The sequence below is a fragment of the Nicotiana tomentosiformis genome, chromosome 7 (assembly GCF_000390325.3).
Source record: "Nicotiana tomentosiformis chromosome 7, ASM39032v3, whole genome shotgun sequence".
Lineage (NCBI taxonomy): Eukaryota > Viridiplantae > Streptophyta > Magnoliopsida > Solanales > Solanaceae > Nicotiana > Nicotiana tomentosiformis.
This window is the reverse complement of record NC_090818.1, coordinates 131,204,238-131,348,416: the sequence shown is the minus strand read 5'-3', so window position 1 is coordinate 131,348,416 and position 144,179 is coordinate 131,204,238. Positions and strand designations below refer to the sequence as shown.

Below are 144,179 nucleotides of genomic sequence, written 5' to 3'. Positions count from 1 at the left end.
TGAATCTGAATATATTCTCGAAATTTAGGGAGTTATGGGATGAGTATGAAGCCTTAGCTCCTCCTTCCTCATGTACATGCCCTGAATCCATGCAACATACATAACACTATCAACTATAGAAACTGTATCAGTTTTCGGCTGGTGTAAATGAATCTTTTGATAATGCTAAAGATCAAATTCTCAAGATTCGACCACTTCCAAATGTTAATCAAGCATATGCTATGGTAGTTAATGTTGAAAGTCAAAGGAAAAATAATGCAGCTCTGAGTGCTGGCATTGGTGACCCTGCAACATTGATGAGTAATACTAACCTTGGGAATGGAAACAATAGCTTCAAACCTAGAAACAACTTTGGAAGGTCTATACGTCAATGTGACTACTGTCACCTTAAGGGCCATACCAAGGACACTTGCTACAAGCTTTGTGGATACCCTGCTGATTTCAAAGCCAAGAGAAGAGTTTATTCAGGTCCTCATGTGAAAAATGTATCTATTGCTTCAGGATTTCAAACTCCTGATGCTCCTCAATCTACTCTTCAGTTCTCCTCCCCTGCTCCATTTTTCACTCAAGAAAAATATGATCAGATCCTGCAAATGCTGAGCAAAGGAAAGCAAGTAGAACCTGTGACAAATACAGCAACTATGAACAACACAGGCACTATAACAGCCTTCATGTCTCATCTAGTTAGTGGTAACTAGATAGTAGACATAGGAGCCTCCAATCATATGGTATATAATTCAAAGCTACTAAGTAAAATCAAGGATCTGACTGATGTAAATAGAAACAAGGTTCATCTTCCTAATGGTGAACAAATTCCTATTAGTCATAGTGGTGTTTCCAAAATCTTCATAAATAAATCACCACATAATGTCTTATACATTCTAGAGTTCAAATACAACTTGTTTTCAGTCTCAAATCTTACAAAGGAGTTGAGATGCTTTGTTGCATTATTTTCTGATTTCTATCTTTTTCAGGACCTCTTGAGTGGGAATGTAATGTGGATTGGTAAAGAAAAGTGTGGGCTCTACATTCTGAAGCCAGATATCTCTAAGGACTCAGTGCAACTGCAGAATGCAAAGCAAAGTACCAATCTAGTATCTTCTGTAAATAATGTCTCTAGCTTTAGCAACAATAAATAAGTCCATACTAGTTCTACTGAGAATTGTATTATGTCTTTGTGGCAGAAGAGACTAGGGCATGCACCTCTTAAAGTTCTGTAAAAGATAAGTAGTTTACCTCATGTTCCTATGCAAGATCATCATTGTACAATGTGTCCTATTGCTAAGCAATATAGACTGTCATTTACTCACAATACTTCTTGTTTTGTTCATCCTTTTGAGCTTGTGCATGATGATGTATGGGGACCATATAGGGTACCAACTCATGATGGTAAGAGGTATTTTATGACATTGTAGATGATTTCTCGAGGTACACCTAGCTCTTTTTAACGAACATTAAAGAAGAATCTATTGTTGTGTTAAAAATAAATTTTTAACATTTGTTCAGTCTCAAGATTAAGTTCCTCATGTATGAAAATGGTACTGAGCTCTTCAATGAGCAGGTAAAAAATTTCTTAGTGCAACATATAATTATTCATCAGAGTTCCTGTGTTTATACACCTCAACAGAATGGTAAGGTTGAGAGGAAACACATGTTCATCCTTAATATGGCCAGAGCCTTGAGGTTTCAAGCATTTGTTCCACTACAGTTCTGGGGGGGAATGTGTATCTACAACAATATATCTTCTGAATAGATTGCCTACAGTCTTGTTGAATGGAACCTCTTATTTTGAGAAGATCTATGACAAGGTTACTTCTCTTCAATACTTGAGGATCTTTAGTAGCTTGTGCTATGCCACCTCTGCTAGGAATGTGGACAAATTCAGCCCCAGGACCATTCCTGCTGTACATCTAGGCTACTCCTATGTGAAAAAGGGATACATCTTATATGACCTTTATTTTAAAGTGTTATTTATCACTAGGGACACTATCTTCAAGGAGGATGTCTTTCCTTTCAAGTATGTTACATCTAGTTCCTCTCCTTTATTTCCTATTTTGGATCTTTCAGAAGTTGATTGTTCCTTTCTCAGTTCCATCCCTACTCCTGGGAATTTTGCAGCTGAGACACCTTCTTCTGCTTCTAGCCAACATGTTGCACCTAGTCAGCCTGTTTCTGATGATCATCTGCAGTTTAGAACCTCCAGTATTGCTGCTGATCCTTCTCCTATTAGGAAATCTTCTAGGACTTCTATTCCTCCTATATGGTTGAAGAATTATGTTGTCCCTTCCAAATGAGCAACTTGTAATTACTCTATTTCCCAATATGTTTGCTATGACAAGCTATCTCATGCTTATTAGGCTTGTCTTGCTACTTACTTAGTTGTGTCTCAGCCTACATCTTATGTTGAGGCAAGTACTGATCCTAAGTGGACAGAAGCCATGCAGGCTGAGATTGCTGCTCTAGAGGAGAATCAGACCTGGTCCATTGTAGACCTGCCTCATGGTAAGGACCCTATTGGCTGCAAGTGGGTATTCAAGGTTAAATATAAGACTACTGGGGAGGTAGAGAGATATAATGATAGACTGGTTGCTAAGGGGTATAATCATCTTGAAGGTCTGGATTACAAAAAAACCTTCTCTCTTGTGGCCAAAATGGTTATATTGAGATTTGTAGTGGCTTTGGTTGCAGTATCTAGCTGGTTTATCTTCCAAATAGATATGCATAATGCATTACTTCAAGGTAATCTCCTTGAGGAGTCTATATGTCGATTCTATATGGCTTAGCCAGCCAGGGAGAGTGTCATCATTAGAAGGTATGTAGGTTGCATAAGTCCCCGTATGGACTTAAGCAGGCTCCTAGACAGTGGAACCTGAAGCTGACCTCTGCCTTGAAGGATATGAGATTTGTACAGTCTCATTATGACTACTCTCTTTTCACACAAAGAGTAGGTGGTGATCTAGTCATAATTCTTGTATATGTTGATGATCTTCTGGTTACTGGAAACAACTTAGATCTTATTCATCAGGTGAGGACAGATTTGCAAGCTAAGTTCAAGATGAATGACTTGGGAAAATTAAAATTCTTTCTGGGAATTGAGTTCTCCAGATTTAAAGAAGGAATTCTTATGAACCAAATGAAATATGCTCTTGAGTTAGTGTCTGAGCTGAGCCTCAGTAGCATTTGACAAGTTCATGAACAAAGGTGAAGCATCTACAGATACACAACTTGAGGACCCAAGTAGCTATCATAGGTTAGTAGGCACACTACTATACTTGACAATGGGAAGGCCAGATATTGCCTTTGTTGTTCAAGTACTTAGTCAACACATACATGCCCCCAAGCAATCGCATATGGAAGCAGCTATACGAGTGGTCAAGTATGTCAAGGGAACAACAGGATTGGGACGGTTTATACCAGCAAAAGAAAACAAGCAGCTAGTTGCCTACTGTGACTCAGATTGGGGTTCATGTGTAGAGACAAGGAAATCTATCATTGGCTATATAGTTAAGTTTGATGGAGCTTTAATCTCTTGGAAATCCAAAAAACAAAGCACAATTTCTAGAAGTTCAGTTGAATCAGAATTCAAAAGCATGGCAGCTACTGTTGCTGAAGTCACTTGGCTAGTTGGCTTATTTGGAAAACTGGGAGTTACAGTGAACACTCATATGCAGGTGTTTTGTGATAGCAAAGCTGCTATACAGATTGCAGCACACCCTATATTCCATGAGAGGACAAAGCACTTTGACATTGATTGCCATTCTGTAAGGGGAAAAATTCAAGCTGGCCAGATTCAGACTCAACACATTGGGACTAAGGAACAACCTGTTGATCTGCTTACCAAGAGTCTGTGCAAGCTACAACATGAGTATTTAATTAACAAGTTGGAAATGAAGAACCTCTTCTATCCCTCAACTTGAGGGGGAGTGTTGAGAAGCATATACACTGTAGGAGCTAGTTGGACTGTTAGGAGTTAGTTAGTGAGTTAGTGGTACACTTGTCAACAGCTATTACATTATTGTTAAGAAGTTAGTGGTTGCTTGATAGTATGTATATATACATGTACAATATACTCTTATAAAGAATATCCGATATTTCCTAAAAGTAGTTCTCTATCTCTCTTCTTCCTCCTCTATTCTGTCTCTGCATCTCCAATGGTTGTGCCCCTTTAACAGTTTGGGCTAGTTAAGATGGGTTGAACCAATAAATGGATCAATGTCCAATCCAACGCAAAGTTCACTTGGATCAATATGGGTTGGTCAAAATAGACTAAACAATAGGTTATAGTCCAATCCGCTAAACTTGACCCAAATTTTTACAATGTTATCAGCTTTGCATTTATCCAATGTAAATCATAAGCGTTCTAAGAACTATATAATGACAAATCTCTCGTGTCAATTCCTTTCACGGGAGCTTGCTCTCATACTTGTCCATACAATCTTTTTAACAGTAACCAGAAATCGGGTATCTCCTTTAGAGCATGCATGTGATATGGGCTTTTATTTTTCAACAATTGAAAATGGCTTCGGCTTCCTTTTTCAGCATGCAAGATGTGATATGCCTTAAATTTGGGCATCAGTTACAATTGCCTTGACTTTAGTTGTGAAATACTTACAATTATTACAGCCTTTGTATTAACAAAATGAATATTCAAATGTGTATACTCATTTACGAGAATCAACTATGTTTTTTTTTGTTCGACTTTGGATATAAGCGCTGCGCTCTGATTCAAAATAGAAAAAAAAAATCATATTTAGTAACTACTTAAATATGCACCATACCTTTAAAAATATAAAGCATTTACAAAATGCCAAAAAAACAAAAATTAATCAAATATAATTGGTTAACTCTAAGGAATCTGACAACATGTATTTATAGGATAAAGCAAGCAGATTTCTTTTGGGGTGAAATGAGGTGAAAACAAATCATACATAATTATGTTTGACCCTTTTCTTACCTGTCTAATGGTCATCCTAATCAACTACACCTAATATAATGTTTCTATGAATCCTATGATGAAATATGTTTGAGTTGGAAACTCCACAGTCCACACCCATACACAGAATACGAAAATTAGTGTTATTAATGGACTTCTTTAGAGAATTCAAAGGTTTGGCACTGTCAAGCAGTCAGCAGAATGGAACTCGATAAATCATGACCTTTATCTGTAATAATGTGATGACCTAAAATGTCATCTTTAAATTTAATAAGTAATTCTGTGTTCTAAGACCTCAAAAAATATAATTTATCATTTCTCGACTTGTGTGCGCAGTCCGTACAATTTTTCGGAAAGTTTTTATGTGAAAAATAGATTAAAATGTGAAATAGAGCTTTAAAACTCAACTAAGTTGACTTTGGTCAACATTTTGAGCAAACGGACCCGGATCAATATTTTGACAATTCCGATAGGTCCGTATCGTGATTTGAGACTTGGGTGTATGCCCGGAATCGAATTCCGAGGTCCCTAGCCCGAGATATGGAATTTTGATGAAACATTAAAAGCTTGAAAGCTTAATGATTTGTAAGAAATTACTGATGTTGGATTTATTGACCTCGGATCCATATTTTGATTCTGGAGCCCAGTATAGGTCTACTATAATATTTATGACTTGTCTGCCGAATTTGGTAGGAATCGGAGTTGATTAACGTGATTTGGACGTCCGGTTGTAAAAATATAAGTTTTAAAGGTTTCTTGAAAACTTCCTTTGATTTGGTGTCTGATTCATAGTTCTAGGTGTTATTTTGGCGATTTGATCGCGCGAGCAAGTTTGTATAATATTTTAGGACTTGTGTGCATGTTTGGTTTGGAGTCCCGAGGGCTCGGCTGAGATTCGGATAGGCTACGGGATGTGTTGGACTTTGAAAATCTGGTATTTTGCTGCAGCAGTTGTTCTGGCATGTCCTTCTTCGCATTCGCGAAGGTACTCTCGCGAACGCGAAGAGTAAACTGGGCAGCTGAAGTTTTCTTCTTCGCGGACGTGAAGGCTTGGGGGCATTACCCTTCGCGAACGCGTAGTGTTAGGCACACCTGGGGGAGGGTTGGTCATTCCTTCATCGCGAACGCGAGCAATGCCTCGCGAACGCGAAGGCTAGGGAGGAAAGCCTTCGCGAACGCGAAGGAGGACTCGCGAACGTGAAAGCCATGGGCTGCTACTCATCGCGAACACGACTGGCCCTTTGAGAATGCGACAGGCCCTTCGCGAACGCGACAGGCCCTTCGCGAACGCGAAGAAAACCTGACCCGTGTGACTTAAAACAGAACCAAAACGGGATTTGTTTTATTTTTCACAAACCCTCAATTATAACTCGGCTTAGGGGCGATTTCAAAGGAGCTTTTCACGATTTCGAACTAGGTAAGTGTTCTTTATCATATACTGATTGTATTTCATATATCTAAGCCTATATTCAACATTTATTTCGGATTTAGATGGAAGAAATTAGAATTTTTATAAAACTTTCCAAAAACGAAAAATTAAGATTTGAAGGTCCATTTGATATCGGAATTAGACAAAATTTATATGGTTGAACTCGTATTGGAACGAGTGTTCGGATTTCGTGAGTTTTCCAGAATTTGAGATGTGGGTCCCAATGCCGAATATTTTAATGAATTTCGGATTTTTAGCCGAAAAATTTATAAATTCATATGGAATTAATTCCTATGATTCGTTTTGAATATATCAAATTGTTTGTGAATAGATTTGAAACTTTCGGAGGCAAATTTAGAAGGAAAAATTGTGGTTGAATAATTGATTGGAATTTGCAAAGCGAGGTAAGTATCGTGGTTAACCTTGACTCGAGGGAATAGAACCCTTAAATTGTTTGTTATGTGAATTGCATGTGAACGACGTATAGGCGAGGCGACGAGTGTCTATACATCGTCAAATTAATTATTTGCCTGTTACTTAAAAAATCATAAATTATTTTAAATCATGAATTAATTTTTAAAATAATTATTTCTCTCATATTCATTGTAAAATATTAATTCTTGAATTCCTGCATTAATTATTACATTCTACTTGAATTATGTGTCTTAATTATTATTTGACATTTAGCATATTAAATATTAAAATGCCTATTTTCTCCCTAATTTCTATAATAATTTTCTATTTGACATTGTTTGTTTCATAATTAAATCATAATTATTGTATGCTTGTTGTCTTATAATTTTATATCAATTGTTGAAATTATTTGGGAAATTTCTTCTATAAAAATTGGTAAATGAATATGTTGGAGGAGCGGGTTGCACGCCGCAACAGAACTAATTATAATGAATATATTGGAGTATCGGGTTGCACGCCGCAACAGACTTATTAAAAGTTCACATTGGAGGATCGGGTTGCACGCCGCAACAGACTTATTTAAAAGTCTACATATATATATATATATATATATATTGGTGGATAGGGTTACACGCTGTAACAGACTTAATTAAAATGAATATATTGGAGGAGCGGGTTGCACGCCGCAACAGAACCGAATATGAATATATTGTGAGAGCGGGTTGCACGCTGCAACAGAATTGAATGCGAATATATTGTGAGAGCGGGTTACAAGCTGCAACAGAATTGATGGAAATGATAATTGGTTATGACTGCTGAGTTGGCTTCAATTATTATAAATGAGTTACCTGATTTATTTCTATTATTGTTGCTGTTACTAATATTGCGTACATGTAATGTAAGTGACCCGCCTTAGCCTCGTCACTATTTCATCGAGGTTAGGCTCAGCACTTACAAGTACATGGGGTCGGTTCTACTGATACTACACTCTGCACTTCTTGTGCAGATTTTAGAGTTGGTCCCAGCGGCGAACCATAGACTTGCTCGGATTTTAGCTACCAGAGGAGACTTGAGGTATAACTGCATGGCGTCTGCAGTTTTGAAGTCCCCTTCTATTTTACTTCAGCTGTGTGTTTATTTTCAGATAGTTTTATTTTATTCAGACCTTTATTTGTATTTATTCTAGAAGCTCGTGCACTTATGACACCAATTCTGGGATAGTATTTAGACACCGTCATTTTTATGGATTATTTCACTATATTTCAAAATTTGCTTGCGCATATATTTATTTGATTATTAATAATTTAAAGATTGTTTAAAAATTGGTTAATATTATTCTAACGTTGGCTTGCCTAACAAGTTAAATGTTAGGCGTCATCACGGTCCGAAGGTGGGAATTTTGGGTCGTGATAGTTGGTATCAGAGCATTAGGTTACATAGGTCTCGAGTCACGAGGAAGCTTAGTAGAGTCTGAAGGAACGGTACGGAGACATTCGACTTATCTCTCAGAGGCTATGAAGTTTAGGAACAATATCACCTCTTTCTTATTCTGTCGTGCAATTTTATTCTATCATCGATGATTGAACCATTCTACTCTTATTCTCTCACAGATGGTGAGAACACGTAATACCTCTACCAATGGATAGGGACCAGAACCCCCGGTAGCAACTATGGCCAGGGGTAGAGGTCGAGGTCATGCTAGAGGCCGAGGTAGAGCTTAGTCTAGAACTCGAGCAACTGCCCCTGTTGTAGAACCTCAGGTAGACCTTCAGGAGGAGGTTCTAGTTCAAAATGTATCAGTTGAACCAGTTCAGTTCCCGGAAGGATTCATAGCCACTCCAGTACTTAAGGACGCTCTAGCCCGTTTGGTAAGTCTTATGGAGGGCGTGGCCCAGAATGGTACATTTCTAGTGGCACCAGCCGTCTCACAGGCTGTGAGAGGAGCAAAAACTCCCACTACTCCTGCTCCGGAGCAGATGGCTCCCCAGAATCAAGCTCCAACAGCCCCGACAGTTGGGGTAGTTCAGCCAGTTGTTGCGGCACAGATCAGTGATAGGCCCACCATATCTTTTGAGGCCTTATTGAGACTGGATAAGTTTACCAAGCTCCTTCCAGTTCACTTTAGTGGTACACCTTCTGAGGACCCACAAGATTATAATTGAACGCTGCCATGAGGTGCTGCGGAACATGGGTATAGTTGAGACCAATGGGGTTGATTTTGAGGTATTTTAGATGACGGGTTCCGCCATGAGGTGGTGGAGAGATTACACATTGACCCGACTAGTCGGATCGCCTGCACTTACATGGGAGCAGTTCTCTCAGCTATTTCTGGAAACGTTCCTCCCTATCACACTGAGAGAGGAATTCCGCAAGCAATTTGAGCGTCTACAGCAGGGCAGTATGACTGTTACTCAGTATGAGTCCCATTTTTGTGGATTTGGCCCGACATGCTCTCTTTTTACTACCTATGGAGGGAGAGAGAGTGAATGGGGTTTATTGAGGGACTCACTCACCCTATCAGACTTCAGATGGCCAAGGAGACCAGAAGTGAGATTTATTTTCAGGTGGCTGCTAATGTCGCAAGGAAGATCGAGATGGTTTTTGTACATAATAGAAGGTAGAGGTCCGATAAGAGGCCTCGTCAGTTCGGTGGTTTCAGTGGTGCAACGTCTAGAGGCAGAGGTAATTTTAGTAGGGGTCATCCTCCCAGACCGTTTCATTCAGCACTTCATGCATCTCCCGGTGCTTCAGGGAGTCACGGTACTATTATGCCTTACTCTGGGTAGCCATCATTCAGTGCTCATTCAGCTCCTATTAGTGCACCACCACTCCAGAGTTACTATAGCGGTTATCCAGCCCATTTGGGTCAGCTTCAGCTTCAGCAGCCACGACATCAGGATGGGTGCTATAAGTGTGGGAACATTAGTCACATTAGGAGGTATTGCCCTAGATTGGAGAGTAACAAATTCTCGTGCCATCATACCGGCACCGGTTGCTTCACCGCCTGCTCAACCAGCTAGAGGTAGGGTTTAGGCATCTAGAGGTGGAGGTCAGGCTATTAGTGGTGGAGGTCAGGCCATTAGAGGTGGAGGTCAGACCGCTAGAGGTAGAGGCCATCCAGTCAGAGGCCGTCCTAGGGACGCAGTTCAGAGTGGTGGGGCCCAACACCGATTTTATGCTTTTCCAACTAGGCCTGGGGCCATGTCATCTGATGCTATGATCACACGTATTATTCCAGTTTGCCACAGAGATGCTTCAATTCTATTTGATCCAGGATCTACTTATTCCTATGTGTCCTTCTATTTTGCTTCATATTTTGTTGAGCCTTGTGATTCTCTAAGTGCTTCTATTTTTGTATCTACAGTGGTGGGAGACTCTGTTGTAGTAGATCATGTCTATCATTTATGTGTGGTTACTATTGGTAATCTTGAGACTAGTGTGGATCTTCTACTTCTTGATATGGTAGATTTTGATGTCACCTTGGGTATGGATTGGCTGTCTCCTTATCATGCTATATTGGATTGTCATGCCAAGACAGTGACCCTAGCTATGTCGGGGTTACCTCGGTTAGAGTGGAAAGGAACTCCTGGTCATTCTGCCAGCAGGGTTATTTCTTATATGAAATCTCGACGAATGGTAGAGAAAGGGTGTCTAGCCTATTTGGCTTATATTCACGATCCCATGAACTCAGTACCAATTGTTCATGAATTTCCAGAAGTATTTCCTGCAGATTTGTCGTGGATGCCACCCGACAGAGATATTGACTTCTATATTGATTTGGCTCCGGGCACTCAGCCCATTTCTATTCCACCATACCGTATGGCCCCGCCGGAGTTGAAAGAATTGAAAGAGCAGTTACAAGACTTTCTTGATCAGGGATTCATTAGAACCAGTGTCTCGCCCTGGGGTGCACCCGTATTATTTGTAAAGAAGAAGGATCGCTCTATGAGGATGTGTATAGACTATCGGTAGTTGAACAAGGCCACTATAAAAAACAAATTCCCGCTACCAAGAATTGATGACTTATTTGATCAGCTTTAGGGTGACAAGGTATTTTCGAAGATCGATTTAAGGTCTGGCCACCATCAGTTGAAGATTAGGGCATCTGATGTCCCTAAGATAGCTTTTCGGACTGGGTATGGGCATTACGAGTTCCTAGTGATGTCATTTGGGTTGACAAATGCTCCAGCAGCATTTATGGATTTGATGAATCGGGTGTTCAAGCCTTATTTGGATTCTTTTGTGGTTGTATTCATTGATGATATCTTGATTTACTCCACCAGTTGAGAGTATCATGAGCAGCATCTTCGAAGTGTGCTTCACACCTTGAAGAATAATCAGTTATATGCCAAATTTTCAAAATGTGAGTTTTGGTTAGACTCAGTTGCTTTTTTGGGACATGTTGTATCGTCAGAAGGCATAAAGGTGGATCCTAAGAAGATTGAGGCTGTTCATAATTGGCCTAGACCTACTTCGGTTACAGAAATCCGGAGTTTCCTGGGTTTGGCATATTATTATCGTCGGTTCGTGGAAGCGTTTTCATCTATAGCAAGCACATTGACCAGACTAACCCAGACGGGTGTCCCATTTATATGGTCAGACGAATGTGAATTGAGCTTTCAGAAGCTCAAGATCGCTTTGACTATGGCGCCAGTGTTGGTATTACCCACATGTTCAGGATCGTATACGGTATATTGTGACGCATCTCACATTGGGCTTGGTGTAGTATTAATGCAAGATGTCAAGGTAATTGCATATGCATCGCAACAGTTGAAAGTTCACCAGAAGAATTATCCTGTTCATGACTTAGAATTGACAGCCATTGTTCATGCGCTGAAGATTTGGAGGCCTTACCTCTACGGTGTCTCGTGTGAGGTATTTACTGATCATTGTAGCCTCCAGTATCTGTTCAAACAAAAGGATCTTAATTTGAGGCAAAGAAGATGGATGGAGTTGTTGAAAGACTATGATATCACCATTTTGTATCACCCCGGAAAGGCCAATGTGGTGGCCGATGCTTTGAGTAGAAAGGCTGTGAGTATGGGCAGTCTTGCGTATATTTCGGTTGGTGAGAGGCCATTAGCTGCAGATGTTCAGACTTTCAGTTCGTGAGATTAGATGTTTCAGAACCCAGTCGGGTTCTAGCTTGCACAGTCGCTCGCTCTTCTTTATATGAGCACATCAGAGAGAGAGGCAGTATGATGATCCTCACTTACTTGTCCTTAAGGACACGGTGTGGCACGGTGATGCTAAACATGTTGATGTGGGGGAAGATGGGATTCTGTGAATGCAAGGTCGCATTTGTGTGCCTAATGTTGATGGGCTTCGTGAATTAATTCTTGAAAAAGCACACAGTTCCAGGTATTCTATTCATCCAGGTACTGCCAAAATGTATCAAGATTTGCGGTAATATTATTGGTGGAGGAGAAAGAAAAAGGATATAGTTGCACATGTAGCTCGGTGTCTGAATTGTCAGCAAGTTAAGTACGAGCATCAGAGACCTGGTGGTTTGCTTCAGAAGTTAGAAATTCCTGAGTGGAAGTGGGAGCGTATCACTATGGATTTTGTTGTTGTGCTCCCATGGACTCAGAGAAACTTTGATGCAGTTTGCGTCATTGTGGACAGGTTGACCAAGTCAGCCCATTTCATTCCAGTGGCAATTACCTATTACTTACATTCGTGAGATTGTTCGCCTTCACGGTGTGCTCGTGTCTATTATTTCAGATCGAGGTACGCAGTTTACCTCACATTTCTGGAGGGCTGTACAGCATGATTTAGGCACGCGGGTGGAGTTGAGTACAACATTTCATCCACAGACAGGCGGACAGTCAGAGCGCACTATTTAGGTATTGGAAGATATACTCCGCACTTTTGTTATAGACTTTGGAGATTCTTGGGATCATTTCTTACCACTTACGGAGTTTGCTTATAACAATAGCTACCAGTCGAGCATTCAGATGGCTCCATATGAGGCATTATACGGAAGGCGATGCCGATCGCCACTTGGTTGGTTTGAACCGGGAGAGGCTCGGTTGTTGGGTACCGATTTGGTACAGGATGCCTTAGATAAGATCAAGATTATTCAGGATCGACTTCGCATAGCTCAGTCTAGGAAAAAGAGTTATGACGACCGTAAAGTTCATGATATTGCATTCTTGATTGGAGAACGAATATTGCTCGAGGTTTCACCTATGAAAGGTGTAATGAGGTTCGGAAAGAAGGGAAAGTTGGGCCCTAGGTATATCGGACCCTTTGAAATTCTTGAAAGGGTGGGTGAAGTAGCCTACATGCTTGCATTACCACCTAGTTTATCAGCAGTTCATCCGGTGTTCCATGTGTCTATACTCCGGAATATCATGGTGATCCGTCCCATGTATTAGATTTCAGCTCAGTCCAATTGGATAAAGATTTGACTTACGAGGAGGAGCCTGTGGCTATTCTAGCCTGGCAGGTCCGACAGTTGAAGTCAAAGAGTTATCCTTCAGTTCGGGTGTAATGGAGAGGTCAGCTGGTAGAGGCATCTACCTAGGAGTTCGATTCGGACATGCGGAGTAAATATCCACACTTATTCACCAGCTCAGGTATTGTTTTCTAACTTCGTTTGAGGACGAACGGTTGTTTTAGAGGTGGAGAATGTGATGACCCAAAATGTCATATTTAAATTTAATAAGTAATTCTATGTTCTAAGACCTTGAAAAGCACCATTTATTATTTCTCGACTTGCGTGCGCAGTCCGTACAATTTTCTGAAAAGTTTTTATGTGAAAAATAGATTAAAGTGTGAAATAGAGCTTTAAAACTCAACTAAGTTGACTTTGGTCAACATTTTGAGCAAACGGACCCGGGCCAGTGTTTTGACAATTTTGGTAGGTCCGTATCGTGATTTGGGACTTGGGCGTATACCAGGAATCGAATTCTGAGGTCCCTAGCCCGAGATATGGAATTTTGATGAAACACTAAAAGCTTGAAAGCTTAATGATTTCTAAGAAATTTCTGATATTGGATTTATTGATCTCGGGTTCGTATTTTGGTTTTGGAGCCCGGTATAGGTCCACTATAATATTTATGACTTGTCTGCTGAATTTGGTGGGAATCAGAGTTGATTTGACGTGATTCGGACGTCCAGTTGTAAAAATATAAGTTTTAAAGTTTTCTTGAAAACTTCCTTTGATTTGGTGTCCGATTCGTAATTCTAGGTGTTATTTTGGCGATTTGATCGCGCGAGCAAGTTCGTATGATATTTTAGGACTTGTGTGCAAGTTTGGTTTGGAGCCTTGAGGGCTCAGGTGAGTTTCGGATAGGCTACGAGATGTTTTAGACTTTGAAAATCTGGTATTTTGCTGCACCAGGTGTTCTGGCATGTCCTTCTTCGCATCCGCGTAGGTACTCTAGCGAACACGAAGAGTAAACTGGGCAGCTGAAGTGTTCTTCTTTGCGAACGCAAAGCGATGGGGGCATTACCCTTTGCGAATGCGACAAGATACTCGCGAACGCGTAGTGTTAGGCACGTCTGGGGGAGGGTTAATCATTCCTTCATCGCGAACGCGAGCAATGCCTCGCGAACGCGAAGGAGGACTCATGAACGCGAAAGCCACGGGCTGCTACTCATCGCGAACGCGACAGGCCCTTCGCGAACGCGAAGAAAACCGGACCCCTGTGACTTAAAATAGAACCAAAACGGGATTTTTTTCATTTTTCACAAACCCTCAATTATAACTCGGCTTAGGGGCGATTTCAAAGGAGCTTTTCACGATTTCGAACTAGGTAAGTGTTCTTTATCATATAGTGATTGTATTTCATAAATCTAAGCCTATATTCATCATTTATTGCGGATTTAGATGAAAGAAATTGGATTTTTTGTAAAACTTTCCAAAAACGAAAAATTAAGATTTGAAGGTCCATTTGATATCGGAATTGGACAAATTTTGTATGGTTGAACTCGTATCGGAACGAGTATTCGGATTTTGCAAGTTTTTTTGGGATTTGTGACGTGGGTCCCACTGCCGAATATTTTAATTAATTTCGGATTTTTATCCGGAAATTTATAAATTCATGTGGAATTAATTCCTAAGATTCGTATTGAATATATCGAATTGTTTGTGAATAGATTTGAAGCTTTCAGAGGCAAATTTCAAAGGAAAAGTTGTGGTTGAATAATTGATTGGAATTTGCAAAGAGAGGTAAGTGTCGTGGTTAACATTGACTCGAGGGAATAGAACCCTTAAATTATTTGTTATGTGAATTGCATGTGAACGACGTATATGCAAGGTGACGAGTATCTATACGTCGTCAAATTAATTGTTTGCCTATTAATTAAAAAATCATAAATTATTTTAAATCATGAATTAATTTTTATAATAATTGTTTCTCTCCTACTCTTTGTAAAATATTAATTCTTGAATTCTTGCATTAATTGTTACATGCTACTTGAATTATGTGTCTTAATTGTTATTTGACATTTAGCATATTAAATATTAAACTGCCTATTTTCTCCCTGATTTCTATAATAATTTGCTATTTGACATTGTTTATTTCATAATTAAATGATAATTATTGTATGCTTGTTGTCTTATAATTTTATATCAATTGTTGTAATTATTTGGGAAATTTCTTCTATAATAATTGGTAAATGAATATGTTGGAGGAGCGGGTTGCACGCCGCAACAGACTTGATTAAAATGAATATATTGGAGGAGCGGGTTGCACGCTGCAACTGAACCGAATGTGAATATATTGTGAGAGCAGGTTGCACGCTGCAATAGAATTGAATGTGAATGTATTGTGAGAGCGGGTTGTACGCTGTAACAAAATTGATGGAAATGATAATTGGTTATGACTGCTGAGTTGGATTCAATTATTATAAATGAGTTACCTGATTTATTTCTATTATTGTTGTTGTTACTATTATTGCATACAGGTAATGTAAGTGACCCGCCTTAGCCTCGTCACTATTTCGTCGAGGTTAGGCTCATCTCTTACCAGTACATAGGGTCGGTTGTACTGATACTACACTCTGCACTTCTTGTGCAGATTTTGGAGTTGGTCCCAGCGGCGTACCAGAGGAGACTTGAGGTATAACTGCATGGCGTCCGTAGTTCTGAAGTCCCCTTCTATTTTACTTTAGCTGTGTGTTTATTTCCAGACAACTTTTTTTTATTCAGACCTTTATTTGTATTTATTCTAGAAGCTCGTGTACTTGTGACACCAATTCTGGGATGGTATTTAGACACCGTCGTTTTTATGGATTATTTCACTATATTTCAAACTTTGCTTCCGTATTTGTTTCTTTGATTATTAATAATTTAAAGATTATTTAAAAATTGGTTAATATTATTCTAACGTTGGATTGCCTAGCAAGTGAAATGTTAGGCGTCATCACGGTCCGAAGGTGGGAATTTCGGGTCGTGACAGTTGGTATCAGAGCACTAGGTTATATAGGTCTCACGAGTCACGAGCAAGCTTAGTAGAGTCTGAAGGATCGGTACGGAGACGTCCGACTTATCTCTTAGAGGCTATAAAGTTTAGGAACAATATCACCTCTTTCTTATTCTGTCGTGCAATTTTATTCTATCATCGATGATTGAACCATTCTACTCTTATTCTCTCGCAGATGGTGAGAACACATAATACCTCTACCGATAGACAGGGACCAAAACCCCCGGTGGCAACTATGGTCAAGGGTAGAGGTCAAGGTCGAGGCCGTGCTAGAGGCCGAGGTAGACCTAAGTCTAGAGCTCGAGCAGCTGGACCTGTTGTAGAACCTCATGTAGACCTTTAGGAGGAGGTTCCAGTTCAGAATGTATCAGTTGGACCAGTTCAGGTCCCGGAAGGATTCATAGCTACTCTAGTACTTCAAGACGCTCTAGCCCATTTGGTAAGTTTTATGGAGGGCGTGGCCCAGAATGGTACATTTCCAGTGGCACCAGCCGTCTCATGGGCTGGGGGAGGAGCACAAACTCCTACTACTCTCGCTCCGGAGCAGATGGCTCCCCAGAATCAGGCTCCAGCAACCCCGACAGTTGGGGTAGTTCAGCCAGTTGTTGCGGCACAGATCTGTGATAGGCCCACCATATCTTTTGAGGCCTTATTGAGACTGGATAAGTTTACCAAGCTCTTTCCAGTTCACTTTAGTGGTACACCTTCTGAGGACCCACAAGATTATAATTGAACGCTGCCATGAGGTGCTGCGGAACATGGGTATAGTTGAGACCAATGGGGTTGATTTTGAGGTATTTTAGATGACGGGTTTTGCCAAGAGGTGGTAGAGAGATTACACATTGACCCGACCAGTCGGATCGCCTGCACTTATATGGGAGCTGTTCTCTCAACTATTTCTTGAAAAGTTCCTTCCTATCACACTCAGAGAGGAATTCCGAAAGCAATTTGAGCGTCTACAGTAGGGCAGTATGACTGTTACTTAGTATGAGTCCCATTTTGTGGATTTGGTCCGTCATGCTCTCTCCTTTCACTACCTACGAAGGGAGAGAGAGTGAGGAGGTTTATTGAGGGACTCACTCACCCTATCAGACTTCAGATAGCCAATGAGACCGGAAATGAGATTTATTTTCAGGCGGCTGCTAATGTCGCAAGGAGGATCGAGATTGTTTTTGCACAGGAGAGAGGGTAGAGGTCCGATAAGAGGCCTCGTCAGTTTGGTGGTTTCAGTGGTGCCTTGTCTAGAGGCAGAAGTAATTTTGGTAGGGGTCATCCTCCCAGACCGTTTCATTCAGCACTTCATGCATCTCCCGGTGCTTCAGGGAGTCACGGTCCTATTATGCCTTACTCTGGGCAGCCAGCATTCAGTGCACATTCAACTCCTATCAGTGCACCACCACTCCAGAGTTACTACAGTGGTTATCCGGCCCATTTGGGTCAGCTTCAGCTTTAGCAGCTACGGCATCAGGATGGGTGCTATAAGTGTGGGAACATTGGTCACATCAGGAGATATTGCCCTAGATTGGCGAGTAACAGATCTCGGCAAGATTCTCGTGCTATCATACCGGCACCGGTTGCTTCACCGCCTGCTCAGCTAGCTAGAGGTAGGGGTCAGGCAGCTCGAGGTGGAGGTCAGGCTATTAGAGGTGGAGGCCAGGACATTAGAGGTGAAGGTCATACCGTTAGAGGTGGAGGCCAGCCAGTCAAAGGCCGTCATAGGGACGCAGTTCAGAGTGGTGGGGCCCAGTCCCGATTTTATGCTTTTCCAGCTAGGCCTGAGGCCGAGTCATCCGATGATGTGATCACATGTATTATTCCTATGTGTCCTCCTATTTTGCTTCATATTTGGTTGAGCCTTGTGATTTTCTAAGTGCTTCTGTTTTTGTATCTACACTGGTGGGAGACTCTGTTATAGTAGATCATGTCTATCATTCGTGTATGGTTACTATTGGTAATCTTGAGACTAGTGTGGATCTTCTACTTCTTGATATGGTAGATTTTGATATCATCTTAGGTATGGATTGGCTGTCTCCTTATCATGCTATATTGGATTGTCATGCTAAGACAGTGACTCTAGCTATGTCGGGGTTACCTCGGTTAAAGTGGAAAGGAACTCCTAGTCATTCTACCAGCAGGGTTATTTCTTATATGAAAGCTCGGTGTATGGTAGAGAAAGGGTGTCTAGCCTATTTGACTTATACTCACGATCCCAGCGCGGGATGTCCCTTCTATGGACTCAGTACCAGTTGTTCGTGAATTTACAGAAGTATTTCCTGCAGATTTGCCGGGGATGCCACCCGACAGAGATATTGACTTCTTTAAATATTGATTTGGCTCCGGGCACTCAGCCCATTTCTATTCCACCATATCGTATGGCCCCGCCGGAGTTGAAAGAATTGAAAGAGTAGTTACAAGACTTGCTTGATCAGGGATTCATTAGACCTAGTGTCTAGCCCGGGGGTGCACCAGTATTATTTGTAAAGAAGAAGGATGGATCTATGAGGATGTGTATAGACTATCGGTAGTTGAACAAGGCCACTATAAAAAACAAATACCCGCTGCCAAGAATTGATGACTTATTTGATCAGCTTCATGGTGACAAGGTATTTTCAAAGATCGATTTAAGATCTGGCCACCATTAGTTGAAGATTAGGGGATCTGATGTCCCTAAGACAGCTTTTCGGACTCGGTATGGACATTACGAGTTCCTAGTGATGTCATTTGGGTTAACAAATGCTCCAACAACATTTATGGATTTGATGAATCGGGTGTTCAAGCCTTATTTGGATTATTTTGTGGTTGTATTCATTGATGATATCTTGATTTACTCCAGCAGTCGAGAGGAGCATGAGCAGCATCTTCGAAGTGTGCTTCACACCTTGAAGAATAATAAGTTATATGCCAAATTTTCAAAATGTGAATTTTGGTTAGACTCAGTTACCTTTTAGGGACATGTTGTATCGGCAGAATGCATAAAAGTGGATCCTAAGAAGATTGAGGTTGTTTAGAATTGGCCTAGACCTACTTCAGTTATAGAAATCCGGAGTTTCCTGGGTTTGGCAGGTTATTATCGTTGGTTCGTGGAAGGGTTTTTATGTATAGCAAGCACATTGACCAAACTAACCCAGAAGGGTGTCCCATTCAGATGGTTAGACGAATGTGAGTTGAGCTTTCAGAAGCTCAAGACTGCTTTGACTACGGCGCCAGTGTTGGTATTACCCACAGGTTCAGGATCGTATACGGTATATTGTGACGCATCTCACATTGTGCTTGGTGCAGTATTAATTCAAGATTGCAAGGTAATTACATATGCGTCGCAGCAGTTGAAAGTTCATGAGAAGAATTATCCTGTTCATGACTTAGAATTGGCAGCCATTGTTCATGCGCTGAAGATTTGTAGGCATTACCTCTACGGTGTCTCGTGTGAGGTATTTACTGATCATCGTAGCCTCCAGTATCTGTTCAAACAAAATGATCTTAATTTTAGGCAAAGAAGATGGATGGAGTTGTTGAAATACTATGATATCACCATTTTGTATCACCCCGAAAAGGCCAATGTGGTGCCCGATGCCTTGAGTGGAAAGGTTGTGAGTATGGGCAGTCTTGCGTATATTCCGGTTGGTGAGAGGCCATTAGCTATAGATGTTCAGACTTTGGCTAATCAGTTCGTGAGGTTATATGTTTCAAAACCCAGTCGGGTTCTAGCTTGCACAGTCGCTCGGTCTTCTTTATATGAGCGCATCAGAGAGAGGCAGTATGATGATCCTCACTTACTTGTCCTTAAGGACACAGTGTGGCACGGTGATGCCAAATAGGTTGCTGTGGGGGAAGATGGGTTCTGCGAATGCAGGGTCGTATTTGTGTGCCTAATGTGGATGGGCTTCATGAATTAATTCTTGAAGAAGCACACAGTTCCAGGTATTCTATTCATCCAGGTACCGCCAAAATGTATCAAGATTTGCGGCATCATTATTGGTGGAGGAGAATGAAAAAGGATATAGTTACACATGTAGCTCAGTGTCTGAATTGTCAGCAAGTTATGTACGAGCATCAAAGACCTGGTGGTTTGCTTCAGAAGTTAGAAATTTCTGAGTGGGAGTGGGAGCGTATCACTATAGATTTTGTTGTTGGGCTCCCACGGACTCAGAGAAACTTTGATGCAGGGTAAACCCTAAGGCAAGCCATTAGAACGACCCCTCTAACTAACAATGAAGCATAGTATGAAGCTTTGATTGTAGGTCTCGAATTGGACCGGGGAATTGACTCCAAGGTCATCGAAATGAAGTGCGACTCACAGCTGGTGGTAAATGAGGTCTACGGAACCTTCGAAACGAAAGAGGAGCACATACAACAATACGTGGTAAAGGTACATTCTTTGTTGCCGCGATTTTGGGAGTGGTCGATTACTCATATCCCGAGGGAAGATAACGCAGAAGCATACGCACTGGCTAACCTTAGATCATCGACGCAGATAAAAGGATCGGAATCCGGGATAGGTTGACCAAGTCAGCCCATTTCATTCCAGTGGCAGTTACCTATTCTTCAGAGAGGTTAGATGAAATTTACATTCGTGAGATTGTCCGCCTTCACGGTGTGCCCGTGTCTATTATTTCAGATTGAGGTACGCAGTTTACCTCACATTTCTGGAGGGCTGTACAACGTGAGTTAGGCACGCTGGTGGAGTTGAGTACATCATTTCATCCACAGACAGACGGACAGTCAGAGCGCACTATTCAGATATGCTTCGCACTTGTGTTATAGACTTTGGAGGTTCTTGGGATCATTTCTTACCACTTGCGGAGTTTGCTTATAATAATAGCTACCAGTCGAGCATTCAGATGGCTCTATATGAGGCATTATACGGAAGGCGATGCCGATCGCCAGTTGGTTGGTTTGAACCGGGAGAGGCTCGGTTGTTGGGTACCGATTTGGTACAGGATGCCTTGGATAAGGTCAAGATTATTCAGGTTCGACTTCACACAACTCAGTCTAGGCAAAAGAGTTATGCCGACCGTAAAGTTCGTGATATTGCATTATGGTTGGAGAACGAATATTGCTCCGGGTTTCACCTATGAAAGGTGTAATGAGGTTCGGAAAGAAGGGCAAGATGAGACCTAGGTATATCGGACCCTTTGAAATTCTTGAAAGGGTGGGTGAAGTAGCCTACGGGCTTGCATTACCACCTAGTTTATCAGCGGTTCATCCGGTGTTCCATGTGTTTATGCTCCAGAAATATCATGGTGATCCGTCCCATGTGATAAATTTTAGCTCACTCCAATTGGACAAAGATTTGACTGAGGAGGAGGAGCGGGTGGCTATTCTAGCCCGATAGGTCCGATAGTTGAGGTCAAAGAGTTATCCTTCAGTTCGGTTGCAATGGAGAGGTCAGCTGGTAGAGGCATCTACCTGGGAGTCCGATTCGGACATGCAGAGTAAATATCCACACTTATTCACCATCTCAGGTATTTTGTTTTCTAACTCCATTCGAGGATGAACGATTGTTTTAGAGGTGAAGAATGTGATGACCCAAAATGTCATCTTTAAATTTAATAAGTAATTCTGTGTTTTAAGACCTCGAAAAGCACCATTTATCATTCCTCGACTTGCGTATGTAGTCCGTACAATTTTCCGAAATGTTTTTATGTGGAAAATGGATTAAAATATGGAATAGAGCATTAAAACTCAACTAAGTTGACTTTGGTCAACATTTTGAGAAAACGGACCCGGATCAGTGTTTTAACAATTTCGGTAGGTCCGTATCGTGATTTGGGACTTGGGCGTATGCCCGAAATCGAATTCCGAGGTCCCTAGCCCGACATATGAAATTTTGATGAAACATTAAAATCTTAAAAGCTTAATGATCCGGTATAGGTCCACTATAATATTTATGACTTGCCTGCCGAATTTGGTGGGAATCAGAGTTGATTTGACATGATTCGGACGTCCGGTTGTAAAAATATAAGTTTTAAAGTTTTATTGAAAACCTCATTTGATTTGGTGTCCGATTCATAGTTCTAGGTGTTATTTTGGCGATTTGATCGCGCGAGCAAGTTCGTATGATATTTTAGGATTTGTGTGCATGTTTGGTTTGGAGCCCCGAGGGCTCGGGTGAGTTTCGGATAGGCTACGGGATGTTTTGGACTTTGAAAATCTGGTATTTTGCTGCAGCAGGTGTTCTGGCATGTCCTTCCTCGCGTTCGCGAAGGTACTCTCGCGAACGCGAAGAGTAAACTGGGCAGCTGAAGTTTTCTTTTTCACGAACGCGAAGGCTTAGTCACGAACGCGTAGTGTTAGGCACACCTGGGGGAGGGTTGATCATTCCTTCATCGCGAACGCGAGCAATGCGTCGCGAACGTGAAGGCCAGTGGGGGAAAGCCTTCGTGAAGGAGGACTCGCGAATGCAAAAGCCATGGGCTGCTACTCATCGCGAATGAGACAGGCCTTTCGCGAACGCGAAGAAGGCCTGACCCCTGTGACTTAAAACGGAATCAAAACGGGATTTTTCCCATTTTTCACAAACCCTCAATTATAACTCGGCTTAGGGGCGATTTCTAAGGAGTTTTTCACGATTTTGAACTGGGTAAGTGTTCTTTATCATATAGTGATTGTATTTCATAAATCTAAGCCTATATTCACCATTTATTTCGGATTTAGATGGAAGAAATTGGAATTTTTTTAAAACTTTCCAAAAACGAAAAATTAAGATATGAAGGTCCATTTGATATCGGAATTGGACAAATTTTGTATAGTTGAACTCGTATCGGAACAGGTGTTCGGATTTTGTGAGTTTTTTCAAGATTTGAGACGTGGGTCCCATTGCCGAATATTTTAATGAATTTTGGATTTTTATCCGAAAAAATTGTAAATTCATCTGGAATTAATTACTATGATTCGTACTGAATATATCGAATTATTTGTGAATAGATTAGAAGCTTTTGGAGGCAAATTTAAAAAGAAAAGCTGTGGTTGAATAATTAATTGGAATTTGCAAATCGAGGTAAGTGTCGTGGTTAACCTTGACTCGAGGGAATAGAACTCTTAAATTGTTTGTTATGTGAATTGCATGCGAACGACGTATAGGCGAGGTGACGAGTGTCTATACGTCGTCAAATTAATTGTTTGCCTGTTACTTGAAAAATCATAAATTATTTTAAATCATGAATCAATTTTTATAATAATTGTTTCTCTCCTATTCGTTGTAAAATATTAATTCTTGAATTCTTGCATTAATTGTTACATGTTACTTGAATTATGTGTCTTAATTGTTATTTGACATTTAGCATATTAAATATTAAATTGCCTATTTTATCCCTGATTTCTATAATAATTTGCTATTTGGCATTGTTTGTTTCATAATTAAATCATAATTATTGTATGCTTGTTGTCTTATAATTTTATATCAATTATTGCAATTATTTGGGAATTTTCTTCTATAAGAATTGGTAAATGAATATGTTGGAGGAGCGGGTTGCACGCCGCAACAGAATTAATTATAATGAATATATTGGAGGATCGGGTTGCACGCCACAACAAACTTATTAAAAAGTCCATATTGGAGGATCCGGTTGCACGCCGCAACGGACGTATTAAAAGTCCATATTGGAGGATCGGGTTGCACGCCGCAACAGAGTTATTTAAAAGTGGACATACATATATATATTGGTGGATCGGGTTGCACGCCGCAACAAACTTGATTAAAATGAATATATTGGAGGAGAGGGTTGCACGCCGCAACATAACCGAATGTGAATATATTGTGAGAGCGAGTTGCATGCTGCAACAGAATTGAATGCGAATGTATTGTGAGAGCGGGTTGCACGCTGCAACAGAATTGATGGAAATGATAATTGGTTATGACTGTTGAGTTGGCTTCAATTATTATAAATGAGTTACCTGATTTATTTCTATTGTTGTTGTTGTTGTTACTAATATTGCGTACAAGTAATATAAGTGACCCGCCTTAGCCTCTTCACTACTTCGTCGAGGTTAGGCTCAACACTTACCAGTACATAGGGTTGGTTGTACTGATACTACACTCTGCACTTCTTGTGCAGATTTTGGAGTTGGTCCCAGCGGCGTACCATAGACTTGCTCGGATTTCAGCTACCAGAGGAGACTTGAGGTATAACTGCATGGCGTCCGCAGTTCTGAAGTCACCTTCCATTTTACTTCAGCTGTGTGTTTATTTCCACACAACTTTATTTTATTCAGACCTTTATTTGTATTTAATTTAGAAGCTCGTGCACTTGTGACACCAATTCTGGGATGGTATTTAGACACCGTCATTTTTATGGATTATTTCACTATATTTCAAACTTTGCTTCCGCATTTGTTTCTTTGATTATTAATAATTTAAAGATTGTTTAAAAATTAGTTAATATTATTCTAACGTTGGCTTGCCTAGCGAGTGAAATGTTAGGCGCCATCACGGTCCGAAGGTGGGAATTTTGGGTCGTGACAAACAACAGGTAATTAACTTCATTAGTGTAAGAATTTAATGAGAATATTATACTGCTAGATTATGCTCATACACGGATCAAAATTAGGTTACATTTAAATTAATGAGTTTAAATTATATACACAAATAATGTAGGAATAATTTTATACTATTACGTCACCTTTATTTGTAATAACAGGTAATTAACTTGCTTTCTTTTCAAGATTAGAACTTATGAAGAGTTACCAATACCTTTTAGCATACACGAATTACTTATGTCATGGGCAGCTTTCCAACCATGCCCCATGACCCCTTGTATGTTCCCCACGGCGTCCTGGCAAGCCTCCGGCCTCGTGGTCTTGGCCGCGCCAAGTGACAAGCGCATCTGTACCTATGTCGTCCCACCGATAGTTCTCGCCAGCGCCCAGCCGCAGGTAGATGCAAACAGCGGCGCGCGCGCAGACTCTGATGTTACAGATAAGGTTGCTGACAACGGACATGCTTCTACCTTGTAGGAATCTAAGCCATTTTCATTGTAAATATAAAGTAGTTTTACTTCATGTATTTCCATTATGTCTGTTGGTTCCCGAAGTACACGCAAGTATACGTGGCCGTCAAGTAATAAAGTGACTCGAAAGTCGGATGTCAAATCCACAGAGACTTAAATTAATCGTTAACTAAGCAAGATAAAATCGATTAATTGTCCAAGATAATCAAGAGTTTGATTTTTATATTATAACTACTATTGTGAAATTTAAACACGTAACCCGGGGAGATATAGAATCCAGGGTTGTGGTCGGTTTATCAATCCTATTGAGTTCGTAATAAAACCTGTTAATCCAAATTTTCTATGATTGCTAGTTGACCGGATCGTTTATATAAATAGCACGTTCCCACAATACTATCTGTCTATCCATAATACACCAATCATATATTCCTATGGTCTTGAATCTATCATGAACAAATATAATACGATATTCAACTAAGCAAGATTGTTAGGTATATTCCTATCCTAACCGCGAAATCTTTCCCCGAGCCACGGGTTCAGAAACAAGCTCTCTCTAATTCTACTCTAATCTAAATACGGTTTTCCCAAGCATAGCATAGATAGTAAATAGAACTCAACTGCTGGCCAAACAATTAAGCAATTATGCACAGAATTAAAGAAACAACCAAATATGATAACTCGAATTAACAGTAATATAATTAATAAACTTCAATATTCATGACAAGCACAACCCTAGAACGTGAAGTTTAGCTCCACATAGATATGGTAGCAAAACAACAAATCATCAAGAAAAACTAAAGATTACTAAGTTTGATGGAAGAAAGATGGAATCTGATGAATTCTGGCCTCCACGGTGGCTCCGTGCTCTCCCTAGGTCTAAAGTATGTCAAAAGTCCTCTAAAAATGTTTTACATGTATTTATACTAAGTAGGGTCGGGCCCAGACGAAAACACATTTTCTAGCCGAAATAGGAAAACTTGCAAACTTATTACTTTTCATGCGTCGCACTATGCGTTGCCCCACACTGTGCGTTGCCCCGTGCGTCGCACTAGTGCATTTCTTCAGCAGTTGCTTCTTCCTTGAATTTTAACGTCCAGAATTGATCCTTGACCCCCTAACACGATCTCAGCTTAATCCCTTGGGCTTTTACTCATACTTCAAAACTCCAAATAGCTCAAATTTGTTCCATAGCATCTACATAACTCAGAATTACTCCTACAAGGCATAAAATACGCAATTATTGCAAAACACTGGCGATTAAAGCTCAAACTCAATTAATGTGTAGCAAATTAGAGTATAATAAGCGACTAAAATACGTAATTATAGCCTACCATCAACACCCCACACTTCAACCATTGCTCGTCCTCGAGCAATCAAACTACACTTTATATAGACACGACCGTTTTAAACAATTCTCCTAACTCATCACACCAAGAATCTTTAAAATAGACTAAGCACAAGAGTGTAACATCTTCCCCTCAAGATTTGACTCACAAGTACCATGCATTATTCACAACTCACTCTCTTACTCTAACATAGAGGTCAATGACATTACATTTCCTTCATGAGTCAAGTGCCCTTACACAATAAAAGAGAGTAGTTCCACACACAATAAAATTTAAGAACAATTAGGAACTCAAGATAGAAAGAATTACTCACTCTCAAAAATAACATTTATATGCCACAAAAGATGCACTATAGGCTTGTCCGTAGTGTACTGCTCTACTAATCGAGCTCATTCAGTCTAAGATCAAGTAGGACTTTAATTGGTTGTACTGTAGGTTGCGGGTCGGGTAGGATACATTTGGATATAAGAGTGACTATACCTCCCTAAGTACTTTAATACATACACTTTAACATTTAAAACCACACACTTATGTCAAATCATAACTCCACCTTCACATCAATGTATACTAACTCCATACTTCTTTAAGCACAATTACATCAAGAGTCACCTCTATCAAGGAATATTTTCCACAGCAATACAACTATTTGTTTTCTTTCTTTTTCAATTCAAGTGGCTCTTACCTTTTCAAAATAGTGCACCTTTCTCCGTATTTCATTAGTTCCACTCAAAAGCCAAACCAACCACCCCACACTTTAACTTTTACAAAGTTCATTACAATTCAAGTACTCATGAGAGGTGAAAAAGTTTAAATATATGATTAATTCAAACAAATGGGTAAGGCTTGTAATGTGGTTGCCAAAGAAAAAGGATTACAGTCTCAAAGGGTTAACTATGATACATAACAATTAGGCGGGTAAAACATATAACTGGTTTAACAAAGAAACGCCTATATCACTTCCAAGACTGAACAAAACTACTATTTCGCTTTGCAAACACACGGGGCAAGTTCTAGACATCAAATATAATGCACAGAATAACACCCAAACCTCACACACATATGGCACATAACTCACTCAGGATTGGATTCACTAAGACACTCTAGTCAAAGTAGTTAAGCAAAGTTAAGATCATACAATTTAAGTTACTTATACAAGAGTCAAAAACTAAGCCTAAGTGTCACAACCAAAGTACTCACTATTCTCAAGGCATAACAAAGTCAAGAGATATTGCTTCAATTCAATTCATAGCACAATGGCTCCTACTCCAAAAAAAATAAAACTAACTACACCCGGTTCAAACAAAACCCTTGAAAAAGAACCGCGGCATAAAGAAAAACTAAGGGGGAATTACTACACTAGCTACAAAGAAAATCTTTTCGTCCTTTTTCTTTAGACTTAAGTCCCTCAAGAAACCTATTGAATAAGATCCATCGTCGGAAAAAGTCTATTTTTTCTACTTTTTTGTTTCGATTTTCGATATTTCTTAGGAGCTACTTTAATACTACACAACTACGAAAATAAAAATAAGAATTTAATATTTTTCTAACACACTACTACTAATCATCTAGAGAAATTCTCCCACCCCACACTTAAAGCAGTGCAGTGTTTCCAATGCACAAATAAAGCAAAACAATAATGAGGGTGGACAAGAAACTCCCTGAAAGGCCAAAGGCCGAAGCATCAGCGGCTCACAGGGTACTCATACTTCCTCTAGGCATGGTCCTTTGTGTGGGCACCCCACACTTAGTTCTCACCATCTAGATCGCTTTTGCACTCTTCCAATGGCTTTGCTTCCTATGCTTATAATCCTACAAAATAAAACAGACACTACAAAAATAATATAATAAAAATAAAAATAAAATAGAGTAGTAAAGCTAGGTTGCCTACCAACAAGCGCCTGATTTAACGTCGGGGCACGACGTGAATCATTTTTTGCCTCCACCTTGAACTTATGAATTGAGCCCCTAATTTGGCTTCATGCTTTCTTTTATGCTCCTGGGGGGGGTGAGACAAATTTAATTGGGCCAAGCAACCAATATCGCATTCTACACTTCTTGGCCTTCAGACGAGGCATGCAATTTTGTCTCTGGCAAGACGAATTCAAGAATGTAAGCACCCCGTTCCTTGTCCATTGGCTCCTCCAAAAGCTCCGATGACTCGATTTCCATGTCATCATCCAAACACAATGTTGAAAATTGTATGGCATGAGGACCAGTACGCCCCAATTCTAGAATTGCGTCACTATTTACATCCTCATATATACACACACTAGAGTCTTCAAGTATAATATTATCTACTTCCTCACATGGCTCTAGAACACTCTTCTCAGCATTGGCATCCTCAAGAAAAATATGGTCTAATGCTTGGTATTCTCGTTTTAGCTCCTCAATTTGGTCTAGAAGATTTTTTTTTAATTTCAGACAACACATCATTAAATTGTTGGGTGTTGAACGCATCAACCATCGCACTCAAATTTGCATCCAAGTTGTGCAAAGCCCAGCCAAACTTGTCAATTTCTTGTACAAGATCAACTCTCTCATTCGACCAATCATTCACCAATTTTGTTAGAAGATAATGCCGTTCCACATATTCCCTTAATCGTGAATATCCGTCCCAATACCAACCCTTACTCCCATATTCAAATTCAGACCTCCCAGAGTTCAGGTCATGACAAGCCTAAAAGGACGAGCCATAAAAATCTTCCGTCAACCAAGATTCTTCATCAATAACCTTACCTCTGGATATTTCATCCCCAAATGTCATGTTGAAAGAACTATGAACACACTAAGAGAAAAATTAAATTGTTATAAAAATAAAAATATTTACAATCGGAAAAAATAAACAAAACCTATAAAGGTAAGAGTAAAAGTCTAATCTAGAAAAATAACTAAATAGGAAAATTAAATACTTGAACATAAATCAATTAAAAGCTTAACTTAGATAAACAATCAATAACTAAGTCACCGATAACGACGCCAAAAACTTGTTGGTTCCCGAAATACACGCAAGTATACGTGGCCATCAAGTAATAAAGTGACTCGAAAGTCGGATGTCGAACCCACACAGACTTAGATTAACCGTTAACTAAGAAAGCTAAAATTAGTTAATTGTCCAAGATAATCAAGAGTTTGATTTTTCTATTACAACTACTATTGCGAAATTTAAACGTGTAACCGAGGGAGATATAGATTCCAGGGTTGTGGTCGGTTTAACAATCCTCACTACTGGAGAATTCGCCTATGGCAACAAATGTTTTATAACAATTTATAAAACTGTTGCTATAGAGGGCTTATAGCAACGGGTGTACCAATAAAGCATGGGTACATTCGGCACACTTTAATCATAAAACCGTTGCACTTGCATGGAAACCGTTCCAATAACTATTTTTTTTGCAACGTCTCTTTTAACCGTTCCTATAGACGAATCTATTGCAACAGATATAAGAAAAAAAATTAATGGGAACGGTTATTAATTCCTCTTAATTATTTTCCCCCCTGAATTTTCGTGAAACGCGCCAAAATCCCCAAATTATTTACATTCTATTTTTTTTACCTGTATTTTTTTATGTAATAGTACTACTAATTAATTAAAAGGAGAAGGCCAAATTATTGAGCATCTCTAATCTCTCTGCCAAAGACCAAACACACCCAATCTCTCTGCCAAACCTCACTCACGCCAGTGACAGTCCCACGCCGGTGACACACTGCCGGCGACAGTCCCTCTGCCAACCTCTGTTAAACCCACCAAATCTCAGCAAACAATTCTCAACAGTTGAGCCCTAATTCGCACCATAAACAACCTCCTCCTTCAAACAATTGGAATCATCCAATAAGTTTAGGTTTTTTTCTCGATTAAGCTCCGCTAATACGTCAAGTTTTCACAGATCCCTAATTCTAGGTTTTTGCTCAATTCTCATAAATTTCTGATTTATTTCGCATGCTCTTCTTTTACTGGTTTTGCAATTTCTCAACAGTTGAGCCCTAATTCGCAGATTTCATTTCTCACTGAAGAAGAATTTGCCACTGGTAGCTGTGGAATAAATATTATCGTAAGTTCCTTTACTCCAGATTAATTGATTTTAATTTTATTTTTGGGGTATCTGAGCGATGTAGTGTTATTGATTGGAAATACACAATTTTTCTTGTGTTGTGATCTTTTTTTCTGGGGGAATATTGTGCTGATAATTTCACTCACATGTAGAAATCAAGTAAATGATGAGACATGTGTCACCAAATTCAAGTAAGAACTTAGGTAAATAAAATGGAGACAAGGGCAAACAGAGAGCAGTTGGGTATTTGTTAGTACAAAGACTATGCGTGTCGACATGAATAATTTGAACTGATAATCTTTTAGGTATCAATTCAACATGAGTAAATTATTTATTATTTAAGAAGATGCTGCTGCCTGCCAACAAATGTCTACCTAAATACTAGCTAGCTAGGTTTTCTTATTAGTAGATTGTTAAGTTATATTATACTGACAAAGTCTTAGTCTTAAATAATTTAGTTAGATAATCAGTTTCTGTAAAAGAAAAAAAGCAGGAATAATTGTCCTTTGGAAAATTGTGAAGGAAATTTTCCACTGCATAATTAATGCTGTAAATTAAATTACTTCCCTACTGCTACACTTGGCATCAATTACTGCAGGAGTCATTAAGGTTGGAGTATTTCAATTTTCTTTCCGCACTTGGTTGTTTACTATAAGACAATATTTTCTCTGTGTTATACATCTAATGTCTAATAATTTTTTTGCGTAAATGGTTATTTGTTCCTTCTTTATTTCTTTTTTAAAACCTTCTGTGTATATGCAGTATGAATAAGCAGAGTGATTTATCATAAATGGTCAACAAAGACTTTGCAGTTCAAGTTTTTGGTGGACTGCTTTTCTTAACTTGGTTTGGATACATGGTATAGACAATTATAACTGTATTATATGACAATGGATTTTCAAAAGAAAAAAAATCCAAAATGCAGCTGATCTTGTATACCTCTTTGCCTGATTAACAGAATTTGGTATGCTAACGCATTTATTATTATTTTTCATTCGATGAGAATGAAGTTGTAAAAGAGTTGGGTAGCTTTCTCGGCACATTGGCAAGGAATGGGACCTTTTGTCCGCTTAATATATTTAATTGGAGGAAACTAGACACAAAAGATGATATGTGTAAATATATCAAGGTTTGAAGTTCTCAATTTTCAATAAGCGTGGATGATATTTTATTTTTTTTACACTAATCTAATAGCACCAAATTTGTAGGCAAAATATGACATCCCCGAGGAGGCGAAACCATGGGTTTTTCATTCAATTCAGGTTGCTTGGAGAAAGTATAAGAATCAATTGAAGAAGGATTACTTTGAATACTATGCCAATGACGAGCTTCGAATGGAGAATAGGCCGGTAGATGTTTCGGAATCTCACTTTAAGGATCTTCTTAACTATTGGAACTCTGATTCCCACAAGGTAAACTTGAGAAAAGGATTAATATTTACTCTAATCTTGTGAATTCAATAAGCTTTTCACTAAGCATAGACGTTGGTTACTCTGTGGTGAAAATAATACACTTTTGTACTGCAGAGCAGATTCTGCTAAGCTCTGTTTTAGCTGTGGCCGTGAAGTTCATTCCAATAATCATCTTTTCACTAAGCATACACGTTGGTTACTCTGTGATTCTTCTCCGGCTTCTATATTGTGTTGTACGGACAGTTCTGTTTTCTGTCACAACTGTGATTGGGAATCTCATAATCTGGTTGTTTATTCCAGTTTTGGGTGCTATAGGTAGTTTAGACATATCTAGTTAAGGTGATTTCTACTTTTTTGCAGCACTTGTTTGCAGCACTTGATTTCTCCTTTTCTGCAGCACTTGTTTGGGGGCAATGAGTTTTGGAGAAACAAACCATGCTGCCAAATCTTGAGTTATATTTTCATTGATGCTGCCAAATGTATTGACTCATTTTATTTGCAAAAACAATCCAAAACCAACATTGAGAATCGAAAAAAATTGAAGCACCCACACACTGCTGGCAAGACAAGTTTTGCTCTAATCCGTGAGGTTTAGTATTTCAACTTTTTTACACTATCTTTACTAATGCCCCAACTCTATTCCCAAGAAGTATCTCAAGTCTTTAATCTTGAAATTCTTCTGCAGCATAAGTTTTGCCTCCTGAACTAACTAACAAAATCTAACTAATTGTAACTAACTCCAAATCTGGTAATAATGTTACAACACTTCCAAAAATTAAAGTACATGCTTATGTACAAACACAGTTTGTACTCCCAGCTGCATAGGTCTGTAATGGGACCTAAGCATCCAGGTCATATAAGATTGTATGGACGTGCGGTTACCAAGACCATCTTAAAAAAGAAAATGGAAAATTTTGGACCCTCTTTAAATGTTACAGAGGACAGGATGCAACAGAAAATGGAGGAAATGGAAGAGAGGATGCAACAAAGGATGTTGGAAAAATTCAATGCACACAAGGATGCTTGGGAACAAGAAATTACACTTAATGTCGTTTCACAACTTCGACGTATGAATTCAGGATTACAAATTGATCCTAACATGATGAACTTTAGTGCTCGTTCACCTGGAGAAGCTTCATCTGCACAACAAAATGTTATTCAATTAATCAACTGCCTCTCTACTGATAGTAACAATCGAGGTTAATGTTACACCCCTCTCTTTCTCTGTTCATAATTTGTTTTCTTATTGTTCTCTCTCTCTCTCTCTCCCTTTCTTCTATCTCGCTTCATGCACGCAATATGTTTGACAATATTTCTTAGAGGAAAATTAGTATGCTGGCCAAGTCCGATTAAGATAGTAATTTTTTTTATCTTCTACTGGTTGTGTGGCTTTCGATAGTTTGATGTTGTTTAAGTGGTGAATCTTTAATTAGACTTTGTTTGTGTCTTCGCGTGTAGTTCGGATATTACCATCTCCTCCTTGACATCTAGTTGTTGTTAGTTCGTGCTTTTAGCCGATTGATAAATTAGCTTGGTTGTTCTGTGGGTTGATAGTTGCATTCAGTTAGTTTCTATTGATAAGGATCTGTTAGTATCCATGTTTTAGGATTTAAATGGTTGTTACATGAAAATATGCGAGACACTATTGTTTTATTACATAGAAACAATTAAGCCAACTATAGTTGCTTGAGGTTGAGGTTTGCAGATTTGGTATTGAAATTCTCATCTTCATTAGGTGAATACAGCTAGTTCTCAGTAGTAATATAGTGGCATGAATGATGTAAATCTTTATTTTCTTCTTGTCTATTGCTATACCCAATCCATGGGAGTTGAGGTCTCGAAGGAACTTGCAAGAATGGTAGGTCACAAAATTTTATAGTTTAATTGAGAAGCTTCACAAACAATGTTTTCCGCTGGCTAGCCATGATGTATAGAAATGGGGAGAAGGGAATAATGGCGTCTTTTCTGTCAAGTCCTAAGCTTCTTGTCTGGGAGGAGTACACTTTTCAATATCTTTTGGTATCTTCCTAGGGTTCCGAGAAAGGTTGTTTCACCTGGCTAGCTATGAGGGGGTTATTATTGATGTTAACTAGCATTTAGTTGGATTTTCCATATCTGTGTGAATAATTATTATCTTTGAATGAAGAAATCGAACTAATGTTAGACGTGTAATAAGAAACAGAAAGTTGGGCGTTAGCTTTCAGAGCTTAGAGTTCTTGTCAGAATTGTGGCATGACTTATTTTCAGCCTCCTTTTAGATTATTTAATAATGATCATAGAGTTAGGACTTCAGTTTTGTGAGCTTGAGTGTTGCGCTGTCTTTAATTTCTTAAGTTGTCGACGTGAAACTCGTGATGAGTAAGGTTTGCTTCCTTTAGCCCAAGAATCACCTCATAAACTTGCTACCGGCATTAACTTCTTCACTAGAGATTATAACCATTCACTTCCTTCAACTGGAGAATCTTGAACCTGGGAATATAATATGCTCTTCCACACATGAGGAGTAACCTTTAGAAGAATACTTTTGCTATCTTAATTAAATGTTGTTACTGTCACAATTTAACTGATCTTGAAAGCAAGATACTTTTGCTATTGTGACTGAACATAGTTATGTTATTATCTTGCTCTAGTAATTCTATGCTTCCCCCTCTCAACTTACTGTCACTTTCTTGATAAAATTCTCTGCTGTGAAATTTGTTTTTACGCTTTCCAATTATGTTGGAACTGGAAAGGCCATTATGATTTTCCCGTATTTAACACGAAGTTTAATTAAATTACTTGCTTTTTTGTCCATACTTGCTTGAATTGTCAACTAGCGCTTGAAGGTAATGACTTGATTTATCTTTTTTGTAGGTGGTGAAAATGGTGAAAGGGAAGACGGAGACATTGGCGATCTAGACCTTACTTAAGAAGATTTTTGGATTATTGCAGAAATTTTAGATGTTTTAATAATATTTTATGCTAACACTTGAATTGTAAACGCTTATGCATGCACTTGGATGGGTTTGAATATTTTGCTTTGATGGATATTAATTACTAGTTTGTTTGACAATTATTTTGGATTGTAAAAGTTTATGAGTAATTTATTATGTGACTTATATACATTTTGGTGTATTAAAATTTATAATTGTACAGCGAGGTATATATATATATATATATATATCACAGTTAATTAAGTTGTTGGATTGGCAATAGGATACAAAATATAATTTAATAGATAGTGTAAACAATTGCAATAGGTCACACAATCTGTTGCAATAGGATCTGTAAACCGTCCCACTAGGTAAATCAAACCTATTGTAAGTAACCGTTGCAATATGAAAAATCGTAACAATAGAATTAGAAAACCGTTGTGATATCATTAGATAGTCGTTGCAATAGCTTATAAAAGTGTTGCATTAAACCTAATGGTAACGGTTGCAAACCGTTGCAATAGAGGAAAAATAATCGTTCCATAAGAAAAAAGAATAACCGTTATGATAGATGGTACTACAGCAACGGTTAATACAACCGTTACCCAAACCGTTGCTTTAGAGCTTTTGGCACGCGACCTGGTGGAACAGTTACTAAACCGTTGGGATAGAACAATAGTAATGGTTTACATGTCTATTGCAACGGTTTTGCATGCGTTGCCATAGGCTAATTTTCCAGTAGTGCCTATTGAGTTCCTAATTGTACCTGTTAATCCAAATTGTCTATGATTGCTAGTTGACCGGATCGTTTATATAAATAGCATGTTCCCACAATACTATATGTCTATCCATAATATATCAACCCTATATTCTTATGGTTTTGAATCTATCATGAACGTATATAATACGGTATTCAACTAAGCAAGACTATTAGGTATATTTTTTCTAACCTCGAAATCTTTCCCCGAGCCATGGGTTCAGAAACAAGCTCTCTCTAATTCTACTCTAATCTAAATACGGCTTTCCCAAGCATAACATAGATAGTAAGTAGAACTCAACTGTTGGCCAAACAATTAAGCAATTAGGCACAGAATTAGAGAAACAACCAAAGATGATAACTTGAATTAACGATAATATAATTAATAAATTTCAATATTCATGACAACCAAAACCCTAGAACGTGAAATTTAGCTCCATATAGACATAGTAGCAAAACAATAAATCATCAAGAAAAAGTAAAGATTACTAAGTTTGATGGAAGAAAGATGAAATCTGATGAACTCCGGCCTCCACCGCGGCTCTGTGCTCTCCCTAGGTCTAAAGTATGTCAATAGTCCTCTAAAAATGTTTTTACATATATTTATACTAAGTAGGGTCGGGCCCAGACGAAAACACATTTTCTAGCCGAAATAGAAAAACTTGCAAACTTATTGCTTTTCATGCGTCGCACTATGCTTTGCCCCGTGCGTCGCACTAGTGCTTTTTCCTGTCAGACCACAAAAAAAACAGTCTATGAACTTTGGAGATTTCTGACAAAACTTTGCACTAATGCGTCGCACAGTGCCTCACACAGTGCCTCGCACTAGTGCATTTCTTCAACAATTGCTTCTTCCTTGAATTTGACGTCCACAATTGATCCTCGACCCCCGAACACGATCCCAGCTTAATCCCTTGGGCTTTTACTTAGACTTCAAAGCTCCAAATAGCTCGAATTCATTCCATAACATCTACATAACTCAGAATCACTCATAGGAGGCATAAAATACGTAATTAGTGCAAAACACTAGCAATTAAAGCTCAAACTCAATTAAAATATATCAAATTAGAGTATTGTATATGGCCAAAACTGAGTTTTGCCCTTCGTATGATTAATCAAGATTGGAACCAATAGACCGATCAAGATCGAAGTCGGCCACGATCGAGATCGGCCAGGATCAAGATCGAGCCAAGTAACAAAAAAAACATTATAACCGCAATTAGGGGAGAATCTCGGCGGAAATCACGACATAAATCAAGGAGAGATTAATTAGCCAATCATGGGATTTCTTACTGTATTTAGAATTGTACCATAAGTAGGACTCCACTACTATATAAAGGGGGTCTAACAATTGGTAAAGGGCGGACATTCACGCAATAAAAAATAATATACTATTCTTTTCTTTAGGTTCTCAATACTCTGTTACTCTGCTCATATCTCATTTGCTATTTCATTTGGTTTGAGAGTAACTGAGCTGGAGGGCCAAAGCTGCACATCTCATTTGGTTTGCTTTTATTTTTCTTTATAATCAATATTAATATCAATTTGCATATTTTCTTAGTTTGTGCCAAGTAAAATCACGTATCCTTAAAACCACATATAAATTCAATTGTTATCCGTTTTTAGGGTAAACAGTTTGGCGCCCACCGTGGGGCTAAGGATAATAGTGATTGCCTGGTGATAATTTTCATAACACACACTGGTTTACACTTGTTCTTGTAAGCATTTTTTATTCCAGGATCAGCATGTCGAACTCTCAAGCAGTACCCACACACATTGACAATGGCCTTGGTTTTCATTGCAAAAATGACAACGTAGCCGCCTCAGGAAACGAAATGCTTCAAGTTGAACTAGAGGGAGTACTAGTTGCAGACCCCATCGACGTCAGTTCCCATGTTGCCCTGAATGCAAATTTGGGCATTGACCCTAAAAATAGCATCCGCAGAGACGTTCGATCAGCGTGTCAGAACGCATAGGGCGGCGAAGAAGGCAGAATCAGCCTTCAAATAATATTCGAAATGCCACAGGATCAACAAGCTGCAATAGCACAACTTCAAAATTAGAACCACACACCGAGTAGGGTCGAACCCGAGCCATCATAGGAAATTATTCACAGAACCGAACCAGTGTTGGGGAGGTCAAATGTGAATGAGTCAGGGATCGACCCCGCTATTTTGAAAATGTTCGAGGAGCTGACAAAGAGAATTGAATTGGGGGAGAAGAAGATTGAAGTGAATGACAAAAAAGTGGAAACATATAACTCCCGAGTTGATCAAATTTTGGCAGCACCACCGATTTTGAAGGTTTTGGATTCAAAGAAATTCGTACAAAATCCCTTCCCCCCGAGCGCGGCTCCTAGGCCCATTCCGAAGAAATTATGCATGCCATAAATTCCCAAGTATAATGGAACTACTGATCCCAACGAGAATGTCACTTCTTACACGTGCCCAATAAAGGAGAACGATCTAGAGGATGATAAGATACAGTCCGTACTGCTGAAGAAATTCAGAGAAACTTTATCAAAGGGGGCGATGATATGGTACCATAATTTACCACCTAACTCCATTGATTCTTTTGCCATGCTCGCAGATTCATTCGTCAAAGCGCACGCTGGAGCGATAAAGGTCGAGACTACAAAGTTGAACCTCTGCAAATTCAAACAGAAAGACAATGAGATGCTCAGAGAGTTCGTATCTTGGTTCCAAATGGAACGTATGGATCTGCCCCCGGACGCCAATGATTGGTTCGTTCAGGCTTTCACTTAAACATATGAAGTTCGGTAGCCTAACAACAGTTGAAGCAGAATTTGATCGAATATCCAGCTGTAACCTAGGTCGATGTGCATAATCGGTACCAATCAAAGATTAGGGTCGAGGATGACTAGTTGGGGACTCCTTCCGGGTCCGTTTATCCAAATAGAACCGTCGACAGAGTTAAAAGGGATATTGACCGGGAACCACAGTCAAATAGAGATCGATATCAGCCATACGGTGAAAATCGTAGAAACAACGGGCTTGGACGCAACCCCGTTTGAATTGATAAGAAATGATCGAGGACATATCTCTTGAGGGCTCATAAGTAAGAGTGGCTTCGACAGAAATGTCGAACCCAAAGAAGCACCACGACTATCAAAATACAACTTAAATATTGATGCATCAGCTATTGGATCGGCCATTGGGCGCATCAAAGACACCAGGTGGCCCTGACCTCTACAGACTGATCCGGCCCAGAGAAATCCTAATCAAATGTGCAAATATCATGGCACCCATGGTCATAGAATAGAAGGTTGCAGACAGCTGAGGGAGGAGGTAGCCCATTTGTTTAACGAAGGGCATCTTCAAGAACTCTTAAGCGATCAGGCTAAAAACCATTTCAAGAACAGAGATTCAAACAGACAGAATAAGAAAGAAGAGCCGTAGAACATGATCCACATGATTATTGGAGGGGTCGATATTCCTCAGGGGCCCGTATTCAAGCGCACCAAGGTGTCAATCACGAGGGAAAAACGGACTCAAGACTATGTACCGGAAGGACATTGTCTTTCAATGACGAGGATGCATAGGGGATCTTACAACCCCACAACGACGCACTGGTAATATCTGTCCTTATGAATAAAATTCAAGTTAAACGTGTTTTGATTGATCAAGGTAGCTCAGCCAACATTATTCGATCGAGGATCATAGAACAACTCGGCCTACAAGATCAAATTGTGCTCGCAGCCAGAGTACTTAACGGCTTCAAAATGCAAGCGAAACCACCAAAGGTGAAATTACTTTACCAATGAACATGGTTGGGACCATCAAAGAAACAAAGTTCCATGTGATCGATGGTGACATGAGGTACAACTCCCTGCTCGGAAGGCCTTGGATCCATAACATGAGGGCAGTACCCTCGACCCTTCACCAAGTTCTAAAGTTCCCGATATCGGAGGGAGTTAAAACAGTGTATGGGGAGCAACCCACCGCCAAGGAAATATTTTCAGTCGATGAAGTGATATCGGTATCAGCACTCTCATCAACGAAGGGATCGAAGGGAAAGCAGGATGCCAAATAGCAACTACAGATACCGGCCTCGACCCAATTGCAGGAGCAAGGGATCGAAGGAGATGACGACTACTAGATCCCTCGATCCTTCATAATTCCCGATGACTCCGAACCCACCAAGTCAACGGTCGAAGAGCTGGAACAAGTCACACTGGCCAAGCATCAGCCCGAACGAAAGGTATACCTGGGCACGGGGCTAACCCTCGAGCTCGGGAAAAATCTTATTCATTTCCTTAAAGCTAACACGTATTGCTTTTCTTGATCCCACCTCGATATGACAAGGATACCACCATAAATTACCACTCACAAACTAAGCCTGGACCCTAAATTCTGCCCGGTGAAGCAGAAATGAAGGCCCTAGTCCGAGGTCAAACGTAGTGGTAGTCCCTAAGACCTGAATAAAGCATGCCCCAAGAATTCTTTTCCTTTGCCTAATATCGATCGTATGATCGATTCCAAGCCCAGCCACGAGACTCTCAGTTTTTTTCGATGCCTACTCCTGGTACAATCAGATACAGATGAACCCGGAGGATCAGGAAAAGACCTTGTTTATCACTAAGTACGGCACCTACTGTTATAATGTAATGCCATTCGGTCTAAAAAATACTGGTGCAACTTATCAATGCCTAGTAAACCAAATGTTAGAAGAACAAATAGGAAAATCAATGAAAGTATATATTGATGACATGTTAATTAAGTCCCTGCGAGCAGAGGACCATTTAAGGCATTTGCAGGAGACTTTCAATATACTAAGGAAGTACAATATGAAGCTCAACCCCGAAAAGTGTGCATTCGGGGTTGGCTCGGGCAAGTTTCTTGGTTTCATGGTGTCCAACCGGGAAATCAAGATCAGCCCCAATAAAATCAAAGCTATCGAGGATATCACGATAGAGGATAATATAAAGGCCGTGTAGAGGCTGACGGGGCGGATAGCCTCCCTAGGACGATTCATTTCGAGATCCTCAGATAGGAGACACCGATTCTTCTCGCTGCTTAAGAAGAAGAGCAATTTTGCATGGACTCCGGAATGCCAGCAGGCCTTGGAGGAACTAAAGCGGTATTTATCGAGCCCGCCGCTACTTCACACCCCGAAAATGGACGAATAGCTTTACCTATACTTGGTAGTCTCGTAGATAGCGGTAAGTGGATTCCTGGTCTGAGAAGAATAAGGTACGCAATTCCCTGTCTATTATGTTAGTCGGACTTTAGGTGAGGCCGAAACTAGATATCCACACTTAGAAAAATTAGCGCTTGCTTTAATAAGCGCCTCTAGGAAACTAAAACCGTATTTCCAATATCATCCAATATGTGTTTAACAACTTATCCTCTTCGAAATATTTTGCACAAATCCAAGCTTTTGGGTCGATTGGCCAAATGGGCCATAGAAATAAGTGGGTATGATATTGAGTATCGACCCCGAACCGCCATCAAGTCTCAAATCTTGGCGGACTTCGTGGCTGACTTTACGTCGGCCCTCGTACCCGAGGTTGAAAAAGAACTACTGATAAAATTGGGTACATCTTCGGGAGTCTGGACCCTCTTTACGGACGGTGCTTCGAATGCGAAGGGGTCCGGACTAGGCATCGTACTAAAATCACCCACAGGTAATGTAGTTAGACAGTCTATCAGAACTACAAAATTGACTAAAAATGAGGTCGAGTATGAGACCATGATTGCAGGTCTCGAACTAGCTATAAGCTTGGGAGCGGAGGTCATAGAGGCTAAGTGTGATTCCCTCCTCGTGGTAAACCAAGTTAATGGGACTTTTGAAGTCCGAAAAGACCGAATGCAGAGGTACTTGGATAAACTACAAGTGACTCTACATTGATTTAAGGAATGGACCTTGAAACATGTACCTCGAGAACAGAACAACAAGGCCGACGCTCTTACGGATTTAGGTTTGTCGGTCGGGGACGACGAACTCAACTCGGGGACTGTCGTACAACTCATGATATAAATAATCGAAGAAGGTCATGCCTAGATAAACTCCACAAGTTTAACCTGGGATTGGAGAAACAAGTACATAGAGTACTAAAAGAACGGGAAGCTTCCATCGGATCCAAAGGAGTCGAGAACTCTGTTCACAAAGGCGACACGGTTCACTTTGTCCGTAGACGGAACGCTGTTTAGAAGGACGTTCGATGGACTGTTGGCAATATATTTAGGACCAGGAGATACCGACTACATCCTACGAGAAGTTCACGAGGGTACTTGTGGAAATCATTCCAGTGCAGAATCGTTGGTCCACAAAGTAATCAGAGCAGGGTACTATTGGACCGATATGTGGAAGGATGTAAGGGAGTTCGTTCGAAAATGCGACAAATGCCAAAGGCATGCGCCCATGATTCATCAACCTGGGGAACTATTCCACTCGGTCCTATCCCCATGGCCCTTCATGAAATGGGGAATGAACATCGTTGGCCCTCTCCCGTAGGCCCCAGGTAAAGTTCAGTTTATTTTTTTTATGACTGATTATTTCTCTAAATGGGTTGAAGCACAGGCTTTTGAGAAAGTCAGAGAAAAGGAAGTCATAGACTTCATTTGGGACCACATCATATGTCGATTCGGGATACCCTCCGAGATTGTATGTGATAATGGAAAATAATTCATCGGCAGCAAAGTAACTAAATTTCTCGAGGATCACAAGATCAAAAGGATCCTATCAACACCTTATCATCCCAACGGCAACGGACAAACCGAATCGACCAAAAAAACCATCATCCAAAATCTTAAGAAGAGATCGACTGACGCCAAAGGAAAATGGAGAGAAATACTACCCGAGGTTCTATGGGCATACCGCACAACATCAAAATCCATTACCGGAGCAACATCGTTCTCGTTAGTTTATGGCGCCGAAGCTCTAATCCCGGTCGAGGTCGGAGAACCTAGCATCAGGTTTCGATATGCAACAGAAGAGTCGAATAATGAGACCATGAATACGAGCCTAGAATTGTTGGACGAAAGACGTGAAGTCCCTCTCGTCCGATTGGCCGCCCAAAAATAGCAGATCGAAAGGTACTACAATCGAAGAGACAATCTTCGACATTTTAACATCGGAGACTTGGTGCTGAGAAAAGTCACCCTCAACATCCAAAATCCAAATGAAGGGAAACTGGGTCCGAACTGAGAAGGACAGTACCAGGTTCTCAAAATCATCGGAAAAGGATCCTATAAGCTCGGCACGATGAATGGCGAACAACTGCCGAGAAATTGGAACGTATCGCACCTAAAACGATATTACTGCTAAAATACGACCCCTTCTATTTTCATTTATATTTTAAACTAACCCTTGCAGGTGTTCGACCAGAAACATCAATGGATTCTTGGACATATAAGCCTTCAGGTATGAAAGCACGTGTTGCACTCTTTTTTCCTTAGACCGGTTTTGTCCCAAATGGGTTTTTCGGCGAGGTTTTTAATGAGGCAACCATCGATCGTGCTAACTTAGAACAATTTGACAGTATCCAAGGTTTCTTTCCGATCAACCTCAAACATTGGGGGGCAATTCCCTCGAATGTCAACTTTGATGCGAGGAAGTTACTCCATGCCAGCAGGGTCTCGATAGAAAAAATTTGTAAGGGCCAAATGGTCAAACGAACCGTGTCCGGGTAGTTTGCTCGAGCCCTGGCACAGAACATGTATGCATGTATAATTATTTATAATGAGAAGTATTTTTCTACTTTACAATTTCATACTCTCGATCTATTATGTAAACAGGCTTAAGGGTCGACCATAACCAGAATTTGTATAATTACCCCCACACTCGCGGACTGCCATCCAAAAAATAAACGAGATCGAATTATTAAAATTCCGAGATCACAAGACCTTTTAGGCAACCTTCGGTTTTTATAGTCCACGGCCAACCCACTCGGGGACTGAAACTTCGGAAAAGCTCGAAGTAAAACCGGAAAATAAGCCCAAGGGGCAAATCCCAAACTAAAGAGACTACAGCCGAATGAACACAGGTCGGAGACGTCCGAATTCCGTAACAAAACAGGCCTTCAAATTCTTTCATAAACCGATTAAAAAGGCTACCCCCGGCAAAATCATAAAAGACTTCGATAATATCAAGCCTCGAAAACTCTAATGAGTACAAAATTGTTCGAACTCTTGAACGATTCCTTATTTCAAGCCAAGGCATTACGAGTTTTTTGCAAATACAAATGATAAAAAACTTTTTCAAGCCGAAATGGGGAGAAAGCCATAAACAACCTTTCTTACAAAATCCTAAGGGCTACAATTCTTCGAGCTCGAGCAAGCACTCACTCGATCGAAAAACCTAAGGGCTATACTAGTTCGGTTCCAATTAAATTGTCTAAACCTCGGACACAATTTTATGTTAAGGCATTTTCGACCTTCATTAAATACAGAAAAGCCAAGGGAAAACACAAGAATCAAAAGAGCTAGAAAAGCCTTATATATATATATATATATATATATATATATATATATATATATATATTCAAAAATATATATTTTATAAGGCCGAATCGGCCCCAGAAGACATACAAAAGAAAAACAAGAAACCTAATATCCTACGTAGCTTGGTCTTCATCGGAGGCTGCGTCCTCGGGATTTTCTCCGTCCTCAGATTCGCTCGAGCTCTCGGAGTCTTCCTCAGGGAAAGCCAGCCTTCAGGCTCTGGTTTCCTTCGCCTTGGCATTTTCAATTTCGGATGCAACATCGAAGCCCTGAGCGCTGACCTCCTCGAGAGCTTCCCTCCGAGCCTACCATTTAGCATGTTTGACCATGCTCTTGGCCTTGGCCTGGTTGACCTCAACATCGGTCCTGAACTGGGACACTTTAGCATCAACTCTTTTATTAGCCTCGGCCACCTTGGATCTGTCCACTTCAAGTTCATCGGCCAAGCCTGCCTTATCAGAAGTAGCCAAATGCAATCGATGTTGAAGCTCCTTAATCTTCTCGATCTGCACCGAGTCATTTTCTTCTGCAGCCCGAAGCTGGGTCTCAACCAACTCCAATTGCACTAGGATGACCTCCTTTTTCGAGGCAAGGACATCCATATTCTCTTTGAATTTTTTTGCCTCGGCCAGTAGCTCATCTACCTGCGAATTGAGCCGTCCAATCTGTTTGAGCCTCTGCCGAACCTGCAAAATCAGATCGTTAGTGGTTATCTCCAATTCATTTTCACTATCATGAAGAATTCAGAATACCTGCTCAGCTATTTCCTCATGCTCATGTCAAGCCGTTGCCAAACCCGATGAAGACCCGGTAGAGCCCGATCATGATGCTTTCTTCCGTATCGGTAATCCACCGAACCCGATAATCTCCTCCGAGGCAGTTAACTTGAGCCCATCCAGAAAGTCGTGGATATCAGTCGGCTCCTGAATATCTTTGTAAGATCGACCTTCCAATATGTTGACCTCACGGATCATAGCATCCAAAATCTAAGGGAATCCGCTAATGTCGATTACCCCGAGCTCGTCCCTCGAGATATCTTCTACTGCCCGAGAAGTCTTGCCCTTGGTCTCCCCTTCAACCATCTCAGCTCGAGACGGGATAGTCTCGGCTTTTCCTTGTTCAGGAATTATGGCCAGGGTTCCCTTATCTACCTCCGCTGATTCGGAGGATTGTTGTATCATAATATTAGCCCGTACACATGCTAATTCCTCTTCTCCTTATTCGGGCTCATCCCTTAAATGATAGATCGAGTTCAGAGGCATGATACTGGAGCCCCCCTTGGGCTTGAGAGATTTCTTCGCCGGATTTTTCTTTTTCGAGACCGGGGAAATCGATGCATCTTTTATCTTCTTCTCTTTAACCTGCTTCGGGGCAGGCAGATGGGGGCCTCATGGCAACATCCTTCCCAAGTCCTACAAAGGGAAAAAAGAGGGGGGGGGGGGTAAGCAAGTGAAGAAGAATAAATGACAAACAAATTAAGAAAGAGACTTACCATTACTGCAGGCCTCTCATCGACCCTTCCACCCAAGCGCGCTCGAAGTACGGTCTCTGCAATACCAGACCTTCAACCCATTGTTTAAGACCCATAATCGGTTCCGACATCCGAGCCACAGTTGTAACAAGGAAGAAAAAATGGATCAAGAAAATGAAAGGCAATCACAAATTAAAACGCTCGAAGGGACATAAGTACTCATGCTTTATATTCCATTTCTCAGAAAATGACATGTCATCGGCAGGGATCAGGTCCGAGGTTTTGACTCGAACAAATCGACCCATCCAACCTCGATCACGAATTTCGTCTATACTTGAGAATGGTGCTTTGTTGGCTCGGCGAGCAAGCTTGATTAACCCTCCATGATAGAGTTGGGGACTATAAAGGTGCATAAGGTGATCGAAGGTAAAAAGACACCCCTCGATTTTGCTTGAGAAGAATCAAAGAAGAATCACTATTCTCCAAAAAGAATGGTGGATTTGGCCAAGGGTCACGTCGTATCTCTTGCAAAAGGCGACGATGACAGGGTCTAATGAACCCAACGTGAAAGGATAAGTATAAATACTTATGAACCCTTCCACGTGGGTAGTAATTGATTCTTCAGGCGATGGGACTACCATGTGCTTGTCGCCCCAATTCCATTCCTATTTTACTTTATCAAGAATTTTCTCGGTGATTGAACACTGGTACCTCGAGATCGGCTCACATCGGCCCGGTACCGAAGAAGGTTTTTCAACCTTAAAATCGATAACAGTTGAGCACCTTATCGGAACGAATTCCTCAGGGCGAGGCTCCACCGCATCCTCGCCGCCGGTGGGTCGTGATTAAGAAACGGCCTCTTTTTGCGGTACCGTTTTGGAGGTTTTCGCCATTGATGAACAAATGGAACGAGAATTAGGGTTGTATGCGATATCAAATGTATGAAGCAAAGGGATTTTTTGAAGAAGATGCAAGAGTAGAGAAAAAGCTTTTGAGTGAAAATTTGGATGAGGATGAAAGTGTGAATATTTATAACCTGGTGATGACGGTTCAGAACAGGTAGTGGCTGACCAACGACTGACAGGCATTTAATGCCTTGGTAACTGGACCGACAAGACGTTTGTTACATACGTCATAATCGGGCTAGTCGCTGACATCATCATCCATCAAGTCTGAATCCAAAAATTCATATTGTTTCTCATTATCTTCTTTCCAAGAAACGATGGGGCTATCTGTATACGGTCAAAACCGAGTTTTGCCCTTCGTATGATTAATCGAGATTGGAACATGATAGTCCGAGGTTCATCATTGTAATATCGAGCCATGGTGCGAAGTATATGTTGTCGAGCTCGAGACCCAGAAACCGATCAAGATAGAGGTCGGCCAAGATCGAGATTGACCAGGATCAAGATCGAGCCAAGAAACAAAAAAGTCGTTATAGCCGTAATTAGAGGGAGAATCTCGGCGGAAATCACGGCAAAAATCAAGGAGAGATTAATTAGCCAATCATGGGATTTCTTACTGTATTTAGAATTGTACCATAAGTAGCACTCCCCTACTATATAAAGGGGATCTAACAATTGGTAAAGGGCGGACGTTCACGCAATAAAAAGCAATATACTATTCTTTTCTTTAGGTTCTCAATACTCTGTTACTCTGCTCATATCTCATTTGCTATTTCATTTGATTCGAGGGTAACTCAGCTCGAGGGCCAAAGCTGCACATCTCATTTGGTTTGCTTTAATTTTTCTTTACAGTCAGTTTCAATATCAATTTGCATATTTTCTCAGTTTGTGCCAAGTAAAATCACGTGTCCTTAAAACCACATATAAATTCAATTGTTATCCGATTTTAGGGTAAATAAGTATAATAGGCGACTAAAATACGTAATTATAGCCTACCATCAATGTCTCTCTAGCTTAGTTAGGTCAAGTGTTTATTTTTTTAAGCATTATTAGGGGGATCAACAATTCAAACTTTCAAACAAGCAAACAATTCTCTGTACCGGTGTCTCTCACCCTCGATATCGTGTTGCTTTTCTGTAATAGCTTTCATTAATGCAATCAAACTTTCTTTCATTCTCAATTCTCTCTTTTGTTCTCTCAATTGCTATTGACATTTGTTTTCCCGTACGATACTGACAATCTTGTCTAGCATACGGAGGGGACCTCAGTTGGCAAATAATAACCACACGGATATCGATTGCTTAGCTTTACATCTCCCTCCGAGGAATCTCAGTAACACTTACCGTGTGAAATGATATTAGAAAACTAAAATAAGAGAGTGAATTGAGATAAACGAGTAATTTATTTAAGATAATGAAGTTCTTGCTTTTCTGTTTTAGAAAATGAAAAGGGACGACTATTTCTATTATCTTGAGAAAGATGGCATGCAAGATTTTGCGGTGTACGAGACATCCACATGGGATTCTGCTTCTATCATATGCTAGTTATATGGTTAGAACTTAGAACTTAGAACTTACTATTGTGAACTTGCTAAGTTACTTCGAAAAATCTGGGAATACAAGGACTTCACGATTTTTGCTTATGGACAGATAAACCCTTGTTTTCTTTATTTAACCTGAGAATCACACTGTTTAATTCTACTTAACTCTCCCCCCAAGCCTCATATTTTTGTACAATAGCTTAGGGAAATAAAGATACCACAAATTAAATAAAACAGAAACAAACATGTACCAAGATGATAATTTAATTATATTGGTAGGAGTCTCCTATATAATTGGTGTGGATTCGATTCCCGTTACAACTTGAAAGAAGAAATCTACAAGAACACGCAATTTTTCAACATTTTGTCATATTTGTTTCACCAGTCAGTAATAAAATCACTTTTATATACAAAAAAATGTTATACATGAAAAGCAAATGTTACTTCACTCAAAAGGTTCCCTGACGACTTGAGAACTTGCATCTCTTGAAACTTGGATTCAAATTAATCTTTTTCATTAATAATACTAAGGCGTCTTTGAATTTGAATCCTGTGTTTCTGACTAAGCGGATCAGTTCATTATTTTCTAGTTAATTTCTAACACAGCTTCTATATATATTCTTTTCTTCATTGATGGTGATGATTACCTTGTAATTCGTCAATTCACTTGAAAGAGCCAACGGAAAAAGTGATATGAGAAAACTATTGTACTTCACATGAAAATCTTTGATGAGAACAATGCCAATTATTTAAAAATAGAGTTTGACAATATCTTTTTTTTTTCTTCCCCTTATTTTTAGGAGGATCAATATCATTCTCACTAAACATTTTCATATGACTTGAACCTGAGCTTCAACCTATCGATTGGTGATAAATGCGATTATTCAGCTTGAGCTTGTTTCAATCTAGCTAACTTAATTTCGTGTATAAAATATATATAGCTAAAACTTTCAGTCTACTCTAGCCCTGTCTGGTTAAAATCTTGTTTGGGATTAGCTCATTAGTAAATTGGAGTTATATATTTTTGTCAAAGTTAGTTAAAAGGTGTTAAAGATCATATTATTCGACCCATTGAAACTGTTTGTATCTTGAAACTGCCATATTCAGAGCATGGGTTACATGTAAGGGACCCAATTTAAAGTTGCACCAACTAACTGCCGGCCATGCTAAACTGGCGGCTAAAGCATTTCATGCTATTTCTTTTTTATTTGGCCATACATATTTGGCGAGATAAAAAATTCTTCTATGATTATATCTCGACAAAATATATAAATAGAAAATCTTATTGCATGCGTACTCTTCCGACCAAACATCTAACCAACCATTCCTGAGAAAAAAACGAAAAACAATAGGAAAAGATGATATATTTATTTCTTTAAGATTCCGTTGTACGTCCTTATAGTAAAGAATTGATGGCAAATAGTTGGATTGAAATAAAACACAAGTTAATTTCTAATACTGCCAAAAAGTCGGTTTCAAAAAAATTGGCATAATTCGGAGTACAAGGGTTAAAGTACTTAATTTTGACAGTGAATTTGAAAATAGATTCTTTAAATTTTTAAAAATAAAATTTATATTTTCAGAAACTACATAAAAAGTATTATAAGTTATAATAATTTATAATTCAAAATATTTATAAAATAGTTAAGAAAAATGTGATCAAACAACAATCTTGTAAACTTCCCAAATAGTAACAGTGCATGTCAATCTTTTAGAAAGAGAGTGTACGTAGTATATCAAAGAATTCGCGAATTTGTTATTGACCATGTGCAAGAGCATTTCAATGTACTTACTCGTTGTAGCTAACAGAAAGGAAAACAATGACAATATAACTAACTCCACGTGTGACGTGTTAGTTATTTACCAAAACTGAAGCATTAAAAAACCTGTTAGAGCCACACTAATAATAGCAGTGCCCTAATATTACTAGTTACTACTTTAATAAAGCATACTTTAAAACGGATTAGATATAACATCTCTAAAGAATTGAATGGACTCCTTTATCTAATAAGTCGGAATTAAGTGCTTCCATTTTCAGTCATTAATTAATTTCCAAAAATATTTAGTATTTGAAAAGTACATAAAACGTCTTTCAAGTACCCAAAAGAAAAAGATTAATAACACATTGGAAATGTCATGATTGACAAAATTTTATTTTAGCTTTGTAGGTAGAACATATTGTCCATATAAATCATAGTGTAGAGTCTTGTCGCCCTGAAGATCAACAATTATATTTGTTTTCTCTAGTGGGTACGCATTTTTTGTTTGTCATCCAAAGGTCAAAAGTACACAATGTTTGCTAGTTATTACTTATGATTAGGTGTTACACATAATTAAAGTAAAAGTCATTCGGTCCACCCCGTTAAGTGGCGTTAATTTAGGCAAACTAACAGCATAATTAAGAACTTGAAAGTTAAAGGTGGAGGTCCATGTTTCTCAAAATCTTAGTCCTTGTGGTGGGTAAATATGATGACTGCTGGATTCTTCCAACGCTTTTTAGATTGAAGAAGTAATTACTTTTTACCTAGGGGCGGAGCCAGGGCTTTGGACGTGGGTTCGACCGAACTGAGTAGTTTTAGTCAAACTCTATATTTGTCTTTAAAAGTTCATTGAATATGTACAAATTATTAATTTAGAACTCAGTAACTTAAAATGAATAGATTTCCAAATCTATTAGCTTCAAATCCTGATTCCACATTTGTTTTTACCTTACAACGGGTCTAATAGTTAAAGCATGATATTTGTAGAAGGCAATAAGAAATTAAAAGCGAATGGAATGCTATGATCTATGTTTAGATGAGGATTAGCAATTGAATCTCTGTCTTACCTTATTAACACCCCCCCCCCCCCCAAAAAAAAGAGGGAGGGAATTGGGAAACTTTTTAATAGTAGAATATGGTCTTAAATAATTATATGAAAAAAATAAAGAATATGGTAAAAAGGTCATTAAACAAGAAGTAGGTAATAGAAACGTTCAAGAGAACATATGAGGATGGAGATCCAAATAAAACATAAAAACAAACAGTTTTTGTAATAAAATTAAAATAAGGTTCAATTCTTAGTGCATCGTTTTTTAATTGTGAGAGGTCAAATATTTTGCAATGTTCAGTACTACTTCCTGAATTAAAGGAACATGAATATTCTTTTCAACTATAGAAATCATGACAACACGTTACATATGGTTCTTAGGACAGAAATGTCATTTTACCTCAAGACCAATTGCCTATATCAGCTCGCGTACTTCAACCAAAAACAGTACAGCCTAAAAAACATGAGATCAAAGGACTCTTCATAATGCTTTAAGTACTGCATGCTTGGAAAAAAAAGAAGCTAAATACAATAAACCATGAAAACCTCACACCCTCTTTCCCTCTTCTGTATCCTTTTCGCCGCCGTTCTCCTCCACCTCCGCCTTGTCCCGTCGTTTGCTCTCCTTGACCCTACCATGTTTTCATCAGTTGCCATCGTTCCTAATGCTGCCGCTCCTCAACCTCTAAATCCTGGATTTGTCTCTGCTGACACAGACTATATTCGCTCGAGTTGTAAAACCACCATGTATCCTGCTACCTGCTACCATTCACTTAATCACTATGCCACTGCAGTACAACAAGACCCTGCTCGACTAGCTCGTGTAGCCGTCGGAGTAAGCCTAGCCAAAGCCAAGCGCATTGCAGCTTTCCTTTCCAACCAATCACGCGAAGCTGACTATGGAGCGCAACCACGAGTTGTAGCTGCGCTCCATGATTGCTTCTCAGTTTTTGGTGACACCATCGATCAAATACGTGATTCATTGAGTCAGATGCGTAAGCTCGGTGGCTCCAGCGAGTCGTTGAGGTTTCAGATGAGTAACGTTCAGACATGGATGAGTGCAGCCTTAACTAATGAGGACACTTGCACCGATGGATTTGAGGATGTTACTGATGACGAGCCATTGAAATTGGATGTCTGTGATCGTGCAGGGAAGGTGAAGGAGGTGACTAGCAACGCTTTGGCTTTGGTAAACAATTTTGCCAACAAGATATTACGTTAGTTGTTGAGAAGTTTAGGTTGCATTATTGGCAAAAGTGTGAAAAGATATTAGTGTTATCATATTTGTATTAGTAAAGTGGGAGAAAAACAACAAAGAGTTGAAGCATTGATTGTGTATGGATCCTTTTGGTTTTGTGGGCCTCCACTCTAACAAAGTGTTTTTCTTTTTACCAGTTCTAAGTTTTAATCTCTTCTTCCTTTCTATGATCCTGTATAAACTCAAATTTGGTGTCTGAATCTTTGCTTTGTTTTGAATTTTAGAATTGACAATTCCTGCGAAACAGGTGGAAAATGAGTGGTTTAGTGAAACTTGGTTGAGTCAAAGCGGTCAAATTAAAAAATGGGTTGTGACTCAACCGGTTTAAAGATTGATTAAATATCAAAATGAGTTGGGTCGACAAGATGAGTCAACATACCTTCTTTTTTTTATTGCGATTCGTAGAAAAAATGTAGGTATTTTTTAAAACTTAATTAGCCTTTGTACACATCTGCCCGTCGCTCCTACCGATGGAATGATCCGGTGAAATGTTCGGATCGCGGCGAAGATTCACAGGCTGTAGTCTAGAAACTTGCAAAGATTCACAGGCTACAAGACAACATGTTGCGGCCAAACGCACACACAAGTATACGCAAGTAATAAAGTGACTAAAAGTCAGATGTCGAACCCACGAGAACTTGTGATTAACTATTAACTAAATTAGACTATCCTAATTATCTAAACAAGAATTAAACCTAAAAGTAATTGATTCTAAACTAATTAAATAAAAAAATATAAATAATGAACTTTGAACAGAAAAAGAGCAGATTTTTATGATATCAATGTAATGAAAACGATCTAGGGTTATGGGCTATCTAACAATCATATTGTATTCTTCAATTGAATTGACCGACTAATTTATCTAGCTTATTAGTTGACGGGGTTAATATTGCTCATAATAATCTGTCGAGTTCTTACTCGCCTATTCAAGCTAATCTAACGCTTATATGTCTATGGGGTTAGAATCAATAAGAACACATTTATAATTCTTGTAAATCAACCAAGCAAGGCAATTAGGTATATGTCTATCCTAACCACGAATTCGTTCCCCGAAGCCCGAGTTCAAGAACTTGCTCTACTCAATCCTATATGCAATCTAGAATTTCCACTTTCGAGTTCAATTCTAGATTCGTAGATAGTATTCACTTGGTGATCAAGAAATTAAATAATTAAGCGCAAGATTGAATAAATAAACCAATACGATAAATCAAGAAGGCAAAATCAATATCCGAATAATAATAGTCATGAAAGAACCACAACCCTAGAACGTGAAGTTTAGCTCCACATAGACATGGTAGCCAAACAACAAATCATACAAAGAAACATAAAAATTACTAAGTTTGGTGGGAGAAAGATGGAACTTAATGAATTCTGGCCTCCACGGCGGCTCTGTGCTTGTGTTTTCCTTTTAAAAACGTCATCTCCATGTATGTTCTCTCCAAGTATGTTCTCCCTAAGTATGTTCTCCCCAATGGCATTTTTAGGTCTATTTATATGTGTAGGAAAAGACCTAAACGTGTAGGAAAAGTCCTAGTCAAACCCGAAAATGAATTAAGTCTTCAAAACTCGGATTGGACCTAGCCCTAGGCCTGGCGTCGCCAGCCTAACGCCAGCTTTAGCCTGGCTTTAGCCTTGCAAAGCTAGCTTCAAGCCTGGCGTCACCAGGTTCTCTCATTCACTGCTCCTGCGCACACTTTCGACTTGTAGGTCTCTTTTTTCTTCTACTTTCATCTCCAATTCACCTACACATAAAATAGACTCAATTAAGCACAAATATAGTATAGTTTAGCATTAAAGTCCCAAAATGTAAGGTAAGTAATACACTAAAAATATGTAATTATAACCAAACATCACAACACGGCAACTCAAATGGCTCACCAAGACAACAGCTTAAGACAAATTAATTCTCGAACATACATTTCGCCTTGTTGTCGCGTGAATCCACTGCAAAATAGTTATATTATCGAAGGAGAAATCATCATAACAGAGAAGAAACAAACAAGTTTAGTTGCGCTTTGGGAAACTAATACCCAATTGATAAAGTCTTTGAATTTGTCAGTCGCAATTTAATAAGAGCTAACAAGATCAAGGTGCAAGTAAGGCATTGTCGTCCAAATGTATTTCCATCTTTTTGACAAAGAACTCAGCTGAACCACATCAAAGATTCAGAGACGTTAAAAGATGTCGTGGAGTACATCATCTGGTAAAGAATCATCTTCATCCTTCATTGGGCAAACCACTCGTAACTCGAGCAACTCACTCACTGATACAATTTGTCGAGCAACTTGTGTGCAATCGGGAATTCAAGTTCATCTCAGCTCAATTGGTCGAGCACACCCAATGATCACTCACACTAACTTCAGAGTTTCAATGGCGCATTCAATTACAACAACAATAACAACCCAATAGAATCCCACTAATGGGGAGGGGGGGTCTGGGGAGGGTAGTGTGTACGCAGACCTTACCCCTGGGGAGACAATATTAGTATCACCACAACAATCATAGAAAAAATAGGAACACCATGAAATGCAGAAGAAAGATGCACAGCAAAAATGATAGCTAGTAAATAGGACATGCACTAAAAGGCGTAGTAGTAAAACACAACATTGTCACTAGCTATCCTAGACAAAAACTCTATGTGGCTAGTCCCACAATGGTACGAAGTAAGTCAAGACTCAACTACATCCTAACTTACAACTCTAATACTCGACCTCCACGTCTTCCTATCAAGTGTCATGTCCTCGAAAATCTGGAGCCTCGTCATATCCTGCCTGATCACTTCTCCCCAATACTTATTAGGCCTCCCTCTACCTATTCTCGTGCCCTCCACAACCAGCCGCTCACACCTCCGTACCAGAGCATCTGGGCTTCTCCTTTGAATATGTCCGAACCATCTAAGCCTCGCTTCCCGCATCTTGTCATCAATGGGAGCCACGTGCACCTTCTCCCGAATAACATCATTCCTAATCTTATCTATCCTAGTGTGCCCGCACATCCACCTCAACATCCGTATTTCTGCTACTTTCATCTTCTGGATATGTGAGTTCTTAACGGGCCAACACTCAACCCCATACAACATGGCCGGTCTAACCACCGTTTTATAGAACTTACTTTTGAGTATTGGTGGCACTCTCTTGTCATACATGACTCCAGATGCTAACCTCCACTTCATCCATATACGGTGTGTGACATCCTCATCGATCTCCCCTCCCTCCTGGATAACCGAACCAAGGTACTTGAAGCTGCCTCTCCTCGGGATGACATGTGATTTAAGCCTCACATATACGCCCACTTCCCTTGGCTCAGCGCTGAATTTACACTCCAGGTATTCCATCTTCGTCCTGCTCAACTTGAAACCTTTAGACTCAAGAGCATATCTCCAAACCTCTAGACTCTAGTTAACACCGGCTCACGACTCATCAATCAGAACTATGTCATCGGCGAATAGCGTGCACCATGGCACCTCTCCTTGAATTTGGTGTGTTAATGCGTCGATCACCAGGGCGAATAAAAACGGACCGAGCGCAGAACCTTGTGTAACCCCATTACAACCAAAAAATGCTCAGAGTCGCCTCCTACTATCCTAACCCGAGTCTTAGTCCCATCATACAAGTCCTTAATCACCATAATGTAGGGAACCGATACACATTTTTCCTCCAGGCATCTCCAGAGAACTTCTCTAGGAACCTTGTCATACGCTTTCTCTAGGTCAATAAAGACCATGTGCAGATCCTTCTTCCTCTCTCTGTATAGTTCCTAACAAGGTGTATAGCTTCTGTAGTTGAACGACCCGGCATGAACCCGAACTGGTTATCGGATATAGACACTGTCATCCTTGCCCTCACTCCAACCACTATTTCCCACTCTTTCATGGTATGACTCAGTAATTTGATACCCCTATAATTGTTACAATTCTGGATATCACCTTTGTTCTTATACAATGGGACCACCGTACTCCACCTCCACTCATCTGGCATACTCTTCGCCTTAAAAATAACATTGAACAACCTAGTCAACCACTCCAAACATGCTCTACCCACACACTTCCAAAATTCCACTGGAATCTCGTCTGGCCTGGTTGCTCTTCCCCTATTCATCTTACACAAAGCTCTCACAACCTCATCAACCTCGATACGCATGCAGTACCCAAAGTCACGGTGTCTCTCGGAATGCTCCAATTCGCCTAGAACAATATCCTGATCCCCATCTTCATTCAGAAGTTTATGAAAGTAAGTCTATCATCTCCTCTTAATCTGGGAATCTTCCATTAATACTCTACCATCTTCGTCCTTGATGCATCTCACTTGGTTCAAATCCCGAGCCTTCCTCTCTTTCAACTTGGCCAGCCGGAATAACTTCTTCACCCCACCCTTTTTTCCCAGTTCCTCGTACATACGACCATATGCCGCAGTCGTAGCCTCTGGGACCGCCAGCTTAGCCTCCTTCCTAGATGTCTTATACCTCTCCATGCATTCTCGCTTCTCCTCCTCATCTATGCTCCCCACTAACTTCAGGTACGCCACCTTCTTAACTTCCACTTTACCTTGAACCACTTTATTCCACCACCAGTCTCCTTTGTGCCCACCAGAGACGCCCGTCGAGACTCCTAACACCTCTCTCGCAACCTCCCTAATGCAGTTTGTTGTCGCTGACCACATAGTGCTCGCGTCACCACTGCTCCTCCAAGATCCTATAGCTGACCACCGCCCCTCCAACTCATGGACTTTATCCTTAGTTAAGGCTCCCCACCTGATTTTCGGACTTCCTCGAGTAGACCTTTTCCTCCTCTTTAACATAATACCAACGTCCATCACCAAGAGCCTATGTTGTGTCGCACGTATCTCACCCGGAATCATCTTGCAATCCTTGCACAGTCCTCTGTCACCTCTCATGAGGAGAAAATAGTCAATCTGAGTCTTCGCCACCACATTTTGAAAAGTAACCAAATGCCTCTCCCTCCTCCGTTCATCTCCCCAAAACCGAAGCCTCCATGCACCTCGCCATAACCACTTGCAGTCCACCCAATATGCCCATTGAAATCCCCTCATATGAATAACTTCTCAGTAGGTGAAACCTGACGCACAATCTCATCTAACCCCTCCCAGAAGCGTCATTTAGTCTCCTCATCTAGGCCCACAAGCGGCGCATAGGCGCTAACGACGTTTAGTGATTCCCCCCGAGGACATGACCTCACTCGACCATCCCAGACCACATCCACTATACCTATGACAGAGTAAGGGAAATCACTATCACGCACAATATAACAGACCAAATCAGAAGAAGACAAGTTGCAACTACATGCACACTAATACAGTGAATAAACTAATACGAACTAAGCTGACAACAATTTAACTAACACAACAAAGACAAACTGAAAAACGGGAGGTACCAACTCAGACGAGACCAATATTAATAAATAGCAAATTTTAAGCAAGAACAATAGAACTTGAAATCACAACGCGTGCTGAGAAAGGTGTTGTCCACAAAAGCTATGTTTTGGAAGTTCCCGCCCGCTTCGCCCGAGGCTCGCTGAAAAATAGTCTCCACCGCCACCGCTAGGCTAGGTCAGTGCGCCAGAAAATAGGGGGGACGAGGTGGAAGAGACGAGGTATAGGGGAGAGAAAGAAAGGAGAAGAAGAAAAGGGAAATATAAAGGGGAGGGGGGACAAGAAAACAAGAAATAAAGGGAGGGGGAGAGGGAAGTAACGGGAAAAAGGAGAAAGCAGGAGAGAGAAAGAGAGGAAAAGAAGACAATGGCGCATTCAATTCAATATGTAATAACTTCACTTTATTTCTCAACACAACACAACTATCCCCAGTTCGGAAAACCTATCAGAAACCACAATGGTGAATGGACTTTGAGAATTTCTCTGCTAACTTCAACTTATTAAATATATACTGCCCCATAAATGCTGGCTCTCTATGTGAAATTGGGAATTCAAAACGAGAGAGTTACAAAAGTTATTTTGAAATGTGGGGCAGATAATGAGAAAACGTGTAAACTTTAGATATATTCAATATTATAAGTTCTTTAAAAATTTAAAAGGCCAACATTAAATTATATTTTTGTACATCAATGATAAATTAATGATTTAGTTTTCAAAGGATAAGAATATCCATAATATTACGAAATTAAAGAAATACAAAATATAATCGTTTGTATGATGTATTATATGAAAAATGAATCAAAACTCAAATATGGTAGAATGATTTACAAAAATAATAGTTTTAGTTACAGCAAGAAGCTGGATTCTAAACATGATAAAGTGAACGGCATTAGTAGAGTATGAAGAGGAAAATAAAATAATTTAACCTCTATCCAATAAATATGTATCAGAGAACTAACTCAAACTTACAAAAGCCTTTCAATTTAGTTCAGCTCAATATCATAAAAATTGGCTACATTAAGTGCCAACAAAGTAGTCAAGTAAGCATAACCAAGTAGATTAAGATGTAAAGGAAAGCGAGAGAAGTAAGTAATTCAAATAATAAACAATAACTTATGTATATTTTAAAAACAAAACAAAAACCTTATCAGAGAGAAACCATTATGTACCCTAAGGGGAATTTTTTTTAAAATAAAATTTCCCAGATAGAGGTCTGGGTTGTGTTGTATTTCAAAAATGCGCAATGAGGGGGGCTATACCTTACCTCAGAAAAATACAACAACGGCTATTCCATCACCCCAAAAATAGCAGGAAATGAGGTTCATATATAAGCCCTCCTACTTGAGAAAATCTATGAACATATTAACTGACGAAAAATTAGATTTTTCGTACTTCGTCCTTATGCTAGGAAGCTTCCATTTATCTAATAGGAAAGGCCTTTAACAATATTAGGAAGTTGTTGGAATGAGTGGAACACTCTCCTTTGATTTGTGGTTGTGGCCAGCTTTGCAAGACAATCGGCTACCTGGTTACCTTATCTGAAGCAATGCTTTACATTAATTCTAGCATGTTGAACAATGTTGGAGGTTCTATCAATCACCATCTTGATCTTCAAGTTGTTAGTTTCTCTTTTTGTAAGCATCTCGGCAATAATCATGTAGTCAAGTTCAAGAGAAAAATTGGTGTATCCATTTTGGCTACACCATTTCCCTCCAAACTTAGCCGTTTTAGCCTCTACCATATTGTTACTAACACAATTGATGGGTACAGAAAAGGCCATGATGAGGTCGCCATGACAGTCCTTGACCACCCCACCAATGCCGGCTTTTTCACTTTCCTTGTTAAAGCTACTATCAGTGTTAACTTTGATAGTTCTGGCAAAGGAGGTTCCCATATAACTTGCATCCATTTTTGTGATGGTTTGAGTCTCTCAATTTTTTCACACAATGAGGGCCAATTCACTTGAGCAAAGTCACTTGTAATGTATTTGGAGATTTTTTCTTTTAAAGTCCAAATGCTTTGATATCTCATGGTGTTGAGTTAGAACTTCTTCTGCTTTCCATATCTACACGTATTTCTCTGCTTCCAAAGTTTCCAACATATGAACATGGGAGCAATCTGGAGGATTTGTTGATGAACTCTATTGTTGGCGTTCGTCTCCCACCATCTCTTGAAAGTAGCAATTACAGGTTCTTATTGGTGCTTGATTCCAAGTGCATTTCCAATGGAATTCCAAATGAAGTTGGCTACATCGCTATTGTTAAAAACATGTTGCATTATCTCTACATGCGCAGAAAGACAACAGAAACATCTAGAAATGATATTAGTGCCAAGTCTGCCTATAACATCATCAAAAGAAAATCTATTTTTAAAAAGTCTCCAAGTGATAAAAGAGATTTTAAAAGGGATAAAGCTATGCCAGATTTTGTTTATAAAATCTTTTTTTTGCTTTTTAAATCTAATAGATTGCCAAGCATAAGTAGAAGAGAAATGCCCATTATCAAAAATATTCCAAACAGGAAAGTCTTCTTCATTTGGATCACCAATTTTCAATTAAGATATGAAGTCAGTAAGATGACCAGGGAGAACTTCATTAAGCTTGTCGATATTCCATCCTTCATTATGCATAAACTGTTTCACCTGCATTTTAGCAGACCTACCACCGCCTTGTACGTGATTGGCTAAAGCACCTTTACTGATCCATTTGTCCCACCAGAAATGACAATTACCTTTTTGAACTTCCCATCTAATATTATGCTCCACTTTAAATCTGATCCTCAACATATTCTTCCATATATGAGAATCAACAGGACTGAATTTTTTGCTCACCGAATGAGCTCTTTTACAGTATTTATTCCTGAGAAAAGTGGCCCAAAGAGAAGGATGAGTTCTGAATCTCCACCATCTTTTGATGCTAAGAGTGTCGATGATATCCTCCATTTTCCTGACATCAGCTCCACCTTCATCTTTAGGGAGACAAAGATTGTTCCATAAAGTCCAATAATATTTATGTTTACCTTCGTTAGACCCCCAAAAACAATTAGCAAAGTATTTCTCCATGAGCTTAGTAATTCCTTTAGGAGAGTTCATAGCAGACAACATATAATTGGGAAGAGACTGAGGGACATGTTTAATCAAGATCATTCTCCCCCCGGGAGACATTATATTGCCCTGCCATTGATTGAGCTTTTTGATAATTTTAGAGAGCATTCCATCAAAGAGACTACTAGTCTTTCTCCCATAATAAATAGGGAATCCCAAATAAATAAATAAATAAATGGGAAAGACTTATCCATAAAACCAGTGGCATTTCTAATTCTGTTGATTCTGTTGGCACAAGTATGAGGAGTTGTGATAACTCTTGTCATTGTTAACTTTCTGGCTAGATGCCTTTTTATATCTATCAATAACCTTCTTGATGAGCCTAATAGTGATATTGTTACCTCCACAGAAGATAACAATATCATTTGCATAAGCTAAATAGTTAATGATTGACCCCCTGTGATCCATATTGAAAGGAGTAAAGCTAATAAAATCATTCAACTCATTGAGAGATCTGGAAAGAACCTCAGCTCCAATAATGAATAAAGAAGGAGATAAAGGATCCCCTTATTTGAGGCCTTGTGAAGATGTGAAGAAACTAGTTCTTGCCCCATTAATAATGATGGAGTACTAGACTCCCTGAAGAAACCCCTAGATAAGATCAATCCAATTTTCAGAGAAGCCAATCTTCCTCATTACTTCCATCACGAAGGTCTATGACGTTCAGTCATAGGCTTTCGCCATCTCAAGCTTTATAATTACATCACCTCTTATGTTCTTCTTGTTCACGCCTTGAGCAATCTCCTGTGCTAGGAGGATGTTTTCAGTGATCAGTTTTCCTTTGACAAAACCACTCTGATTCTCAGAGATGAGCTTCCCTAAAATAGGATTCATTCTAGATAGGATTTTGGAAATAATCTTGGCCGTAAAGTTACTCAAAATAATAGGTCTCACGTCCGATAAACTACTAGAAGAGTCCACTTTAAGTATAAGAGCAAGACAGGTATGTGAGAAGAACTTAGTAAGTCTCCTACCATTGAAAACGTCCTGAACAAATTCTGCAATGTCATCCTTAATGATATCCTAGCATGTATGAAAGAATTTCTCATTGTAACCATCCGGCCCAACTGAACTAGTAGGACTCATACTGAATACAACATCTTTAATCTCTTCAATGATAGGAATGGCTATAAGAATTTCATTATCTTCAGCATTAATGCACCGAGGAATACAATTGATGATATCTCGATCCCTGAAATGGTGTTTGATATTGAAAAACTGTTGAAAATGATGAACAACTGCTTTGCCAATGTTAGCATCTCTTTTAATCCACCGACCTCTATAGTCCTTAATTCTATGAAGCTGCAGTCTTCTTCTTTTATCTCTGATGGTGCTATGAAAATATTTAGTATTAGAGTCACCTTCTTCAAACCAATTCACCTTAGCTTTCTGCCTGAGAATGGCATCATACATCCCCATCCATCTAATGTATTCTGCTTAACCTCTATTTAATTCAGCTCTAGAATGATCATTACTGTTATTGAGATCAATTTGCTCGAGATCTTGCATTTTGTTTTCCCAAAACTGGACTTGTTCAAAGACATTGCCAATGTCTTCTTTAGACCATTGAGTCGGTCTTCTACTCAGCATTTTAAGCTTTTGTTGTAACCTTCACAAAGGGTTACCATGAACTTGATTACTCCATACTTCTTCTACTACCTGCAAAAAATATGGTTGGTTAGTCCAGAAATCAAGAAACTTAAAAGATTTAATCCCTTGTTGATTTAGATCATGACAGTGAATAAGTAGAGGCCTATGATCAGACCCAGTTCTAGCCAAATGATTGACTATATTGTTTTGAAAACTTTGAGGCCATTGATCATTAATAAACACTTTGTCGAGCCTATTCTAGATTCTTCTTCTATGTTCCCAATTGTTACACCATGTATACGTTGGCCCAACAAAACCCAAATACATCACACCACAGTTATCTATACAAGTATTGAATTCAAGACTTTTATTCATTCTATGTGGTCTGCCACCTTTCTTCTTATCGGGATCTAGAATGACATTGAAATCACCCCTAATGCACCATGGACCATTCACTGGAGATGTGTACTCTCTAAACTACTACATAGATCTCTCCTTTCTTTTGGAGAGCATTTAGCATACACTGCTGTGAGATAGATATCACTATTAGCAGCCCCAGAATGCAATTTGATAGTGATTTACTAATCATTATTGTACAAAATAGTGGTCATGTTGTTACCTGACCACATGATCCAAATATGTCCATTAGTATTGGAAATACAGTGTTGATAGACAAGGAATCTCCTGCACATCTCAATTTGATTGATGCTGGCAAAAGGTTCCAAAATAGCAACAAGTTTCACCTTATAGGTGGTAATCAGTTTTTTTAGCCTTGGTAAGGCTTTTTTGGTATTGACTCATCTAGTGTTCCAAAATATAGCACTTATCATGAAAAAATCAGATAATTAGAATAAGATTCCTCCTTTAGGAGGTATAGTATCTTTGCTTTTATTTTTTCCCCTTTCTTCTTCCCCTTTTCTTTGCCTTCTATGATCTAGAAAGAGTCATCTTTCAATTCTGTTTGCAATTGGTCATCCGGAATCATGACAGTCACCCTATTAGGGGAGGTCACTTCAATTTGTTAGCTTGTGATATGCTTTTCCTGTTTCAAATTAGATTCAACATTGAGATCGACTACCACATAAATCCCAGGGAGATTTCTAATCTCAGATGGTATGCTAGTTGATTCATTGACGTAGTCTTTCCATGTATGATCTTTCTTTCCTGCTTGTCTTTCCTCTTGATTACCATTTTCCTTTTTATCTCTATTTTCTTGTATAGATTCATGACAATCTTCTTTGGCTTCACTATGATTTAAAGTTCGATTGCCTACCTTATTGCTTTGATTTCTGGCTAAGTTATCATGGCTTTGAACTTCCCCCTCGCTGTTGTAGCTCTGCTGACTCTGTTTATCCTTGATATCAACATGTTTACTTCCCTGATCTAGTTCTTGTAGAGCCATTGCTATCTCTTTGTTTCTCTTCTTGCCCTTGTTTGTGATTTCTGAAGGATTAAACATAGGCTTGAAAATAACTTTAGCCTTCTTCTTAGGAAGTTTCTTCTGCTTGCGCTTCTTGACCTTTCTGTTGGTTCTATCTTTGATATTGTTTGATGGCCCTTGAATGGCATTCTCCATCTCAACATCATTCTTTTGGCACGACTGGCTCTTTGCCGTATCTGCACTAGTTTGAGGATTATCTTTAGCAATGTCATTTTCTAATACATCAAGCTTGTTCACTTTTTCATTGCTCTTTGCCTCTCCATTCTGATTTTCCATAGCTTTTTGTGCTTCCAATTCTCTAGCTTCATTAGCTTTCTTCCTTTCTAAAGCTCTATAATTGATCATATTATGCCCCAACTTTCTACAAAACTTACAGTATTTTGGAACACCTTCAAATTCCAGTTTTTGCACAAAATCCTTTTGAGGAGCATTCTCGAATATTTGCCCCACATAAACAGAGTCTGGTTGGTCTTTTAGAAGGTCGATTTCAACTCTAACCTTTATCATTGTTGGCCTAGTCCTACCTCTGGTAGCCAAGTCCATCTCAAGAGGTGTACCAATTGAACTCACAACTTGTTTAACATAATTCCAGGTGTGCATATGGAAAGGAAGTCCAGAAAGAAGGACCCATACCGGAGCAATAGGCAGGTTTTCTTCAAGTTTGAAATTAAGGGACCATTTTTGCAGCCACATATGTTGGCCTTCAATTTCAACGACCCTTCTAAACCAAACGGTATTGAAGTATTCTTCGTTGGTGAAGTCCAGAAAAATATTATAGTTGTCGTAAACCCCAATTTTTGTTGATCCCTTAATTTAAATCAACTCCTTGAATTTTGACCTAATTTTGTCAATTTGGGGTCGTGGCTTGAGAAATCGCCCAACAATGGTAAGTTTTCATTCTTCTGCCATAATGTCGTAGTAATCCCATGCCTTGAAAAGCACCGCCGGCATCCCATTGTGAGTGGTGTGGGTAGCAACAATTGATTCTCTGTCGTGGCGATTTGGGAGAATCGGCACATTCTAGGATGTGATGACTTTTGTAGCATAAGACAACTTTCCATCTGTAAGTTCAGTAGGCTGGTTCGCCATTGGGTTTAGAGCAGTTTGACCTTCCAAACGTGCCGGAGCGGCACCGTCCGACGGGTCCATTGACTAGAGCGTGTAGGAAACTCGCGATTAGAAAATAGTAGTTATGTTCCTTTTAGAGAGAGAAAAAAAGGTTTTAAGAAGTCATTAGCTAGAAGATCATGCAACTATTGGCTTGTAGATATATAGATCTGTTTGTTGTAAGAAAGAGTAGAAATGTAGGAAGAAGTATTGTATCAGAACTCTGAGATCAGCATAACCCTAAGGGGTACGTTTGGTTAAAAGGATTAGGAGAATAACCTTTTTATAAGTTGTATTGTGTTATACTTTATTTTGTTATCACTATAGTTAATATGCATGTATCATTTGTTAGAATAATCATAGAATTATATTTTAAACCTCAATGAATATGATATAACAATATAACGATGGATTATAAACTTGGATAAAATAATCCAAATGACAAAAGTGTTCTTCTTTCGAAGATTTTTCTTTACCTTTGAGCATTTCCATGCTATAATTGAAAATAAAAATTTATTTATTTTAAAACCAAGTATTATTGATTTTTGTTTTCTATTTTCTCAGTATTAATTGCGTATCAATAATAAAAGGGAAGTGAGTTAGCTAATATAAATTGATTTGCTCTTTATCAATTTAGACATGAAAGTGGATTTGTTCATATTAATTAATAATTTCTCTTCAAGTTTTTACACCAACCATTTTCTCAATATTCTTTTGAACATCTGTGCTATAGTAGGTTTTAACTATTTTTTTTTATTTTCTTTCTCCTAACTTTTATTCCAAGTCTTTCTCTATATATATAGTGAAGTCCCGAAAGAAAATATTTTTCTTTGTTTTTCACTTATTATTAACACAATATACTAATTTCGAAATTCAAAATGAAAAAATATTTTTCTTTATACTGTTAAACTTTAAAGTAATGCTTAAGTGAAGTTATGGAGAGAAAAAAAGGTTAGAACAGGAGATTTTTGACTATGCAAGTATCTTTAAGCCTTTTGCAAATTTTTACATATATATTGTATTCTTTACATGTGTATTGTGCTTAAGAATTTTTGCATTCCTTTTTTTGGAAAAGTTGAACTAAAAGCCACAATTTTGTCCAAACACAATATTTGAAAAGGCGAGGCGTCTAATTTCCCGCTTATGAATTGTAGACATGCTTTGCAATAACAACCCAAAATTTTGTAATAGTTTCACGGGACAATACATAAAGTTTAACACAAAAAATTTATATAAGGTAAAAAATTTATTGATTTAAAGTTCTAAATATTTAGAGTTACTACATAGTAGTTCAAATAAGGAAACTTTAGTGGCAAAACTTCTAATTGATTTTAAAGGCCTAAATATTATGAATTAATTAAATGGCTATGACTGTTTTGTCCAATATGAACTCTATTTTCAAAGGGCAAAAAAGGCGAACGGTATTTCTCTAAGGGTTTTCGTGCTTAATCATACCAAAAGCTTAAACACTTGGCTCCAGCCTCTGATTTTCGTCTGAATAACTTACACCAATTTTAACCACTCCAAAATTGGAATTGGGTTGTGAATTATCTTCTAACTTGTTGAAAAGAATCGTCTTACCATTGATACAATATTATCTTGCATGGTCAAAAATTTAATTTAGTTAAATGACTAATGATTATTCTGTAAATATGACTTAATATTTTTTATTTTTAAGAAATTTGTTTACCCTTAAAATGGATAACAATTGAATTTATACGCGATTTTAAGGATACATGGATTAATCTGATACAAGTGATCAATAATGTTAGATAAGCAAATGAAAGATAGAATAAATAGCCAAACCAGCAGTAATATTGAATCCGGGCTCGGTTGTGGGCTTAACGATTAATCTACCTTCGATTCGTAGCCAATATATATATATATATATATATATGAAAAGCTATGAACAAGAATAAGAACCTTTGAATAGCTTAGAAACAGAGAAAATAAGTTTATATTGCCTTGATATGCGTGTTAGAGTGTGTCTATTGAACAATAAACTTCCCATTTATACATTAGGGGAGTTTTACCCTAAGTACAACTCTAAGAAAGGTAAAAATCTTCTTTTTTGTTAATCATTGATCAGCTGCTGATACGGGCCGAGATTCACGCTGTGATATCCAGTTGGGCGCGGATATCACGGCCCCTCATTAGTCGTGTGCAACCGTTTGATTATGCCTTCCGGGGTCTTGGAGCACAAACCGGATTCGGGGGGTGTTGTCTTGATGGCCCCGGTGGTGAGTGCTTCGTTCAGGCCTCAGTACGAGAGGTTCGTGGCTTCGATCTCAATTCCGAGTAGTTATGTCATTGCTTCGTTTCCTCCATCGGGAAATCAGGGTGCTCTCTAGCCCCAGCTTTACCCGTATACAGATAGTCCCCTCATTTTTCAGAGAGTAGGTTTGCCAAAACGATGAGAAACGATAGATGAACCCCGGTTCCTTCCTTCATACGTCACGACTGAAATGTCGAAGAAGTCGAAACTTCCCATCAATCGTATCGTTCTGACTTCGGACACATGTCAACCACCGGCTAGTTGTCTTCGAATGCGAAGCGCCACGTACTTCACTTATAAAAGCTTTTATCTTCTGTTCTTTTTCCACTTTCCGATCAAGCTTCTACCTTTGAATTTCCCAGCTATCATCAACTTCTTTCAAATTTTCATATCTTCCCCTTTGATCTTCAAATCTTCAGAATTGTTCTTAGGTTCTTACCCAGATTTTCTTTAAGTCTTCAAATCTTCATACTTTTTTCTTCAGCCTTTAAACTTGTTTCTTCAAATCTCCATACTTTTTCTTTAAATCTTCAAACTTCTCAAATAGTAATGGCCAAAACTTCCAAGTCAATTCCTCAGCAGGCTGCCTCTTCATCTTCCCAACCAGCCGTCGGTACTGAGGCAACCGCTCCCAAAATAGTTGTCCTCGAGATGGTTGCTCCCGAAGTGGCTTCCACCGAACCGGCCCGGGATCCCCCTTGAAAATGTTTATTCCCAGGGGATGTTCAATTGCAGACGACTTCAAGGTCAAACAACCCTCATCCAAATAGGACCGAGGTGAAGGAGCATTGAGGTATATATGTTCCGTTACAGAAGACACCCTTCCTATGGTCCGAGAGGACTGAAAATGGGAAGGCAAGGACATAGTAGTACTGGGCCCGAGGACGCTATTACTATCCACATGGAGGGGTAATTAAGTGTTTACACATACCCCTTCACACTGGGCCCAATAGACCTAGTTGTTTTAGATTTTTGCAAGAGATACAAGGTGTGGCTTGGGCACCAAATTATTTACCCTTAAAATGGATAACAATTGAATTTATACATGGTTTTAAGGATATGTGGATTAATACGATACAGGTGAATAATATGTTAGATAAGCAAATGAAAGATAGAATAAATAGCCAAACCAGCAGTAGTATTGAATCCGGGCTCGATTGTGGGCTTAACGATTAATCTGCCTTCGATTCGTAGCCAAAAAATATATGAAAAGCAATGAACAACAATAAGAACCTTTGAATAGCTTAGAAACAGCGAAAACAAGTTTATATTGCCTTGATATGTGTGTTACAATGTGTCTATTAAACAATAAACTTCTCCTTTTATATATTAGGGGAGTTTTAACCTAAGTACAACTCTAAGAAAGGTAAAACTCTTTTTTTCGCTAATCACTGATCAACTCTTGATACGGACCGAGATCCACATTATGATATTCGGTTGGGTGTGGATATCACTGCCTCTTGTTAGTCGTGTGCAACCGTTTGATTGTGCCTTCTGAGGTCTTGGAGCCCGAACCGGATTCGGGGGCGTTGTCTTGATGTCCCCAGTGGTGAGTGCTTCGTCCGGGCCTTAGTGCGATAGGTTCCTAGCTTCGATCTCGATTCCGATTAGTTATGTCATTGCTTCATTTCCTCCACCGGGAAATCGGGTTACTCGCTAGCCCCGGTTTTACCCGTATACAGATAGTCCCCTCATTTTTCAAATAGTAGGTTTGCCGAAATGATGAGAAATGATAGATGAACCTCGGTTCCTTCCTTCATACGTCGCGACCGAAACATTGAAGAAGTCGGAACGTCCCATCTATCGTGTAGTTCTTACTTTGGACACGTGTCAACCACCGGCTAGTTATCTTCGAATGCGAATTTTCCACCTATCATCAACTTCTTTCAAACTTTCATATCTTCCGCTTTGATCTACAAATCTTTAGAATTGTTCTTAGGTTCTTACCTAGATTTTCTTCAATTCTTCATACCCTTTTCTTCGGCCTTTAAACTTGCTTCTTCAAATCTCTATACTTTTTCTTTAAATCTTCAAAATTTCTCAGATAGTAATGGCCAAAACTTCCAAGCCAGTTCCTCAGCAGGCTACCTCTTCATCTTCCCAACCGGCTGCCGGTATTGAGATGGTCGCTCTCGAAATAGTTGTTCTCAAGATGACTGTTCCTGAAGTGGCTGCCACCGAACCAGCCCCGGAGCCCCCCTTAAAAATGTTTATTCCCGGGGGTTGTTCAATTGCGGATGACTTCAAGGTCGAGAAACCCTCATCTAAACAAGACGGGGTGAGGGAGCATCGAGGTATATATGCTTTGTTACCGATGACGTCCTTCCCGTGGTTCGAGATGACTGTAAATGGGAAGGCATGGACGTAATAGACCTAGTTGTTTTAGATTTTTGCAAGAGATACGAGGCGTGCCTTGGGAAAATCCACCCCTCTTTATGGAGGATCGTGATCCTCCTCCGTTATTTTATGATAACACTGAGTCTCATTGATTCACCATCGACCACCTGCTCCGTCTATACAGTCCCCGAATCATTCGAGGAGAACTAATCAAGCTCATTGTCGGGCCAGCAAGGCCCCCTTCTCGTGTATTGACGAATATCGAGACCGATGCTGGCATGGGCATTTCGTTTGGGTAAAGACTGAAGACTTGATCCCTCCCGAGTTCATGCCATTCCCCGAGAAGTGGAATGCATCTCGTAAGTGCAGTCTTTCCTTAAGTGTTAATTGTTTTTCATTTCCTTTCTCATCATTCGTATTTGTGGTTGTGCAGTTGTTGCCCGGGTTCCAAATGCGGTCCCCGGGCTCAAGTAGTGGATCGAAGGCATCTGCAAACAGATGTCATACTTCGAGCGCTCATGGCGCACGTTTTCGAAGGGTCGATGAGAGGCCTGTCTGATGGTAAGATTCGCCATCGAATAGTTATCACCGTGTTCTTAACTCACACTATACTGACCTTTATTCTTTATTTTATAGGTTTGCCTAAGACCACTGAGCTTAGGCCTTTGGAAAGGGACGAGAAGGTATCCTTGTCCATTGATCCCTCCGTTAAGAGACAGACCGGGGCTACCGAAGGGGGAAAATAAAAAGAGGAAAAGAAAAACTCCGGGATCCCCAGGTCCCAAAGTGAAGCCAAACAAGAGTGTGGATAGCAAGCCCAAGAAGAGTACCAGCTCCCGGGTGCTAGATTCCGACTCGCTTCTCCGGCTTAGGGATGAGTCAGAAGAAGACGACATTTTTATCGCACATGGATCGACCCTTCTCGGAGAGCAGGCGGCAACTGAGAGTGAGATTCGTGAGGCCGATATGGATACGGGGGGGGACCTCCCGGGACGTCGGATCCGTTCCAAAGGAAGCGCCCGATGTAATAGACATTATGGAGACGCCCTCTTACACCAACTCCATGCTTGAGGAGGCCCAAGCAGGAAAAGAAGAGTTCAATGAAGGGGTTCATGGTGCAGATGATCCCCTTCATTCTTTCTTCAATGGTGTGGACTCGTCCACTTTGGAAGATTTTTCCAGGCTGGTGACCTGGAAGTCTCGAAGAAAGATATATCTTCGGAAGCTGGCGGGCCGAGTTCGAGCCCAAAATTGATTAATTATTTTCCTGCTCCGAGTGTGGACTCTAGTCGCAAGAGATCTCTTATTCTGACTGTCCCGTAGGATGCCCGGGTTCTATCTTCTCTCGTGGGCATAGCCAGTTACCTCCGATGCCTTGTGACCGAGGAGGACCAGGCCAAAATAAATGAAGTGGACGTGCCGTGTCTTTTCAATGAGGCGCAGCAGGCGCTGAACCGGGTAAGGCATCATTACGTCTTCTTGTAGTTTACTTACGTTTTGATATTTCTCATGACCTTCATTGTTTTGCAGAACTTGATACTTCACCACAAGAGCTTCCTCGGGTACTGTGTCGAGGTCAATCAACTCGAGCTCGAGCACAAGGACCAGGCTTGTAAGAAGGATATGTACAAGTTCCTCAGTGAGCAACAAGACATTACCATCAAGGACCTTCTGGTCGATCTGGATAGGGCTCATAAAGAAGCATCGGCCCTGAGGAGGGAACATGCCGACTTGGTCGAAAAGGTAAACATCTTTGAAGTTAGAAACGAGAAACTAGTCATAGTGGCTAATGAAAAAACCTCGCAAGTCAACCAAAAGATCGACCAGGTCGACCAACTCCAAAAGGACATGAACGAGATCCAAGCCATAGCCGATGGGTTGAATAGCAAGATGGATCTGCTAGCCTCAGAAAAGAAAACCACCTAGGCAAAGCTGACATCGGTAGAGGTTCAACTTTGGGTGGAGAAGGAGAAAGATGATAAGCGGGCTCAGCTGAATGATGATCTTCGAGAACAGCTGAGCTCGGCTGTCACAGAGCGGGACGCCCTCGGTAGAAAGCACGAGGCAATGAAATCCAAGATGGAGACAACCTCTGTTGATGCTGAGGAGATGGTGGCCCAATATAAGGGCGATGATGAAGCAGTTGAGGCCCGCCTAAGGCTTTGACCCTCGAAGAAATTCACGCCTGAGGCTTTGACCTATCGGCCGAGATTGAGGAAGCATTAAATCTTGAGGCCGAGGCAAAGAAACTTTCCGAGCCTGAAGGTGCCGAAAGTTCCGACAGTTCTGGAAAAGATCAGGCATAAATGCCTTAGAACATTTTCAGTTTTGTCTTGTGTATATTTTTTGTTTATTTTGAGGCCGTTTTTGTTGGGACTTTGTAAATACATTCCAGAATATATAAAATTTCCCTTTCTAGCAATTTCGCGTCTCTACTATTTTAGCATCTTATAATAATTTTTATTCTTGCAAATATTTCTAATGCCTTAGCATAGAATCAAATGTAGTAATAAGTCGTTCGTTTTTCGGAGGTCCGAACAGAGCCTAACTTCGATGCAACTTTATTTGCTCGAGGCTTTGAAAACTCGGAATGACCGAAAGTTTTCCCAAGATGCTTAAGTGATTTTAGGCGATTTGCCGAGGGCAACCTTTTAGCAGGCTTTGAATTTTTATAAAGGCCTTACGTTATGACGAGCTTCTGACGTCTCCGAGCCATTTTATAGGGTGGATGTAGCCTTTTGGGTTTAGGCACTACCTAATAGGTTTGTGCCTCCGGGATTTGGTAGCTCGAGTTGACCGAACGTTTTTCGGATGACAGTCGCCGAGTAGGGGTAACCTTTAGGCTCGATAGTCCCCGAGGAGGGGATAGGGGTGGCCCTTAGTCTCAATAGTCCCCGAGTAGGGGATAGGGGTAGACCTTGGGCTCGATAGTCCCCGAATAGGGGTAGCCCGTGGGCCCTTAGGATTTATGTGTTAAGAGGCAAAAATGCGTAATAACAAGGATGAAACTTTCTTTCATTTATGTGTGTAAAGTACATGATCGAAAACGTGTAAAAGCTTGTATCATGGCTAAGGTAGCCTATGCGGGAAAGGTTTATTTGACCATTTGCTCTTTACAATAAATCCTAACCACCGAGCCTAAGCTATTCAAGTATAAAGTTTTCTTCTTTCCTTGCCAAGAACCTTAACCCGAGGGTGATGGGCCCCAATGTTCGAGGTCGATCTTGAGAGGTCTTGGATACTGTTGATGCGCCCATTGACTCCGATTTAAGACCGACCTTCGAATCTAAGTTAGCATGATTTACTATTGTCTCGTTAAAAACCTTTCCGAAAAAGCCATTTTGAGAGAAAACTGATTCAAGGGAAAATGAGTGCAACGTGTGATTTCAAACCTAATAGTCACAATCTTCCTTAGTCGTTGACTGCAAGCGTTAGTTCGATTCATAATATTATTAAAAAGTAAATGAGATCGTACCTTAGAAGTAGTACCGCTTTAAGTGCGTCACGTTCTAGTTGTTCGGTAGTTGTGCATCATTTCCCGCTTCGAGTTTGTACGAGCCTTTGCAGGTAATTCCGACTACTCGAAATGGTCCTTCCTAATTTGGTCCCAACTTTCCCTCGTTCGGGTTTCGGGGCAATGTTACTTTTCTTAACACCAAGTCCTCGATCTTGAAGTGTCCGAGGTTGGATCTTCGGTTGTAGCCTCACCGTTTGATTCTTCGGTCCCATATCGAACCTAAGGCTCGGTTCTCCCACTTTGATCGGTATTAATGCTTCAGGACCGTAGACCAATGAAAATGGGGTGGCCCCGGTACTAGACTTCTAAGTTGTACGGTATGCCCACTAGACTTCGGATAGAATTTCCTTCAATTTCCCTTTGGCATCGGTCAACCTCTTTTTCAAGTTTTAGAGTATGATCTTGTTTGTAGATTCTTCTTGTCCGTTCCCACTAGGGTGATAGGGTGTCGATAGTATCTTTTTAATCTTGTGGTCTTCAAAAAAACTTTTTTACCTTGATGCCGATGAATTGCTTCCCATTATCACACACGATCTCGGTCGGTATCCCAAACGGGCATATGGTCCCAAATGAAGTCAATGACTTCTTTTGCCTGGACTTTCTCGAACGCCTGAGCTTCGATCCATTTAGAAATATAATCGGTCATAAACAATATGAATTGAGCCTTACTAGGTGTCCACGGCTCGGGACCGACGATGTCTATTCCCCATATCTGAACGGCCATGGGGACAAGACCGAATGGAGTAGCTCTCCAGGATGATGGATCATCGGTGCGCGTCTTTGACAGTCGTCGCATCTTCGTATAAAGTACTTTGAATCTTTCTCCATGTCAATCCAGTAATAACCGGCCCCGATTATCTTCCGAACCAAAGATTCCGACCCCAAATGATTTTCGCAGGTGCCTTCGAGGAATTCTCTCAAGACATATTCGGTATCTCCCTGGCCCCAAGCATATGGTGAGCGGGCCGTCGAATGTTCTTCTAAACAGAGTCCCTTCATACATATTGAACTTGGCTACCTTCGTGCGTAGAGCTCTCGATTCTTTAGGATCCGAGGGAAACTTCCCATTCTTCAAATAGTCTATGTATTTGTTTCTCTAATCCCAAGTTAAACTTGTTGAGATTATTTCTGCATGGCCTTCTTCCACTACCAATTTCATGAGATGTACGACTATTCCTGAGCTGAATTCATCGTCATCAACCGATGACCCCAAGTTAGTTAGAGTATCGACCTCGCTATTTTGATCTCGGGGCTCGTGTTGTAGGTTCATTCCTTGAATTGATGCAGTGTCACCTGCAATTTGTGTAAATACCTTCGCATTCGTTCCTCTTTTACTTCGAACGTCCCATTGACTTGATTTACCATAAGAAGGGAATCACACTTAGCTTCGACCACCTCGGACCCAAGGTTTTTAGCCAATTTGAGACCTGCAATCATGGACTTATATTCGGCCTCGTTATTAGTCAATTTTACAGTTCTATAGACTGCCTAACTACGTTACCCGTAGGCAGATTCAACACGATGCCGAGTTCGGACCCCTTTACGTTCGAGTCATCGTCCGTAAAGAGGGTCCAGATTCCCGAGGAATTCCCTGAGGTTAACAACAATTCCTTTTCGACTTCAGGTATTAAGGCCGGCGTAAAGTCGGCCATGAAGTGTCACGACCCAAACCGATGAGCAGTGACGGGCATCTGATACCTTACTCAACCGAGTACCAACGTTACATATCATTCTTATCGTATTGTCATTGGAAAATGGGCCAAACGGATCGTCATGGGTTAACCAGAATAAACATTAAGGGAATACTCAATATAAGACGTTCCAATCTGATATAAAAACTTATACATGTGACATAGGGCCTATAAGACCAAATTTACACTGAACATAGGCTGACAAGGTCGTACAATCTTTCACATACACGACATATGTCTATAAGCCTCTAAGGATACATAAATGTCATAAAGGTTGGGACAGAGCCCCGCCATACCAATCAACATGTGTCCTAATCATACTGACCAATAGCAACTAGGGAGCAAATGGAGCGCACCAACATCTTCTGCTGAGCTGATAGCCTACTTGGAGGGCTCTCGACCTGTCTATTGGGGCCTGCAGGCATGCAATGCAGCGTCCCCAGGCAAAAGGGATGTCAGTACAAATAATGTACCAAGTATGTAAGGAATGAAAATTACTAAACAATAGACATGACAAAAACATGGAGTAAAAGACTCGACATGTATGTCTGAATAACTCTGTGAATCATTAATATTATAACGCCATGCATATGCGTATAAATGCCATATCATGCATAGGTATATGCGTTCATAACGTCATCAAGTCTCTGAGGCTATCCCATCATATCATCTCGGCCACTGTGGGCAAAATCATCAACGTATACCAGCTGATCAGGTGGTGGTGCATATATAACACCGTAACCTTTTCCCATATCCCATATATATATAATATATATGCGTATATAACGCCTTCTAGTCATGGGTCAATGTACATGTATAAATGCATAAAATGCGTAAGAAATACGTTGATAAGATTTCTCGAATATCATAAAATCAATATGCCTTTCGGACAACTTTATCAAATATGTATTTTTCTGAGACCCATGAACAAAGGATATAATAATAATTCACATGGGGAATAAAGAATATAGACACCCCTACTATTTCTATGAATAGAGTCATTTATGAAAGTTGTGTATTTTGCTCGTTTCGTTTGTATCATTTGGATCATGCCAAAAAGAAAGAAGGGATAGACTTAACATACCTGAGCCGATTCTCTTGACAATCCCTCTAACACACGTCAATTGCGACAACACGTAACCGCGAATCGAAGTAGGGGAAAATCCGTATGATATTCTTTGAGAAAGATTGCACCGTACTCCTTTAGAAACACAAATCTCGCGCTTCGAAGTTTTTAGTGAATTGATTAAGCTCGATCGTCACTTTGCAAATGTTAGCATCCCTCTTTAAAATTTATGAACAATGTTACTAATAAAGAATAGGATGTTGTTCTCTACAAGAATGGAAAATTAATATAGCCGTACCTTTTTTTTGGCTTGAATTCTTGAATTCTTGCTGTAGCTAAATGTCACGTTACTGAGGATGCTAGTATGCAAATTCTTGTTTTGAATTTGCTGAAGTGAATTAGAGAGGTTAAAGAGATATCCACATCACTTTAAGTGAATTAGAGAATGGATTTTAATGTATTGGTGGTGTGGGCCCCACCTTTCAAGACTTTTGTCACATAATATATATAAATGTGCCACCTTTCAAAGTGACTTAAGAGTCATCAAATAGAAGCTACCACGTTTAAAGTCCCTTAAACTTTATCCAAAGACTTGGAGTTTCAAATGAATTCTTTAAAAGTGTTAGTTGGTAGGCCCCACTTATAATTTTAATGCTTAGCAAGCCTTCTTGTCCCAAAGTGTGATACCAATGTAGCATACATATTAGTCATACATAACTTTAGTTGTCATGGTCCCACGTGGACAAGACAATTTATACACTTATCCACTTAAATTAATAATTAACCAATTATCTCAAATTACTTAAAATACTACTCACTTTTAACATACTTTATACACCCTACTATCATGGTCATGTGGTACCCTATATGGCACTAGTCCATAAATACGGGGTATTGTAGCTTGGACCGTATTTTATCTCAAAATGTCAAACTTCGACGAAATTTATTTTCTTCAATTTGCTTATCCTCTCACCTTCACGAATTTACTCATCACTTGTTTGAAATATCATAATGCTTATAATCACAAAATAATCTCATTCCCGAACTTACGACGAAACTTTAACTTACGAAAATACGGGATGTAACATCATTCCCCCCTTTGGAATATTCGTCCTCAAATGTTGACTGATGCACTTATCATTATCATAACCTATAGTTCTGGTGAATGCTTTAGTACTATTCTTGCCATCTAGGCCACTGTTATGTGAATAAATCCAAGAACCATGGCATTCCCCCTTTTAGGCCTCTTTCTCACACCATGACTTGTGGTCGAAATCCTTTCAATTTCGTAACTGTTGTTACCTTTTATCATGTAGCATGTACGATTCTGACCTTGTAAATGTGCCTATGCGACTCTTCTCTCCTTTTTCCTCCAGCTTTTAGCCAATCTCTAAGCCTCACTTTGTAAACTTATACAGAGCTTGATAAGATGTCCCTCTAGGCATCTATAAGTACATTGAAGTTCTTTGTTCGGTACTTTGTTGAACTTACGAATATTGCTATATCTTATTTCATAGACCCGGTTATTCATCAGTATGACTTTACTACATCTAGGTAGGTCATACTGTACCATAAATCTTACTTCGATTTATCGTTACTGAGGTCTTCTACCAAACTCCAGGTTATTTTCGTTGCTTATGCTATATGTATAAATCTAAGTCCTTTAATGCTTCTTCGTCGTTGTTCATCTTAAGAGTGATGGCCTATTCTCACCTCATACTTTGTAACTTTTATCCGTCCATTGTTGATTCACCTCAATATTGATCTGTAATCTACCATTGATAACTTGACCTTTTATGTAATCCCCAAGGCTCACATCTCATCGGGGAACTTCTGAAATGATCATAGTGATCCACCTGGGGCGATACCATGCTTTCATAACCGTATTTCATGGCATCCCAATGTGATTCACTTTATGTGGGTATTTTAATCATGTACAATTCATGAAATCAAATCATTACTCAATCGAAGGCCCAAATGTCATCCTTTATCTATCGCAATTACACCCTCATTTTACTACTAGGGCAACATTCCATCTCATCTAAATGTTACTAGCCTTAGACTCCTTTGAGTTCATTCAGGCTATACTGAGCTTTCTATAACTTAGGCAAACCATCAGCTCTCTTCTTTTCATAGGCTTAATCCCGAGGACTTATCCATTCTCGTCACCCACTCACTTGCCTTTCCTTATCCTTACTCATGTCTTCCTAAGACCATATCTCTCTACCATACTTTAGCTTGCGACCTACACATATCTATTTATATTACTCGCAACCTTTCAACTTGCTTGCATCATAGATTTCCTTGTATCACTCTGAAACTTCAAGCGAGACATCACATCGTCTCTAACTCTTCTTTACTCGTTTAGCTAGACCTCTCGATATTTAGAAACCATAGGTTGGAAGATATGCCACTGATCATTCCTGGATACTGAATCCCAGCGCTTCTAGCCTTTTATCTGAAGTGTCGACTATTCACAAACTTTCGCATGTGAGTATCTCGTACGTTGTTCACTTTTACCTTACTTACCTTAAAATATTACATCACATCTTCTAGCTCTTTCATGACCTCCCTTCCACATAGGTATAATTCACATCCATAACTTGAAGCTCTATTATAATACTTGCACCTCTGGTGCATACACAATCCGGTGGAAGCTTCATACTGACTTCTCCTGAGGATGGTATTCTTCTAACTGGCTTTATCATAGAGCCGTTATAGAATATGGCTATTGTACTATCTCTTTTGTACCTCTGATAATTAAGAGTGATCCTGCAATGTTCTCAATCACGAGGTCTATAATTTTCTTGGTCCAATAATCAGACTCCTGATTTACTTGGTTGATATAATTCTTTTAGTTTCCTCTTCCCTCTGGTCAACCTTTATGTAGCTTAAGCTATCTTCCGATATGCGGCTGATAGTATTAGTTATTACTTTAGCCCTTCATGGACGCTATGGAATATCCATGATACTATCTCCTAACAATTCAATCTTTTGTCTATGACTTGGGCTCAATTATTTCTTTTAACTTATACTGGAAACTTCTATGGTTGTATGTTTGTCAACATATATGTTGCATGGATAATACTCTGAACTTTTATGTGCGTTCATAACGGAACTAACTATGGATCATTGATCGAATAATTCCTTCTGTTCCTTCTCAACTTCCTTTACACGTAAGTTATTACTTTTCCTGGTCTTTCTGCCTCCTTGTTGCGTGCCTACTTAGCTTATCTTAGTTCCCACGCATGTCGGAATTTTTGTGCTACTCATATGATCTCGAGTATTACTTTTGATTTTACTTCCCATTCATTAGCCATGTTAGGTGCCACTTTCTTATGGAGTGCATATAATGTTGTTGTGAGACTGTTGTTACAAGACCATTTCCTTTTTAGGTCATTGTGCTTAGGTTGCAACTTTCTTCCTTATTTCCTCAGCTAGTCTTTCATTATGATACTTAGGGAGGTCCATCTGACTCTTGTAAAGCTGTGAGCTTATTACGAATCTTTTGATGTCCTTCATTGCCTATAATTATCCGTAGTTACTTACTTCCACGCCCTTGTGCTTGTAGGGTGGCTTCCGAACTGATGTTTTGACTATCTTCCAAGTGGTACTCTCTTTTATCTCCGTAATTACCTTTAACTACCCCAGCTCCTATCTGAATATTTCTCAAGCATCACGATATCATTATTTGCGAGACGGGATTCGCTATGTTGGGGTTCACTATATTTATCTTGCACGATCTGCTGATTTGTCTGTATCTTCTTGTCTCGCCATAACTAGGCTCTTCCTAAATCAACTGCTAACTATTCGTTGGCCTATTCTTATATCAACATTCCGCGTAATCTTTCTTGGGTTATTTCCTTTGTCTTAACTTACGTCTCACACTGGCTCCTTATTTATCAATAATATCTCGGGCAGAAACCCTTACTTCCTCTCCTTGACGTCGTGCTTGCATAATGTTCTGGAATCGTAGCATATCTGTAAGATTTGGATAAGTGCAATCTCATTTCTTTCTAATTTTTATCGCATTCTTCCTTTACTATTCCATAGTTATTAGAACCACTTAATTCTGACTTAATGCCACATCACTTCATATTCCCCCTTTAGGGGAGTACTAAGATTTAGTGCTTCGATGATTTACGTATAGATGTTTTACCTCTTCATCTTTGGCATCTTTTCACAACATCGATGATCTTTACTTGCCTCGCGGTAATCCTTCTGTACCAAGGATAACAAATTCCCTTACTCGCAAGGGTGACACTTAGTATAACTGGGACATACAGTCACTTAAGCTTAACTTTGCTCACATAGCTTGCTTTTAGGGAAGCGTCTTCTTGAATGACCATTCTCTGAATTTCTCATGAATCTCCTTCTATTGTCCCTTCTATTATCGCCGGAACGAAATCTGAAATTTTCATGATGTCGACCATTATCAAATCACTCAATCCCTAATTCATGTTTAGTTTATCTTGTTCACCAGCCCATACTGATTTCTATTATTCCGGGGTCTGACTTTTCCTTCTGGTAGTCGCGTTGGAGTCACGAACTTACTTCTCGAAATGAGAATATGACTTTATGGCCCATACTTATTTGTTGTCTCAAGGTCTGTCACCTCTCGTCCTTTTCTTTACTTGACTATAGACTATGTAATACTGTTATCTTTTTTATCTACCGTTGTCATCCATGTATCATATCTTACACATAATGCTTAATTAAGTCTCTTCTTATTTCCCGCTAAAATTTATGTTTATCACTTTATTCTGAAACTCGAACAATATATTCTTTTGCTTTTAGCTCCCCTTGCTCCATTTACTGGCTCTTAGGGTTGCCTAACATTCTTTCTCTACTAGGTACGGGAGCCACACTAAGGTAATATTTATCCTTTCAAGGCTTCCAGTGCCTATCTTTGTAGTATTCATATCTAGTTGTACTATTTTAGAGTGCACCCTTTGGGTGTCTCACAAGGATATTTATTAGCACATTTGCAATATCCCTTCGGAAATGTCAACTAACGCTAACAATCCATCCACCATTTTGGGTTACCCTAACCCCAGCTAGATCCTGATATCATGCCTCCTCTTATACTACTTATGTTAGTCCCCATAGGGCATAAGTGATATGGGTGTGGCCAATTGTACATACCTCTATTATTGTTTAAGATAAATCAAAATGCTTATTTTTCTCTGCCATAATTGTAAATATTGATAATTTTCACTAGCTGGGTACCTCGTACCCCTTTTTGTTTTCTTGTTTCTCTTACCTATTGAAACTTGTACCTTCTGATTCTCTTATTCCTTTTTACCATACGAGTGGATAGACATTCTTGCCTTAGGGATCCTTGTCAAGAAGCTTACACGTCTTAGTACACACATGATCTGCTAAATACCTCATATTTATCCATCATAAGCATGATGTAAAAATCGAGTTCCTCTGACTCAACTCTTCCACACCTATATCACTTACCAACCGTCTTTTTGGATGGAGGCATCGTCGTATTATGAATAAGATAGAATTTAGGAAATTGAGTTCTTACAACTGAGCTCTATCGCATGATCTAGAGTAAGAAAAATGAGTGATAGTCCTAAATGCCTTGTAGCCTCCTTCTTATAAGTGTGGTGCACAACACACCCATAAACAAGACTCTACTAGACACGGTTTGTAGACTCCCTAGGACAGAACTTCTCCGATACCACTTTTGTCACGACCCAAACCGATGGGCCGCGATGAGCACCCGATACCTTACTCAACCGAGTACCAACGTTATATATCATTCTTATCGTACTGTCATTGGCAAATGGGCCAAACGGGCCGTCATGGGTTAACCAGAATAAAGATAAGGGAATACTCAATATAAGACGTCCCAATCTGATATAAAAACTTATACATGTGACATAGGACCTATAAGACCGAAATTACACTGAACATAGGCTGACAAGGCCGTACAATCTTTCACATACACGACATATGTATACAAGCCTCTAAGGATACATAAATATCATAAAGGTCAGGACAGAGCCCCGCCATACCAATCAACACATGTCCTAATCATACCGACCAATAGCAACTACGGAACAAATAGAGCGCACCAACATCTTCCGCTGAGCTGATAGCCTACTTGGAGGACTCTCGACCTGTCTCTCGGGACCTGCGGGCATGAAACGCAGCGTCCCCAGGCAAAAGTGACGTCAGTACAAATAATGTACCGAGTATGTAAGGAATGAAAATCACTAAACAATACACATGACAAAAACATGGAGTAAAAGACTCGACATGTATGTCGGAATAACTCTGTGAATCATTACTATTATAATGCCATGCATATGCGTATAAATGTCATATCATGCATAGGTATATGCGTTCATAACGTCATCAAGCCTCTGAGGCCATCCCATCATATCATCTCGGCCATTGTGGGCAAAATCATCAACGTATACTAGCTGATCAGGTGGTGGTGCGTATGTAACGCCGTAACCTTTTTCCATATCCCATATATATATAATATACGCGTATATAATGCCTTCTGGTCATGGGTCAATGTACATGTATAAATGCATGAAATGCGTAAGAAATACGTTGATAAGATTTCTCGAATATCATAAAATCAATATGTCTTTCGGACAACTTTATCAAATACGTATTTTTCTGAGACCCATGAACAGAGGATATAATAATAATTCACATGGGGAATAAATAATATAGACACCCCTACTATTTTTATGAATAGAGTCATTTATGAAAGTTGCGTATTTTGCTCGTTTCGTTTGTATCATTTGGATCATGCCAAAAAGAAAGAAGGGATAGCCTTAACATACCTGAGTCGATTCTCTTGACAATCCCTCTAACACACGTCAATTGCGACAACACGTAACCGCGGATCGAAGTAGGGGAAAATCCGTATGATATTCTTTGAGAAAGATTGCACCGTACTCCTTTAGAAACACAAATCTCGCGCTTCGAAGTTTTAAGTGAATTGATTAAGCTCGATCGTCACTTTGCAAATCTTAGCATCCCCTTTTAAAATTTATGAACAATGTTACTAATAAAGAATGGGATGTTGTTCTCTATAAGAATGGAAAATGAATATAGTTGTACCTTTGTTTTTGGCTTGAATTCTTGCTGAAGTTAAATGTCACGTTACTGAGGATGCTAGTATGCAAATTCTTGTTTTGAATTTGCTGAAGTGAATTAGAGAGATTAAAGAGATATCCACGTCTCTTTAAGTGAATTAGAGAATGGATTTTAATGTATTGGTGGTGTGGGCCCCACCTTTCAAGACTTTTGTCACATAATATATATAAATGTGCCACCTTTCAAAGTGACTTAAGAGTCATCAAATAGAAGCTACCACGTTTAAAGTCCCTTAAACTTTATCCAAAGACTTGAAGTTTCAAATGAATTCTTTAAAAGTGTTAGTTGGTAGGCCCCACTTATAATTTTAATGCTTAGCAAGCCTTCTTGTCCCAAAGTGTGATACCAATGTAGCATACATATTAGTCATACATAACTTTAGTTGTCATGGTCCCACGTGGACAAGACAATTTATACACTTATCCACTTAAATTAATAATTAACCAATTATCTCAAATTACTTAAAATATTACTCACTTTTAACACACTTTATACACCCTACTATCATGGTCATGTGGTATCCTGTATGGCACTAGTCCATAAATATGGGGTATTGTAGCTTGGACCGTATTTTATCTAAAAATGTCAAACTTCGACGAAATTCATTTTCTTCGATTTGCTTACCCTCTCACCTTCACGAATTTACTCATCACTTGTTTGAAATAGCATAATGCTTATAATCTCAAAATAATCTCATTCCCGAATTTACGTCGATTAACTTACGACGAAACTTTAACGTACGAAAATACGGGATGTAACACGAAGTTTGCCGAAATTTGTAATTTGATGGCGGCTCTGGGTTGATATTCGATATTGTACCCTCTAATTTCTACGGCATATTTGTCCAACTGGCCCGAGAGCTCGAGTTTGTGCATAATGTTCCTTAGTGGGTAAGAAGTTACGACACATACGAGGTGGCATTGAAAATACAACTTTCTGGAGGCAGTTAACAAAGCGAGCGCCAATATTTCCAGGTGAGGATACCTTGTTTCGGCCTCACCTAGAATTCTACTAACATAGTAAATAAGAAATTTCGTACCTTCCTATTCCCGGATTAGGACTTCACTTACCGCTACCTCGGATACCGCCAAGTAAAGGTACAATTGCTCGTCCGCCTTCGGAGTATGGAGCAAGGGTGGACTCGAAAGTTACCGTTTGAGTTCTTCCAAAGATTTTTAGCACTCCGGGGTCCAAGAAAAGTTATTCTTCTTCATTAATGAGAAGAACCGATGGCTTTTGTCTGAGGACATTGATATGAACCGGCCCAGTGCGGCTATGCGCCCAGTTAGCCTCTCAACGTCCTTGACATTGTCCACCACGGTGATGTCTTCTATAGCTTTGATTTTATCGGGATCGATCTAAGTCCCTCGGTTGGACACCATGAATCCAAGGAATTTTTTCGGATCCGACCCCGAATTCATATTTTTCTGGGTTCAGCTTCACATTGTATCTCTTCAATATGTCAAAGGTTTCCTTCAAATGTTTCAAATGGTCATCTGCTTGCAGGAACTTAACTAACATGTCGTCAATATAAACTTCCATTAATTTTCCTATCTATTCTTCGAACATCCGATTTACTAGGCGTTGATAAGTGGCTTCAGCGTTCTTTAATCTGAACAACATTACGTTATAACAATAGGTGCCGAATTTAGTGATAAAGGAAGTTTTTTCTTGATTGCCCGGGTCCATACGGATTTGGTTGTACCCGAAATAGGCGTCGAGAAAGCTGAGTATCTCGTTCCTGGACGTCGCATCGATCATGTGATTGATGTTAGTCAAAGGAAAAGAGTACTTAGGGCATGCCTTGTTCAAGTCTTTGTAATCTATACACATTCTTAATTTATTTCCCTTTTTTAGGCACTACCACTACGTTAGCTAAACAATCCGGGTACTTAACTTCTCGAATGGAACCTATTTTAAGGAGTTTACGTACCTCATCTTTGATGAATGCATGCTTGACTTCGGATTGAGGCCTTCTCTTCTGTTTAGCCGGGTAGAACTTCGGATCCAAGCTCAACTTATGAGTGGTTATCTCTGGGGGATCCCTGTCATAGCAAGATGGAACCAAGCGAAACAATCTATGTTAGCTCTAAGGAATTTAATGACTTTTTTCCTGAGCTCGGGAGTTAACCCTGTGCCCAGGTATACCTTCCGATCAGGTAAATGTTCAATCAATATGACTTGCTCTAGCTCCTCGACCGTTGACTTGGTGGCATCGGAATCATCAAGGGCGATGAACGACCTAGGGACTCTGTAATCATCATCCTCACCTGCTCTTTGCTTCTATGATTCGGTAGGGGCCGGTATCGGTGATTTCTATTTAGTTTCTTTCTTCCTAACTGGCTCCATGTTCTTTGATGTCGAGAGTGCGGACATCGAGATCACCTCATCGACTGGGAACATTTCTTTTGCGGCATGTTGCTCTCCGTAAACTGTCTTGATTCCTCCCGGTGTAGGGAACTTCAGTGTCTGGTGTAGTGTCGAGGGTATTGCCCTCATGTTGTGAACCCAAGGCCTTTTGAATAAGGTGTTATACCTCATGTCCCTCTCGATCACGTAGAATTTGGTATCCTAAATTGTCCCGGCGGTATTTAATGCAAGGTTATTTCTCCTTTGGTAGTTTCGCATGCCATGTTGAATCCGTTTATAACCCAGACTGCTGGCAGAATTTGGTCTTGTAGACCCAACTACTCTATGACTCTCGATCTGATGATATTGTCCTAGCTACCTGGATCAATCAACACACGCTTAACTCCAGATTTTATTTATAAGTACAAATTTCACCGGTGCATCATTATGCGATTGTACGAAGCCTCTGGCGTCCTCATCGTTGAAAGAAATAGTTCCCTCCGGGATATAATCTCGGGTTCATTTTTCCCTTATGATGGATACCTTAGTGCGCTTAAGCATTGGTCCCTGGGGGACATCGACTCCTCCAATGATCATGTTGATGACATGTTGAGGTTCTTCTTATTCGGTCTGTTTGTTGGAGTCCTTGTTCCTGAAATGATTTTTGGCTCGATCATTCAGAAATTCCCGGAGATGTTCATTATTGAATAACCGGGCCACGTCTTCTCTTAATTGTCGGCAGTCCTCGATCGTGTGGCCATGAGTGTCATGATACTTACACATCAGGTTAGGGTCTATGGGTAGGGTCGGATTGTAATGGTCGAGGCCACTTGGTATCCTTGATGCGCCCGATGGAAGATACGATGCTGGCAGCATCGACATTGAAGTTATATTCCGACAACCATGGTGCCTCCCTATCCCCGAGTGGCCTATCGAAATCGTTTTTGCTCATGAGTCCCCGGCTATTGTGGCCTCGGTCATTACTCTTCTTGTTTCTTGTAGGGTAACGCCCAGATCTGATAAATCTCCGCTATACGGTTGATACCGATCTCTGTTCGGTCTTGGTTCATGATCGACGACTCTCTTAGGAATGTCATCAGTTTTGATGGGATAGACAGACCCGGAGGGGCCCCGAGCTGATCGTCCTCGACTCTGATTTTTGACTGGTACCTGTTATGGACGTCGGCTCATGTTACCGTCGGGTACTCTATCAAATTTTGTTTTAACTATTGTGAAGCCAAGGAGCTTCGGGGGTTAAGTCCTTGAGTGAACGCCTGAACGACCCAATCATCTGCCACCAGAGGCAAGTCCATCTATTCCATTTGAAACCTCGATACGAACTCCCTAAGCATTTTGTTTTCCCTTTGTTTTACCTTGAAAAGATCTGATTTTCTGGTCTCGACCTTGATGGCCCTGGCATGCGCTTTCACAAAGGCATCTGCAAGCATAGCAAACGAATCGATAGAATTTGGGAGTAAGTTGTGATACCATATTATTGCTCCTTTTGACATGGTTTTTCCGAACGTTTTTAGCAAAACCGACTCGATTTAGTCATCTTCTAACTTGTTTCCCTTGATGTCATACGTGTAGGAGGTCACGTGCTCATTTGGATTCATGGTTCCGTTACACTTCGGAATATCAGGCATATGGAACTTCTTCGGGATTGGCTTCGATGCCGCGCTCGAAGGAAAAGGCTTTTGGACAAATTTCTTGGAGTCCAGGACTTTCAATATCGGGGGAGCTCCTCGGATTTGATCGACTCTATGGTTATAGGCCTCCACTTTTTTGTCGTTGACCTCAATCTTCTTTACCCCCGATTCCACCCGCTTTGTCAGTTCCTCAAGCATTTTTATTATTTCGGGGTAACTCTGCTGGGGACGGCTTTGATTCTAGTGTTGTGCTATCGCCGCTTGTTGGGCCTGTAACATTTCTAAGATCACCCGCAGATTGATCCCGTCGCCTTCACCTTCGGGTCTACCCCGAGTCATTGGTCGAGCTCATCCACGAACGTTGTTCTCAGGGTCGGTCGACAGCTTGGCGTCGATGTCCACATGTGAGTTGGCATCGACTGGGTCTGCAACTGGGACTCCGTTGGGATCGGCGAGGGGCACCTCATTGTTAGGTGCTATATTGTTGTTTTCGCTATGATGGCCAGACTCAGCATCAACGTTCAAGTGAGCAGACTGAGAGATTGACATTTTTTAGGTAGACCTGAAATCAAAATCACAAAGAACAAGCATAAAATAGAGTGGTGGTCGCCAAACCGTTTACCCTTTAAATGGATAACAATTAAATTTATATGCGGTTTTAAGATTATGTGGATCAATCTGATACAAGTGATCAATAATGTTATATAAACAAATGAAAGATAGAATAAATAGCCAAACCAGCAATAGTATTAAATCCGGGCTCGGTTGTGGGTTTAACGACTAATCTGCCTTTGATTTGTAGCCAAAATATATATATGAAAAGCTATGAACAAGAATAAGAACCTTTAAATAGCTTAGAAACAAAGAAAACAAGTTTATAGTGCCTTGATATGCGTGTTACAGTGTGTCTATTCAACAATCAATTTCCATTTTACATAGTAGGGGAGTTTTACCCTAAGTACAACTCGAAGAATGATAAAAATCTTCTTTTTCGTTAATCATTGATCATCTGTTGATACGGGCCGAGATCCACGCTGTGATATTCGGTTATGCGCGAATATCACAGCCCCTCGTTAGTCGTGTGCAACTGTTTGATTGTACCTTTCAAGGTCTTGGAGCCCGAACCGAATTCGGGGGGTGTTGTCTCGATGGTCCCGATGGTGAGTGTTTCGTCCGGGCCTTAGTGCGAGAGGTTCCTGGCTTCGATCTCGATTCCGAGTAGTTATGTCATTGCTTTGTTTCCTTCACCGAAAAATCGGGGTGCTCGGTAGCCCCGTTTTACCCGTATACATAACTAAATATTCGGATACAGCTTGCATGGTAGAAGAATCAATAGATATTGTTTGAAGGATCTAAGCAGCATAATTCGATCTTAGCCTTACGAAGTCTATACAGTCAAATTTCCTCCTCGTTTCTAAGTAATAGCGTTCAATGAGAGTCAAAAAATTGTGATACAAGGATGGTTTTAGTTTGTTGTATTAGTTAAATCTTGTTCCTGCGTGGTTTATACTGGATGGGGTTCTCAAGTGCAAGGGACCCCGATTTTATTTACGGGTCGTTTGGTGGGATGTACTAGGGAAAATAATACATATATTAACTTTGATATTATTAATCCCTTGTTTGGTAGTATTTTTCAACCTATGTATAACTACACTCTATTCAGTACTATCCTTATACATAGCAAATTATGATATTAGTAATACCATAATTTTTAATACATGGATAATCATGTATAAAGATAGAATTGCACTTTCAAAACCTTTGCATAAAAAATGGGGAAAGGGTCTAAACTACCCCTATCGTTTGCTAAATGGTTTACAGATACCCTTCGTCCACCTATCCGTCCAAAAACGCACACGACGTTAATTATATTAACAAAATTGCCCGCGCGTCTAACGGCAGAATTTGGGGGCATTCAATTTAGTGACATGGCAGTTTCTCATTGGGCCACGTGGCAATCTTGGGCTGAAACAAAACATTGACCTTATTTTCGACCCACTTAATCCGACCCAAGGTTTTTTAACTGGGTCATAAAATAATACATTAACCCATAATTTCACAAAGATATCCATACACAAGATTTGAAAGGCCAGTACCTAATAAGTGATCGAATTTGTTTTCGACTAGAACGTCACTTCTGCGGCCAAATATCAATTTTCTTGTCCGTGCAGCGCTATCAAACTGCATAAATAATATATCTCATAGATATCTAAAAAAATAAAATCTTCTAGAAAATCTTTTAAGCCAGAAAAAAAAATCTTTGCAAACTCACTGGTATCCACAGATTCTACTGGCCTTCTCGTTTTGCTAACTCCTTTAATTTCTCCTCGCCCGGGTGAACTATCCAGCATGGTAGACTATGCAAGCTTGGAACACTCACTTTCCCTTTAATCCTCCATAAAATTGTTCAATTTGTCTCTTAGATCTTGAACCTTCTCACTATTGCAAGCATTTATAAAGCATGAATATTCTGATTTAAGGAAAAAAGTGTTAGTGCTCAATTTGTGATTTCCCTCCATCAATTTCCCAAAAAACAATCTTGAGAATGGATATCTTAGTGAAGTATGGGCCGTTCTAATTTTAAAATGGGGTTTTGTCGGATGGGTTAATGTATTTTATGACCCAGGTAAGAAAATGTCATTTTTTTTGTTTCAGCCCGAGATTACCACGTGGCCCAATGAGAAACTACCACATCACTAAATTGAATGCCCACAAATTCTGCCGTCAGACGCGTGGGAAATTTTGTTAATATAATTAACTGCATGTGCTTTTTTGGACGGATAGGTGGACGGAGGGTATCTGTAAACCATTTAGCAAACGATAGAGGTAGTTTAGGCCCTTTTCCGGAAAAAAATTATGCAATGCATATTATTTTTAATACATCAAACCAAACAGTCAATAAAAAATAATTACAGCATAACTTCTTAACATTACTAATTCCAGCATTACTAATACACCATATTCAGTACTACTATTCTTATACACCTACCAAACGACCCCGTAGAGTTAAAACGCTAGCAGCTTCAAATTGGCTTACCACACTGCTTGCTCGTTATATTTGAAAGAGACAAGTAAAAATATGCAGGACTTTTATTGTCAGCTCAAGTAAATGGTCAGCTAATACTAACAGAAGATAATTTAGTTGGATGATGATAAAATGCATTCCAGAAAATGCGTGATACAGGGCAAAATTGAATTCCAAATATGGACGAGTTAAGCAAGAAAAATATTTAATTTAAAATAAAATGATGCATGCTTAGTGCAAGTGTATAGCCACAGCAAGTAATCCAACTACTCTTGAATGGAGGTTAACGGAAGCGTCTTCTTGATATCAAAATGGCAGTTAAAAAGGGTCCCAGGAGGAACCTACGGGCTTTTTCCTTTTCATTAGATTAGGGTTACAACAAACCATGAAACACTACTGTTTGATTTGGCTACTCAAGCAATTTTGATTCTCAAGTATCATTTGGTTTAGTTGCAGAAAATTAAAATGCACAATCCCACATACAGGACTAGATCAGTTTGTCACTTAGAAAGCAGTATCAAAAGCCGAAGGTAGCATGTGTCTTGGCTGTGATGTCAATTGACAACACACAACACCTTCTTTGATGCTCTAGCGAATGGTAACAATTGCTTTGAAGTCGCAGAACATCAATCTTTGACTGTAGTCCTCAGTATCCTCACATCATGGATTGGTCTGCATTCATATCCAATGGAAGAGTAAGTAAACGAAACCTGAATTAGAGCCTTCATACTCATTAGTATGGTTAAAGAGAAGAGGACTAACAAACTTCAAATGCACAAATAAGGTTTTTTTCTGATGTTTTCTGTAGGCATAACATTTTTCGGAATACTGCAGCATGACATTTGTTCTCATGCTAATGTAAAGTATATGATAGGAAAGCACAATACCTGTCAGTATTATCAGTTTGAACACTGCCGAGTCTCTTGATAATTTCCATTCCCCGACAAACTCTTCCAAAAATGGTATGTTTCCCTAACATCACATGAATGAAAACTTCATCAGCTAATAGTGCACTTAAACAGCTATCAATGCGACATAAGAACAGACTACAAACAAAGAAGAGATGGAAACTATACTTACCATGCTAATTGTTAATTTTTCGCAAATGGCACTGCACGGCAGCAGCCTGACACTCAAGCTACTCAGCCTTACTTTTCCCTCACTGTTTAGGACATAGAATTATTTAACACTTCTGAAACGGAAGCAACACAATTACGGGTAAATACCCAACCTTTTATTATTCTCGCAAAATATACAAAGGACTCTCCGTTGGAAGGCTCACAACTGATTTCCTCCCAAGCCAACGAAATACAACACCTATATATAGCGGCTGCCACTGGCAGATTACAAGGGGACAATTTACAAAGGGACAATTACATCATAGTGCTAGACTGGTATAAACAAACACTTAGCCATGTAATGGAGCACTTCCCACAAAATGTCCCTCTTCATCACTTAACCATGTTTGGTGGAGCACTTCCCACGAAATGGTCCACCATTAGCACTTTAACCCGCTGCAACATGTCTTGCACACAACTTTGCCTACACTTTGTCTTTAACTTGCCTTGTCATTTGACCATGCCTCGCACATTAGCTTATGACAATGTCTTCGTCAGTCTTGCCATCCCACTAATCTGTACGCATGCCTTGGCCAAATGCCATGCGTCTGTCTTCGTTTGCCATCATCGTCGCCCACATCAAAGGTTGCCTTGCCATCACTCAAAGAACCTTGCCTAACTGACTTGCCCAAGTCCGTGCACTGACTTAAGCACACTCCCCGCTCCATACATTGCTTGTCAAACCCACACGAACCCATGCCAAAGGGCAATGTACAAGCCCTTGACATTGGTTCTGCCCCGGCAACCGTCACGTCTAAACATTAGGGGCTAACAAACCACCCCTAGTAGTTGAACTCGACGTCCTCGTCGAGGCTGACTTCAAGTAGTCCTCTACTTGTTGTTCATATTGCCACAATGAAGCACTTTTTTCCCAAGTCGCATCTGTCTCTGGATTTCCTTTCCATTGAATCAGGAATTTCGTCCGCCTATTCGTCTTATGCATCCCAAGAACCCGGTGGTCAAGAACCTTCTCAATTTATTCCTCAAGCTGAGTGCGCATCTCAGGAGTAGCTCTCTTTGTTTTTTGTCTGCCTGGATCTTCAGGATCTTCAACATAAGACTTTAGATCACATGGAAAGTCGGATGTATTTTCATTCTTTCAGGCAGTGTCAGTCGGTAAGCAACTTCACCAACTTTTGCAGCAACTTCAAAAGGACCATCATACCTTGAAACCAAGGCTCTATGCCTAACTCGACTGTCAATCTTTTTCGAAATCGGCGGAGTGAGCTTTAACAACACCTTATCACCCACTTTGAACTCCAAGGGACGCCTATTTTTGTCAGCATATTTCTTCATTCTTCTCTGAGCCTTTGCCAAGCTATTTGTCGCTTCTTTGATCACAACTTCTGTATCCCAACCATAGTGATAAGCAGCTGGACATTTACCCCCGTCTTTTGTTGTGCAATCGCCGCTGGTTATGCAGGCTGCTTCCCCATTACAATCTCAAACAGACTCATCTCCGTTGATGAAGACTTGTGCAAATTATAAGAGAATTGTGCACAATCTAGCAAATTTGTCCAGTTGCGTTGACTGGCAATCACGAAGTGCCTCAAATATTCTTCCAACATATGGTTAATTCTCTCGGTTTGGCCATCAGTTTGGGGATGATTCGCCGTTGAAAACTTCAAATTCGTACCCATCAAGTTGAACAGATGAGTCCAGAACCGGCATGTAAATCGAGCATCCCTGTCACTAATAACGTCCTTCGGCATTCCGAAATATTTAACCACATTCTTGAAGAACAATTCAGCAGCAACTTTTGAAAGACATTCTGTAGGGACAGCAATAAAAATAGCATATTTAGAAAACCTGTCAACCACGACCATGATCGACAACAATCTATTGACTTTAAGGAACCCACTGATAAAGTTCATCGAAACAGATTGCCATGGTTCTTCTGGAATAGGCAGAGGTTGTAGCAACTGGACAAATTTGCTAGATTGTGCACAATTCTCTTATAATTTGCACAAGTCTTCATCAACGGAGATGAGTCCGTTTGAGATTGTATTGGGGAAGCAGCCTGCACAACCAGCGGCGATTGCACAACAAAAGACTGGGGTAAATGTCCAGTTGCTTACCACTATGGTTGGGATACACAAGTTGTGATCAAAGAAGCGACAGATAGCTTGGCAAAGGCTCATAGAAGAATGAAGAAATATGCTGACAAAAATACGTCCCTTGGAGTTCAAAGTGGGTGATACGGTGTTGTTAAAGCTCACTCCGCCGATTTGGAAAAAGATTGATAGTCGAGTTAGGCATAGAGCCTTGGTTTCAAGGTATGATGGTCCTTTTGAAGTTGCTGCAAAAGTTGGTGAAGTTGCTTACCGACTGACGCTGACTGAAAGAATGAAAATACATCCGACTTTCCATGTGAGTTTTCTAAAGTCTTATGTTGAAGATCCTGAAGATCCAGGCAGACAAAAAAAAAAAAGAGCTCCTCCTGAGATGCGCACTCAGCTTGAGGAAGAAATTGAGAAGGTTCTTGACCACCGGGTTCTTGGGATGCATAAGATGAATAGGCGGACGGAATTCTTGATTCAATGGAAAGGAAAGCCCGAGACAGATGCGACTTGGGAAAAGGGTGCTTCATTGTGGCAATATGAACAGCAAGTAGAGGACTTTTTGAAGTCAGCCTCGATGAGGACGTCGAGTTCAACTACTGGGGGTGGTTTGTTAGCCCCTAATGTTGAGACGTGACGGATGTTGGGCAAAACCAATGTCAAGGGCTTGTACATTGCCCTTTGGCATGGGTTCGTGTTGGTTTGACAAGCAATGTACGGAGCTGGGAGTGAGCTTAAGTCAGTGCACGGACTTGGGCAGGTCAGCTAGGCAAGGTTCCTTGAGTGATGGCAAGGCAGCCTTGGATGTGGGTGACGACGATGACAAACGAAGACAGACGCATGGCATTTGGCCAAGGCATGCGTACGGATCAGTGGGACGGCAAGGCTGTGACAAAGACATTGTCATAAGCTAATGTGCGAGGCATGGTCAAATGACAAGGCAAGGCAAGTTAAAGACAAAGTGTGGGCAAAGTTGTGTGCAAGACATGTTACAGTGGGTTAAAGTGCTAATGGTGGGACCATTTCGTGGGAAATGCTCCACCAAACATAGCTAAGTGCTGAAGAGGGACCATTTCGTGGGAAGTGCTCCATTACATGGCTAAGTGCTTGCTAACAGGTGACAAGCACTATGATGTAATTGCGCCTTTGTAAATTGCCCCTTGTAATCTACCAGTAGCAACCACTATATATAGGTGTTGTATTTCGTTGGCTTGGGAGGAAGTCAGTTGTGAGCCTTCCAACGGAAAGTCCTTTGTATATTCTGCGAGAATAATAAAAGGTTGGGTGTGTACCCGTAATTATGTGTGTTGCTTTCGTTTTAGAAGTCGGAAATAATTCTAAGTCCTAAACAGTGAGGGAAAAGATAGGCTGAGTAGCTTGAGTGTCAGGTTGCTGCCATGCAGTGCCATTTGCGAAATATTGACCTGTAACAACTGGTATCAGAGCTTTGCTCGTGATTTTGGATCATGGCTGGTGGATCCAATGCAGACTTGCGTGAACGTGTGCAAAAGTTGGCAGCACTGATGGGTGTGACTGACGACCCTTTAGATTTAGACGATCTAATTACTGAGATCTATCGTCTAAAGGATGGATTGAATCAGTTTCGTGAAACTATTCAACAAACGTGTGAGGCCACGAATGTTCAAGTTGAAGATCTGCAAAAGGAGAATGAAACTCTTAACTTGGAAATTGTTGTTCTTCGAAGGACTTTGGATGCTCCTGGCCGAGGCAGTGAAGAACGTTCTAAGGTAAAGATCCCAGAACCGGCGTTTGGTGGAGCGCGTAGTGCTAAAGAGCTGGAGAACTTTCTATGGGATATGGAGCAATATTTCGTTGCTGCCAAGATTCCAAACGGGAGATGCAAAACTATGGTGGAGAACTCGCATGGCAGGCAACGAAAGAGCGGGCAGGCCCAAGATCGATGCATGGGAAAAACTCCGGAAAGAAATGAAGGACCAGTTCTTACCTAGCAGCGCGTCGTGGCTAGCTAGGGACCGCTTGAACGTCTGAGGCAAACCGGAATAGTTCGTGATTATATTAAGGAATTCACTTCCTTAATGTTGGATATCCAAAACACGTCGGAGAAGGACAAGTTGCATAATTTTATTTCTGGAATGCAAGCGTGGGCACAGAACTAACTCAAGAGGCAGAACGTGAAGGACCTCCCGACTGCGATTGCTGCAGCAGATTCATTGGTTGATTACTGCAATACCCAAAGTCTTTCTGAAATTCCTTCTACTTGAAAACCCCTAAGAAAAAGCTAGAGAAGAAAGGGGAATGGAAGAAGGAAGTCTGAAAAGAATTCGTGGGAAAGGGAAAGGCTATTGCTGACGGATCTGCTAGAAATAGAGGCAATGCCAACAAAAAGGGCGATGGTTGCTGGACTTGCAGTGGATCTCATAATGCAAAAAAAAATCGGGAACTAGTTAATGCTTTGCTTGCAACAAAAAATAATTGGGAAGGAGAAGGTAGAGAAGTTGCTGCCTTGGTGAACCCTTTGCAACAGTTGAATGTCATCTCGTTGCTTAATGTTATAAGCAACGAGACTAACCCTCATTCTTTACAGAGCTGGGGTGGAGTACTACATTCAGCATAAACCAATGTCTTAAGAATATTCTCTATAATTTCAAAGTGCAACTTAAGTCATGTCTAAGATGGCCTTGGAGATAAATGCAATTGAAAATAATTGAAATTACATAAGGAAAAAGAGAAAAGTGAGCTACTATCCTTCCTGATATAGAGAGTCAATCAGCTATGCCTCAATCCCAAATATAATTGGGATTGGCTAGCTCTACTAGAGGAGTAATTTCATAAAAACCAAAATACTATATCAGTACTCTATTATTGTACTTATGTAACGACCCGGTCGTTCATTCTGAGAGTTATAGCCCAATTTCCCCCATCTATGCTTATTTATGTGTTGTTCAGCTGTGTTGAGTTGTATCGAGTTGGTAGGTTTGGGTTCGGAGTAGTTTTGGAGTGAAATGAACACTTAGTCTCTTAGTTAGAAAGCTAAGTTAGAAAAGTCAACCGGAAGTTGACTTATGAGTAAACGAATTCGGATTTGGATTTTTATGATTCGATTAGCTTCGTTGGGTGATTTTAGACTTAGGAGTGTGTCCGAAATGTAATTTGGAGGTCCGTGGTAGAATTAGGCTTGAATTGGCGAAAGTTGGAAGTTTAGAAGTTCTTAGGCTTGAATCCGAGGTTGATTTGGTGTTTTGGTGTTGTTTTAGGTGTTCCGAAGGTTTGACTAAGTTCGGGTAGTGATATATGATTTGTTGGAATTATTGGTTGAGGTCCCGAGGGCCTCGGGTGAATTTCGGATAGGTTTGGGTTGTGTTGCGCTCGTTTTTCTTATGTTTCGACGCCGTCTCTTCAAGCATAAATGATATCATATTGAACAAATGAGCTCCGACTTCTTTTTTGATTGAAGCATTAGATCCGTATCGTAATTACGAACCCGTAGCAAAAAAGAATCGTCGAATTTGGACATCGTATGAGGATTTAATGGTCATTTTACTAAGAATTAGGTTGCTAGATTTTTCAGATTAATTACAAAATTGTCACTGAATTCGTATTTAAAAATCTGCACGATTTGCAAATATTAAAACCTACATATCTCCTTCATTATAAGGTCAAATTGAGTGATTCAAAAGTCTAACTTGACTAAAATTTTACAAGGAATCCATTGGAGGCATAAAAAGCGAGTTTCAGGATCGTTTAGCACGAGAAACGAGGCAGAATAACTGGCAGAAGAATATATAAAACGATGGTTTGTTCATTCGGTCATATTTTGAGTTGGGGAGCTCGGATTTGGACGATTTTCACCATAAGGATAAGGGTAAGTGTTCTCTACTCAGTTTTGGTTATATTTCATGAATCCATCTTCGTTTTTGGGATTTGATTGATGATTTCAAAGAGAAATTGAGGGAGATAGGTTTGAATTTTGAAGAGTTTAAGTGAGGATTCGAGGGACCAAACGGAGTTCGATTTTGATGAATTTTATATGGTTAGATTCGGAAGAGGACGAGGTTTATTATTATGCCATTTTTGACTGATTTCGAGACGTGGGCCCGGGGGCGGGTTTTGGCCGATTTTGGGTTTTTGGCATATTTATGTAGTTTTTATTGTGGAATTCGATTCTTTAGACTATGTTGATAGTAGTTTTCTGATTTTTAGTTAGATTCGGAGCTTTTAGAGATCGAGTCCAGAGACGAGGGCATCCCGGAGTAGGATTTTACGTTGTTAAGGTAAGTAACAGTTTTAACTCTGGATTTGAGGGTATAAACCTGGAGAATTTGATATCGTGTGACTAATTGGAGGTGATACCCACGCTAGGTGACGGGCGTGTGGGTGTATACCTCGAGGGATTGAGATTTGGTCCGTCTCGTGAGGCCTCATGGCCATCATTTGTGTTTACGTAGTTACTTGTTGTTGAACTTGTCTGCCTTCATGTTAGAGATCATGCTTGGGCTTTATTCATGCTCACATTATTTGTACTCAGTCATAAAAATTATTGTACATGTTTACCTCAGTCTCTATTATTTGCTAATATGCTGTGATACTTGATGTGGGCTGTGTTCCCTTATTTGTTGATGATGGTGAGGCTAGTGAGGTACATGATTGAGTGAGGTCGAGGGCCTGGTCGTGAGGATATTAATACCATAGCGTGTGAGTTGTCCGCGTAGCACGTGAGTTGACCGTGCGGGTCCAGGTATTAATACCATAGCGCGTGAGTTGTCCGCATAGCACGTGAGTTGACCGTGCGGATCCAGGTATTGATATGATGGCACGTGAGTTGTCCGTGCTTAGCGCTTGGGCTTTGGGAGCCCCTCTGGAGTCTGTACTCACCCCAAATGAGCGCAGAGTGTTGAGCGTTAAGTGTTGAGTGCGAGTGCTGAGTGATGGAGTGACATTGTTGTGAGGTTGCATTTACTTTTGTTGTTGCTACATTTACCTGTTAATTTTCCTTGTAGTCTTACTGATTTATGAAATTACATGTCTACTCTTGTTTGTACTTAATTGTGGAAATAATAATTGGATCATTCTGCTTAGCTCGTCACTACTGCTCAGTTCCTTAGTTATTTCTGTTACTACTGAATCGGTTGTACTCATACTACACCCTGCACTTTATGTGCAAATCCAGGTGAGTTAGAAGGCGGCGATCGTTGAGTTCAGGCCGGCTATCTTTGGAGACTACAAGGTAGTTGTTAGCGTCCGCAGGACCTTGTTACTCCTCTTGTCATTTCTTCTTTTGGACAGTTAGGCAGTTTATATATCTTAGTTCATAGTTTTAGATGCTCATGACTTAGTGACACCCTGATGTTTGGGGCTCGTTTCCGTATTTTCTATATTATATTTAGAGTTGATTTAGTTTATGAGAAATTCAAATGTTTGTATTGTTTTATTAAATTCTTATAATCAATTTAGTAGTAATATTTTGGGAAATAGGCTTACCTTGTAACACGATAGGCGCCATCACGACCACGGTTAGATTTTGGGTCGTGACAACTTATCATTTTAGATCCCTTGTACCAGAAACCCAAAGCCCAAAATAATGGATCAAGCCTATTTGTATATGGCACTCAAAAGCATGGCTTTCAAGAAACAAATATTATATCCTGACAATGCAGAACCTAATTTAGTCATCTAACTGAAAAATGAGAACGCTCACAAGAACTGATCGTGGCTTTATGTACCATATATTTTAATTTAGTCTTAATAAGGTAGCTCATGAATTTTTACACATAATCGAGGTAAGAAGAGCGAATATTTCTTCCTCCGGCTTGGTTTGGTATGAATTGATTATCTTGTCTCAGTAAAAGCTAAAAGAGATTGACCAGCATCTCATCATAGAGGAGCCTCCTCAAACATTTTGACAGACACGGGATTCATCTGAATTTTGAAACTCCTTTTTTCCACCATTTAAATGGTTCCTTATAGCTTCAAGTTCAATCAAAAGTTATAGTTCCACTTCTTTGATGCACAAACAGAAAAAAGTTGTTAAGGGAGCAACGTACAGAAAAATAAATCAGCCATGTGTACTACAGGACATCCAGCTGATTCAACAACGAAAAAACTATTCACACAATTTGTCGGAAAACAAGCTGGATGTGTGCTTACCATCAAGTGACTGTGCAGGTGCCAAGGTGATGAAGAATTGACTTCCATTTGTATTCGGCCCAGCATTAGCCATGGATATGATACCTGCTCCTGTATGCTTTAACTGTTGGTTTATCTCATCATCAAACTTCGCGCTGCAAGGTTTACTTCTTAAATTACTCAAAAGCCAATTATGTAAAAAGATGATCTCCTTCTTCACAATGTATGACAGACAAGTTTTAGCATGTCTATAAATGATAATAGATAACAGCAAATGACTCTACTATTAGATGCCCCAATCAACTCATCACCATCAATTCCTCGTTAATGATGTATCTTTTTCAAAGGCACTGGAGAAAACAAACTAGAAGCAGAATGACAACAGCTAAAGCATGTGGTAGAAAAATATATGTATGTTTGCAGCAACCTTGAACAGATAGTTAGCCCAATTATTCACACCTGTTGGGAAATAGAGAATGATCTCCGGTTTTAGACTTTTAGTTAGAACGGTTTTAGTAAACCTCCAACAGAAGTGTAGTCAGCAGCAACGTAACTATGTACTCGGCATGCTGCTCTGAACTCAAACTTTAGTCACGTGAGATTACACATTTGATCCACTTCGTCTCTCCTCCTCTTTTCTTTTTGCTCCCTCTATTTCAATTTATATGACGCCTTTCGCTTATCGAGAGTAAGTTTGACTAATATTTGAAACTAAATTGATTAGTAAAACTATATGAAAAGTGCTATAAGTTGCAATTCTTCTCATGTCAGTATGATTAAAAAAATACATATCAAAATGTTGGTCAAACTTCATACAATTTAAAACTCAAGAAGCGAAATGTGTCGCATAAATTGAAACAGAGGGACTAAAATTTTAAGAAAATTTGATAGATTTATTTCTGTTTAAATAACCTCTCACCACTGACAAATCAGATGTAGTAAAACTGATTTATAAAATACATAAGATAATCCAGATGGTTAGCGGAGCTGCTGGAATAATAACACTTAAGAGAAAGAAGTCATGCAAATGAAAATACTTTTTGCTTAGCTTTTCAAAAGCAACTTAAGAAAGTTTAACTAATTACTTCAATGTTCAACTATTTTCAGCTTGAATCAACAGCCTGATGCAACTATTTTTGAAGTCTGGAGCCAACAAGGGTGGAATCTAATTGGACATAGATTTTTTTACTTTTTTCAACCAAAAAAAAAAATGAAAACATTGTTTGATCATAGAATTTGACCAGTTTTTTCAAAAAAAATTCAAGTTCCAAAAATGAAACCTTTTCTTCCACTCACAAAACTTCAGCTTTTTTTCAAGTAAAATGCCTATCCAAACACAATTTCAACCTCCAAAAATAATTTTTCAACACAACTTCAGAAACTCTTTTTTCAAGTTTCAACCAAATCTATGTCCAAACACTAGCTAAGGTTTAGAAGACTGCTTAATGACCGGAAAGTAAGTAAAATAGATGAGTTCTTCAAAATTTTGGAGAGCAAAGATACCTTATAAGGTGGCATGTTTTTCACGGTTGGTTGCAAAGGAAGCATGTTTGACTCAAGATAATTTGATGAAAGGGGGTTTCAGCTGTGTTCAAAATGTGTTCTACGTGGGAAGGACTCAGAAAGCGTAAATCGTCTCTTTTTACCCTGTTTGAAGGACTTGAAAGCATGTTTAACTCAAGATAAATGCATCACGTAAAATGGAACTGTGGGCTAAGTTTGCTCGAACACGAGTGTGGGTGTCCGACACGGGTGCGGATCTAGAGGTCGGATCCTTCGAGATGTAAATTCTAAGATTAGGGGATACGGATTCTAGAACGGATACGGGTGTGGGGATCCGGCTAAAAATAATTCAAAAAACAAAAATATAAAAATATCTCTAAATTATGAAAAAAATTGTGGAATACTTACGTATAGCTTGTAAAGTATGAATTTCTTTTTTATTCTCAAGTTGTAAATAACTAAAGGATTGATTTCCTAGATAAGATAAGCTATTTTCATCAAATTTATCCTAGTTTTGGTTCTGATTTTTGGAATCAAATTATATCTCGTCTCAAATTTTTCTGTCTGTCGTGGTCAAAGTACCCAAAATTGTTTGACCAAATCCGATACATATCTCATACCCATATTAGTGTCGTGTCAGCACGGGTGCGGCACTTAAAATGCCGTGTCAGAGCAACTTAGACGGTAGGAGTCATTTAAAGTAACAGACACATACATTAAATACAATATTATGTACAACACTCTCCTTGGATGTCTATTAATAGAATTTAGAAATAACGCGTTATAAAATAATAAAAGTCAAACAAGAGAATTGTACAAGGAACTTCAAGAGATATTTTGTTACTTTTGATATCTTCTTTACAGGAAGTGAAAATGGCCTAACTATTTATAGGCAAGGGTTTATCCTTCCAAAAACGCCAAGAGGTAAGAGTAGAGGCATTTGACTCTTCAACTGCAGAAGGGGCAATAACCTTTCAATAGTACCAAGGATCGTGTCCTTTCAATAAAGCCAGAATCATGACCTTTTAGTAATAGAATGGCCAACTTAGAAGAAGAAAATCGCTTGATAGTTCTAACATTATCTATTAATGGACATACATGGAGAAGTGTTGTAAATAATATCAAAATGTGGATGTCCGTTCCTGATGTTTTTAGATCTACTAAGCTATTCTCTTCTCCCAAGTTTTTTTAAGCAAGTTTATTAATGTTTGGGCAAACAATGCCCCGTATATAACATGTATACGAAAAAGTAGAAAGCCTACAAAAAGATATGGCTTTCTACAAATGACGACCAATGGTCTATACATAAAGGGGTCTCATGAATGCACCAAAATGAAATAAGGGATAAGAGGCTACTCCTAAATCGTGAGAAATTCATCTCGTCTCCTAAGTTGGTCATTTGATTACTAAAGGCCATGGTCTTTGACTTTATTGAAAGGACTTGACCCTTAGCATTATTGAAAGGCCACCCTTCTGAAGTTGAAGAGTTGAGTGATTGTTGACTCTTGCCTCTTGGCGTTATATAAACTATATGTTGAATCCTTTGACTTTTTCGTTTATTTACCCTTTTTTATAGTTTGAATCTCCATAGTGAGAATCTTGGCTTTGCCACCTTAGGCGGATAGGAAAAAATCACCTAGTAATTTTTGCCTCTATTGGAATTTGAACGTGCGACCTGATGGTTCTCCTCCAACTTCATTTACCACTAGGTCACACCCTTGGAGAAAAGACCTTCATTACTTGTCGATGTCTTTTAGAGAGGCTCATGTTTATAGGAGAAAAAAGATGCTTGGTCTCCAGAACTAACAAGATTGGTTCCTCTAGATTGGTTTCATGTAACTTACTCTCCAGCAAGAAGTAGTTATATTGTGCTACTTAGCCTTCTGCTACTCACACTGGAAATCAAACTCGAATTTGAAATAATTGACATACACAATTTACATTATTGACAACATTTAGGCCTTTACATACCCGTAAATAGATTCTCCACCTCTTCCGGTACCAGTTGGATCTCCACCTTGAACAATAAAATCCTATACACAAAATCAAAAAAAAAAAACAAATATCTAAAATCACTTGAAATTAGCAACAATCGAAAAGAGATGAGAGCAAAAGAAAAATACCTTGATAATTCTATGAAACTTGACATTATCATAGTACCCTCTTCGAGCAAGCTCTATGAAATTCCGACACGTTCTTGGCGCATGCTTGTAATACATCTATAAATAAAATAATCAAATTTGACACTTTTATCTTCATTACCCAAAAAAGAAAACCCAGCTGCAAAATACTCAACTAAGAAAAAGAAGAAATAGGAGTACCTCAAGTGTGAAAGAACCCATGGAAGTTTCTAGAGTGACCTCTGGAGGCCCTCCTTCTGCACTCGGCCACATCAAGGCTTTAGAGCTGAGTATTCAGTGTTTCGGGGCTGCTGCTGTTGAGAAGAAAGTTGAATTTTTTGGCGTTCTGGACCAATGGCGTCTGCTCTATATAGAGGTCTAGTACCGGGTCGAGTAGTGGATCTATTTTTTCTCGGGATTGAATTTGGGTCGGGTTAAATTTAGGACTACGGTTTAAAATTTATTTATTTATTACTTTTGACATAACGACCAAATTTCAGTCTTCTTCTTTTTCTTTTTCTTTTTTGGTAAGTGGTAATTATATTTACATTAGAACTATGTTACATCCATAGAAGAGACATTAGAAGTCTCATTAGCCCCAGTTAACCTATTAGCGCTACTGCTAAGGTTATCCAGACTTGTTAGGTTATTACAAAGAGTTGTAGAAATGGCTCTAACATTAGCTAGTTCCTTTTTTTTGCGTTAATTAATGTCTTTACATAATTTGAAAGTGTTATAGAAAGAGCTAATATAGTTTGGGGGTCGTTGCTAGTTCCTTACTTTAACAAAAGGTCTGACACCTTGTTATCGTCTCTGAAATTATGTCGTGGTATGACATTCCCCAACTTCTTCAATAGGTACCTATATTTAGTGGCGATGTTATAATAATTATTTTCTAGAAGTTGATCACCTTATTGTTACAAAATTGAGCTAATATAATTCGGGGGTCGTTGATGGTTCCTTGCTTCAACAAAAAGTCTGACAATTTGTTGTCGTCTTTGAAATTATGTCGAGGTATTGCATTCCCAACTTCTTCAATAGGTACATGTATTTAGTGACGATGTTAGAATAATTATTTTCTAAAAGTTGAAGAACATTAGACGAATCTGTTTCAATTTCTGGTGGAAATAAGTTGCCAATCATCATTTATTTGTAGTCCATGAGGTATTATTTTAAACGTAAACTTAATTCATACCATGATCTTGAACATGATAATCTTACAGAATTTTTTTACATAAAACATACCTGAATCATAAGTCATTATCACGAAGCGGAAGCGTTAATTGGAATTGGTTTCTCGCCCCTTGCCCTAGCTTTCGTTACCGCCAACTTTAGTGATGGAAGATAGAATAGAAAAATACGGTAACCCTAATGGGTGGGAGAGGGCCAATTTATAGAGGTTCTCACTTAATTCGGTACGTCCATCAAGTGACCGATCGGACGGATGAGATTTGCTCTTTAATTAAATATTAATTACGGGCATTAAACCTATTTGGCCACACATGTAGGAAAACTTACATTCTCCCACTTGGCCCAATAATCACATAATATTAATATTTATTAATATAAACATTAGTTGCGCATAAATAAATCTCTTCTATAATGTCCATCATAAATACCATAATACGATAAACTACTAAATGTGAGTTATGGCGGTTATATCTAATTTGTCTACATACTCCCTTCCATATACTACAACATTAGCAACTTATCGTACCAGATTCATAAGCTATAAAATATTATAGTCCACAATAACGTCTCATTGAGACTTATCTTGTAATATCTCAAAACAATAGTGTGCACCCCATTATGAGAAATAGGAAATCATTAATGTATATCAGAAACACATAAATATGCTCAGCGTGTCAAAACATCATAAATACATTAGTCATAAATACAGTCAAGACCTACTTTATGTATATGTTATTTAAATATCTTTGGCTGTAAACCTTTCGTTAACGGATCTGCAATCATGAGATCAGTTCTAATATGCTCAAGTGACACTCTTTGTTTCTGAACTTCCTCCTTGACGGTAAAGTACTTTAATTCCATATGTTTGGCACCTTTGGAGTACTTATCGTTCTTAGAGAAGAACACCGCTGCAAAATTATCACATTAAATTTTCAGCGGCTTAGTAATGGTGTCGACAACCCTCCCAAGTCCTGAAATAAAGTTTCCAGAGGGTTTCAAAACTTCCTTCTCGATCTCTCCATTAAGAAATGCAGTTTTCACATCCATTTGGTGTAACTCTAAATCATAATAAGCCACCAAAGCCATAATAATTCTTAACGAGTCTTTCTTTGAAACAGGTGAAAAGGTCTCTTTATAATCAATGCATCCTTTTGAGTATAACCCTTGGCAACAAGTTTGGCTTTATATCGTTCAATATTGCCATTTGAATCACGTTTGGTCTTAAAGACCCATCTACACCCGATTCTTTTAGAACTTTCTAGTAATTCAACGAGATCTCAGACTTTATTGTATTCCATGGAGTTTAACTTTTCCTTCACGGCATCAATCCATTTATCAGACTCATTAGTTTCTATGGCTTGTGAAAATAAGATCGGATCTTTATTAAGACTAATGTCAAAATCTAACTCTTGTAAATAAACCACGTAATCATCTGAAATAGCCGATTTTTTAATTCTTTGAGATTTTCTTAATGGCATTTCTTGTGGTTCATTTGAATCAGATATTTGTGAGTTAGTTTCTTCATGAAGTGTTTCATCCAAATGTTGCTTGGTGTTGTCAAAGAGTTCTTCAACAACTGGAACAATATTTGGTATGTGTGTGGAAGTAGGCACACTCATAGGTAATGGAATATTGACCCTCGCCTCTTTTATTTTCACACTTTATTTTTTCAACACTCTCACTAACTTCACCATTCTCAATGAATCTTGCATTACCGGTTTCAACAATTCTCGAACTATGATTTGGCCAGTAAAACACATACCCTTTAGATTTCTCTAGGTAACCAATAAAGTAACCATTTACTGTTCGAGAATCTAATTTCTTTTCTTGTGGATTATAAACTCTAGCTTTCGATGGGCAACCCCAAATATGCAGGTGCCTTAAACTAGGTTTTCTTTATGTCCACAGTTCAAAAGGAGTCTTTAGAACTGCCTTACTAAGAACCTTGTTTAATAAATATACATTGATTTTAAGAGCATGCATATGAATAATTTGGGTAATGAGGAATTACTTATCATGCTCCTAACCATATCCATAAGTGTTCGATTACGCCTTTCTGCAACACAATTTTGTTGAGGTGTTCCTCGCATAGTATATTGTGCACATATGACATGTTCCTCGAGGAACTTTGCAAATGGACCTGGACATTGTCCTGATTCATTATATTTTTTATAACACTCACCACCTCTAATTATCTAATTATCTTTCAACCTCGTTAACAAACACCTTGAGAGCATCTGTTGCTTGAGATTTTTCTTTCAGCAAATAGATGTATCCATAACGTAAAAAATCATCGATAAAAGTGATAAAATATTTTTTCTCCACTAAAAGATGGAACAACAAAGGGTCCACAAATATCGATGTGTATAATTTCAAAAAGATTGGTGCTTCTTGTGTCAGCTTTCTTACTAAGTTTAGTTTGCTTTCCCTTAATGCAATTCAAACATATATTAAGATCAGTAAAATTTAGATTCAGAAGAATCTCATCCTTTACTAATTTTTCTAACATTTCTTTGGATATATGACCCAAACGTCTATGCCACAAGTAAGCAGAACTTTCATCTAATGAACTACGTTTAATTCCAACATTATGTTGAACAGTAAGAATGGATTGAGAAAAACCAATATAGAGTTTCAATTTATATAAACGATCAACAAGAAAACCAGAACCATAAAAACAACATTCTTATATAAATTGAAACATCTATTTCCAAACTTTAAATCAAATCCAGAAATATCAAGTCTTGAAAGAGAAATCAAATTCCTAGAAACTGAAGGTACATAAAGAGTATGTAATAGATCAAGGTGACGTCCAATCTCCATGATCAAACGATAAGTCCTTATGCCTTCATTTGGAGCCTTCGTACGATTTCCCATGAACAAGAATTCCTTATTTGGATTTGTAGTTTAGATCGTAAGGAATCCCTGCAACGTAGTAGATAAATGAGCAGTAGCACCAGAATCTGGCCACCAAGTATTATTAGGAACTTCTATTAAATTTGATTCGAAACATACAAAAGCACTAATTGTACCTTTCTTTTCGAACCAAGATTTACGTTTTAGGTTATGTTTCAGGCAATCTTTCTGATAGTGTCCTTCCTTGTTACAGAAACGACATATATCTGCCTTATGTTCCTTGTTAGCATCTTGCCACCTTAAATCATTTTTTTAGTCTTCATCATTTACTCAGCTTTAGCAAGTGCTTTCTTATTCTTGAACTCGTTGGCCTTCACTTTAAGTCCTTTACCAGCTCCTTAACCCATGAGGTTAATTGAATGACTCCCTTATTTCTTAAGTCTTGACTCCTCCTGAGTAATCATACTGGACAATTCACTAACATTCCACTTATCCTTAATAGTATTATAGTTAATTTGAAAAGGTCCATACTCAGGAGGCAACGAATTCAGAATAAACTGAACCAAGAAGGAGTCATCAACTTTCATCCCCAAGGTCTGAAGTCTTGCTGCAATGTTAGTCATCTCGATGATATGATTTTTCATACTATGTGACCCATCAAACTTCATGGCCGTGAGTTCAACCATTAGTGTACCAGCGAGAGACTTATCTATAGAATGAAAATATTCTTCCACAAACTTCAGGTATTCCCTCGCACTTTGTGATGACCCAAAATGTCATCTTATATTTTTAAACTCGATACTGCACTCTTAAGCCTTAAAAATCTAATTTTTACCCTCCTCAATTTGCGTGCACAGTCGGGGTATTGGCCTGGAAGGTTTATATATTAAAAACTGATAAAAATAAAAAACAATTCCTTAAAAGTTGATTTTAGTTGACTTCGGTCAACATTTTTAGTAAACGGGCCCGAATCCGTGTTTTTACGGTCCTGGTGGGTCCGTATCGAATTATGAGACCTGGGCGTATGCCCGGAATCGAATTCAGAGGTCCCTAGTTCGAGTTATGAATTTTTGATGAAAATTAAAAGTCTAAAAAATTTATTGTTTTTAAGAATTGGTTGATATTTGGCCTTGTTGATACCAGGCCCGTATTTTGGTTTCGAAGACTGGTATATGTTCAATATAATATTTATGACTCATCTATAAAATTTGGTGAGAAACAGAGTTGATTTGACGTGATTCGGACGTCCTGTCGTGGAAATAGGAATTTTAAAGCTTTCTTGAAAATTTCATTCGATTTGGTGCTAAATTCATTTGTATGATATTTTTAGACTTGTGTGTATGTTTGGTGTGGAGCCCCGAGGGCTCGGGTGAGTTTATGATAGGCTACAGAATGTTTTAGACTTAGAAAATCTTGTGTGTCTATGATGTATCTGGTATCTGATATATTGTGCTTCCCGATCGCGTAGTCACTCTCGCGATCGCGAAGGGGAACTTGGGTTGGGGAGGATTTTACTCTATGTGAACGTGAGAACATGGTCGTGATGCGGAGCATTTGGGTGAGTTGCTCTACGCGAACGCGACCCGTCGAACGTGAACGCATAACTTTAGCTAGGCTGGGTAGAGGACCTGGGAAACTCTATGCGAATGCGAGCCCTGTCTCGTGAACACGAAGGTAAGGCGGGCTAAACCTTCGCGAATGCGTAAAGCCTCCCCAGATCGCGTAAGTCCTTAGGAGGCTTCTCTTCGCGAAAGCGACAATGTTCACGCGATAGTGATGAACACTGTCGCCCAACACTTAAAATAGAATAAAAAACGAGATTTAGCCATTATTTCACATTTTCAAGAACCAAAACGGGCTAGAGGCGATTTTCAAGAGATATTTTCTTCCCCAAAGTGTTGGTAAGTGATTCTAAATCATTTTCCTTCAATTAGCCATTACATTTCATGAATTTTCAACCTAAAATCTAGTGTTTTCATGGTAGAATTAGGAGTTAGGGTAAAAACTAGGGATTTCGGAAATTTAGGGATTTAGACCTCAATTTGAGGTCGGATTCCAAAATCAATTATATATCCGAGCTCGGGGGTGAATGGATAAATTGATTTTGGTCTGAACCTCGGGTTTTGACCAAGCAGGTTCGGAGTTCAATTTTGACTTTTTGGAAAAAAAAATTGGAAAATTTAATTTATGCAAAGTAATTGATTCCTTTAACAATATTTGATATTATTGAGTCATTTTTGAATAGATATGAGTGATTTGGAGGTGAATTCTATTGGAAAAGTTGTGATTGAGAATTAAGTGGCATTCGAAGCAAGGTAAGTGTTGTGTCTAACTTTGACTTGAGGGAATTAGGAACCTCAGATTATTTGTTATGTGAAATTCATGTGAGCGACGTGTATATGAGGTGACGAGTACTTATGCGCTGCCAATTTACCTGTTTTTCATGTTTCTCCCATTTTTCTTATATTGTCTCTTTCTTATGCCGAATTACTACGTGTTTATACTAGTGTTGTTAAATTGATCATTCTTATCATGTTTGCGGATTTGCTGGTGATAATCGAGTGTTTATTTCGAAGTTGAGATTGATATTGTGGAACCAAATATTGAAGTAAGGCTTGTACATGTTATTCTATCTCCCTGTTGTTATTTATGCATTGCATTATGGTAAGGGAGAGTGTTAATGCACGAAGAGTGATGTCGTGCCATATTGTGAGTGTTAATGCATGAAGGGTGATGTCGTGCCATATTGTAAGTGTAAAAGTACGAAGGGTGATGTTGTGCCATATTATGAGTGTTAATGCACGAAGGGTAATGTCGTGCCATGATATGAGAGTTAATGCACGAAGGGTGATGTCGTGCCATGATATGAGAGTTAATGCACGAAGGGTGATGCCGTACCGTTTCTATTGTTTTTATGGTGAGATTGAGAGTAAAAGCACCAAGGGTGATGCCGTGTATTTTTCCTTTACTATATTCGTTGTTTCTGTTGATTCATAGTATATTGGTTGTTCCGGTAATCATTCTGCTGTAGTTCCTTATCTCGTATTTCCCCTAGCATATTTCCCCCTCCCGATATGTCATGCCTAGCTCTTCATTACTGTTATTTGTATATACACTATTAAATTGTACAGATTGATTTGTAGGTGCCTTGCCTTAGCCTCGTCAATACTTCGTTGAGGTTAGGCTCGACACTTACCAGTATATGGGGTGGTTTGTACTGATACTGCACTATGTACTTTTTGTGCAGATTTTGGTACCGGCTCGGGTTGATCGAGATTTTGCTATTGGACCACTATCCAGAGACTCAAGGTAGATATGCCGGCGTTCACAGGCCTTGAAGTCCCCGTCTATCTTTTCTGTTCTACTGTTTATTTCATTCAGATAATTGTATTTCTTTCATGCTATTACTTGTAGTGAATTCTATAATGCTCGTGAATTGTGACTCCAGATCTGGGTTGTAGAAATTAATGTATTTTTTTTTATTATTCCTCACTCACTATATTTCATCTTAGCTAATTGTTGTTATTTACTTAATGGAATAAATATTGATTTAATGATTCTCTAACGTTGGCTTGCCTAGCAAGTGAAATGTTAGGTGCCATCACGGTCCCGACGGTGGGAATCCCGGGTCGTGAAAAGTTGGTATCAGAGCACTAGGTTGCCTAGATATCACGATTCACGAGCAAGCTTAGTATAGTATGGAGAATCGGTACAGAAACGTCTGTGCTTATCTTCTAGAGGCTATGAAGTTTAGGAACAAATTTCACTTCTATTCTCCTTTGCCGTACGATGTTGTTTTTTCAATACTGATTGAACTCTTCTACTCTTATTCTCTTGCAGATGGCAAGAACACGTACCGCTTCCTCAGCTGAGCAGTAACCAGAGCCTCCAGTGGCAGCTCCTACGCGGGGCAAAGGTCGAGGTCGAGGCCGTGCTAGAGGCCGAGGTAGGGACATGGCTCATCCCAGAGTCCGAGCAGCTGCCCCAGCAATGGAGCCTTGGATAGATCTTGACGAGGAGGTTCCATCCCGGACTGTTCCTGCCGGATCAGCTCAGGTTCCGGAGGGTTTTATTGCCACCCTAGTACTTCAGAACGCTTTGGTCCATTTGGTGGGCCTTATGGAGAGTGTGGCCCAGACTGGCGCATTTTCCATGGCACCAGTCGTCTCTCAAGCTGGAAGAGGATCCCAGACTCCCACTACTCCCGCTCCAGAGAGAATATATCCCTAGTATCAGGTTCTAGCAGCTCATCCAGTCGGAGTAGTTCAGCCGGTTATTGCGCCACAGACCGGTGACAGGTCAGCTATGTCTTCTGAGGATTTATGGAGGTTGGACAGGTTTACCAAGCTCTTCCCAGTTCACTTCAGTGGTGCTCCTTCAGATGATCCCCAAGAGTATCTCGACAATTGTCACGAGGTTCTACAGAACATGGGTATAGTGGAGACCAATGGGGTCAATTTTGCTGCATTTTAGATGACTGGTTCCGCTAAGAAATGGTGGAGAGATTATTTGTTGACCAGACCAACTGGGTCGCCTGCTCTTACTTGGGACAAGTTCTCTCAGCTCTTACTAAAGACAGTTTTGCCTATCACATTGAGAGATGAGCATCGCCGTCAGTTTGAGCGTATCCAGCAGGGCAGTATAACTGTTATTCAGTATGAGACCCGTTTTGTGGATTTGGACCGTCATGATATTCTCCTGCTTCCCATAGGGAGAGAGAGAGGATGATGAGGTTTATTGACGGACTTGCTCAGCCTATCAGGTTGCAGATGGATAAAGAGACTGGGAATGAGATTTCTTTTTAGGCGGCTGCCAATGTCGCCAGACAAGTCGAGATGGTTCTTGCTCAGGGGAGTGGTCAAGGGTCTGACAAGAGGCCCTATCACCCTGGAGGATTCAGTGGAGCCTCATCTGGAGTCTGGGTACTTATGGCAGAGACTATCCTCCCAAACCATTTCATTCAGCACTCTAGGTATCCCACAGTGCCTCAGGTGGTCGTGGTCCTCATATGCCTTATTCCGGCCAGCTAGCCTACAGTGCACCACCAGCTCCTATTAGTGCACCTCCACTCCAGAGTTATCTTGGTGGTTACTCAGGTCGACATGGTCAGTTTCAAGGTCAGCAGTCACAACAGTCGAGGTCATGTTATACTTGTTATGATCCGAGGCACATTGCTAGATTTTGCCCTCGGGCAACGGGCATCTCACAGTATCAGAGTTCTCGTGCCATGGTTCCGGCACCAGCTTCTGCACCACCTGCTCATCCACCTAGAAGCAGGGGGTCAGGCAGCCAGAGGTAGAGGCCAGACTGTTAGAGGTGGAGGTCAGGCTGTTAGAGGTGGAGACTAGCCATCTAGAGACCGTCCTAGAGACGTAGTTCAGAGTGGTGGGGCCCAGCCCCCGGTGTTATGTTTTCCCGTCCAGACCTGAGGCTAAGTCATCTGATGTTGTTATCACAGGAATTATTTCAGTTTTCAGTAGAGATGCTTCAGTTCTATTTGATCCGGGGTCTACTTACTCCTATATGTCATCCTGTTTTGCCTAATATTTGGTTGTGCCCCAAAATTCCTTGAGTGATCCTGTGTATGTGTCCATACTAGTGGGATATTCTATTGTTGTAGATAATGTTTATCATTCGTGTGTGGTCACCATTGGGAGTCTTCATACTCGTGTAGATCTTCTACTTCTCGATATGGTTGATTTTGATGTCATACTGGGTATGGATTGGTTGTCACCTTATCATGCTATATTAGATTGTCACTCCAAGATGGTGACTTTAGCCTTGCAGGGGTTGCCCCGATTAGAGTGGAGAGGGACTCCTGGCCGTTCTACCGGAAGGGTTATCTCTTATGTGAAGGCTCGACATATGGTCGAGAAGGGGTGTCTAGCTTACTTGGCTTATGTCCATGATTCTAGAGCGGATGTTCCTTCCATGTAGTCAGTGCTGGTAGTTTGTGAGTTTCCAGAGGTGTTTCCTGCAGATATGTCGGGGATGTCACCCAATAAGGATATTTATTTCTACATTGATTTGGCTCCGGGCACTCATCTCATTACCAATCCGCCATACCGCATGGCCCCGCTAGAGTTAAAAGAATTGAAGGAACAGTTGCAAGATTTGCTTGATAAGGGCTTCATTAGACCTAGTGTCTCGCCCTGGGGTGCACCTGTGTTGTTTGTGAAGAAGAAAGATGGATCGATGAGAATGTGTATAGATTATCGGCAGTTGAACAAGGTCACCATCAACAACTAATATCCATTGCTGAGGATTGATGATTTATTTGATCAGCTTCAGGGTGCCAAGGTGTTTTCGAAGAATGACTTGCGATCTGGCTACCATCAGTTGAGGATTAGGGCATCTAATGTCCCTAAGACAACTTTTCAGACTCTGTATGGGCATTATGAGTTTCTAGTGATGTCATTTGGGCTCACAAATTCCCCAGCAGTATTCATCGATTTGATGAACCGGGTGTTCAAGTCCTACTTGGATTCCTTTGTGATTGTGTTTATTGATGATATCTTAATATACTCCCACAGCTGAGAGGAGCATAAACAGCACCTTCGGATCGTTATTCAGACTCTGAGAGACAACCAGTTATATGCTAAGTTCTCAAAATGTGAGTTTTGGTTGAGTTTAGTTACTTTCTTGGGTCACGTTGTATTATCATAGGGTATTCAGGTGGATCCTAGGAAGAATGAGGTAGTTCAGAACTAGCCTAGTACCCCATCAGCTACAGAGATCTATAGTTTCTTGGGATTGGCAGGTTATTACCGTTGGTTTATGGAGGAGTTTTCATCTATAGCAGCCCCGTTGACCAGGTTGACTAGAAGGGTGCCCCATTCAGGTAGTCAGACGAGTGTGAGACGAGCTTCCAGAAGCTCAAGACAACTTTGACTACGGCACCGGTATTGGTGTTACCCACAGGTTCAGGATCTTATACAGTATATTGTGATGCATCTCGTATTGGTCTGGGTGCGGGATTGATGCAGGGTGGCAAGGTTATTGCATATGCTCCGCGGCAACTGAAGGTTAACGAGAAGAATTACTATGTTTATGATCTAGAGCTGGCAGCTATTGTTCACGTGCTGAAGATTTAGAGGTACTATCTTTACAGCGTGCCATGTGAGGTATTCACGGATCATCGGAGCTTGCAGTATTTGTTCAAGCAGAAGGAGCTCAATTCGAGGCAAAGAAGGTGGTTTGAGATATTGAAAGACTATGATATAACCATATTGTATTATCTCGAGAAGGCCAATGTGGTGGCCGACGCTTTGAGTAGAAAGACAGCTAGTATGGGTAGCCTTGCATATATTCCAATTGGTGAGAGACCCCTTGCATTGGATGTTCAGGCCTTGGCAAATGAGTTTGTGAGGTTGGATATTTCTCAGCTCAGCTATGTTCTAGCTTGTACAGCTACTCAGTCTTCCTTGTTTGAGCGCATCAAAGATCGGTAGTATAACGATCCTCATTTGCTTGTTCTTAGAGACACGGTGTGGCACGGTGGTACCAAGCAGGTTACTATTGGATATGATGGAGTTTTGAGGATGCAAGTTCGTAATTGTGTGCCTAATGCGAAGGGACTTTGTGAGTTGATTCTTGAGGAGGCCCACAGTTCTCGGTATTCTATCTATCCGGGCGCCGCCAAGATGTATCAGGACTTGCGGCAGCATTATTGGTAGAGGAGAATGAAGAAGGATATAGTTGCTTATGTAGCTTGGTGTCTAAATTGTCACCAAGTAAAGTACGAGCATTAGAGACCTGGTGGTTTGCTTAAGAAGATAGAGATTCCTGAGTGAAAGTGGGAGCGCATCACTATGGATTTCGTTGTTGGACTCCCATGGACTCAGAGAAAGTTCAATGTTGTTTGCGTCATTGTGGGCAGGATGACTAAGTCAACGCACTTCATTCTTGTTGCAGTTTCATATTCTTCAGAGCGGTTGGCAGAGATTTACATTCGTAAGATCGTCCATCTCCATAGTGTGCCCGTGCCTATCATTTCTGATCAAGGTACGCAGTTCACCTCGCACTTCTGGAGGACAGTATAACGTGATTTGGGTACGCGGGTTGAGTTGAGCATGGTATTTCATCCTCAGATGGACGGGCAGTCCGAGCGCACTATTCATATCTTGGAGGATATGCCCCGCGCATGTGTTATAGATTTCGGAGGATCGTGGGATCAGTTCTTGTCTTTTGCAGAGTTTGCCTACAACAACAACTACCAGTCGAGCTTTCAGATGGCTCCCTTTGAGGAATTATATGGTAGGCGGTGCCGGTCGCCATTTGGGTGGTTCGAGCTGGGAGAGGCTCAGTTGTTGGGCACATACTTAGTACATGATGCCTTGGATAAGGTCAAGATTATTCAGGATCGACTTTGCACAGCTCAGTCTAGGTAGAAGAGTTATGCCGGCCGTAGGGTTCGTGATGTTGCATTCATGGTCGGGGAGAGAGTGTTGCTTCGGGTATCACCCATGAAGGGTATGATGAGGTTCATGAAGAAGGACAAGTTGAGCCCTAGGTATATCAGACCTTTTGAGATTCTGGAGAGAGTGGGGGAAGTGGCTTACAGGCTTGCGTTTCCACCTAGTTTAGCAGTTGTTCATCCGGTATTCCATGTGTCCACGCTTCGAAATTATAACGGTGATCCATCCCATGGGTTAGATTTCAGCTCTGTCCAGTTGGACAAGGGTTTGACTTACGAAGAGGAGCTGGTGGCTATTCTAGCCCAGCAGGTTCGCCAATTGAGATCAAAGAGTTACCCTTCAGTTCGAGTGCAGTGGAGAGGTCAACCTGTTGAGGCAGCTATTTGGGAGTCCGAGTCCGATATGCGGAATAGATATCCCCACCTTTTCACTATCTCATGTACTTTTCTATGTCCGTTCGAGGACGAACAATTATTTTAGAGGTGGAGAATGTGATGACCCAAAAGGTCATCTTATACTTTTGAACTTGATACTGCACTCTTAAGACCTAAAAATCTCATTTAACCCTCATTGATTTGCGTGCATAGTCCGAGTATTGCCACAAAAGGTTTATATGTTAAAAACTAATAAAAACAAGTATTTTTGCCTTAAAAGTTCATTTCGGTCAACGTTATTGGTAAACGGGCCCGAATTCGTATTTTGACGGTCCCGATTGGTTCGTATCAAATTATGAGACCTGGCGTATGTCCGGAATCAAATTCGGAGGTCTCTAGCTCGAGTTCTGATTTTTAATGTAAATTAAAAGTCTAAACAATTTATTATTTTTAAGAATTGGTTGATATTTGGCCTTGTTGAAACCGATCCCATATTTTTGTTCCGGATCCCGGTATAGGTCCAATATAATATTTATGACTTATCCGTAAATTTTTGGTGAGAAACGGAGTTGATTTGACGTGATTTAGACGTTCGGTTGTGGAAATAGGAATTTTAAAGCTTTCTTGAAAATTTCATTCGATATGGTGCTAAATTCGTAATTCTAGGTATTATTTTGGCGATTTGATCGCGCGAGCAAGTTCGTATGATTTTTTTAGACTTGTGTGCATGTTTGGTTTAGAGCCCCTAGGGCTCGGGTGAGTTTCGGATAGGCTACGGGGTGTTTTAGACTTAGAAAATCTGGTGTGTCTATGATTTATCTGGTATCTGATATGTTGTGCTTCGCGATCACGAAAGGGAACGTGGGTTGGGAAGGATTTTACTATGCACGAACACGAGACCATGGTTGCGAACGTGAAGCATTGGGAGGAGTTGCTCTACGTTAACGCGACCCGTCGAATGTGAATGCATAGCTTTAGCTAGGTTGGGCAGAGGACCTAGGAAACTCTATGCGAACGCGAGCCTTGTCTCGCGAACGCGAAGGTACCTTCGCCAACGCGTAAAGCCTTCCACGATCGTGTAAGTTCTTAGGATGCTGCTCATCGCGAACGCGACAGTGATCACGCGATCGCGATGAATATTGTCGCCAAACACTTACAACATAATCAAAAACGGGATTTAGCCATTATTTCACATTTTCAAGAACCAAACGGGCTAGAGGCGATTTTCAAGAGATATTTTCTTTCCCAAATTGTTGGTAAGTGATTTTAAACCATTTTCTTTCAATTACCCATTACATTTCATGAATTTTCAACCTAAAATCTAGAGTTTTCACGGTAGAATTAGGGGTTTGGGTTGAAACTTGGGATTTCGAAAATTTGGGGATTTAGACCTCAATTTGAGGTCAGATTCCAAAACAAATTTTATATCCGGGCTCGGGAGTGAATGGGTAAATGGATTTTGGTTTGAACCTCGGGTTTTGACTAAGCGGGCCCGGGGTCGATGTTTGACTTTATGGAGAATGAGAAATTTAATTTATGCAATGTAATTGATTCCTTTAGCAATATTTGATATTATTGAGTCATTTTTGAATAGATACGAGTGGTTTGGAAGTAAATTCTAAAGGAAAAACTGTGATTGAGAATTAAGTGGCCTTCGGAGCAAGGTAAGTGTTGTGTCTAACTTTGACTTGAGGGAATTAGGAACCTCTAACTATTTTTATGTGAAATTCATGTGAGCAGCGTGTATGTGAGGTGACGAGTACTTATGCGCCGCTAATTTACCTGTTTTCCATGTTTCTCCCATTTTTCTTATATTGTCTCTTTCCTATGCCTAATTACTACGTGTATATAGTAGTGTTAAATTGATCGTTCTTATCATGATTACGAATTTTTTTGGTGATAATCGAGTATTTATTTCGAAGTTGAGATTGATATTGTGGAACCAAATGTTAAAGTAAGGCTTGTACTTGTTATTCTATCTCCCTGTTGTTATTTATGCATTGCATTATGGTAAGGGAGAGTGTTAATGCACGAAGGGTAATGCCGTGCCATATTGTGAGTGTTAATGCACGAAGGGTAACACCGTGCCATATTGTTAGTGTAAAAGCACGAAGGGTTGATGTCGTGCCATATTGTGAGTGTTAATGCACGAAGGGTGATGTCGTGCCATGATATGAGAGTTAATGCACTATGGGTGATGCCATGTCGTTTCTATTGTTTTTATGGTGAGAGACCCCTTGCATTGGATGTTCAGGCCTTGGCAAATGAGTTTGTGAGGTTGGATATTTCTCAGCTCAGCTGTGTTCTAGCTTGTACAGCTACTCAGTCTTCCTTGTTTGAGAGCATCAAAGATCGGTAGTATAACGATCCTCATTTGCTTGTTCTTAGAGACACGGTGTGGCACGGTGGTGCCAAACAGGTTACTATTGGATATGATGGAGTTTTGAGGATGCAAGGTCGTAATTGTGGCAAGGTTATTGCATATGCTCCGCGGCAACTGAAGGTTAACGAGAAGAATTACTATGTTTATGATCTAGAGCTGGCAGCTATTGTTCACGTGCTGAAGATTTAGAGGTACTATCTTTACAGCGTGCCATGTGAGGTATTCACGGATCATCGGAGCTTGCAGTATTTGTTCAAGCAGAAGGAGCTCAATTCGAGGCAAAGAAGGTGGTTTGAGATATTGAAAGACTATGATATAACCATATTGTATTATCTCGAGAAGGCCAATGTGGTGGACGACGCTTTGAGTAGAAAGACAGCTAGTATGGGTAGCCTTGCATATATTCCAATTGGTGAGAGACCCCTTGCATTGGATGTTCAGGCCTTGGCAAATGAGTTTGTGAGGTTGGATATTTCTCAGCTCAGCTGTGTTCTAGCTTGTACAACTACTCAGTCTTCCTTGTTTGAGCGCATCAAAGATCGGTAGTATAACGATCCTCATTTGCTTGTTCTTAGAGACACGGTGTGGCACGGTGGTGCCAAGCAGGTTACTATTGGATATGATGGAGTTTTGAGGATGCAAGGTCGTAATTGTGTGCCTAATGCGAAGGGACTTTGTGAGTTGATTCTTGAGGAGGCCCACAGTTCTCGGTATTCTATCTATCCGGGCGCCGCCAAGATGTATCAGGACTTGCGGCAGCATTATTGGTAGAGGAGAATGAAGAAGGATATAGTTGCTTATGTATCTTGGTGTCTAAATTGTCACCAAGTAAAGTACGAGCATTAGAGACCTGGTTGTTTGCTTAAGAAGATAGAGATTCCTGAGTGAAAGTGGGAGCGCATCACTATGGATTTCGTTGTTGGACTCCCACGGACTCAGAGAAAGTTCAATGTTGTTTGCATCACTGTGGGCAGGATGACTAAGTCAGCGCACTTCATTCTTGTTGCAGTTTCATATTCTTCAGAGCGGTTGGCAGAGATTTACATTCGTAAGATCGTCCATCTCCATAGTGTGCCCGTGCCTATCATTTCTGATCAAGGTACGCAGTTCACCTCGCACTTCTGTAGGACAATATAACGTGATTTGGGTACGCGGGTTGAGTTGAGCATGGTATTTCATCCTCAGATGGACGGGCAGTCCGAGCGCACTATTCATATCTTGGAGGATATGCCCCGCGCATGTGTTATAGATTTCGGAGGATCGTGGGATCAGTTCTTGTCTTTTGCAGAGTTTGCCTACAACAACAACTACCAGTCGAGCTTTCAGATGGCTCCCTTTGAGGAATTATATGGTAGGCGGTTCCGGTCGCCAGTTGGGTGGTTCGAGCTGGGAGAGGCTCAGTTGTTGGGCACATACTTAGTACATGATGCCTTGGATAAGGTCAAGATTATTCAGGATCGACTTTGCACAGCTCAGTGTAGGTAGAAGAGTTATGTCGGTCGTAGGGTTCGTGATGTTGCATTCATGGTCGGGGAGAGAGTGTTGCTTCGGGTATCTCCCATGAAGGGTATGATGAGGTTCATGAAGAAGGACAAGTTGAGCCCTAGGTATATCAGACCTTTTGAGATTCTGGAGAGAGTGGGGGAAGTGGCTTACAGGCTTGCGTTTCCACCTAGTTTAGTAGTTGTTCATCCGGTATTCCATGTGTCCACGCTTCGAAATTATAACGGTGATCCGTCCCATGGGTTAGATTTCAGCTCTGTCCAGTTGGACAAGGGTTTGACTTACGAAGAGGAGCTGGTGGCTACTCTAGCCCAGCAGGTTCGCCAATTGAGATCAAAGAGTTACCCTTCAGTTCGAGTGCAGTGGAGAGGTCAATCTGTTGAGGCAGCTATTTGGGAGTCCGAGTCCGATATGCGGAGTAGATATCCCCACCTTTTCACTATCTCATGTACTTTTCTATGTCCGTTCGAAGACGAACAATTATTTTAGAGGTGGAGAATGTGATGACCCAAAAGGTCATCTTATACTTTTGAACTAGATACTGCACTCTTAAGACCTAAAAATCTCATTTTACCCTCCTTGATTTGCGTGCATAGTCTGAGTATTGCCCCAGAAGGTTTATATGTTAAAAACTAATAAAAACAAGTATTTTTGCCTTAAAAGTTCATTTCGGTCAACGTTATTGGTAAACGGGCCCGAATTCGTATTTTGACGGTCCCGATTGGTCCGTATCAAATTATGAGACCTGGCGTATGTCCGGAATCAAATTCGGAGGTCTCTAGCTCGAGTTCTGATTTTTAATGAAAATTAAAAGTCTAAACAATTTATTATTTTTAAGAATTGGTTTATATTTGGCCTTGTTGAAACCGATCCCATATTTTGGTTCCGGATCCCGGTATAGGTCCAATATAATATTTATGACTTATCCGTAAATTTTTGGTGAGAAACAGAGTTGATTTGACGTGATTTAGATGTCCGGTTGTGAAAATAGGAATTTTAAAGCTTTCTTGAAAATTTCATTCGATATGGTGCTAAATTCGTAATTCTAGGTATTATTTTGGCGATTTGATCGCGCGGGCAAGTTCGTATGATTTTTTTAGACTTGTGTGCATGTTTGGTTTAGAGCCCCTAGGGCTCGGGTGAGTTTCAGATAGGCTACGGGGTGTTTTAGACTTAGAAAATCTGGTGTGTCTATGATTTATCTGGTATCTGATATGTTGTGCTTCGCGATCACGAAAGGGAACGTGGGTTGGGAAGGATTTTACTATGCACGAACACGAGACCATGGTTGCGAACGTGAAGCATTGGGAGGCGTTGCTCTACGTTAACGCGACCCGTCGAATGTGAATGCATAGCTTTAGCTAGGTTGGGCAGAGGACCTAGGAAACTCTATGCGAACGCGAGCCTTGTCTCGCGAACGCGAAGGTACCTTCGCCAACGCGTAAAGCCTTCCACGATCGTGTAAGTTCTTAGGATGCTGCTCATCGCGAACGCGACAGTGATCACGCGATCGCGATGAATATTGTCGCCAAACACTTACAACATAATCAAAAACGGGATTTAGCCATTATTTCACATTTTCAAGAACCAAACGGGCTAGAGGCGATTTTCAAGAGATATTTTCTTTCCCAAATTGTTGGTAAGTGATTTTAAACCATTTTCTTTCAATTACCCATTACATTTCATGAATTTTCAACCTAAAATCTAGAGTTTTCACGGTAGAATTAGGGGTTTGGGTTGAAACTTGGGATTTCGAAAATTTGGGGATTTAGACCTCAATTTGAGGTCAGATTCCAAAACAAATTTTATATCCGGGCTCGGGAGTGAATGGGTAAATGGATTTTGGTTTGAACCTCGGGTTTTGACTAAGCGGGCCCGGGGTCGATTTTTGACTTTATGGAGAATGGGAAATTTAATTTATGCAATGTAATTGATTCCTTTGGCAATATTTGATATTATTGAGTCATTTTTGAATAGATACTAGTGGTTTGGAGGTAAATTCTAAAGGAAAAACTGTGATTGAGAATTAAGTGGCCTTCGGAGCAACGTAAGTGTTGTGTCTAACTTTGACTTGAGGGAGTTAGGAACCTCTAACTATTTTTATGTGAAATTCATGTGAGCAGCGTGTATGTGAGGTGACGAGTACTTATGCGCCGCTAATTTACCTGTTTTCCATGTTTCTCCCATTTTTCTTATATTGTCTCTTTCCTATGCCTAATTACTACGTGTATATAGTAGTGTTAAATTGATCGTTCTTATCATGATTACGAATTTTTTGGTGATAATCGAGTATTTATTTCGAAGTTGAGATTGATATTGTGGAACCAAATGTTGAAGTAAGGCTTGTACTTGTTATTCTATCTCCCTGTTGTTATTTATGCATTGCATTATGGTAAGGGAGAGTCTTAATGCACGAAGGGTAATGCCGTGCCATATTGTGAGTGTTAATGCACGAAGGGTAACACCGTGCCATATTGTTAGTGTAAAAGCACGAAGGGTTGATGTCGTGCCATATTGTGAGTGTTAATGCACGAAGGGTGATGTCGTGCCATGATATGAGAGTTAATGCACTATGGGTGAAGCCATGTCGTTTCTATTGTTTTTATGGTGAGATTGAGAGTAAAAGAACCAAGGGTGATGTCATGCATTTTTCCTTTACTGTATTCATTGTTTCTATTGATTCATAGTATATTGGTTGTTCCATTTATCATTCAGTTGTAGTTCCTTATCTCGTATTTCCCCTAGCATATTTTTCCCTCCCGATTTTTTCTGTCTAGCTCTTCATTACTTTTATTTGTATATACACTGTTAAATTGTACAGATTGATTTGTAGGTGCCTTGCCTTAGCCTCGTCACTACTTCATCGAGGTTAGGCTCGACACTTACCAGTACATAGGATCGGTTGTACTGATACTGCACTCTGCACTTTCTGTGCAGATTTTTGTACCGGCTCGAGTTGATCGAGATTTTGCTATTGGACCGCTATCCAAAGACTTAAGGTATATCTGTCAGTGTTCACAGACCTTGAAGTCCCCGTCTATCCTTTCTGTTCTACTGTTTCTTTCATTCAGACAGTTGAATTTCTTTCACACTATTATTTGTAGTGAATTCTAGATTGCTCGTGAATTGTGACTCCATATACAGGTGGTAGAAATTAATCCAGTTTATTTTTTTTTATATTATTCCTTATTCACTATATTTCATCTGAGCTAATTGTTGTTATTTACTTAATGGAATAAAGATTGGTTTAATGATTATCTAACGTTGGCTTGCTTAGCAAGTGAAATGTTAGCCGCCATCACGGTCCCGACGGTGGTAATCCCGGGTCGTGACACACTTTTTGTTTGAGGAATAGTACTCTTAATGTTATTGGCAATACTAATTCGCATAAACATAAGGCTTAGCTTGTTAGAGCATTTCCATGCTTTATGAAAAGACTTCTCATCCGCACTGCTTTTATTAGTAATGGCAGCGGGCTTATCATTCAACAGAGCCAAGTTTAGATCCATTACACCTAAACGGAACTAGACTTGTTCTTTCCATTCATGGAAGTTCAATCCATTGAACACAATAACAGATGAAGCATGCGAATGAAAATGAATAGCTGCAAAATAGATAATACATGCTCACAAATCAATATGGATTCAACAGAATCGTTAAAGCATATCGCAATTCTCCTTTGGGTAAATATTACGACATACTATCATAAGTTAAATGTCATTTAGTCATTAATAGGAAATTAAATATTTTTAACAAAACATATATGACATCTTTGGACAGACAATATATATTTGATTAAGAATATTAATTTACCTCATTATATTCATTATTCATATAATGATTGATCCACCTTTGGGTAAATTCTTAAGCTCTAGCAATAGTGAAAATTAATTTATGCACTAATTTTCAATTATAGGCATTTCATTAATTTCAGGATAAACTATAATTTTATGTATGCATACTTTTGATAAACATACTAGTTTGGCTACTTTGGTGACTAACAAACTATATAAACATAAATGCACACATAAAATAAGCATCAGGAAATTTTATGCATGTGATTTTTTAAAACAATTTAGTTTGATCACTTTGGTGACTAACAAACTATATTTAACATAATCACATACATAAAATAAATAATAACTGACTTTATCAACTAATAGCCCAATCAAATTACTTTATGGCCAAGGCAAAACTGTAATGAATTCTAAATCAACTTATGGAAAATTACTTTTAAAAACAAAAATAATTTATTATGGGCTTAGAAAGTTGAGACACAATATCTACTTCAAAGGTCACGTTACTTTACTGGTAAGATTGTGGAGTAATTTAATCCCCGAGGTTTAGATTCCCAGTACAACACATTAGCTACTTTACTTTTTTATTAGCCAATTATCATTAATTGTGTACTACTACTTTATGGGTAAGTATTAACTTTAGGTGTCACATAAAACTCTAAGAAAAGGTAATCAACTAGCGTTCAAGATCATTAAACTTTCATTGTTCAACCTTCAAACTAATTACATATTTACGGCCAACACTAGGAAAGCAAATGCAAAAACGTAAGATAAAAGAATTACAAATTATTTGATTCTTTTCCCATTAATTTATTATCCATTGATACATTCGATTTCCACAAACAGAGATATCTACAAGAATCAGTAGCGAATAAAGGTTTGGTATGATTTCTTAATTACCGTATGTATACATAATTTCAAAACAACAACTCATTCGCAAAAGTTTATTATTTTCAATGAAGATTATCAGTTCAAGTAATCCAAGCTCTGATACCACATGTAAACATAAACTTAATTCATATCAGGATCTTAAAGATGATAATCTTACACAAAATTATTACAGAAAGCATAGCTGAATCGTAAGTCATTATCACGAAGCGGAAGTGTTAATTGGAATTGGTTTCTCACCCCTTGCCCTAGCCTTCGTTACCGCTGACTTTAGTGATCAAAGATAGAATAAAAAAAATACGATAACCCTAATAGGTAGGGAGATGACCAATTTATAGAGGTTCTCACTTAATCTGATACGTTCATCAAATAACCAATCGGATAGATGAGATTTGCTCTTTAATTAAATATTAATTACTGGCCTTAAACCTATTGGGCACACACGTAGAAAAACTTACAATTGCCACTAGCCTCATGTGGGTGCGAGTGTACCCATACATGCATGTGGAGAAATAAAACAACCAATTTTCTTGCATGTTTTTGAATAGTCCACACATACCGCCTATGAGCAGGGCGTCACACAAAACATCATTAATATATAATTTGTAGTAACCTGTTGTTGGACTCTTGGTAGGTGTTATTTAATGTAGATGGTTCTTTGTGAGGCCGAGGATAACGTTGCGTCGGTTAAAACTTTTATTCCAAAGATCGTATGAAAACTAGAATTTTGTTAATTTTCCTTTTTCTATTGATATTATGACTCTTTTATACACTGAGGATAGCCTTTAATTTGTTTTTTCCATCAAAATATGCTCGTATCTCAGCAAAATAAATTAGAGCTCCCAGTGAATTAAATGAAGAAAGAAATATATAATATATAATCTTTATGTAGTTCAAAAGATACATAGTTTAGATATTAAAAACTTAATATTATCATTGAGAAATATAATAGATTTTATAATATTAGTAATAGAGCACCCATGGACCATGGTAATTTAATAACTTTAGTAAGTAGATGCAATTATGATTTTGAAACAAATAAATATAGCTGAATTTAAAATTTAAGTTTATCAACGACATCTAGGGGACTAATATAGGAGATAGAGTTTATAAATTTTCCATATTTTTATATTTGACAATGTGAGACGATGGTCTAACTTTGCTCAATTTTCTTTTCTTTTTATGCATCATTCGACCAATACTCGAGAGGTTTAATTCCTTTATTTTTAAATTTAAATGCAGACTAGACATAATAAGTTAGTGTTAATGAGTGCCACAATCATCGCTTAATGCGACTTATAAGCGCAATTGTAAATTGCGACTTATAAGCGCAATTGTAAATTGTGACTTATAAGCGCAATTGTAAATTGCGACTTATATATAGTGTAAGCATTTAAATTTTATAGAATTTAAATCGATAAAATAACTTGGACTATATTTTAGTATACTAGTTCAAATAAATATTATGGCTAATATAATTGGATTAATTACTTAAGTCCAATAAATATTGACTGGGCTAGCCCATTTAATTGGGTTACAAATAATGAGCCCACTTCATTAGGCCCAATAAGTCATCTTCCTAGAGGCCTAGTTTGGAGCCACATGTCAAATGACGTGGCATGCCAAGTCGAACGGAAGAGCCAATACGATCATGCCACGTGTCAAAATGACAAGGCATGTCATGTCAAATTAAATGGCCAATGAAATTGTACCACATGTGCAAGTGACATGTTTTGGCCAATCAAATACAACCTTGTCACACTTCAATCTGATTGGTCGGAAAAAGTTGTTCTTACCATAACTCTTCAACCTTGTCACCTCTCATCTCAACTTTTCAAATCACCAAAGTTCAAGAACATTGAAATGGCTTCACATAAAATTTTCTCCATATCAACTTCTATTAAGGCTGCTAATTCTAAGTTCTTTGCCAATGTGGAAAGTATACTCGATATTACCTTTGAAAGCTTTGAGCCAGTTACAAGGAGAAAAGCAAGCTCTTCGGGATAACAAGCACTCCAAGTGTCGTCCGTATCAACCCCTATTTTGGGATCGTCATCCTCAAAAGGATTAAGATCTTCTATAAGCACGACCCAAAAAAGGAACGACGTTGCCGAAGTGATTGAAAAGATTGTTGCCCAACTTAGTTTATTTAAGTCCAAGAAACCTTTCATGCAAACCGATGATGATGACTTGAGCACTGGATCTACTATAGCCTCTATTAATGCGACCTCTGATCTCTATCCCAATTATGACCTATATCATTCTTCATCCTCTACGTCGATTGATGTTAGGCCAAAATGCTATACTTTTAGCACATTACACGCCCTATATTTTGTTGGTTTAGTGAGTTATTGTGCGATAATTGCGCTAATTTGTATTGTGTTATGTGTGGGAATATCGAAATGTATCATCGAATGAAAGTTGCACAAAACGTGCACAAACAACGCAAGAAAAGAACCAAAAACATCAAGTACCCAAATCGTGCTACATACCAGGATTTGCGAGGTCTATAACCAGGTTGACCGTGCTATAGGAAGTCTATAGCCAGGTCGACCGCGCTATAGACTAGGCTTCGTGAGGTCTATAGCCAAGTTGATCGCGCTATAGACCAGGCTTCGCGAGGTCTATAGCATGGTCGACCTGGCTATAGATGAGGCTTCACGAGGTCTATAGCCAGGTTTATTGCGCTACAAACCAAGTTTCGCGAGGTCTATAGCATGGTAATTAAAAGTCAGGGGTTAAAAGACCCAAACCCAAATTTGGACAAGGGGGTTGACATAAATACTCTCCAAACGAGTTATTCTAGGGTTGGACATGATTTTGGAGAATAAAAAGCCTGCCAAGCATTGTGGAGCAAGAATCAAACGAGTTTTTCCTTCCTTTATCTCTTTATTTTTTAGTTTAATATCTTTGAACATTATGTTGATTATTATTGTATTTATGAGTAGCTAAACTCTTTAATCTAAGGTTTGATGGAACCTATTGGAGGTTGATTCTCTACTGCGTTTAATATAGATTTGCCTTTGATTTTTCTCTGCTTGTTTAACTATATTTTCACTATTATTAATTGAAGAGCTCTCAATTAACTATGCCTATTCAGTGTGTATTTTGCTCGAGAGAGAGAGAGAGCGCGAGAGAGAGAGAGAGAGTACACATTTAGGTAGTTGTTGAACAACACCATTCCTAACGTAGTTGAGAGATCGATACGGAGGGTTTAAAGGCGAGATTAGATATAACAAAGTCTTGGTGCGATCCTAGTGAGCGGTAAATTTGTGCGAGCTAGCGTAATTTGAGAGAATACGTCTAGTAAATTATAGTAGTTTCTTGAGAGAGAGAGAGAGAGAGAGAGAGAGAGCTACGACAATCAAAGTACTCACGATTGGTAGAGAATATTTAGGCAAATTCATAGAAAACGTAGTGGGAAAGATTCCGATAATATGGAAAATCATAACCTTAGACTCTTCCAAATCTTCTCTACAATACTTGCTTTGTTAGTAATAAATTATTGCTTTTTAACTACTTTGATCTTAGTTAGTAAACTCTCAAATTTTTTATTTAATATTTCTGAAGGTTGATTACTTGAATTCGTGCAAAGTTATTAGTTGTAATTAGCACGTTATTTCCATGTGGGATTCGACTACGGACTTGTAAACCGGATTATATTTGCAACGACCGCTAGACCTCTTAGGAGGCATAGTTGGACGTGATCAAATTTTAACGTCGTTGTCGGGGAAAGCAACAATGTTACTATTTATAACTATAAGAATTGTTAGGATTCTTAGTTTAGTCAATTTTCTCCATTTTTATTCATTACATTGAAATTCTAACATTTATGGTCTTGTATGTTATAGATGTATGCCTAGTAACTCTTCAAGAATTGGTGAATTGTTTGAAGCATTACCGGATCCTCAGAAAACTTTTAAGGCATTAAACCGTGCAAACAAGAAAGACAAACAACAACATCACACAAGAGAACAAATTGAACCAGACATGGGTGACGCTTTGGATAATCAAAACAATCGAAACAAGGTGAATGCCCCGAATAATTAGGGTATGGCACCTTTTGTGCCAGAAGCAGCTTTGTATGATTGGGAACAACCCACCGCTGAAAATTTGGCAACTGTAATTGCAGTTCCTCGGATACAAGCAGAGTCATTTCAAATCACAAACAACATGCTACATATGCTGTAAAATAAGAGACTATTCTCCGGGTCTTACATTGATGATCCACAACAACATATGAAAATTTTTCTGTCAATTTATGTCACGCAAAGGCAACCGAATGTGAAACCGGAAGCACTAATACTGTTGTTATTTCCATTCTCAGTGACAAGAGAAGAACATACTTTGATTAATTCTCTCCACATAACTTCCATCACCACTTGGGAGGAATTACTCAAGCAGTTTTTGAATAAGTTCTACCCACCCAATAAGACCGCCAAGCAAGTTGATGAAATATTGAGCTTCAGGCAGAAACCAGCTAAAACATTGCAAGAAACGTGGGAGGGGTTCAAAGGTATGCTAGTAAAGTGTCCACATCATGGTATTCCATATCAGATGTTGGGACAATAGTTTTACATGGGATTAGTAGATAGCTTGAAGGCCAATGTTGATGATTTAGCAGGTGGAGCATTTTTAGCAAGTCATTTAGAGAATGTAAGGTCCTGCTAGATAAAATGGCTCAAAACTCAGGATGGATGACAAGAGACTCCACAATCACCCCTATAGTTCACTCAGTAGCATTGGACCCGAACAATTCCATAGCTGAAAATATGGCCAATTTGATGATGCAAATGAGTATCCTCACTAAGAAGATTGATGAATCATGATAGAAGTAGGTACACACAGTTGACACGACTAATGGGAGATTATGTAGACCATGCATTAACCAACCATACATGTGTTCGTGGAGTGGTGAAAGTGACAACCAGAACTATCTAGAGAATATAAACTACGTGGGCAACTAAGGAGGATAGAGACAAGGTAGTCAGAATTGGGGGGCAACAAAATCGGCAGTATAGACTGGCACAACAACAGTACAATAACACCAACAATCCTGGAGCTATGCGACCACAGGGTCAAGTAGTACCTTACCAAAGGCAACAAGGATACAACCAGCAAAATCAAAAGCTAACTTATCAACAACCTCAACAACAGTAGATAGTGAGGCATAATGATGGGTTATCTGAAATTAAAGGAATGTCGTAACAACTCATTGAGGCCAGCGGGAAATTGGAATAAAAGGTCCACCAAATGCAAGAAAAGGTAATGTCACACGACTCGGCTATCAAGGGAATCGAGATTCAATTAGGAAAATTATCCATGGCCCTTAACAATCGTCCTTAAGGGACATTACCTACGGACACACATGTTAATCCAAAAGAGCAGGACCTGAAGCCGCTTATGGCGATGAGCTTGAGAAATAATAGAGATATTGATTTAGAGCAAGAAATTTCTCGTGAGAGCCAGTCAACTGAAACACTTGTGTCAGTGCCAATTGAGTTAGAAGAGTCATCTGGGCTAACAGAAGTAAGCGTGCAACCAATCCACGAGGAAAGACTCACTAGAGAATTCTATCAAACACTATGTGTGTATTAAGGTTTCATGGCCCTTTATATGAAAGACTCCACCAATCCACACCCCATTCTTTTTAATCTTTAACTCACAACCTCCCCACATACCTTAGGAACACATGCATGTAGGGTAAGTATTCCCTTCCCCATGAATTACCTTACTAATGGCTCATTCTAGTTACATTTTAAAATTAAGAGTTTGGGTGATAGAATCTTACCTATTAGGAAGAAGACCTAGGTGCCTCTATTGATAATCTTTTAGGTTTTAAGTGATAATTGAAGAGAAATGTGTTGAAGGTCACTTTCTCCCTCTAGGCCCCCCACTCTAAATATATCAGAAAATAAGTTCAAAATGGTCCAAGGTAGGTATTTTAACGGAATAGTGTCTGGTTTAAAAACCCAAAAAATGAAGCTCCAAAAGAGGTTCTACGGTCGCATAAGCGATCGCATAATGGTTATGCGGTCCGCAAAATGACTGCGAAATTGGGGTGCTAAAATTGGATAAAAACTGATCGGGTCTACGGTCACAATGCAGCCAGTAAACCTATTTTGCAGTCACATAATGCACCACAGAACGGTTATGTGGTCGCATAGTGCGCCGAAAAACCTCTTTCCGAAAACTCCCAAGGCGGGATATGCGACAAGAGTGCGGCCCAGAAATGGTTATGCGGTCGCATAATGGCCACAAAATTTACATCAAAATGCCCAAAAAACTGGCCCAATATGCGATCCGCAGAGTGGTTCTGCAACCGTAGAATGGGCCACACAAATGCCTACTTCTGCCTAACATTTCTCTTCAACTCCCCATCGCACTGTTCAATCCAAAAAGTCTGAACTATTATTAATCTCTATGTCTACTTTGGCATCACAAAATCCGGGTTTTTAGGGGGGGAAATTACGGTGCCTTATATCCTCCCCCACTTAAGATCATCCGTCCTTGAATGAGGATCATGGTCTACTATTAGCACCTTATTCGACTCAATTTTCCATACCCCACAACAGCAACCCCAAATCTTACTAACTTCCCAAATTTCCAAAACTTTCGCTAGAGTTTCCTTTGTAACTAGGCCTATCCACATGTAAGAGAGCCCCAGAATCACATCCTAAAAACATGTACACAATCTAATGATGTAACATAACTCATAATAATACCAACTGTGGCCTCATGTAAACAACATATAATCAAAAGGAACACCTTCACATTAACTGAACAAGTGATACAAAATTCATAGGCGACAAGTTCATAAAAAGAAAGGATTACACAGTTATTCAAACAAGTAAGGATAATTTTTCTTCATTTCTTCCTCGGCCTCCCAAGTGGCCTATTCAACCTGTTGGTTTCGCCATAACACTTTCTCGGAGGCAATTTCTTTATTTCTTAACCTTCGGACTTGTCTATCAAGAATGGCAATTGGAGTTCCTTCATATGACAATTCTTCATTAACCTCAATGGCCTCAATCGGAACAATAGCGGACGGATCTCCAAATACCTTCCTCAACATGGACACATGGAATACCGAGTGCACTAATGACATCTCGGGTAGTAGCTCAAGCTTGTACGCCACCTCACCGATCCTATGGATAATTTTGTACGGCTAGACATACCTCGGACTCAATTTCCCTTTCTTTTCGAACCGCATTATTCCCTTCATGGGGGGAAACCTTCAAAAATACCCAATCATCTTTTTTGAACTCTAAGCCTTTGCAACGAACATCCGAACCACCCAATGGGATATCTACATTTCCTACCATACAATGCCTCAAATGGTTCCATATGAATACTTGCATGAAAGTTGTTGTTATAAGCAAACTCTACGAGTGGCAAATGATCATCCCAGTTACCCTTGAAATCAAGAACACAAGCACGCAACATGTCCTCAAGCGTCTGAATAGTACGCTCTACTTTCCCGTCGGTCTGTGGATGGAAAGTTGAACTAAGATTTACCTGAGTACCCAAACCTTACTAAACTTTCTTCCAAAAATTGGACGTGAATCGAGCCCCTCGATCGGAAATGATAGAAACCGAAGTGCCATGTAGCATAACTATTTCCTTGATATATAACTGAGCATACTATTCTGCTGTGTCGGTAGAATTAACATGCAATAAGTGTGCTAATTTCATGAGTCGGTCCACGATCACCCAAATTAGTCAAACTTGCATGGAGTGCGCAATAATCCTACCACAAAATCCATATTAATCATCTCTTATTTTCACATTAGAATTTCTATGTTATGTAATAACCCACCAGGCCGTTGATGTTCGGCCTTCACTTGCTGACAATTTGGACACACTTTTCCACAAAGTCCTCCACATTCCTTTTCATGTCATTCCACCAACAGATTTCCTTGAGGTCGTGATATATCTTCATAGAACCTGGATGCACGGAATACCTAGATGCTTGAGCCTCGGTTATGATTCTTTCCTGGAGACCATCTATATTCGGAACACATAGTCGCACTTGGTACTTTAGTGTACCATCATCCATGCCAGGAGCAAAAAGCCATAGTTTTATGTTTTTGAGTCCCCTCCTTCAATTGCACCAAAAATGGATCGTTGTATTGCTTCTCTTTGACTTCCACAACAAGCGATGATTCAGCCCTATTTTGCACAACTAACCCTCCTTCATTAGAGTCCGTTAGACGAACTCCCAAACTAGCCAATCAATAGATTTTCTTGGCCAATGGATTTTGATATACCTCCAAGTGTGCTAAACTATACATAGATTTCTGTCTAAGAGCATCTGCCATAATATTGGCTTTCTCCGGGTGATATAGAATATCGATGTCGTAATCCTTGAGTAACTCAAGCCATATTCTCTGCCTCAAATTCTACTCCTTTTGTTTGAAAATATATTAAAGACTCTTGTGGTCCGTGAATACCTCCACATGGACCCCATACAAATTGCGACGCCAATTTTCAATGCAAAAATCATCGTCGCAAGTTCTAAGTCATGAGTTGGATAATTCTTTTCATGATTTTTGAGTTACCTAGAAGCATAAGCTATAACCTTGTCATGTTGCATTAATACACACGCAAGCCCAATTCTTTAAGCATCGCAATATACCACAAACCCTTATGTACCTTCTGGTAGTGTCAACACCGACATCATAGTCAATCTCGATTTTAACTCCTCGTAGATCCTTTCACAAGCACCAGATCATTGAAACTCAAGATTTCTGAGTCAATTTAGTCAACGGAGAGGCAAGAGTAGAGAACCCCTCCACAAAATTCATGTAATACCCTGCTAAGCCCAAGAAACTGTGAATCTTGGTTGGCGTTGTATGTCTAGGACAATTCTTTACTGCTGAAATCCTTTGAGGATCAACCTTAATCCATTCTCTAGAGATAACATGACCTAAGAATGTGACAGATTCGAGCCAAAATTCACACTTTGAAAACTTCACATACAATTGGTGTTGATGAAGAGTCTACAAAACTACCTGAGATGATCGGTATGGTCCTCTCGACCTCATGAATACACAAGAATATTGTCAATGAACACTATCATAAAGGAGTCGAGGAAAGGCTTGAAAACCCGATTTATAAGGTCCATGAAAGTTATCGGGACATTTGTTAGCCCAAAAGACATTACCTGAAATTCAAAGTGCCCATACCGGGTTCTGAAAGTTGTTTTCGGACTATCCTGCTCCTTGATCTTAAATTGGTGGTACCCGGATTGTAAATCAATTTTGAAGAAGTATCTCGCACCATGTAATTGATCAAACAAATCATCTATTCTTGGTAGTGGGTACTTGTTTTTTATTGTAACTTTGTTGAGTTGCCGGTAGTCAATACATATCCTCAATGATCAATCTTTCTTCCTCACAAGGAAGACCGGTGCACCCCATGGTGACACACTCAGTCGGATGAAACCCTTTTCTAATAAATCCTTTAATTGTTCCTTTAGTTCCTTTAATTTTGCTGGTGCCATCCTGTAGGGCGGAATAGATATAGGATGCGTGCCTGACATCACATCAATCCCAAAATCAATCTCCATGTCTGGCGGAATCCCAGGGAGCTCATCAGGAAAGACCCCTAGAAATTCATTCACAACTGGCACAGACTCGAGTGTAGGCGCCTCAATATTGGTGTACGTAACCTGGACCAAATGATAAATACACCCCTTGTTAATCATCTTCGTGGCCTTAAGTTAATAAATAAACCTACCCTTCGACACCACATTATCCCTCTTCCACTCAATAACCGGCTCATTTGGAAATTCTAACCTCAGAGTTCTAGTTCGGCAGTCGAGCTTAACAAAACATAAATAGAGCCAATACATCCCTATAATTACATCAAAATCGACCATCCACAATTCAATGAGATCTGCCACGGTGTCCCGACTAAGCGTCGTGACAACACGACCCATATAAACACTCACCAACCGGAGTAGATACAGAGAACAACTCAGGAAGATATTTTGGTTCTATCCCAAATTACATAGCAACATAAGGGGTAACATAGGACAAGGTGGAACCAGGATCAATAAGAGCATATACATCATGAGTTTGGACAGTCAATATAACTTTGACAACATGTGGAGAAGCATCTGCACTCTGGCGACCACTCATAGCATAGAAACGACTGGGTCCTCCTAAACTCTGTGCACCATCCCTAGTTGCACCACCATCCCTGCTGGTGCAGAGTGCCTCAAGCTGGAGGGGGTGCTGAAGATGTCGCAGCTACAGAACTGAATGGTTGTGGTGTGCCCCTACCCGCACCGTGGAGGGATGAACGACACTTCCTATGAATATGATCCCTCAATATGCACTCGTAACATATAGGTAAGTCCATGTAGCAGATCCCCGAGTGCATCTTCCCACACCTGGGGCATGGGGGCCTCCGCTGCAGGGGGAATCTCCCTCATGATCAGCCTTAATGGTGAGGTCCTCTGCTGCCTTAATTGGGCCTGAAGCGACTCCCCTGCTTCTCACTGTGCCCGCTGGTGGTGCACTGGCTGAACACTGAGCATAGGACTGGGATGGACTTGATGACCTTCCCCTGAAAGCTGATCTTCCCCCTACCAAATGACTCCATAAAGCTGCCCGCGGACCGGGCCTTGCTGGTCCCCTCTCGCTCCCTTCTGTTCTTCAACTTGCGGTCCTCTGTATGTTGAGCAAATGCTACCATTTTCCCATTGTTCATATCTGAATTCAAGGCAATTGTAGCGGCCTCAGTGATAACTAAGGGGCTAAGTCCCTGCACAAACTGGCGCACTTTAGCCTTTAGAGTAGGAAAAATGTGAATAGCATATTTTGACATGCGCGCGAACTCCATGTGATACTCCCACACACTCCTACTCCCTTACTTAAGATTCTCAAACTCTGCGGTACGAGCTTCCCTAGTCTCAGCAGAAAAGAAATTGTCTATAAAGGCATCAACAAACTCACTCCACCTCGCTAGAGGTCTCCCCTTCTCCCGAGAGTCCTCCCACAACTCAAACTAAGAATAGGACGGCCCTTTCAGGCAGTAGGCGGCCAACTCCACTCCCCCTGTCTCAGTAGCGCGTATCTCATTAATGAAGTCATGTGGGTCCTCCTCGGGATTAGCACTCATGAACAATGAAGGATCCAATTGCAAAAACATGTTCACCCTAGAACTAGTATAATTCCCTTATTTCTAGAAGATGTGGGTGCAACATTCGACCTTTGGGCTTGAGAAACCACTATCTAAGTCAGCATCTGAATACATCCCTTAAGATCCCCATCAGAAATACCATAGCCAGAAGCTGGGGCAGGAGGTGGAATCAGAATATCAGGTGGAGGAGTCGTCGCACCCTTGGTAGGTGTAGGAACAGGTGTGGCCTGGTCTAGTGTAGTGGAATCAGGTAGTGTAGCAGTCAGGGGATTATCCTCACCCCTCGAGTGTTCACCCGCATCATCAAATAAAGGGTCAACTGCCACTCCTAAGGCGGCGTTGGCTCCTTGGCTAGTTCTTGCTCTCTTCTTAAGTGCCATATTATGAAAGTTAAAGGATTGCACGAGTTAGAGGAGGAACAGTTGCACATTTAGTTTCATCGCACGATCCAGAATATCAAAGAAGGGTATTGTTCCTAAATGTCCAAGAAGCCTCCAACTTATAGATATGGTCGACAACACACCGATAAGAAAGACTCTACCAGACACGGATCCGAGACATCCTCGGACACTTTAAATCATTATGCTCTGATACCAAGCTTGTCACGCCCTAACCTCGGGAAGCGCGACCGATGTTCAACCGAGTAAACCCGACCGAGCAAGCCTGTCAGATACTGTCTACCCAACTCACCTATAATCAAGAAAAGATGTGATTTCATTAATTATACAATAGGGAGCTCATTCATGGAATACTAAATCGTTTCATTAGCCATGGCTCCTTTGAGTCTCAAAATACACATTACATAAGTGATCAAACACAACAAAACTGGATTAACATTCCCAACACCCATATACAACCCACATAGTGTCTACGAAGCCTCTAAAGATACAAAAGAGAGTAAAGATGGTGTCGACATAAGGCCCCGGCTATACCTCAAAACGTGACCACAATATAAACAAAATGTACAATACATGATCCCAGAATGAAATGGGGGCTCACCGAGTCCACTAGGAAAAGGATGCAGCACTATCTGTGATCAATATTGTCTGCTATGTAACCACCTGCATCCATTTAAAGATGCAACGCCCCGGGCAAAAGGGACGTTAATACCATAGAATAGCAGTAGTATGTATAGCTGAACACCATCTCAATAGAATGACTAATAATACAAGAGGAACAATCAAGAATTCAATAAGAGCTTCAGATAATATTAAAACATCAAGTTAAAGATCACATAAGTTATCAAGTCAATTTTCACGTTATTAGGTAGAATGGGTTTTTAGTGCCAATATGCCACAATCCACAATACCACTATATTCTCACACGGAGTCCGATCTCGGCTCGATCGGCTAGGCCATCTCATTTGAGACATCAACCATATTCATAATTTCATACACAATACCACTGTGCTTTTACATAGAGTCCGATCTCGGCTCGATCGGCTAGGCCATCTCATTTGAGACATCAACCATATTCATAATTTCATACACAATACCACTGTGCTCTTACATGGAGTCCGATCTCGGCCCGATCGGCTAGGCCATCTCATTTGAGACATTAACCATTTTTACATCTTCATCCATAATACCACCATGTTCTTACACGGAGTCTGATCTCGGTCTGATCGGCTAGGCCATCTCATTTGAGACATCAACCATATTCACAATTTCATACACAATACCATCGTGTTCTTACATGAAGTCTGATCTCTGCCTGATCGGCTAGGATATCTCATTTGAGACATCACCCCTTTTCAATTAATCATCTCAATTCATATTTATTTCCCCTCTTTCCAATATAATAGCACGAGTGGACCCAATTATAAAGTTATTCTGGGCTCTTAGCCGTATTTCATGATTCAAGTTCTTTTCCGCATTCAAACATTATTGCTATCATCAATAACAACAAGGATTTTCATTCAAGGCTTATAATTTCACATGTTAGCAGTTTAGAATCTAAGTCACATATAGATTTTTCACACAATTTGACATAGTAGTCTTTAATCGAATTTGACTTGTAGTCTAGTCATTTTTTTAGCCCATATTCTAAGTTCTGAACATTTCCTCAAATGACGAGATAACATGATGAAAGCATGGGAATACATATGACACATATATTTTCAAAGCAAGCACATTCGTGATAGCAATTTCTAGGACGTTCAATTTGGGACTTACGTCGATTGCTTGAATACCGTGTGATTCAAATCTAAGAAGAGGGGGTTTAGCCAACATACCTCAATTGAGTCTCTTAAAACTCTAAGATGTTCCAGAATATTAGCAACTTCAATATATTTTAGCAATATAGCATTATTGAACCCAAGATTAGGAAAACGATCATAATTCTAGCTCACTTAAGCATTCTATCAAACACTATGTGTGTATTAGGGTTTCATGGCCTTTTTTATGAAAGACTCCTTCAACAACACCCCATTCTTTTCTATCTTTAACTCACAACCTCCCCACAAACCTTAGGAACACATGCATGCAAGGTAAGCACTAACTTCCCCATGAATTACATTACTAATGGCCCATTCTAGTTACATTTTAAAATTAAGTGTTTTGGTGATAGAATATTCCCTATTAGAAAGAAGACCTAGGTACCTCTCTTGATAATCTTCAAGGTTTTAAGTGAGAACTGAAGAGAAATTTGTTGAAAATCACTTTCTCCCTCTAGGACCCTCTCTCTCACTCTAAAAATAGGAGAAAATAAGTTCAAAATAGTCCAAGGTAGGTGTTTTAACATAATAGTGTCGGGTTTAAAAATCCAAAAATAAAGCTCCGAAACAGGATATACGGTCGCATATGCTACCGCATAATGACCGCGAAATTGGGGTGCCAAAACTGAAAAAAATACTCATCGAGTTTGCGGTCACTATGCGGCCCACAGACATGTTATGTGGTCGCATAATGCACCGCAAAACCTCCCTCCAAAAATTCCCAAGGCGGGATATGCAACAGGAGTGTAGCTCGCGAAACAGTTATGCGGTCACATAATGGCCGCGAAATTGACATAAAAATGACCTAGAAAACTACCCCACCCTGCGACTAGTCTACGGTCCGCATAGTGGTTCTGCATCCGCAAAATAGGCCACAGAAATGCCTACTTCTGCCCAACATTTTCATTCAACTCCCCAGTGCACTGTTCAATCCAAAAGGTCCGAAAGAATTTCTACTATTATTAACCTCTAAGCCTACTTTGGCATCACAGAATTCGGGTTTGTAGGAAAATTTGTACGGGGCCTTATATATTGACACAAACCTGCAGTGCTATTATGGCAAGACCTATAGTTGAGAAGCTATCCGACCATGAAAGCTTCACAATTCTATGCACCATAGGTAGTTATACATTTGAAAAAGCATTGTGTGATTTGGGAGCAAGTATAAATCTGATGCCATAGTCTATTTATAAAAAGTTAGGCATTGGAAGAGAAAGACCCACATCCATGTTACTGCAACTAGCTGACCGAACGGTGAAAAGGCCATCAGGTATACTTGACGATGTACTTGTGCAATTTGGAAAATTCATGTTTCTAGTAGATTTTGTCATTCTAAACTGCAAGGTTGATAAGGAGATTCCCATAATTTTGGGAAGGTTGTTCCTGGCCACAGGGAGAGCTCTGAATGATCGTGAAACGGGGAAGCTGAACATGCGGCTAAATAATGAAGAAATAATATTTAATGTGCAAAGGTTTATGCGACAACCCAATGAGTTTGCAGATTGTTCTTTGTTAGACACATCGGATGTAATCATGGAGGAAGATGATGTGGGACTTAATGAAAAAGACCCTCTAACAGTCTGCCTTATGAACTTAGAAGAAGTAAATGGTGAGGAGTTGGCGGAATGGGTGTTGGCTCTTCAAAGGCAAGGTGACGGGAAAAGAGAGCTCAAATTCGAGTCTTTACACTCGAAAGAAAAAAAAAAGACCCCTCCAGCCAAGCCATCAATCGAAGCACCACCAAAATTGGAGCTGAAACCACTACCATCTCACCTCAGGTATGATTTCTTGGGACCTAACTCAACTTTACATATTATTATCTCATATGGTTTGTTAGATGTGCAGGTAGAACAACTTTTGTAGGTGTTGAAAGAGTGCAAGAATGCAATTGGTTGGACCATTACAGATATTAAGGGTATTAGCATGACCTTCTATATGCACAAACTTCTACTGGAAGATGGGCACAAACCTTCTAGAGAATATCAAAGAAGGATGAACCCTAACATGAAGGAAGTTGTAAATAAGGAAGTGATCGAGTGGTTAGATGCGAGAATTATTTTTCCCATCTCAGATAGCAATTGGGTTAGCCCAGTTCGGTGTGTGCCAAAGAAACGTCGGATGACTATTTTTTAAAACGATAACAATGAGTTAATCTCAACAAGAATAGTCACTGGATGGCGAATTTTCATGGACTACAGAAGAATGAACAAGGCCACCCGAAAAGATCATTTCCCTTTGTCGTTCATTGATCAGATGTTAGATAGTTTGGCAGGTATAGCCCATGTTTGCTTCTTGTATGGATACTCGGGGTACAATCAAATATCTATTGCCCCAAAGGATAGAGAGAAAATGTTAGTCACCTGTCCATATGGCATTTATGCTTTTCGGAGAATGTTATTTGGCCTATGCAATGCACCCGCCACATTCCAAAGGTGCATGATGGACATCTTCATAGATATGGTAGATGACATAATGGATATTTTCATGGATGATTTCTTAGTGGTGGGAAGCTCTTTTGATGATTGCCTTAGAAATCTGAAAAGAGTGATGCATAGATGTATGGAAACTAATCAGGTGCTAAACTGGAAAAAATGCCATTTAATGGTACATGAAGGTATAGTCTTGGGACACCTAGTGTCAAGTAATGGCATTGAGGTGGACCGTGCCAATATTAATGTAATAGAGAAGCTTCCACCATCCACTTCTGTCAAGGCAATAAGAAGTTTCCTTGGTGATGTCGATTTTTACAAGCGGTTCATAAAAGATTTTTCCAAGATTGCTAACCCTTTATGTAAATTACTTGAAAAGAATCACCCTTTTGTGTTTTCTGATGACTGCAGGGTAGCTTTCAAAGGATTAAAGAAGAGGCTAGTGTTTGTATCTATCATAGTTGCACCTGACTGGAAGCAACCATTTGAGCTGATGTGTGATGCAAGTAACTATGCCGTGGGAGCAGTACTTAGACAGGGAAAAGATAAAATCATGCATCCAATCTACTATGCAAGTAGAACATTGAATGGCGCTTAACTAAATTACACAATGACAGAAAAAGAGATGCTAGTAGTGGTGTTCACATTTGACAAATTTTGGTCCTACTTGATAGACTCGAAGGTAATTGTTTATACTGACCATGTTGCTATCAGGTACCTAATTGATAAAAACAAAGCAAAGTCACACCTGATTCGATGGGTTCTACTACTGCAAGAGCTTGACTTGGAAATTCGTGACTGAAAAGGAACGGAAAGCCAAGTTGTCAATCACTTGTCCAGGCTTGAAGGAGCTGAAACGAAGGTTAAGGTGGAAGATATCATGGAGACTTTCCCAGACGAACAAATGTTGACCACGAGACTTGAGGTAGCGCCATGGTATGCAAACATTGCAAACTACCTGATAAGCTGTGTTGTTCCTTATGACTTATCTTCTGTGCAGAAGAAAAATTTCTTTCGTAATTGTCGCGTGTATTTCTGGGATGAACCATATTTGTGTCGGATTTGTATTGATAACATGATCCGGAGATGTATTCCCGAGATAGACCAAGCTTTTATTTTGTAGGCATGTCATGCTTTGCCTTATGGAGGTCATTTTGGAGGCGTAAGGACAATTGTTAAAATTTTGGAGTCAGGCTTTTATTGGCCGACGTTGTTTAAAGATACACACTTTTGGGTAAAGAGTTGTGATGAGTGTCAAAGGATGGGGAATATTTTCCGTCGACATGATATGCCCGTGAACCCAATTCAAGAAGTGGAAGTATTTTATGTATGGGGAATCGACTTTATGGGACCATTTGTTAGCTCATACAACAACGAGTATATACTCGTAGCAGTGGACTATGTCTCGAAATGGGTAGAAGTTGTAGAACTCCCAACAAATGATGCAAAGAGAGTTATTGGTTTTCTAAGAAAAATATCTTCACCTGATTTGGAACTCCAAGAGTGATCATTAGTGATGGAGGAACTCACTTCTACAATCGAGCCTTCGCAAATATGCTGGAAAAATATGGTGTACACCATAAGGTTGCCACTCCATATCACCAACAAACAAATGGCCAAGTTGAGGTGTCAAACAGAGAAATCAAGAGTGTTTTGACCAAAACTGTAAATGCTACTCGGACTGATTGGGCGAAAAAATTGGATGATACAATATGGGCCTACTGCACTGCATTCAAAACTCCTATTGGCATGTCACCGTACAAATTGGTGTTCGGAAAGGCGTGTCACTTACCAGTGGAGCTAGAACATAGCGCTTTTTGGACATTAAGGCAATTAAATCTTGACATATAGGTCGCTGGTACGAGTAGAGTCACAAAACTTCATGAACTCGATTAGTTCTGTTACCATGATTTTGAAAGCATCAGGCTATACAAGGAAAGGATGAAGATCATACACGACAAGCATATTCAAGAGAGAATTTTCAAACCTGGATATGTCGTGTTGTTGTATAATTCAAGATTGAAACTATTTACGAGTAAGCTGAAATCTAGATGGTCGGTACCATTTAGAGTGGAGCAAGTACTCTCAAGTGGAGCTGCAGAAATTGAATCCGAGGATAGAACAAACATGTTTAGAGTAAATGGGCAAATGTTGAAACATTACCTTGGCATGGAGAAGGAAAAAGTTGTATCAGTGATTCGTATGAAGGAGCCTCAATTGTTGAGTGAACCTTAAGTTTGATCATATGCGTCGTGCCATGACATTAAATCATCCACTCGTTGGGAGGCAACCCAATGCGTAGTTTATTTTAGCTTAAATAGAATTTTCTCTTTGTTTTTACTCACTAACAAGTTTTAGTTAAGTTTTGGTGTTTGAACAAGTAATGGAGCACTTTGGGATGTCATTGCGCTTGGAGTAGAGCACAACACGGAATAAAAATCAAATGAGTACGTTCCAGAAATCGACGTCTACCCCGTGTCAAAAAGACTAAGCATCAACGGACCTGGCAGTAGACCTCGTATCGCAAGGGATGAAGCTCGCGTTTAGCCTCACGTCGCAAGGGATGCAGCGAGCAAAAATCAAGTATTAGCCTCGCTTTATACCTCGCGTTGCATGGGATACAACGAGCAAAAGCTGGCTTTCGCATCGCGTCGCAAGGGATATAGCGAGCTAGAGCGCGTGTTTGCCTCGCGTTGTGCAGGTTATAGAGAGGTCAAATTTTTCTTTGCCTTTTAATCCAACGCATTAAAACACTACACACACAAACACATTAATTAAAACCTAACAACACACTCTCTACTGCCCGCCCCAATTTTCCTCTCCCCTTCTCACACAAAATCCCATTGAAGACAATTTTCATTCATTCCTTCACTCACTTGCAACGTCAATTGAAGAGCACTCAATCCTCCTAAGAATCTAAGGTATGTTATCTAACTCTTTCCTTTGTCATAAATTCGAATTGAGTTGAGAAATGTAATTCCACCACTTTGGGGTATATCTTCATAGCAAGAATGTGCTTGCTAGCCCTAATCCATCAACCCCATAGTATTGGTATTGATGTTGTGTACTAGGGTGATAGAATTAAATCCCCAAGCCGATTTGGGGAGGGTGAGGCAATCCTTCACCCCTATATCCGTTTTGACAACACTAATGCACACCGAGTGTTTGTCTAAATGTCTCAAAGGCATTCTTTGCCCAAATGGAGTTCTAGTCTCTAAGATTGTTATACTAGTGGTATGTCATATTGCATCACTCCAAATTGCAACTTTAGGTTGGTTCATCAGTAGCTATATGCATCCCAACTGCAGTAAACATCATTTTGCCATTTCTTGATTTTGATGTTAAAATTCAAGAGGTGAAGTCTGAGTAACCCAAAATTGGTTGAACATCATGTCGTGAACTCTTAAGTGTGGGGTCGCAAAATCATGTTTTGAATTGATTCATATGATTTATCATTGAGGAACATTCACTTATGCATGAACGAATATGCCTCCTAAAAAAATGATAGTAAAGGCAAGGGCAAGGTTGTTGTTACGACTAAGGCCAAGGCTTCTTCCAGACCTCCACCGAAACAGAGAAAAGGTGGCGATGCCACTTCAAGCCAAGTTTAAGGGTTGCAAGCAGTTGCAGCTATAGTAGCCACATGCCCACAACCTGAAGGATAACGAGAATTTGGACTGAAGAGCATACCTCAAACTGCCAAGCATTGGTACAAGCTTTGTCGACTGAGACATATACATTCTAAGTCAGTTGTTCATGAGCGGCGCCTACAAGCTAAGTATCAATCAATTTGTAAAGGTATTCATGACCTTGGCTTAAGCTTCGTCTTTAGAATCACCGGGGATATAAATGTCAACCTTGTTCGGGAGTTTTTTGCCGGTTTTGATCCGAATGATTCTGAGCAGCTGGTGCCTATTAGAGAAAGGTTGATTGATTTTTCGGCAACAACTATATGCAATTTTTTGGGAGCCTTGGATGTTCCACAGGAATCCTTGGATAACTTCATCACCCGTCCTACATATTAAACATTGAGACACACTCTTTGTGGTGTCAATTATGTGGCTTCTTGGATTCGTGACAAGAAGACCCAATGCCATAGGAAATTTCCAAAGAAGAAAATGAAGCCGGAAGCTCAAGTGTGGCTGAAATTGATCAACACGCGACTATTACCTTGCAACCATGAGACTCTGATTAGCCGTGAAAGGATATGTGTGTTGTACTTACTTATGATTGGCTAAAAAGTGGACGCGGGGCACTTAATACACTACCAGATGGCCCAGGTAAGAACAAGCAAGTGCATTGATAGACTGTCCTTTGCCAACAT

The 144,179-nt window shown here is 39.8% G+C and overlaps 7 protein-coding genes across 18 annotated transcripts; 5 read left to right on the top strand and 2 right to left on the bottom strand.

Annotated features, from left to right (window-relative positions):
- Positions 1 to 3,278: 3,278 nt before the first annotated feature.
- Positions 3,279 to 3,917, top strand: LOC138896388 (secreted RxLR effector protein 161-like). The gene has a single exon (XM_070181194.1). The coding sequence runs from the start codon at positions 3,279 to 3,281 to the stop codon at positions 3,915 to 3,917; it is 639 nt and encodes a 212-aa protein (XP_070037295.1).
- A 26,168-nt stretch (positions 3,918 to 30,085) lies between these two features.
- Positions 30,086 to 35,064, top strand: LOC104121437 (uncharacterized). Of its 8 annotated transcripts, none has more exons than XM_070179780.1 (8): positions 30,086 to 30,399; positions 30,494 to 30,550; positions 31,313 to 31,409; positions 31,561 to 31,679; positions 31,759 to 31,962; positions 32,082 to 32,277; positions 32,901 to 33,161; positions 34,816 to 35,064. In XM_070179780.1, the coding sequence occupies exons 4-8, from the start codon at positions 31,662 to 31,664 to the stop codon at positions 34,869 to 34,871; spliced, it is 735 nt and encodes a 244-aa protein (XP_070035881.1). In that variant the 5' UTR covers positions 30,086 to 30,399; positions 30,494 to 30,550; positions 31,313 to 31,409; positions 31,561 to 31,661; the 3' UTR covers positions 34,872 to 35,064. The 8 variants fall into 8 exon arrangements, with proteins under 8 accessions (XP_070035881.1, XP_070035882.1, XP_009631734.1 ...); XM_070179781.1 differs by having other exon boundaries at positions 30,476 to 30,550; XM_009633439.4 differs by lacking the exon at positions 31,313 to 31,409.
- A 16,190-nt stretch (positions 35,065 to 51,254) lies between these two features.
- LOC104104965 (21 kDa protein-like) lies at positions 51,255 to 52,278 on the top strand. Its single transcript, XM_009613184.4, has one exon. It carries the CDS (start codon positions 51,359 to 51,361, stop codon positions 52,040 to 52,042), a length of 684 nt encoding a protein of 227 aa, XP_009611479.1. The 5' UTR covers positions 51,255 to 51,358; the 3' UTR covers positions 52,043 to 52,278.
- Positions 52,279 to 56,316: 4,038 nt separating this feature from the next.
- LOC138896387 (uncharacterized) lies at positions 56,317 to 57,126 on the bottom strand. Its single transcript, XM_070181193.1, has one exon. The coding sequence runs from the start codon at positions 57,124 to 57,126 to the stop codon at positions 56,317 to 56,319; it is 810 nt and encodes a 269-aa protein (XP_070037294.1).
- A 24,286-nt stretch (positions 57,127 to 81,412) lies between these two features.
- Positions 81,413 to 103,012, bottom strand: LOC104104966 (peptidyl-prolyl cis-trans isomerase CYP18-2). Of its 5 annotated transcripts, none has more exons than XM_018773725.3 (6): positions 102,853 to 103,012; positions 102,655 to 102,750; positions 102,503 to 102,564; positions 99,050 to 99,183; positions 90,633 to 90,717; positions 90,058 to 90,455 (listed from the first exon to the last, which is right to left on the bottom strand). In XM_018773725.3, exons 1-6 carry the CDS (start codon positions 102,922 to 102,924, stop codon positions 90,401 to 90,403), a joined length of 504 nt encoding a protein of 167 aa, XP_018629241.1. In that variant the 5' UTR covers positions 102,925 to 103,012; the 3' UTR covers positions 90,058 to 90,400. The 5 variants fall into 5 exon arrangements, with proteins under 5 accessions (XP_070035880.1, XP_018629241.1, XP_018629242.1 ...); XM_018773726.3 differs by having other exon boundaries at positions 90,058 to 90,440; XM_009613185.4 differs by having other exon boundaries at positions 90,058 to 90,417.
- A 7,991-nt stretch (positions 103,013 to 111,003) lies between these two features.
- LOC138896386 (uncharacterized) lies at positions 111,004 to 128,110 on the top strand. Its single transcript, XM_070181192.1, has 8 exons — positions 111,004 to 111,114; positions 111,172 to 111,369; positions 111,504 to 111,620; positions 113,685 to 113,777; positions 113,865 to 114,145; positions 117,878 to 118,046; positions 118,134 to 118,414; positions 127,912 to 128,110. The coding sequence occupies exons 1-8, from the start codon at positions 111,004 to 111,006 to the stop codon at positions 128,108 to 128,110; spliced, it is 1,449 nt and encodes a 482-aa protein (XP_070037293.1).
- Positions 128,111 to 141,409: 13,299 nt separating this feature from the next.
- Positions 141,410 to 142,090, top strand: LOC138896384 (uncharacterized). The gene is made up of 2 exons (XM_070181191.1): positions 141,410 to 141,684; positions 141,781 to 142,090. Exons 1-2 carry the CDS (start codon positions 141,410 to 141,412, stop codon positions 142,088 to 142,090), a joined length of 585 nt encoding a protein of 194 aa, XP_070037292.1.
- The last annotated feature ends 2,089 nt before the right edge of the window (positions 142,091 to 144,179 follow it).

Excerpts from the sequence above, each read along its gene's own strand:
- LOC104121437 (XM_009633439.4), top strand. Across the intron at positions 31,963-32,081 it reads GGAACTCTGATTCCCACAAG|ATTCTGCTAAGCTCTGTTTT; the intron begins GTAAACTTGAGA and ends ACTGCAGAGCAG. Across the intron at positions 32,278-32,900 it reads TCCAGTTTTGGGTGCTATAG|AGGACAGGATGCAACAGAAA; the intron begins GTAGTTTAGACA and ends TAAATGTTACAG.
- LOC138896387 (XM_070181193.1), bottom strand. The coding sequence starts at position 57,126 with ATGAGGGGATTTCAATGGGCATATTGGGTGGACTGCAAGTGGTTATGG.
- LOC138896386 (XM_070181192.1), top strand. The coding sequence starts at position 111,004 with ATGTCTTCTGAGGATTTATGGAGGTTGGACAGGTTTACCAAGCTCTTC. Across the intron at positions 111,115-111,171 it reads ATCTCGACAATTGTCACGAG|ATGACTGGTTCCGCTAAGAA; the intron begins GTTCTACAGAAC and ends GCTGCATTTTAG. Across the intron at positions 118,047-118,133 it reads AGCTGGCAGCTATTGTTCAC|AAGGAGCTCAATTCGAGGCA; the intron begins GTGCTGAAGATT and ends TTGTTCAAGCAG.
- LOC104104966 (XM_018773725.3), bottom strand. The coding sequence starts at position 102,924 with ATGTGGCCGAGTGCAGAAGGAGGGCCTCCAGAGGTCACTCTAGAAACT. Across the intron at positions 102,565-102,654 it reads AGTTTCATAGAATTATCAAG|GATTTTATTGTTCAAGGTGG; the intron begins GTATTTTTCTTT and ends TTTTGTGTATAG. Across the intron at positions 99,184-102,502 it reads GGTGGAGAATCTATTTACGG|CGCGAAGTTTGATGATGAGA; the intron begins GTATGTAAAGGC and ends TAAACCTTGCAG.
- LOC138896388 (XM_070181194.1), top strand. The coding sequence starts at position 3,279 with ATGGGAAGGCCAGATATTGCCTTTGTTGTTCAAGTACTTAGTCAACAC.
- LOC138896384 (XM_070181191.1), top strand. The coding sequence starts at position 141,410 with ATGCTGGAAAAATATGGTGTACACCATAAGGTTGCCACTCCATATCAC. Across the intron at positions 141,685-141,780 it reads AGCGCTTTTTGGACATTAAG|GCTATACAAGGAAAGGATGA; the intron begins GCAATTAAATCT and ends TGAAAGCATCAG.
- LOC104104965 (XM_009613184.4), top strand. The coding sequence starts at position 51,359 with ATGAAAACCTCACACCCTCTTTCCCTCTTCTGTATCCTTTTCGCCGCC.